Source organism: Patiria miniata, unplaced genomic scaffold (genome assembly GCF_015706575.1).
Source record: "Patiria miniata isolate m_02_andy unplaced genomic scaffold, ASM1570657v1 HiC_scaffold_5, whole genome shotgun sequence".
Lineage (NCBI taxonomy): Eukaryota > Metazoa > Echinodermata > Asteroidea > Valvatida > Asterinidae > Patiria > Patiria miniata.
In genome coordinates this window covers 30459796-30603974 of record NW_024037072.1, presented here as the reverse complement: position 1 = coordinate 30603974, position 144179 = coordinate 30459796, and the positions used below count along the sequence as shown (strand labels likewise).

General features: G+C 40.0%; 5 protein-coding genes across 5 annotated transcripts; 3 read left to right on the top strand and 2 right to left on the bottom strand.

Moving 5' to 3' along the window:
* The first annotated feature begins 19954 nt into the window (after positions 1-19954).
* LOC119740319 (aarF domain-containing protein kinase 1-like) lies at positions 19955-35158 on the top strand. Its single transcript, XM_038215584.1, has 10 exons — positions 19955-20080; positions 22769-22961; positions 23407-23490; positions 24042-24245; positions 26010-26168; positions 29326-29484; positions 30610-30726; positions 31874-32020; positions 32867-33064; positions 33894-35158. Exons 2-10 carry the CDS (start codon positions 22782-22784, stop codon positions 34260-34262), a joined length of 1617 nt encoding a protein of 538 aa, XP_038071512.1. The 5' UTR covers positions 19955-20080; positions 22769-22781; the 3' UTR covers positions 34263-35158.
* Positions 35159-39346: 4188 nt separating this feature from the next.
* LOC119740318 (ribosomal RNA processing protein 36 homolog) lies at positions 39347-48007 on the top strand. Its single transcript, XM_038215583.1, has 9 exons — positions 39347-39451; positions 40209-40224; positions 40884-40944; positions 42021-42122; positions 42218-42284; positions 42785-42889; positions 44073-44147; positions 46434-46551; positions 47000-48007. The coding sequence occupies exons 1-9, from the start codon at positions 39365-39367 to the stop codon at positions 47143-47145; spliced, it is 777 nt and encodes a 258-aa protein (XP_038071511.1). The 5' UTR covers positions 39347-39364; the 3' UTR covers positions 47146-48007.
* Positions 48008-53555: 5548 nt separating this feature from the next.
* On the bottom strand, positions 53556-57198 carry LOC119740927. The gene is made up of 2 exons (XM_038216416.1): positions 57080-57198; positions 53556-55936 (listed from the first exon to the last, which is right to left on the bottom strand). The coding sequence occupies exons 1-2, from the start codon at positions 57102-57104 to the stop codon at positions 54354-54356; spliced, it is 1608 nt and encodes a 535-aa protein (XP_038072344.1). The 5' UTR covers positions 57105-57198; the 3' UTR covers positions 53556-54353.
* Positions 57199-57247: 49 nt separating this feature from the next.
* Positions 57248-134519, top strand: LOC119740924 (echinoderm microtubule-associated protein-like 6). Its single transcript, XM_038216411.1, has 35 exons — positions 57248-57480; positions 70952-71111; positions 71984-72082; positions 72751-73005; positions 73705-73840; positions 74660-74861; positions 75233-75370; positions 76660-76916; positions 77910-78122; positions 78936-79112; positions 79759-79972; positions 80895-81081; positions 82154-82259; positions 82587-82781; positions 83850-84052; positions 84691-84930; positions 87541-87742; positions 88739-88831; positions 89111-89242; positions 89819-90084; positions 90199-90397; positions 92330-92450; positions 92936-93026; positions 94678-94807; positions 95788-96060; positions 96740-96960; positions 97938-98095; positions 98726-98846; positions 99994-100182; positions 101459-101631; positions 127433-127595; positions 128827-128930; positions 130192-130345; positions 130921-131021; positions 132553-134519. Exons 1-35 carry the CDS (start codon positions 57284-57286, stop codon positions 132575-132577), a joined length of 5895 nt encoding a protein of 1964 aa, XP_038072339.1. The 5' UTR covers positions 57248-57283; the 3' UTR covers positions 132578-134519.
* Positions 134520-137857: 3338 nt separating this feature from the next.
* LOC119740928 lies at positions 137858-140625 on the bottom strand. Its single transcript, XM_038216417.1, has 2 exons — positions 140265-140625; positions 137858-138405 (listed from the first exon to the last, which is right to left on the bottom strand). Exons 1-2 carry the CDS (start codon positions 140586-140588, stop codon positions 138274-138276), a joined length of 456 nt encoding a protein of 151 aa, XP_038072345.1. The 5' UTR covers positions 140589-140625; the 3' UTR covers positions 137858-138273.
* Positions 140626-144179: the final 3554 nt, after the last annotated feature.

Below are 144179 nucleotides of genomic sequence, written 5' to 3'. Positions count from 1 at the left end.
CGATAAAACAAATAAAAGAATATCAGTACAAAAATAGTAAGGGATTTATTGAGTCTAAATGTCTCGACTGTAACAAGAACATTAATAAATTTAGAAAGGTGAGAGATCACTGTCACGTCACTGGTAAATATAGGGGTGCCTCACACGCTTATTGTAACCTCAAACTACAAATTAAACCCGGTTGTACACCGATACCAGTCTTTTTTCACAATTTACAAAATTACGACGCGCATTTAATCATGCAGGGAATGACAGAATACGATAGTCAAACAGAAATACAAGTGATCGCTAAAAATTCAGAAAAGTATATTTCGTTTTCGATAGGAAATCTACGATTTTTAGACTCGTTTAGTTTTATGGCATCGTCGTTGGATAAATTAGTGAAAGCTTGCCCAAAAGAGTCGTTTCAGCTACTAAAAAAGCATTTTAAACATTCTGACTTGCTATTACAAAAAGGAATTTATCCCTACGAATATATGAACTCGTTTGATAAGTTTCAAGAGACCAGCCTACCACCCATCGGCAAGTTTTACAGCAGACTAAAAGACGAACATATATCGCAACAAGACTACGACAGAGCTAAACGCGTGTGGTATGAGTTTAATATACACAATCTAGGAGAATATCACGATTTATACGTGACGACCGATACGTTATTACTTGCAGGCGTATTTGAAAACTTTAGAAGAACGTGTATTACAAACTACGGGTTAGATCCAGCCAATTATTACACCGCACCCGGATTATCCTGGGATGCTCTATTAAAACACTCGGAAGTTAAACTCGAACTATTGCAAGACGTAGACAAACATTTATTTTTTGAAAAAGCAAAACGAGGAGGCATATCGAGCGTGGGTGGAATGAGATACCACAAAGCCAATAATCAATATCTCGATGACTACGATTCAAACAAACCCTCGAGTTATATCGCTTATCTGGATGCCAACAATCTGTACGGTTGGGCTATGAGTCAATATCTACCGTACAGCGATTTTAAATGGACACCCTCGAAACCGTTTACCGAAGAAAGAATATTAACGCTGAAGAAAACGTCAAACACCGGTTATTGCTTTGAAGTAGACCTCGATTACCCGAACGATCTACACACCAAGCATAACGATTTTCCCCTAGCACCAGAAAACATCATCATACCCCAAGAGTGGATGTCTGATTATCAAAACGAATTATTAGATACCGAACCTAGTAGCGACGTACAAAAATTAACGTGTACCCTCAATCCAAAACAAAAATACGTGTTGCACTACGTCACATTACAATTGTATCTCAAACTTGGTTTGAAACTAAAAAAGGTACATCGCGTGTTAAAATTTAAACAAGCGCCTTGGATGAAATCTTACATCGACAAAAACACACAACTCCGAACCAAAGCGTCCTCTGATTTTGAGAAAGACTTTTTTAAACTGATGAATAACAGCGTGTTTGGTAAGACGATGGAAAACGTTAGAAACCGAATAGATGGTTACCTACTGAGAGACAATAACGAGAGCGATCAAGAAAAATACAAAAAAATAATTCAAAAACCGAGCTATAAAACAACAATACCGTTTCCAGAATGTGACCTGTCGTTTGTCGAAACGTACAAGACTAAAACCTTGTTAAACAAACCCATTTACTGCGGTGTGAGTATCTTAGATCTCTCAAAGACGCTTATGTACGATTTTTATTACAACCGATTGAAAGACAAGTACGGAGATAAAATCAGGTTGATGTATACGGATACGGACAGTCTGTTGATTGTCGTTTACACGGATGACATATACAAAGACATGCAATCTCACGGGCAACACTACGACTTTTCAAATTACAATCTGGATCACGAGTTGTACGATCCAACCAATAAGAAAGTGATCGGTAAATTTAAAGACGAGTTTGGAGGTAAGGTCATTCAAGAAGCCGTTTGCATAAGACCTAAGATGTACTCGATTTTAGCGGATGACAACAACATCACTCTTAAAAAAGCCAAGGGGGTCACAAAATCGGTCACTGACAAACAATTAAAACACCGGCACTACTACGACTGCATCTTTAAAAATAAATCTAAAACAGAAACGATGACTCACATTCGATCGGAAAATCACATCCTTTACACCATATCTCAAAATAAACTGTCGTTGAGTCCGTTGGATACCAAGAGGTACATTTTACCGGATGGAATACACACGCTCGCTTATGGTCACCGTAATCTAGATATTAATTAGGCGGTAATTGCGTGTCCTCGGGTACGACTTGAAGCTCTTGTCTCACAAAACTCCTTTTTGGACCGTTTTGAAGGTAATAAAGAGTAGGGCCCGTCGTGACTTTTTTACCGTTAATCATTTTAAATTGACTCGTTCTTTTTTCCACGTTATAAATGTCTACGCTCCAAATGGGATCCGTGGCTCTTCTCGAGGTTCCACCCTCTTGCTCGCCCGGGTAATATAAATATCTAACCATGGCATCTTGCGGTAATTGTTGCTCTTTTGTTTTAACGGGGTTAGCCGGCGATTGCCGGACCTGTTCAAGTTTAACCACCTCTGACGGTGCTTTAGCTATTAATCTCGTCGTTTCATCCTTTATAGCTTTGATCACGCTGGGTAATCGCTCGACCCATTGCGTGTTTCTACTCTCGGGATTTAACATTTCTTGAGCGTACTGATGACCAAACAGTCTCTCGGCTAGCGTTCGATTAAATCTTTCTACGATACCCTGCGACCGGTGGTTTCCGGGTTCGCCGACGATAATCTCGACGTTTTTTGAAGCCATCCATTTTTACCGGCATCTACTCTCAACGTTTTAGGGTAACTCAAAGGCGACCTCGCGTAAATCTTGACGATAGCATCCCGCGTGGAATCCGCCGTTTTAGAAACCAAAGGTTCTGCTTCGTGGTATCGACTCGCAACGTCGACAACCGTCAAAGCGTATTTATAAGTCTTGCGTTTTACTTTATCCCAGGGTAGGTATAGCACATCCATTTGGTGAAAGTCGTTTGGTGTTTCAAACTCTCGCGATGTACTCGTAGGTCTGGGTACATACGCAGGACCCGGCAGATAAATTTGCCAGATCGCTTGTTTTTTAAGCCAATCCCTGATTACCTTTTTATCGAATTTGGTTTTATCGTGTAAATGGTCGACGGCGCTTTCACCTCTCCAATAACCACTCGGGCTATAATACAGTTTTTGAAGTTTATCCATCATTTATTATAATAATAATTTAAAAGGCTTTATACATTAAATATATGGCGTCAGCTTTTTTTATGATGGTTGGAGGTGCGGTCGTAAACGCCTTAGCTTTTTCGGGTTCAAACTATTTATTTTCAAGTCTAAGTGGTGCTGACGAAGAGCGTAAGAGACACGATTTAGCGACAGAACAACTCTCAGCCGCCAAAGATAGGTGGCAACGAGAACGAACGAAACGACTCGATTTTCTCAACGAACGTATCAGAAAACAAAATGTTTCTAAACAAACATTTTCCAACGTAGACCAAGCGTTGCGTTACTACAACGAAATGACCGGAGAAAACGTCGAGTTACCCCGCGAACCCAAACTCGAAGATTTTTACGAGCCTAGCGACCAACAAATAGAAAAAGAACTGGCGTTTATCGCGGGAGGAACGCTTTTGGTGGGCTTCTTGGCTTACAGATATCTTTAAATTTAAAACTCGTATAAATAAAATGAATGCGTACGGAAAAAAGCTCAATCCCAGCAGGCTATTAAAAATACCCAGATCTATCAAGGGTGAGAGAAAAGAGGTGGTCATTACCCACAATCCTAGTAGTATATCGGCGGGGCAAACGCTGAGAGTTAAGTTTCCTCAATTGGGCGTAGACGACGTGATCGTACCCGACACTTGTAAACTAGCTTTTAATTTAGAACTCGAAGGTGCAGGCGACAACAATAGAACCATTTTTAGCAATTTGGCCAGAAATTTAGTCAGTGAAATCAGCGTCAGACTTCAAGGTCACGAAATTATAAGTTATCGTAACGCCGACGTGTATCACAACTTTAAAGACAATTGGATCAACAGCTCGGCAACTCGAAACATGGCGTTCTCGGGCATAGAAAAAGAAAACGTGTCTAAACTAAGAATGGGGGCTCAAGATGCTAACGCGGGCGCCAACAACGGTAAAGATCAGGCTATCGCGGATGCCTATGGTAACAGATATTGTATTCCCCTAGACATTGACATACTGACTTCGCATCACCCTTTTTACCCCAGCGGTTTAAAACAACCTCTGACGTACGAGATAAAGTTTAACGATCACGATAAAGTAGTCAACAGTTCAGATACGGCGGCGATGTACAGTATCTCAGACTTGTCTCTCGAATACGAAGTGGTGACCAACAGAGACCTAGCCATCACCATCAGAAATAAACACAAGGGGTTAATGCAATATCTGTTTGATAAAATCCACTCGCTAGAAGTTAGATCCGTCAACAAATCGGACACGCTTTGGAACGTCAGCGTCAATCAACCCATTAGGAGTCTTAAGGGTATTTTGTTTTTGTTTAAAGATCCCACGGAAAAAAGCCCGCAGCGATTTTACAATCCAAAACTAACCAAAACATCGGTGACCGTAGAAGGTAAACCCAATCAACTCTACAGTCAAGGCATGTTTCAGTATCAACACTGGAACGAAATTAGCAAGTTCTTTGGAGACAGCGATACCGAAAGCGGGCGTGGAGTAGCTAAAGACTTGAATTTGACGGGTTGTGACCTCGGAGACTATCTAAAAAACAAGTACGGTCTGTGGCTCGATTTTAGAAGTAACGACGACAATTCTGCTCACGGATCCGGTAGGAAACTCGGAGACGGAGGAGGCATCAACGTTCAATTTAACAGAGAAGCCGAAAGTCAAGGTGACCTCACGATGTACGTCTTTTTGGTCATGGATGCTCAATTGACCTTGGAAGACGGGAATTTTAAATCTCTGTTAAGTTAAAATGACACAACCACATTGCGCTTTAATCGTCGGCAAAACAAATTCGGGTAAAACCAAATGGATTTTGGATCTGTTAGAGTCAGACTATAAAAACGTATTTGAAGTTATAGTCATCATTTGCCCTACCATATTTAAAAACAAAACGTACATCTCCAGAAAGTGGATTCAAGCAGATCCTGAGGTATACCTCTGCGATCCGGAATTGTATAATATGACGCTAAACGAAGCGATCGATTTTTACAGTAAAATATTCGAAGGTGTTGCCACGCTGTTTATCGTGGACGATTGCTCTTCGGATCAAGAGATTAAATATCGTAAAAAGACGTGCGCGCTAAGCAAGATGGCGTTTAGCGGAAGACACATAAATCACAGCTGTTGGTTACTGACTCAAAAGTACAACAGCGTTTTAAAAGATTATAGAGAAAACACGGCATGGTTAGCGTTATTTTACTGTAAAGATAAAACATCGTTTGATCAAGCGTTAGATGAAAACGACGTCGTACCCATTGAAGAACGAGATTATATAAAACGACGTTTGAGAGATGTGAAATATAGTAAATTAGTCGTGTACACCGAACCTCCAGTTAGTTACGAGCTACTTGAGTAGGTTAATAACCTAACTGCTCAACTAAATTAAGCTAGGTGCTCAAGTAAAATAAGCAAGGTGCTCAAGTAAAATAAGCAAGGTGCTCAAGTTAAATTACCTAGCTTAGTAGCAAATATGACCTAGCTTAATAGCAACCTATTCAACAAGCTATACATGTATTACAATTTGTTAATCAACAAACGTCAACAAAATACATTTTGCTGTTAGTAAATGATAGCAATATTCGAGTATTTGCAGTTTTTGGCTATTATCGTCATATCGATTAATTTATCGTTTTACACCTACGAGTACCTTTGCCTTTGTAACAAAGTTGCAACAGCCACAACAAAATTAAATTCGTTTCTAATTAAATGGAAGACCTAAAACTTGCTTTAACGAACGAACAAGATCACAACGCAGAACATAAAGATCGTTTGTGCGGTGTCGTAGCAGCCGGAAACTCTAGAAAGTACTTGGGAAAGGAATACACCGTTAAACATATCGAAGCTCTTGACAGTAAAGAACTCGACAAATTATATCATCTGTACGAAACTAAATTTGGAAATGAAATTGTTCAAACCGTTGGTAAATACACTTTAAGTCTATTTTCGAGAGTGTTAGCTGTTGTTACACCCGTACAAGTTTTAGGCTATAACGTTACTATAGATTCTGAAGAAGAACTCACCAACGACTTGAGTTCTGATCCTATTATAAGCGCGAGTATGGCTGGTATGTTGAGCGACGTTTGTTACAAGTACGGAACTTTAATATCGCCCCTTGTTGCTACGATTATCACAACAAAACATTTGAAATTTAATAAACCTAATATAATAAATGGAAGATCAACAAGCAGCGACAGCACCGATCACAGCTCAACCAGCAGAGACAGAGACGCCCCAACCGATAAAAACAACGTCATCACCGACGGTAACGAGAGTGACCAAGACTAAAAATCCTAAACGAATACAGCAGGGTAAAGCTTTAGCCGAGCACAATAGACAGATGAAATTAAAATTAGCAAAAATGAACGTAACATCAGACGATAATACGAGCTCACCAGACTACAACTCTTGGGCCATGTGGGGTGCAATAGCGTCCATAATAGGAGTGGGGCTGCTGGTACTAAAAAGTAAGGTGACTGCGCCGGTAGTACAGCCAGTGCCGGTAGTCACGCAACCCACTACACCCAGCGCCCCCAAAACGCTAGACATGGAATAGATCAGACCTTTTAGGTCTGTAGCTAAACCAGCAATTTAAAAATTGTTATATTAAAAACGATGAGTAACGTTGACACCAACGGAATAGCTAATACGATTTATCACGGAGCCGTCATATCGGGTTTGGTGATGGGATACGCCATGGTAGGAGCTAAACTACTCAAAATGAAAGCGCCAGATTTAAGCAAACTAAGCGTAGAAGATGCGGGTAAATTGACGGGTATTATAAGTGGATCTCTGGCCACGCAAAATTGGTTGGTGGCCCAGGGTATACTACCGGGTAGTATAATGAAAACGACATAATTTAAATAGGTTTATTAAATAAATGGCTGAGGGAGGATTTGACTTTGACCCCGTTGATGATTACGATTACGATGAAGATGATTACGACGATGATGATGATGATGTAGCAGAGACCAATCTGGACGACAACTTTGATACTCCTGCACCACCAATCCTCACTACCGACATAGATGACGTTTTAGATCAAGGAAGAAGCGTGTTCACTAATGTTAGCGTTGATGAGTTTTACGAAACTTATAACATATACAATAAACCAATATCTCCGAGATACGAAAAATTTATTCTCAAAACAGATGGTTTATTTTACAAATCTGATAAAGGTGATGTTAGGTTGACGGTTAGAAATGATCCAAAGAGATTTTTGATTCTGAGGACTATCGAGATAAATGCTAGAAAGATGGGTTTAAACGGGAGAGATTTTATTAGAAGCAAATTAGGCTTTACGCATTACGAACGTAAGAAACTCAGTGACGATCAAAGTCAACAACTGCGATCGATACAACCTGAGAGTATCCCCATGACAGAACTACCCAGAGTCACCGATGAGGTAACCGAGATTATAGACGATTTACAACGCGACACCGACGCTCAAACGGAAGGATTAAATTACAGAGAACTCCAGGGTTTAGACAAAACTCTTCAGACGTTGAGAGGTAATCTAGAACTTAATTTAGCGCGTCTCACAGAACTAGACCGAGAGATTGCAGCCACGAGGCAAGAACTCGACGAATCTCACAGCGAAGAGGGACGACGAGAGTTAAACGATAAATTGAGCGACTTGAACGTTGAAAGATCCGCCAGATTAGAAGCCGCAAAAGCCAACGAACGAGGGCTCAAAGGTCAGATCGCTAGAATCAAAGAAACCATTAATAAAATATTAGGCGACGACACGACTCTGGCAGAAAAGATTAGAACTCTGTTTAGAGAACAAGGTGTGACCATAGTGAGCATTTTAGCCGCTTTGAGTTTAGCCATCAGCACGATAGTGATTAGCATCGTCGCTAGCGTGAAAGGCGCGGGTGCCCCACCCACGCCAACACCAACACCAACACCACCAAAAGGTGGTACCAAAGAGTGGATTTCAAAACAACTCGCTAATTTTGCATCTGCTCTTCAAAAACTCGGAGTGAGCGCGTTGGGTGCTCTGCCGGGCATCATAGGTAGCATACTGAGTTGGCTATTTAACGCGCTGAGTAAGTCCGTATCGTGGTTGGCCGAACACGTGTGGGCTTTGTTTTTGGGTGTGGGGGCCTTGGTGTTTGCGTACCTGCAAAAACGATGGTAGTTGTAATCAAAGTTAAAAACAAAACAACAACAAAAAATAAGCCTTACCAGCACAAAGTTGGTAAGGCTTATTTTTTTTTTTGTTGTGAGATTAGAGTGTGACTTATCGCGTTGCCTCGTAAGCTAAAATACCCATGCCAACGATAGCTAATATTCCTACCGTCAACGATAATTTTTCGTCTTGGTGAGTTTGTAGTTTCGTGGGTTGGGTTAAAACTGTAGGTGTTGGTGTTGGTGCTGGTGTTGGTGTAGGTGTTGGTGTTGGTGTTAGTGTTGGTGTAGGTGCTGGTGTTGGTGTTAGTGTTGGTGTTGGTGATACAACATCGGTCATAGGCTCTAGGGGTGTTGGTGGCGCGACGTCATCGGTGTCATCAAAAGAGTCGTCCGGCTGAGGTTGTGAGTTTAAATCTGGCACCAAACCAGTTTTCATACTCTGGGTAGCGATTTGAAGATTGTTGTTATAGCCGTCGTGCGTTCCAATCCTTAAGTTCATATCCGATGGAATTAAATATAACCCCGGTTTTACGACAAAATTTAAAGGTGTTCTGGCATACTGCAGCGAGTCTTGAAATTGATCGATACTCGTTTCCATATCGTCTACTGCATTGATGATATCTTCAACGATGACGTTAAATTGTCTTTGAGCGTCTAATCCGGTGCCTGGTGATAATACGCTCGTTTTTGTTTGAGCCTGCGCACCGAGTAAAGCGTACACGTAAGATCTGATCGATTCGTTGATCTTTATGATTCCCGCGGGGGTAAACGAACTCTTGGTGGGTATAAAATCTAACCAAGCATTTTGCACCGATTCATTTTGTTCGATATAAATAATCGTGTAAGGAAGGTAACTGTTTCCTCTCTTTTTAGGACTATCTAGACCCCCGTAGCCGCCGCTGCCGTAAAGAACCTTGGGGCTGTTGGGTAGTGCTCTATAATAATCGCCAACCGCCAAAAACTTGCCCTTATTAAAGCTATACGAGTTACCCAAACCGTTAGATATTGTGTCTCTCGTCTGTTTAAAAGACTTGTTTTGATCTATGCCAAACAACAAACAGATATCGTTAAATGCTCTATGATTATAACTGTTGTCTAGAACGTTAAATGTGTCATCTCCCGGTAAAGGAGCGGCAAGGTCATATAGGATCTTTCTAACCGTAAAATATAAATGAAAGTTAAAGATGGCCCAAACGTAACGGTTGCTCGCGTTTAAAAGATCAAATCCAACACCGCAGCCCGTAGTAGCGCAATAGATCGCAAAATTTAACTGATTTTGATAAAACGACATGGGGTGTGATTTCCAACGATCTACATCCTCATCCGTTGTGATGCGAGGCAATTTATAGTCCGAGGTTAAGTCGGGAAACGAGCTTAAAAACCCGTTGGTATTATTAACTATAACTTCCAGTTCACTGGGTTTAGTGCTGTTTAAAAACTTTGCTTGGGACGCAGCTTGATGCTTTGGCTCGGTTGCCTTGGCTACATTTTGATTTACTTGTTTCGTTACCTGATCAGCTATCGATTGTATCTGCTTTTTTAACAACATAAAAGCAGCCATTATTTTAGTTTCAGTTTTAATATAAAAAGACTTTAAAATAAATGCATTCGTTTCACTTGTTTCAAAATGAGCAGACGTTTAAATTAGAAGACGTCGTAGATAATTTAAACGGTCAAAAATCTGTACGCGTAAAAAGGGTGATGTTTAACCCCGGATATTTTAATATTTCCAGCGCCACGGAGATTGATTGGTATACGCAAATAGATGGGAGACTCGCTGAAAGACCTGATGATGGTATAAGACCCGAACTGGTTAGCCCAGATGTAGAAGTAAGAACAGATAGAGATTTTATTGAATCGTTGGTACCCGAGTACCCCTACGACTTTTTAATTAACGATGAAAATACTTTCAATAGAGTTATAAACGATCTTATAGAAGCGTACGAAGAAGATAGACTAGACTCTGCTTTAGAATCGATCCGGGAAGAAATGGATCAAATTGTAGATGGTATAAGAATTTTAAGCTTTAAAAGACAAGACAAAACACTAACCGAAGAACAAAGCAATACGCTTAAATTTTTAATAACACTTATAGCAGAAAGAAGAAGCTTCATCAATGAAGGTAAAATGATAGCGCTAGAATATATCGAAGGTATAATAAGCGAACCTAGAGCGAGAGTAATTAGAAATGCTGGGATAACAATACGTGGGAGTCTTGTCGTGTCTGGTGATAATTTAGATTTTATTTCTCCGAGTCTTTTAGCGCCGTTACCAGCTGGAGTCACCGGTTCGGTCACCATCCCACCTGGGTGGTACGACGTCGATTGGTTCGATTTCATTTTAAATTATATACCCGGGGTAAGTTTTCGAATATTTAGAGAATCTAAAAAGGTGACGTTGGTTGTAACCGACGTCAATCTCAAATTGCGTTTAAACAGAGAAGTCTCTCGATTACTCAATTTACCCAAGGGAAGACTGATACCCAAAGTGGTGTATACGGGGTCTTACGACATTCATCCGTTTAAATTTTTGTTTATTCGCTGCCCGCAATTAAGTACGAGTGAAAACTTTTTTGATGGCCGTCCGTCTGACATCTTAAAAATCGTACCCGTGGGTACGCGCAAACCCGAGCCTGATAGAGTCGAGGATTTCAAGAAACTTAAAAACGGTATAATCGACAAACTGACATTTTCAATCATAGGTGAAAAAGGACAGATCATCAACAACAAGGGTGTGAGTATAATGATAGAGTTAGAGATCTTTTAATTTTAAAATCTTTTTATATTAAAAACATGAGTGTAGATGGTAAGGTGTTATACCCCGATATTTCTGGAGATGTACTCCGATTAAATAGTAACGAAGAAACAAAAGTGTACAGACTTAAAAAGATTGAAGAGATTCGATCTTTAATCTTGAAAGAGAGAGACCACCGAGAGCGCACTTATAAAAAAATAAAGAGAGTGATCGACACTATTAATTACGTAGAGATAGGATTAGAAGGATTGGGGGCTATAGCGGGGGCTGTCGGTATTCCCGCTCTCTTGGGTGTTATATCAACCCCCGTTGGATTGGTGCTAGAAGGAACGTTTATAGGCGCTTTTGGTGTAGATATTTTGCTTAGAATCGCGTCTAGGCGATTATCCGCCAAGCTAAAAAAGCACGACCAGATTAAAATATTAGCAGACTCCAAACTTAACACGATTGAAGAATACGTGTCTCAAGCCATCAACGACGGAGATATATCGCACGAAGAGTTCTTATTGATTACGAGAGAGCTCGCCAAATTTAACGAGCTTAAGCAGAAAATTAGAACAAAGACCAGCACAAAGCTTCAAAAGATTAAAAACGATACAGACTTTGAAAAAGAAGTTAAAAAACGGGTAGACGAACGGTTGGCAAAAGAAAAAAAATCTCTTATCGAAAAACTTACAAGTTCAAATTCTCGGTAAATAAACATTATGAAAGCGATCCGCCGAGTTATACCTCTATTTCACCTCTTAGGGTGTTACCCTCGGCCCCGCCTTTATTGTAGTGGTCATCGTATCTTTTTAGTGCCTTATTCAATTGATTTTGAGTCACTTTAAATAAATCTCTAACTCGTTCTTTGTCTAATCCAACGACGTGATGATAACACGCCGCTATTAATGACCGTTTGACGCAACCATTCCCCCTCAATGTTTTGTAATTAACGAGCTCGTTATATTTATTGATTGTTTCTTGGACATCTTCTGAGTCTTGCTCTGGGCACACAGACAAAATAAGTTTCTCCACAGTTTTTCTTTTGTTTCTCTTTAAAGTTGACCAATTGATACGATCTTCTTGCGCATTTTCTGCCGAAAAATCAAAATAACGTGAAACTATTTCACCGCACGTTTCACAAATTAAAAACCCATTCTCGATGATTATATGATGATCGCACTTATCCCCAAGTTGTGACGTCCCAAAGTATTCCATCTATTTAATAAAAACCGATATTATTTTTTATTCATTTTTCAAATACTCGTCGGTCTAAACATATTACTCTCCATTTTTATATTAAAAAACAGCTCCTCTACCTTTTACAGGGTAAGGAGCTAATTTTTTTCTTTCTCTCACTCTCTCTCCGTTATATTTATTTTTTTATTTTTTTTTTTTCTTGAGATCGGGGGATTTCCCATTGGCCCTGTACTACCCACAGACCTATGACAAAGTCTGGTACCCTGACTTCTCATTAATGGCCCTGTACTACCCACAGACCTATGACAAAGTCCAGCACCCCCGCCTCCCTTACTACTCTTGCCATTCCACCAGACAGTGATATCGAGGTCCAAAGGCTGCGCTACCCAGCGAATAAGAGAATCCCCAATGATCCATACGGGACCTGTCAGTAAGCGAAAAATTAATGGCCTTAATATTTAGCTTGTCTTTATGCAGTGATGTAGTGCCTTGATGCTGGGCCTTGGCCTTAAGGCTGCCTTAAGGCTGGATTTTAGGGCCTTGGCCTTGGCCTCGAGGCTTGAGGGCAAAAGTCTTGGCCTTGGCCTTGAGGGTTCAGGGCCTTGCAATTTTGAGTCAAGGCTCTTCAAGGCCCATAGATTTTTGCATTTTCCAGATAAATCTGTTCGAAATTTTGCTATTACCATTTTAATCGTATTACCATGGAGGAGGGAAGCACCCTATAGATTTGTGTGTTGGGCACAATTCCACTTTTGTAGCATCACATTTTGTTACCATTGTAGTAGATTTGCTGCAAAAATATTCCGTACACTTGTGGGGCTAATGAGATGATCACTTTAATTGCATACAATTATGGAATAGATCTGATTGGTTGTATATGTCTCCCTGATAAGTGCTAAAGATTTGCATGTTTCTGTTTTAGATAATGCTGATATTTCTGACCATGTTGGGCCAGCAAATAAAAATTTCCTAATTTCCTAACTCAGTTTCTTGGATCCCCCTTTTGTTACACTTGGGAGAATTGTGTGTCAATATAGAAGTAAATCATTATTTTGTTTAGTTAAACCATATTGAAGACCTGAACTTATACTTTAATAGATACAGTGCAGTCATAAAACGGTGTAGGCCTATGCGAGCATGTTGATTGCAATTAAAGAAATGTTCTTCGTAACGAGCAATTCGTGATGATAAGGGCGGATCCAGGGGGGTCAAAAGGGGCCATACCCCCCCCCCCCCCAAAAAAAAAACGAAACCATTTTTTTTTTATGTGACGTCGTAATAAAAGGCAGGCAATGAGTACACCACCATCTTTTCCTCAAAAAAACATCAGCCAAAATTTTTTTCGGGGCCCTTAAGCGGGCCCAAAGCCAAAGCCATAATTTGTTGACCCACTTTTTTTCGGGGGACCAACATTTCTTTGCCCCCCAAAAAAATTGTGTTCTGGATCCGCCCTTGTGTGATGATGTGTCACTCATGTGACTATAATTAGTTCTATATCAGTGGTCATTTCATAAAACAGGGCCTTGGCCTTGGCCTTGGCCTTGAGGGTTAAGCCTTGGCCTTGGCCTCGAGGCTTGAGGGTCAAAGCCTTGGCCTTGGCCTTGGCCTTGAGGGTCAAAGCCTTGGCCTTGGCCTTGGCCTTGAGGGTCAAAGCCTTTGCTCCAACACTGTCTTTATGTACCTGGCATAGTGACGAAAGAGGTGGGACGGATATAGGTGAATACGGCGTCTGATCGCCAGCGACCCATTCGCTGAATGTCCCGTGGAGGGACCCCCAATTCGTAAGCCGTTGTGGCAGCACCTATGCGAAAGGAGTGGGAGCGATAGTGGAAACCCGTTAGCCCACAGAAAGAAAGCGCTTTCTTCAAAATGGCATTAAACTGGTATGCCGTTAGTGGAGTCCCATCAAAATGACAAAATAATGGACCTTGGCAAGGGGGGCGGAGTGCAACATAGGCATGCAGAGCTTGCACTGGGCATAAGTTGGGATCACGTGATGAATTCAGCTGTACCTTTTGTGGGGGGGGCCCGTTTTATTATTTTTACTGTGGTTAAAGGAAACCAAGACGGCAGCTCTTGGAGTTCCCCAGTCATTGAAGTGAATATCTGAAATATGGAGGAGCGAGTCTTGTGTATGATGCTTAGAGTTTGCTGCAAACTCCCCCAAACGCATGAAGCCAAAAAAGGCACTAAGTACTACCGCCTTAAACAAAGAAGACTCGTAACGCGAAAAACACACATGTTGAAATGAGTGAATTGTTTGGGAAAGAAGTGGCAATGACATTGCTAAACGTTTGTCCCCGAAATTATGGTCCCTTCGGCAACCCTCAAGCAGCTTTGAAACCAAAAAATCTTTCGTGGGATCAGGCCATCCATGGATCTTATGATAATAAGCAACGCCGGATAGGTAAGTGGCAATCGTGGTAGGAGCTAAGCCCTGTAAGGATAACCAGGCAATACATTTCCTGATGTCACCCACTGGAGCTGGAAAATCGGTACCTCCCCCCTTATTACACGCTTTAAATTTACAGAAGGAATCCCAGCCAGTAGCATACGCCCTGTGTGTGTGCGAGGAAAAAAGCCATTGACAACAGGCGGTTCATTTCGTCGCCTACCAAATTTGGGGTAGACTGGGCAGCGGAGTCATTGAAGCGGCCGCACGAGGATGAGCTGCTCGAAATCTGTCCGTCTGAAAACGAGACAAAGCATCGGCAATATCATTGGTTGCACCGGGGACATGGACAGCCTTAAACTGGATATTGAATTTCAAACAGTCGACCACAAACATACGCACAAGATACATAATCCTCGGGCAGCGCGACGTTTGTCGGTTTATGATGTGCACCACTGCAATGTTGTCACAGTGAAACATCACCCATTGATTGGCTAGTTCAGGCCCCCAGCAACGAACCGCCATCATGATAGGAAAGAACTCCAAATATGCAATTGAAGGGGAAGCTTGGATCAATTCGGGTTGCCATTTGCCTTGAAACCACATGTTTCCAAAAAATGCCCCAAACCCGATACTGGCCGCTGCGTCAGTGTACAACTGTATTGCTGAATTTGTCTGCCATTCTCTGTCCTGAAATACTGCTCCTCAAACATAAAACCCAAAAGATCGTAATCTCTAGGGGTAACGGGGAGAAGGCGGAAAGCGGATTTGATGTCTGATTTAGCTAACCAGGCACCCTGACCCGCCGACATAGTTAAATCAACTGCCTCATCGAAAGATGCATAGTTGACCTTGCAGTCCGCTTTATCAATGAAGTCATTGATAGAACTGCCCATGGGGAAAGACAAATGATGTATGAGCCGAAAAGAGTTGGGCTCGCGTTTTGGTACGAGGCCTATGGGAGAACACTGTAAGGTAGGGAAAGGTGGATCGTTAACGGGACCGGCTATCCTATTCAAACTGATTTCTTTGGTAAGTTTGTCCTTAACTATGTCAGGCCTGGCCGCCGCTGAAGAAAGGCAGCCCGCCTTGCGACTGTGCCTGGGACCCGTATACTTTAAGGAAAACCCACGTGAAAACCCTTCCTCCAAAAGTTTAGCGTCGTCTGGTTTTGGGTAGCTCATAAGCCACCGGCGCAGCAAAAACAGTTTAATGGGTGTTGGGGGGACGAAAAGAATTCCCAGCTCCTCCGGTCTTTGTCATGCCGGTCTGTTTGGGAACACCTGTATTTTGACCGCTATGCCTACGCCCGAGCTGGGGTGGCACGGTAAGGTCACCGGAGACGTTGGCTGTGGGTTTTTTAGAGGAGGGTTTTTCGCCAAGCATATGGGGAATTCTGCACCAAACTAACTTTACAAGCGGCGGCCCCATGGCCCCCATGAGAACATTTGCTACACTTGTGCCAGTATTTACACGAATGGAAATGGCATCCTTGTGGCCCATTGAATGCAAAACAAATCCCTTGCCCTGACATGGCCGGTTGCCTCGAAAATTTATCATAGGATGATGCGGAAGTAGGTCGCTGCCCATTTGAGCCATATGCCATGGTTGACACCGTAACTGCGGCCGCCACTGTAAGCCACAACTCAGTATCAAGTTCGCCCCAGTTCCGGCTCGGGTTCAACTCCTGCCTGAGCCGAAACTGTTCATCATAATTACGCCACCCGAAATCGGGGAACTGCCGCGCCGCCAGCCGAACTGTCTCTGCATATTTCAGTAGTTCGGCTGCACGGTTTGGATGGCGCACTATAAAAATCGACATGAAAGTATGGAAGGCAGAAGACCACTTGTCGATTGTGTCGATTTTAGTGGTTGGTGAGGAGGCCTTACGAACAACCATGCGGTTGCCCTCCATGGCCAGCGTAAGCTCCCCACCGTCTTCTGCCTTTGTAAAAGTGGCAGCCGCAGATACGGTGTCGGAACAAAGTAATGCAAAATTAACATAGGAACTGTTCCAAATTTGTTCTTTTATGGGCAGGGGAAGTTGGTATCCCAGTGGGGTGTAGACACTGGGAACGATGGGTGGGGCGTCCGCTTGGTGATCGGCGGTACCAACCCCACCCGTCATATCCACCGTGGACTCACCCCTACCCGGTGCGACTGTCTGCTGCCCGGCGGCATCCTCCGGCACGTTCTTGGTAGTGCTTTGGGCTCCATCCATCGGCATGGCTCCCGCTGGTTGTTCGAGGGCTCGCGCTGGCCGTTTCGGCGGCGGGAGGACCCCATCGCCGTCTCGCAATGTTGCTGGCGGCTGCGCTCGACGCTTTGGGCGTGGCATTCTCCTTCTCTGCGATCGTCTTTGGAATCACGATGCTACGAAAGGCCACTCCTGGTCGGGTTCCTCTTCGGGGATGCTCCAGTGAGCCTACAGACGAGCTATTAATATAGATGGTTTTGGCCCACAACCGCTCCGTCGAACAGCCGTGGCTCAATTTTTCCAGGAGGAATTTCAATCGTTGTTGAGACAACCAAGGGTTCAGAAAACAAAGTTATATCGAACCTAAAGCTGATGCGTCCTTTATAGGATATATCCTGAGCACCAAACGAAATATGACTTTCCAGTAGCGGCAACAAACAAAATTTTGGAGACGCATTCAATTAAACCAGTGTTTGTCCGTTGGAGGCTGAGACAAAAGTGACTGCATGCTCGGTTTGCCGCCAAAATTGCGCAACACGGCTTGGTTTGCCGCCAAATGTGCCTTGCCGCCCATTTCTCATTGGCTGAAAATCACCTCATCCTGAATGGAATGCTGCAAACTTTTCTTGCTTGCGCATTGGCTAGAAATCCCGTGCTCTGATTGGTTTATTCTAGCCGTTAGGTATCGTGTATCCCAGCCGTATGTGTGTGGGCTTGTTGCACAAATATGCCATGCAGAGGGACTGCTCGACTATCAGCCATCAAAACAGACCCAGTTGAATCGATATTCCTGCTTATAAACAATTTGATCATTTAAGTGATAAAATTTATTATCACAAAATGTATTAAATGTCGGAGACCGTGGATTGAAGAGTGCGACCTCTATGTTTTGTTCTCAGACAGTTGGACAATTATTATTCATTTATATGCAAATAGCGCATACGTTTTCATTTAATTTGCATAGGTTCTGTAATATACATATTGTCATATGAAACATAAGAACCTTTGACCTCCGTGACTCCCGCGCACGGACGGATCACGGTGTGTATACTTCCGATAAATAATAAGTGCCAACTTTATTTTATAAAAGTCAATATACACGTATAAGGCTTTTGCACCCTGGTCGAAATTCTAATAATTGTATCATTCGGATGTTTTGATGTATACAACTGTCATTAATGTAGGTTATTAACATATTATTTTATGAGGATTTTTCCCACAGTGTATTAAAAAACAAGCTGTTCTGTTTACTTAATGTAACAAAAACTTTCCTCCCTCTCTCTCTCTCTCTCTCTGGAATGCTCACTCCGAACAGGCGGGCGGCCGCAAATTTTGGACGGCTTCACCTAGCCTTGACCAAGGCTATCAGCTTGTTCCCATACGAGGTTGTTCCCGCTACCGCACACCGCGCGCGCCGCGACACAACCAAACCACGAGTTGTACTACATGTATACCGTTCAGCCCCAACTACCCTTGCGTGTGCTTTATGTGCATGTAAGTACGCCCCACACACACTTTCGCAAACAGCCGTTACAGTAAGACGAGGCGGAATATCGTGGAAGTGCGTGTGGCGCGTAAGTACATGCCCACAAAGCACACGCAAGGGTCGTTAAGGCTAACGGTATTATTATTATTATTATTATTATTTATTCGGCCAACAAATGAACAAAAGTACAATGACAAAGCAAATAAAAAGTAAGAAGTAAACAAAAATTGAAAATTGAAAGGTAAGACCAGACAAGACTGAAGAATGCGAGTAGGAATGGGTCGGGGGAGGGGGGAGGGCAGGGAGGATGGACAGTTTGACAGGGGGGAGGAGATAGAGGGACAGAAAACAAAAACAATAAAGTGTACTAAAACACTGTAGTCCTAAGGCCTGCCAACCCATGCTCGAAATGTCTACACAAACATTAAATAGTATTCAATGTAAATATAAATATATAAATGAAAAAAAAAACACCAAAAAACACAAACAAACAAACAAACTAAATCAAAACAAAACAAGAACAAAAACACACACACACACACACAAAACAAATAACAAAAACACAAATTTAGTTAGAACAAAATGGCAAGCAAATGTAATATAATCGAAAGACATCACACGAGTAACAGAGCATGTCTACTAACAATAAGCAAAAACTAACAAATACAACTATTCAAACTGCCCAACAAATAAACTGGAAATGGGTAAATAAACAATACCCCCAATAAAAAAAATATAAACCCAACAAGCAAACTAGTACCCCATCAGACCGACACTTCAATAACCCCACAAAAAAAACCTACAAGCAAACAAAATATAAACAAACACACATCCCCACAACCCAACAAACGAACACCCAAACAACCCAACAAACATATCAGGTGGGCAGAATAGAAAAGTTATCCGAGATCTTGGAAGTGATCAGGACAGACTTCTGTTGAATGAACTTAAAGAGTTAAGTACATGTATAACCGAGTCAACTTGTGATTGTGTTGGGGCGCGCGCGGTGTGCGCCCGGTAGCGGGAACAAGCTCGTATGGCAAAAGCTGATAGCCTTGGTCAAGGCTAATATGTGGCGCCACTTACACCCGAAAATAGATCACATTTTTTTGGGGGGGGGATTTTGTTTTTTTTTAGTCCCACGCTTTTACCTTGGTGATATTATCACCAAGGTAAAATCGTGGGACTAAAAAAAAACAACCCCCTCCCCCAAAAAATGACAACCTCGGGGGGGGGGGGGGGGCTCCCCCGGGTGCGCCACTGTACAAAGGTAAAATAATGAAAACGTGTATTCACAGGGTACGTAGCAGGGATTTTCTAGGAATGAACGCAAGTATAAAACTGTCATTTTGAGACGTGTTTATCCATAATCCCTGGTGACAATAACGTTAACAAATAAACTGGTTTCAGATAACGGAGTTAAAAAGGCTAGGACAAATGAAACAAAGATAAAAAAAAAAAGAATAACAAGTCAAATAAAAAAAAGGAAAAAGGCAAGTGTTTTTTTCCCTTATTGCGTAGAGAAGGAGTTTGCCCCGGTGTTTTTGGCCTCCTGTTATAAAGGAGAAAAACCTGAAGTTGGTGTGATATTCTGAACCAAGAAGTGGTTTACCTTTAACAGCGCCCTCTTGCGATTACGCAATACATAATTGTTGAGCATTTTTCCCACAGTTTCACCATGGAGGAATAAGAAACTTAAAACTATGCAACTTGTGACGTTTCTTGAAGTTTCTTTTAAAATTCATGTAAGTATTATTCTTCATCAGAAGATGGGGCTGTAGAATAGACTAATAGTAATATGGAATCCAATCGAGAATCGAATGAATGTTAGTTCAGTGTGAACGTAGAACCACAGTGCACATGATGTTGTAGCTTGAGCATGTTGAGTAACTCCAGCTGACATGCTTATATTCATTCACACGTAACGCTGGAGGCATAACCTGTTCGTTAGAATGTGGTAGCAAGACGACCCTAAAAAAATGGCCTCTCAAAAATTGTTCATTTTCACCTCTATACCACCCAAGAGTTCATTTACATACCTCATACATCATGTACATTCAGCAGTCATGGCAGTCATTTACGAAGCCTAATGATCGACTTGAAACAGACCATCTTAAAGATTTCGGTGGCATTACATGTGAATGAATATGAGCATGTCAGCTGGAGTTACTCAAGCTAATGATGTTGCATGATTGCCATTTTTGCACGTCATGCAGTACATAACATAGCTCATAGGCCTGTTGTGCGCTTTCTTGAAAATCACGCAATCTTAAGAATGTGCATGCACATTCTTATGATTGCGCAACTGGATCCTTGCGCAATCTTCGCAAAAAAATAACTCTTCCAGATTGAGCGCACATTCTTAAGAATGCGCGACAAGATAAAGGTCTTGTGGATGCCGAGCACCGGCTGCGCTTGGCAAGTCTAGCTGCATCCTTGTTCACTGATTGTTAACAAGGGGTCGTTAACAATTATCACTGATGCAACGCAAGGTCACTTACCTAGGAAAAGATTTAACGATGAAAAGTACTAAGTAGAGTATTCGGTGAACTGGGGAAAAATAAGAGACATAATAATAGTGTACTAGTGGAAAGAATTCTGATTTTTGGGTTATAACAATAATTAAAAGGGGGGGGCGTAAGAATGAAGAATGTGAAGAATGAGAATGAATACTGTGATATACCATAGCGCTAATGCTATTTGCTACTGAAACTGCTATTGTTCACACCCCACCATTACGCCACAGAGCTGAATTGTATCTACTGGTAGTCAAAAGAACAATTTTGGTAGCTTCTGGACATCATTTTTTTTTTGTTATATGCATATGATACATACAGGGACTTGTAACTTGTCTAGCCTAAACAAAGCACTTCCCAGACTAGTTCCCAGTCCTCCGTTATATTGCAAAACTTCCCATAGTGGGCAGAAAAAAAGCAATAATAACAGGTTTAATTTGATTCAAATTATCGTAGTTATACGAGTACAGGAGCATAGCTCATTTTCTTTCCTCATATGAATCATTTCCCCTTTAACCGCTATACATGTACATTTCATTTAACATCATTATGCCGTGCAATGTTTGTTAAGATTGTGCAAAATTCATAAATTGCGCACATGATATTCCTACGCAATCTTAAGAATGAGCGCTCATTCTTCAGATTGCGTGCTCATTCTTAAGAATGCGTGCTCATTCTTAAGAATGCGCACTCATTCTTAAGATTGCGTGATTTTCAAGAAAGCGCACAACAGGCCTAGCTTGAGTAACTCAGTATGCTGCGCTGAACCTTATCACACACTACTAAGGAGGTTCTCAAAAAATAACACCACCTAGAGATGCAGGGGACCAAGTTTTTGTTTTTTGGCATAACTGCTTTACGTAGGCCTATGTGTTTGTATATGTGTACATGATGTACGTCATATATGCGTTAGTAGATAAAAGCCATAAGCATTTTTGAATGAGCGCTGTATGATGTCTGTTCAATAGTGGTTGAATTTCACGGATTTTCAACCCCACAAAATATTTGTGAGTATAATTGAAGCCCCATTACTTCGTCTTTGATATGTGGAAATGCCAGTAGGTGCTTTCAGAGGTATTTTTGTCAAGTATTTTGCGTGATTTTTGTGGTGAACTTTGACACTAAAAAATTGTCACTTTGACAATATTTCCGTTGTGGGACGCTAGTACGACAGACCAACATCCCAAATGTCAAAAAAGGAGTTCTAGCACCCCAGTTAGTGGGACTACAGGGGACCCACAAAAAGCAATAATATTGCATCACCTAAATTTCTTAACTGTTTCGGTTTATTTCGGTTTATTTCGGTTTTTTCAAAAGATGGCTAAACGGACCCGACCCTACATGAAAATGCAAATCCGAAACCGACCCGACCCAACTGAAAAGATGGACAAACCGACCCGACCCGACCCGACCCGAAGTCGGTTTTGGGTCGGGTCGGTTTCGGGTCCGGTTTGCACATCATTATTGTAAAATTGCCCCACAAGCAAGATGGGGCCTACCATGCAACACCTTATTTGGAACGAAAATAGTTATGCGCCTATCAGAATAATTGTGAAGAATACCCCATTGAACATTCAAGGAGGGTATGTTTCAAGTTGAACATTTGCAGAATGCATTTGTAATTTTGAATGGCTTTGAATTAGCTTGGAAAACCCCAGCTCCAATACTCATCAGAAATTTGGCAAATTTCAGACGAGTGTTAGAGCTAGCTCCGATTAATTGCTACAGTGTGCAAAGTGAAAGGGCTGTTCCAAAAAAAAGTCTAGGGTCTACCCCTAGAACTACAGGTACAAAACGTCTTGCCTAAGTATAAATTGTGTACCCCAGACTGGCTCAGAAACTGTGTCATGATCAACCTACACGTAACAGTGTCCCTGTATATTTTGTGGAATTTCTTCCTCACTTTTGACCCAACAGAGGTTGCTCAAACATGCTGATGCGCCCAATCTTGCATTCTCTGGTTCGCCACAGTGGGTACGTTGTACCCGTCTCACTGGTTACCTTGGCAACAGTAGGCTCCTCTGGCGTGTGGCTGAACCAGAACAGTAGGAACCTCCAGTCAAGCTGGTCGTCCTTCGCTCCAGTCAGATTCGGAAGAGCCTTCTTTAGTGTATGTGAACTTTCCAAATCAAAAGCAATATTCTTTTTCGAGAATGTCTGATTTGTTAAAAAAGATTATGAGAAGTCTAGTTTTGTAGATGCAGTGATAAATCAGGATTTGGTGAGGTGGTTTTAAAAGAAAAGCTTTGGGAGTTGCATTTATGAATTTAGTTAGTGTTTATGTAAACCAAAATTCATCTTTGTGAGTTTGTACTTGTTTCCACTGTCATTTTGCCTTTGCGAAGGGTCCTGCCAGGACCAAATGTCAGGCACTCTAATTTTATATTTCAGGTCAATCCAATCAAAGCAGCTTGCAATGCAGTTTTATTCATTTTCATTCTTCGTTGTGATTCTGCTCTGATCAAGAAAAGTGAGGATTTTAAAATACATTATTCAAGTTTCACGTTTGTAATTACTTACATACATATCGATGCTGTCCTCTTTCCTTTGTACAGGCAGCTTCAGTGGCATTGGATTACAAATTCACCTTATTTGGTGTGGACCCAGGATCTGAGAGATACAACAAACTTAAATCAAAAGTGAGCATATGATAACCAAAAAAAAAAACCTGCCAATTTTTTGTGCCATCCAAGTTTGCATTTTACAGTTGTTTTTCAGTTGTAAAATTTGCTTAGAATTATTTGGTGGTGCTTGACACCCCTGAATACATGGAGGTGACCTAACTTGGAAACTTTGCTGAACAGCTCTCTGTTGTTCACGTGAAATTTTGACCCATCTGGTAATACAGCTTTACATTTGTCTATTCATTTGATGGACCTTGCGTCTGGGTGATGTAAATTCAATATTGAATATATTAAATCACCTTCATGCAAATTTCATCTTATGAATAGTTTGTTTGCGGTACCCGCTGCTACATCAGACTCAAACCAGCCAGCTGACCCCAGCAAGGTTGGTGCCTGCACTAGCAGGCAGGAGGTCATGGGTTTGAGTCCCACCCGAGCAATCACTTGGGACAACACCAAGTATACAGTGTTTATAAAAAATACGTCGGTGAAGGGCAAAACCCAATATTGAAGTTACATACATGTCAGCAGGCATCCAACATTGCTATTGTTGTTGTCAATACCAGGTACATCTAAGATCAGCTCAAAGACTTTATCGTCTCTGCTGCAAGAACGGTGGTGTCTTCATCAAAGCAGGACAGCATGTGGGAGCACTGGACTATCTCCTCCCTAAGGAGTATGTGGAGACAATGAAGGTGCTTCACAATGATGCCCCATGCAGCGAGCTTGAAGACATCAAAAAAGTCATAGAAGAAGACCTCAAATGCAAGGCAAGTGTCATTGAACCATAATTACATAAATCCTATCCTGCCTGAATTCTCCAAAATCCTTCAGTCTGCAGGAACCCGGTGGCACATTCTCTTGTACTTTTAAGTGTGGACCGTTTGACACCTGTGGTTTGTATACGTTTCTCACAGTGCTTGGGACCGAGTTCGTCCACGCTACCATGGTCACCTGACCAGAAGTCCTGATCTAATTGGTCAATGCTATTGAAACGGTACTGCCTCGGACAACTGCCCCGGCGAGTAGCGGCGAACAGCCTAGCCTCTACGGTCGGGTACGCAGATCCGTTTTGGCGGAGATTTACCGCCAGGCCCGCAGCAGACTACCAAAAACAACACCCTATGACGCACTCACTCCACTCACTGGGCTGACAGACGGGGGGATATCTCGGGGGAGGAATGGGACACTGGACACTGATTTGCGCCTTCCCTTAGCTTTGGTGATTTATTCCTCATTCCAGTTTCAGCCTACCTAGGTGCCTCGCCTACGTGATCTTATACTAAATCACTTCCTTATAAACTACAGAGATTACTTAATTATCTGGATTACGATGCAGGAATCATTTGTCAATTACACTCACACAAAGTATGAGGCTCCCTCCACTGGGACTATAGATGATTGGTTATTGGTTGATGTGGGAGATTAGAACTGTGCAAGAACCCTTCACAAGACCGCGCTCGGGTTACGGCCACAGCAGAAAGAGTGAAGCTGAGCCCGCGGCTGCTTGTATACACTGGCGCTATTGGCTGGTGCCCCCATAAACCTGGGTGAGTGCACGCGCACCCCGCTGGCTACCAGTAAAGAACTAAAGTGTGCCCTCTATAAAATGCATTGCGCTACACTATGTATGATTGACAGGCAGGAAGAGATACTAAAGGGCCCCAAGTCCTATGTAATATAACACAGCATCTCTACCTTATTCAAGTGCACAAAATCCTCCAAAATCTCCTGGTGGATTTTAACGGATGTTGGGAAGGGGATTAAGGCCAAAGCTTTAAAGGGATCATTCCTAAGGCTGAGAGAGAAAAAAAGAGTAATTTTTGGTCCGGCTTTTTTTTTTAATGAAGGAGGCAGATTTTTTTTTCCATGATGGATGATTTTCCAAGATGGATTCTTCAATTTTCTTGACTATTTTGCTGATGCAAAATTGTGTCCAGAAGTGCCATAACCCTTTCTACATGAAAAAAACAATATACATGTATGTGCAAAATATATTACAAATGTATGAATTGAAAAAGGGAAAAAAAAGGGCGGCCGGAAAAAAAGGAAGCGGGTGGGGATGAGAAACTGGGGTTTTTTTTACATGGCCTAGTTTTCTAGTTTTCAAAAGACTGTCACTGAGGGGTTAAACGCTCTTAATTTTAGCTTCAAGTTTTCTTGGATAGCTGTGTAATATGCTGGCTAATATAACTCAATATGCTGGCTGATAAAGTTTACGATTACGATTATTCAGAACATTTATTTCCATACCTTCAAAAATATAAATGATACAATTATGAAAAACACTAAATGTAACAATGTGACACAGAAGAAAAGTGAAAACATTAATAAACAATTAAATAGAAATATATAACTGCATATATAAATAGAAATCGAATGAAATATACAAGATGAAATATGGATAAAGGTTTGGAGGCATTTTCAAGAAGCCGACTGATGGGAAGAATGAGGAAAAGGGTCGTGGAAGTAAGTTGTTAGTAAACTTGTACATAAATATAGCAGTTATGAATCTTAACGTTTTTATTTGCTAGGTAGATGACGTGTTCCTGGACTTCTCTGATAAGCCAATAGGCACTGCCTCCCTGGCCCAGGTGCACCGTGCTAAACTCCAGGATGGGAGGTCAGTAGCGGTCAAAGTTCAACATCCATATGTCAAGGCTTACTCAGACGTCGACATGAAAACCATTGATGTAAGTTTTTAAATCTGAGATATTTCATGCCCGGACCTTGAACACCCTGGGCATTTCTGCCAGGAACAGGTTTCCCGCAGACAAGGGGTACTTTTCCAATGTCCAGTGGATACTGGCCAACTTTTGCCCAGGACCTGTCTAAAGTTCAATGCCCACGGAGTGAGTCGGTAAAACAGCAAAGACAAGCTATGAATCTTGGCATTGAACGAAGGTCACACTGCAAAGGCACACACACACGCACTGTGTGTCATTTGTTTAGGCTAGCATTCACACACTGGACTCCATTTTGAATTCCGTTTTTAATGAAAGTCATTGTAGACACCATGGACACCATTAGACTGTATATATCCTCACTTTGCATGCACACAACCACTGCAGTACGTAAAACAGCAGACGGTGGACTGTACTTCACCGAAAGAGAGAGAGAGAGAGACATTTTAATGTATTCTACAACAAGGCATGTTATTTACTGATACCAGGGAACAGTATTTCATAATGATACGTTATGACAATCATGGATATGGGTCATTCCATGTCAGACCAACGCACTTTTTTACCTCATGTCTTCCGATTTTGATAAAAATTGCTGTGCTTGTAGGTCCTAATGAGCAATGAATACACACCAATTTTTAGCCCGATCCGACCTACCATGTGGTCAGGGCAGAAGCCACAAAAAAATGGCATTTTTAGAGTAAAATACCACCCTTTTGGTATAAATATATCAAAACTATGGCAATTTTCATCAAATATATGTGAATTTGGTATTAAAATAATAAGGATTGCATGCTCAAATCACTTCTTTTGTCAAAATTAAATTTTATGAAAAGTAGGTCACGTGACCTTTAATATGCTATCGTGACCTTTGACCCAATTTTTGTAATAATGAATCATTCCGAAAATCAACGAAATAAAAATAACTTGCTAGAGCATGTCTTCTTCTATCAGAATCTACTAAAAATCAGTTGGGGTCTTCAAAATTTACAACTTTACGACTACTTTTGTACAGTTGGTAGGTTACAAATGAGTCAATTTATAGACTTTACATAAGAAATACACCAACACAACTTACTATTCTGTTTCTTAAGTTACTAACATTTAATTTTAGTAACTTAAGAAACAGAATAGTAAGTGGTGTATTTCAAATTAATTTAGATTTTTATGTATAAAGTACAAAGCCAGGAAAAACAAAATTCTACCTTCTGATTCCAAAGAAACTGTCTAATCAGAATATCTGGACCCGGAAGTGTGCTAACTACTAACAGTAACCAGGCCTTCACCCAGTACAGCGGACTCACGTCCAGGTGAAATTCATCTCAAAGGAACAAAATGCCAAGTCTGTGAGAGTCATTAAAGTTCAAGAAGCACAGTGATGAATGAGTAAGGTAACTTTGATTGTAATATTAAGTATTATCTTCAAGCAAACTTGAATCCTAGACCCTGATTAGTCCATCTATAGCAACAACTATGTGATTTTATATAATATTGCACAGCTATATTGCACCCCAGATATTAAAAATGTACGTGTACATATGTTGTGTTATTTCCTGCAGAACGGACCAATACACTTCATGTATGCACGTACATCTTCACTGCGTTTGATTTGTTTTGTACGCATTTGATATCAAGTTTGCTTGAAGATAAATTGGTTATAAATCCCACTTGCGCTCGTGGAACACGGAATTATGTAGTGCATCGAGTGGCATATGGGTCACAGCATCATTGCATTATTTCATATTCCAAGCGCGCTTGTGGGATAACTAATTATCAGTGGCACCCAGGAGGGGGGGGGGGGGGGGGGGCTTGAACCCACCCCCAACATTGTCAATTTGTTTGTTTGATTTTAGGCTAGTTTTTGTTGGTCCAATCTTTTACAGAAATTTGAACAAAAAACGATTTATGACCCCCCGTCCCCCCCCCCCCCCCCACCAAAAGCCAAATCCTGGGTGCGCCACTGCTGATAATTTACACTATGAGTCTGGTTAGACCTCATCAGCCCTCAGAATGAGAAATTCACAAACCAAGATATATTTTAGTAACTTTAGAAACAGAATAGTAAGTTGTGTTGGTGTATTTCTTATGTAAAGTCTATAAATTGACTCATTTGTAACCTACCAACTGTACAAAAATAGTCATAAAGTTGTAAATTTTGAAGACCCCAACTGATTTTTAGTAGATTCTGATAGAGAGAGACATGCTCTAGCAAGTTATTTTTATTTCGTTGATTTTCGGAATGATACATTATTACAAAAAATGGATCAAAGGTCACGATAGCATATTTAAGGTCATGTGACCTACTTTTCACAAAATTTAATTTTGACAAAAGAAGTGATTTGAGCATGCAATCCTTATTATTTTAATAACAAATTCACATATATTCGATGAAAATTGCCACAGTTTTGACATATTTATACCAAAAGGGTGGTATTTTACTCTAAAAATGCCATTTTTTTTGTGGCTTCTGCCCTGACCACATAATAGGTCGGATCGGGCTAAAAATTGGTGTGTATTCATTGCTCATTAGGACCTACAAGCACAGCAATTTTTATCAAAATCGGAAGACATGAGGTAAAAAAGTGCGTTGGTCTGACATGGAATGACCCATATAGGACTGCCCATTGCACCAACTTGTATTTATACCCAACTCAGTTACATTTGCCACAGTCTTGGTAAACGTTTCCCAAGTCAAAAATCCAAATGTGGACATTGGTAAGATTTTACCCATGCGGTTTTTACCATCGTCTCGGTAAAATGTTATTGAACCAAGTGTTGTTTACATACCGTGCACTTGGTATTTACCTACATACTTTGTGTTTATGTTCTTGGTGTGAACTTGGTGTTTCTTTGTGTTTTTATGAGAGCTACCCTATGGGTTACTTGCACAAAGGGAACAATGGTACCCTATAAGTCGGCCTTTGTGAAACGGTACCCAGAAGGGAAATTCTAAACAAGAGGGATAAAGGGAGAACAATGCAAGTACCCTGTATGTACAACTGGGCGTTTACATAGTACGTAGTTGGAATGTACCAGCAGAGAATTGTATGGTAACTAACGCTGCCTCTCAGAGATGCGTATCCATGGGAAACACTGCACCATTCTCAGATCATCATCTGCAGATTAGATCAAGCTCATTGTAATAATGCGACACTATTTCTCCCAGTTTCTCCTGCATGCCGCAGCCCGTCTCTTCCCGGAGTTTGAGTTGCTGTGGCTGAGTGAAGAGATGCAGGAGAAACTTCCCATTGAGCTGGACTTCTTGCAGGAAGGACGGAATGCTGAGAAAGCTGCTCGGCTGCTGGGACACTTCAAATTCCTCAAAGTATGTAACATTCACTTCTTAACCCCTTAAGCACGGGTTATAATGGGGACATTCCTCCACACATAGAGCAAGTGGCCCGCATGACTGCACAGCCTTTGTGTGGTAGCGGGACTGCACAAAGGCAGCAGCTGTGGAACTACCCACTAGCTGTGTGCCACAGCATACCACAGCTGGCAACTGCATTCCAATGAGGATTAGCGGCCGCGGCCATGACCGCTTCCCGGGCCCATGGGGTTAAAGGACGTTTCAGTCTAGTCTATTGCCTACCCGTGTTGAAATCAACATTGGGCCCACCGTGAGTGGAGCTGGTCCATTCCAACGCAGGTTGACAAGCTATAGTGTTCATGCTTGCATTAGATTGTAGACGTGTTGGCTGTGGATTTGGATTCTTTTCCCGGGTATAGAGCCTTTAAACACTGGTTCCTACCGAGGTGACATTTCATACATGTAGGGGTGTGACCAAGGTCCAACACAGAGATATGAATTTGGATATGTGAAGGGGCTTTAAACGTTTGTCTTGCACAGTTGTGTAGGAGCAGGGATAGGCTTGGACTGGGTGTCATGGAGCTGCTCCAACCAGAAAATATTGCTCCGAATGTTTATGTGGTCAGTAAAACTCGGTCGAGAAACAGTCACAAGAGATGTGTTGTTTTTAAGGGTAGGCTTTATTTGTTAAGCAAGTATTTCTTGTGCTTAGTAGAATCTGTTGCTTCATATCAACTCCCTGATAAGTTAAAACTTTTTTTTTTTTTATAAATGACGGTGAATTGGCTCTGAGCTATAAAACGTTAACAAAAATTGGTCAAAAAGATCGAAGAACAAAGGATGTGTGTTTCTCAAGAGATGGGGTTTGCAGTAGCACCATGTAGTCAAATCTCTTGTGTGACTGTGTGGTCCTGAAACGAACCAGTTTCGTAACTCAGCGTTTCGAACAGTGTGTACTGTCTGGTTACAAGAGACTGAGACTGTTTCTAGATACATTGTATTTTAACATTTGGATTATAACTTAAATATCAGCAATTGAAATTTAAGCGGAAACTTAAATTGTGCCTGCATCGTGGAAACCTCTTCAGCTACAACTAATGGGTTGATGATGAGGCTGTGTTACATTTATATTGTTCTCAGGTTCCCAAAGTCTATTGGGATCTGTCCACGACCAGAGTGCTTACAATGGAATACTGTCAAGGAGGACGTGTGGACGACGCTAAATATATGAAACAACATGACATCGACGTTAATAAGGTGAGGCATTGTGGGTAAGATAATGAGCGTCAGACAACATGGAACAATCCAAATGGCTCGTGGTGGTCGCCAGATTGGTCAAAATTGATTTTGTTGGTTCTGGTGGATTGTACTACTAAAAGCAGTGTTTGAGCCACAAGACTGCTCAATATAGGTCCAGTCACAAGATAACATGGCATGAACAGTAACAAAGGAATGTCTTTAACAGCTAATCTGAATATATATAAATTGTGCCTGGATGTAGGAACGGACAACTTGTAATTGACTTGTGTTTGACTTATGATTGACTTGTGATGGACTTGTGTTTGACTTGTGGTTGAATTGTGATTGACTTGTGATTGACTTGTGATTGGCTTGTGATGGACTTGTGATTGACTTGTGATGGACTTTTGATAGACTTGTGATGGATGTGTGTTTGACTTGTGATTGACTGTGTTTGACTTGTGATGGACTTGTGTTTGACTTGTGATGGACTTGTGATGGACTTGTGTTTGACTTGTGGTTGAATTGTGATTGACTTGTGATTGACTTGTGATGGACTTGTGATGGCTTGTGATTGACTTGTGATTGACTCGTGATTGACTCGTGATTGACTCGTGGTTGACTTGTGATTGACTTGTGATTGACTTGTGATTGACTTGGAATTGACTTGCGATTGGCTTGTGATGGACTTGTGATAGACTTGTGATGGACTTGTGATGGACTTGTGATTGACTTGCGATTGGCTAGCGATGGACTTTTGATTGACTTGCGATTGGTTTGTGATTGACTTGTGATTGACTTGTGATTGACTTGTGATGAACTTGTGATTGACTTGTGATGGACTTTTGATTGACTTGTGATGGACTTGTGATTGACTTGTGATGGACTTGTGATGGACTTGTGATGAACTTGTGATGGACTTGTGATGGACTTGTGATTGACTTGTGATGGACTCGTGATTGACTCGTGGTTGACTTGTAATTGACTTGTGATTGACTTGCGATTGGCTTGCGATGGACTTGTGATGGACTTGTGATGGACTTGTGATGGACTTGTGATTGACTTGTGATGGACTATAAGGCCCCTAGGCAGTTACATCACCAGTTGTCCTTGACTGAACTTGCACCATGCGTGATGAGGTTTTGTTATTCTTCCTGTTTGACAGGTGACGCAAACTCTAGGCAAGATGTACAGTGAGATGATCTTTGTTCATGGCTTTGTGCACTGTGATCCCCATCCAGGCAACGTGCTGGTTAGAAAGACTTCCAACAGTCATCCTGAAATTGTCCTGCTGGATCATGGGCTTTACCAGGTTGGTTTTTATGTGTTCTACTTAGGAAGACTTGGCTAATACAAAGCATTAACCGAGTTTGACTGTCACAGTGCCTACAAGAAATATAATCTGACTGTTTCGCCAAATTACAAATGGATTTACAAAATTAATTCTATAATAAGATAAAAAATGTTCAGACTTAAAAGTGAATAAAGTGAAAATTGTTAAATAAATTCTGAATTGTTAAAAAATACCATCTGTATAAAAACAAAAACTTAGAGTTTGGTTTACAAATATGCACATCTTTTTAATGGAGTCTGTATAAGAATTCTCATACAAAATTAAATTGCAAGAATTTAATGAGTAAAACTAATTTCAGTTAAAAAGATGAAGAAATATATACAAAAATATAGGCCCATAGAGGCAAACCATTATTGCTCTTACTGCCATTGACAGGTTTATTTTAGACCAAATTTCATTTCAAGAATAAAAATTAAAGTGGTAAACTAAACTTTCAAGGACTTGTTAGAATAGTACAATATTTTTGAAATTTTTGAAAAATTTTTGAGATTTTGCTCGGTCATATTGATAGCCCCAGGAAATATTGGAGATGGAGAGCTAGATGCAGGCATGCAGCTTATCCTCGGATCAGCTGATTTCCTAATTTGTCCTTTCAAACTTATGCCGTTAAATATTGAGAAAATACTGTAAAGCCTGTATTTTTGTTACATGTACTTCCTATTTGCATGCTTGTAGACAAAGGAGTTCCCCCAAAATACCACATTACTGGAAAACCACAGCACCCCACATTTCTATCTTAGTGTTTTCTAGTAATCTGCCAGTTTGTTACCGTTATTAATTGTATGCATGTTACTTCGTTCACAGACGTTAACAGATGAGTTTCGGATGAATTATGCCAATTTCTGGCAGTCCATTATAGCAGCAGACATTGAGGGAATCAAGACATACAGTGAAGCATTAGGGGCCGGGGACATGTACGCCTTGTTTGCTTGCATGTTGACGGCCAGGAGTTGGGATTCTGTCGCCACAGGAATCGACAGAGTCGCTCCGTCTAGTGAAGAGGTGAGGAGTAAAGGCTGTTGTAGATGAGTCCGTCACAAGTCTGGTCATAATTACAAGTATGTCACAAGTCTGGTTACAAGTAGTAGGGGATGAACAATAACAAAGGAATGCTTTTGTCACAGTTCATTTGAATAGCTTGTGACTTGACTTGGGACTGAAAGATTTGTGATTGACTTGTGATGGACTACTATAAAATCATCATCATCTAGCGGTCGCAACCGAGATCCCGTTCACAACGCCACGCCAGGTGTTTTTATCCCTCATTATGTACGGAAGGTCTTCCATTTCACATTGGGTGTCTCTGCCAATCACATCAATGTAGTAGGGTCTTCGTCCCCTATAGGGCATGGAAGTCTCCAACATAATACATCAGATATCACCTGGTCTACAGCATGGTAGCAGTGGCCAGCAAAGCAAACTCGTCGTTGTGCAACAATAGCAAAGATAGGTCGAATGTCTCTTAAATGTAAATCTGTTCTTTAGTCTTGTGCTCACGCCATGACAAAAACTGTAAAAAAAGAACTTTGAAGCCTTCTGAAACATTGTTCGTTTTTAAGGAACTTTCCTGCAGAAGCCACTGTTTGAGATATTGTATCCTAGATTCTAATCACTTCTTAATGTTAGTAAAAAAAAATCAGTAGCCCGCTGGTCTATTTTGATAGATCAATTTACCTCTGGTCGTGACAAGTCAATCTCAAGTCACCCAACTGCAGGTCCAGTGTCTTGCTCAAGACCGTCAGTCAGAAGACAATAGTTTAGCCCTTCAGGTCTTGCACAAAATCAAAACTTTTATTTGTATTGCCTAAGACATTTCTTTTTTCCAAACCAGGATGAAGAAATCCAGAAGAATGTAGCCATGTACATCCCTCAGATCTCCAGCATCTTGAACAGCATCCCACGACAGATGCTACTCCTCCTCAAGACGAATGATCTGCTCCGTGGCATCGAGTTCTCTCTCAAGATTCGCAAGAGTGCCAGCTCCTTCATCAACATGTCTCGCTGCTGTGTGCGTGCCTTGGCTGAGCATGACCGCAGACTGTGCAACGGTTGGGTGTGTCGCACACAGGTCATGCTGCGCCAGCAAGCCAGACTTCTGGCTATCAGCGTCTATGAGATGTACCTGTGGCTGATAACGACGACTCCCTACACCTGGCTGGCAAGAACATTTATGTCAAGAATCAGTTTACTGTCGCTATGATGGGTGTGGATCGTTTGATTGACCTACCCTTTCAATATCAAGAAACTATGCTTGTACTTCTGTGCAATTTGATGCTATGTTTTGTAGCAAGTCATGATCACAAGGTTGGTGTCATTTCCATCTCATGGATTTCTCCATTGGTCAGTGGATTTTAGTCTTTCTTCCAGACACAGCTCCATACTTTCTTCATTCATATACATCTGACAGACCAGTCTTTTAACTCACCTATACAGATCAAGATAGAAGCAGTAAGAAAAGTCAAACTATTTAATATTTATTGTTTTATTGACTTGTTTACTTTTTTTACGTGGATATAGCAGCCAGTTGATCCATACAAAGTTGATGTCTTCAAGTCACTACCTCTGTGAGCATGCACAAAATATGATTAGACAAGTGGTATCAATTTTTGTTATTATGTTGGAGATCACCATTAATTCAGTGTTAACTAATAACCGCACAATTATGGTTAACTTTTAGCCAATCCGAATAGATGATACGTGTGCTGTTTGTAAACATGGAATTAGTTGGGTTTAAACTTATTGGAAATGCTGCCAATTTTTTTAATACATGTATGCAGTTTTGATTAAGCATTTTAAAGGTACATATACATGAAGCATTAACTTATACATAGTTTCTGTCTGTTAATGTGAACAAAGATTTAAGCTGATTTTAAAGAGTTGGAAAGTTAAAAAGGCTGAGAAATATTTAGAAATTAATATTTATAAATGATTGTGTGTAGTGAACTATGCAGGACAGTTGAGGCAATTGAGTAATCAAATTTAAGTGAATCTACTTCTAGTACGTACCAAAAGTATATTTCAACAGGTATTAAATTTTGCAGTAAGCAAAGGTATTTATCAATTTTGGTTTTAAAAATAAAGTCACACAGCAAATTTCTTGGCATTTTTAGTATTAAATTTTGTTCTGTATTTGTTCATTTTGCTCAGTGAGTAATTAAGTAAAAAATGTAGGTATATGTTTTCAGTGTAATATGTTTCACTCTACAAAAACTGATTTATGACACAGTCCTATTCTTATATAGAGTCAGTTTCTCCATCCATGTGTGATTCTGGATGGAATTGAGCCTGGTTACAAAATAACAATCGGGGGGAGGGAGATCTGATTTTTACAGAATAATACAATTTATTTTTTTAATGTGGAGGTTTTTTTGGCCCACTGTGCACTTCAGGTCGCCAAAACCTTTTCAGAAGTCGCAAAACATGCACAAAACAAAACCTAGTAAATTACAAACTCAAGAGGGCGAAAACCAACGAAAATCAATCGATTATGATTAATTGATTAATGTTCGAATTAAAACATTTCTAAAAGAGGGCGGCAAACACGTTCAGAAAATGCTTGGTAAGATTTGACCACACGAGGGCGGTATATTTTTAACTTCTAACCTGGCCAAAATATTTCACAAGAGGGCAGCAAATACATGTGCGTGTAAAATAAAAACACGAGTGCAAGTGGTGTTTGTTCGAAACTTGTAGGTGAGTACATACATACAGGTGAGATCAAGAAATGTTGGGGGGGGGGGAATACACACATTGCTGTTTGTTTACAAAGTGTTGGAAGATTTACAATTTTGTTAAGTTCTTGTAATTAAAATTTAATTATTTTGTTGCCATGCCATGACTGGTTGATCCATCATGGCATGGCAATGTCGAGCGCAATTTGAGTCCCCGGCGCAAGTTTAGCTTCGTGAGACCTAGCCCCATAAATGTGGCCTATTTACTGGACTGCCTCCGTAAACATAGGCCACACATCCACATGTACAAAAAACGTGTCGACTTTGCCAAATTTTGATTTTCACATTGAGGCTTACTTTGTAGATTTTTTTTGCTTTAGAAGCATTCTCACCCTCTATATAGGCTAATCAGAAAGTGCTGCCTTTTTCAGATGTTTAATTTTTGTGAAATTTCATGTTGAAATTTTGATACGCAAACGTGTGCAAATGAATCTGGAAATTTCACGAAAAATGGACATCTGAAAAAGGCAGCACTTTCTGATTAGCCTATATAGAGGGTGAGAATGCTTCTAAAGCAAAAAAAACGTAAAAAGTAAGCCTAAATGTGAAAATCAAAATTTGGCAAAGTCGACACGTTTTTTGTACATGTGGATGTGTGGCCTATGTTTACGGAGGCAGTCCAGTAAATAGGCCACATTTATGGGGCTACATGAGACAATGCCTAAATGCCTTTTTTGAAGCATTTTATTAACAGCATTATGGTAATTAGGTTGACTGTGTAGAGAAGGGGTGGTAAATGGGAACTATTTATGCACTTTGCATCATGATGTGTATAATTAATTGTTTATTGCTCATTAGGATTTTTGTTTAATATGTTCAACATATTTATTCATTAAGTCGAATCAATTAATTAAATTAATAAATTTAATTAATTAATTAAATCATTAGTCAATTTATTTACTTTTTAAAATAATTTCCGTTTTATATGCATAGCGTGTTTTAAGTTAGAGCATGTAAACATTAATATGAATTATAAAATAATTGTTCCTGAAGCATGCAAATTACACTGCGCCATTTTAATTTGCGTGCGCACGTTACAACTTGTGCAAAGGCGATTGCAATTTGAGAACCTTGCAGGCGGGATTTTCATTGATGAAGAAAAAAAATGTTCAAACTACGAGGACATGGAGAAATAAATAAATAAATAAATAAATAATAGAATAAATTAATGAACAAAGAAATAAATAAAAAAGGGGAATTCAATTAGCGTCAATGAAAAGAAACATTGAGGTTTAGCAGTGCTTAAATCAGAGAAGTTTTTTTAGGGGGCGGGGACTGGGAGGGGACCAGGCAAGCAATCAATTAGCACACTGTACTAGGGGCGATTGCTTGGAAAGTGTACTGAAGTTGTTCAATAATGGAGACCATCTTCAAGTTTTTTTCCTTGTAAAACAAATTAGCATTTTATTCATATTCTTGAATGTAAATAAATCATAATTTCCTAGGTTTAACCCGTGGGTAACGTAAAAAGAATGATTATGATCCCTTCAATTGTTCAAGTTTCGACATTAGGCCCAAAAAAATATAATCAGTCTCTGGTCAGACCAAAGTTCCGGAATTGACGCGGCCACGCAGCTTTTTTTTTTTTTTTTTTGCTTTTTTTTTTTTTTTTCTTCAAGCTTGGATTGTGCAGACAAGGTGGGTACTATTTTGCTTTTTTGGTGTCCTCATGTACATTGGTGTCCTCCATAATTTGCCTTGGTGCTTTCGATCATTTGCTTTGGTGCAATTTCCCATTCCTTGGTGCTCTTTGGTAAATAAAAAAAATTGAGGAGGTGCGTAAATAGAGGGCGCTGTTGGAGCTACCGCGGAACATTTTGGGAAAAAAAAGATCGACGCGCATGATTAAAATCGACGCTCGCGCTGACCAGAGACCGACTTTTTTTTTTTTGGCCTTATAGTAATTATTTACATTATTTTAAAAATGCTTTCAATTACATTATATGTACTTTACAATTAAAAAAGTACTTATTCTTCAAAAAATACTAATTTAATTAATTTAGCAATTAATTAATTTTGTTTTTAAAAATACTTTGCATGACATTTCAAGCGATGTGTACCCTTCAAAAATGCATAATTTGAAAAAGAAATTAATGAACGCATTACTAATTTAATTAAGTACTTTAATTTATTACTTTAGGCCCTTGCGCAAGTTTCAACTTGCATGCGCAAGATGTGTGCGCAAGTTTGAACTTGCAGGGAGGGGGGACTCAAATTGCACTCGACATCAACAAAATAATTATTGATGTATCGCATGGTCTGTATCGCACGGTCAATATGGCACTCCGTGTTTTGCAACAAGATGCGAGCGACATTCCAGCTGCATGCACTTAACCACTAAAATGTTTAACTAAAAAGGATAACTAAAATAGACAGGTCTCTGAAGGTGCGGAATAAGCAGTTCAGTAATGATGTGGGTGATTATCAAGTGACAAAATTGTTCCGATCTTGATTTGATTTGCTCCTACCCTATCAACAGACCTTTCCGCACATTTTTGTATCATTGTTGTGAGGTAATACTAGTACGGAGGAAGTCCATACTTAAAGGTAGAGTCCATCATTTGCAGCCATCCGAAAAGTAACTGGCGTAATTATTGTTGAAAAACTAACTTGGTTGAAAGATAGTAAGGAGACTAAACTCCCTGTGAAATTATTCTTTCTGGGAAGCTGTCATTTTGAAGTAATCAACGAAAGAAGGCATTTCCAACGGTGATTCTTAAGAAGCACCGTAGGAAAATTTAAATTAGTAGTTCGTTTTGTTATTCAGCGCAGCGCGCACAAGTATTCGAACGACGCACACGCGCGCGCGGTTGTTATAATTCGTCGGATCAGTGCGTATAGTTGCAATTCAAAACAATTCAAAACATGATTCAGCAACTTTTGATTTGAAATTGAGATCTTAGAATGCTGTTTTTCTCGGAATGTACAGCTGAAGCTTAGCTGAAACTTCATCAGGTTAGTTGCTCAGTATCCTTCATTAGATTTTGAACTCTTTTGTTGCTTCAAACGAACAAAATGCACAAATTACAAATGATGGACTCTACCTTTAAGCCACATTTATGAGGCTACTTCCCATCCCGTCTTTCATTGACAAACTGGGACTTTGCAGCTCACTTGGGAATTATTCGTTCAAACTTGAGTTACGCCAATCATGCCAATTAACAACGATTATTAAATACTTTGTTATTTTGTTTATCAATCATTATTATTCAACCTGTTCATGTGTAATGCAATTGGCGATGTTAGAATGCAATTTCATCCATTCGATTGAAGGAGTAACATTTTCTATGGAGAATCCGGGAAGGTTTGACTAGATCCGGCGGATCCATCTTTTATCAATTGCCCATAATACACATCCGCTGTCCACACCCCTAATGCAGCCCCCCCCCCCCCCCCCCCCCCCCAAAGAAAAAGAGAAACATCTCCACCACAACCACTCCCCCACCCGACACCCCTAACTGTTTCCAACCTTCGGCTCCACCCAAATTCCCTAGCTACCCTCAATCCTCTCTGTCCCAAAACGCCCAGTTGATAGCATCTGTGCTATGTTTTCTTCAGGTACTTTTTCTGAATGATGATGAAGTCCAAAGAAGAACCATCTTCATCAGAGTCTGAGGAGAAAGACGTTCAAGAAAGTGAAGATGAAGATGACTCACTGGTGAGGATATAGAAAGATGATTTGGTTGATCTGCCTTAGGCTCATTTTGTTAATGTTACGCCCAACTTTGGCAATGGTCCCAACTATACTTTGGACAGTCTGAACCATTGTTGGAACAGTCCCAACACTAGTTGGGGAATTCCTAACTATAGTTGCCATATAACAATGTCATAGTTGGGGCGTAACATTAGCACGGCATCTTGTTATAAGCATTCATGACCGTGTGAGATAAAGTTTGTGCCGTCTATCTACAGACTGCACGGTGCACAACTCTTGTGATCCGTCGATTGTGCAGGAAAAGGTTCATGCAGTCATGTAATATAGCAGGATCCTGTCCAACCGATCTGGTAAGCTCAGATGGAGCAGCTATAGAGTGCTATAGTCCAATGGTAACGTGTCCGACTCGTGTTGTACACAATTTCAAACCCAAACAGGAACATGGTGCAGGTGTTCTTGGGCAAGACACTTTACTGTAATTGCCTGTGAGGATAGAGACCAGATTGCACATATTCATGCACATTCCTGCAGAACTTAGGAAGGTCAGTTTAAAGTATTGGTGGGGTTAATTTCACTATATATGCAAATTGAAGGTCATTTGCTGTTTTGAATGAATCAGTTTTTGTGTTGTCGTTGTGTTTATCCTACTTGTTTGTAATAGTAACCATGACTTTTCTTGTCATTGCATATTCATCCGTGCGCCTAATTCTTCCCCAACGCATGATTTTGCGGCGGCGTTTTCACTGTTTCCTTTTCCAAGGATGTCATGAGAAAAGGTATGTTATTTCGCTTTGTAGTTTGTATGAACCAAAAAAAGGTGTTCTCAGTCAAATTTTGTACCGAAGTGGTTGAGGGCATTAGATTCGTGGTCTGCGGGTAAAGCTGCAGGTTGTGGGTTCGAGTCCAGCCCCGGGTCATGGTGCGTGTGCCCTTGGGCAAGGCACTTTGTCACTCATTGCTTCTCTCCACCCAGGAGTAAATGGGTACCTGTGAGGGCAGAGATGGTTATTGTGATTGAATTAGCTTCCTTGCGCCTAACAGGCTGCATTGAGCTGTATACTCCCCAGGGAGCTGAGATGGTATTTGGAATGTTTCATGTGCCCATTGAGCAGGGGTAATAATGATGTAGCGCCTTGAGCACCAGTCCTGGTGGATACGTGCGCTTTATAAATACCCACTATTATTATTATTATTATTACATTCCAAGTACTTGTGAAAGCTTGAATTTGATAATCTATGCAGTTTATTTATTTCACCCTCTGAAATGGAATAGTCTGACTTTACTGAAAGAACTATAACTGTAACAGAATTTTTGAGAGAAAACAGGCATTAATGTTCACAATGTCATTTTGTGAAATGGCAAGACAGTTATCCGCTATGCTGTACACCTGAAATGATCACAGATGTCTCATTGAATGTTTCCAATTCATTACAGAACTCTCGGAGGTTCCTTTTGAAGATCTTCAGAAGTTGCAAGAGAGAGTAGGCTCCAAAGTGTAAGTAACTGCTGCATCATTGAATCTTAAGAATTGATTCAAGAAGATAAAGTATCTTAAAGCTACATTCCCGTGCTATTTCCCCCAAAATAGATTCCTTTTCTAAATTGCTATTTTTCTAGCAATACAAACTTATTCACTTTTGAATGAGACACAGACCCAAAAAAATCGCCCGTGTTTAGTTATTGAATTATTACTTAAAGGGAGTGTACATCAGTGGCTTTTGCTGTAATTTTCAGAAATGAACTATTTGTGGGGTTAGTATAATAGAACAAAATATTGTTACACTGACATGTTTGAAGTTTTGTGTTCGAAAATGCTGGAAAAACCAAGAAAAACAAAAATGTTCAAATAGTCTGGTTCCCTGACTCCACTAAAGATCAAATGGATAAAAAAAAATGCCGGAAAATTGTAAGGTAAGGGAACCGGTCTAGCTGACCTCCACCCGTTCATGACTCATGGAACCAATAGCAAACAACATATGGACTGAAAAAAAATGGTAAATTTGGAGCAGTAGTTGAAAAATAGTTAGGTTTTTCCAACGGTGGTCGGCTGACCACCGTTGGAAATGTATACAAAAGTACCAGTTTTCTTGAAAATGACTTCACACCAGGTGCCATAATATTACAGGATGCTTTAGACTGTCATTTACCAACATCCTAGTAAGGTATTTTGTAACAACTTGGTAGTTTTATTTTTCGATGTTTGCAAATGTTGTATTTTCCCTTTAACAACTTTTGAATTATTGGCTGCCAGACAATAATTCGTGGGGTAGGCTGGTTCCCGCCCCACAATCAGTATTGATAATGTATAGTCCAGGAGCCAGTTCGCTCGCAAAGGGGATCTGTTTGCACCCATAATAAAAACCTTTTTTTTTGAGAGAGAGGGTTTCAGACCTCCAACCTTAAAGGGAAAAACGGAGGATTTTTGGTTGGAATAAAACATACAAGTTGAACATTTATTAACAGGAAAAAAATTGAATCTGTTGTAGAGCCTGGGAAGCGTAACTTGAAGGAAGAAAAAGTATGAATTTGACTCGTTCTCATGTCTGTAGATGTCTTGTTCGTGTTTTACAGTTATGATAAAGCATTGTTTGGTGGTAGCAGAGGAACTCCTAGAAACACATCCACAGAGCAAGACGCCAGGAGAAAGAAGTTCAAACGAGCTAACAAAAACAGGTGAAATACTGTACGCATTAAGTCTGTAAACTTAAGTATAAAACTCGTCACAAAGGCATTTTATGTGCATTTAATTGTACTTTTTCTCATTGTAGACCTCAGGAAGTGTCCTCCAAGGTTCCTGTATCAAGATTCAGAAAAGCCGTCCCAGTTAAGCAGACAGTACGATATTTCTTCATTTTTTTTGGGGGGGGGATAATTTTTTTGTAGATGGTATTCTTTTAAGGATTGACAGGCTTTCGAGTCACATTGTTTCATTGTACTTTTGTCAATCCTGGCCAACTTGGATTGGATTGTTTTTGTTAAGTTTTGTTTACTTTTGTGGATTACTTCTTGTATCTTGTATTTTTGCCGAATAAATAATAATAATAAATAATAATAACAATAAGGCAGCATTGCAAGTGTTTGCTATGTTTTGCTTGGTTCTGATTGGTCTTTAGAAACTGAATGCTAGAAATGTTCCAGTGGGAGTGTGACCCATTTTGAGAATAGCCTGACTGAGCACATTCTGACTGTGCACATACCAGTAGCATACCCAGGCGGGTGACGACAATGCATTCACAAGTCCCAGACTCTCTCTTTGTTATCAATTTAGGGAGTAGTTGGGCATGGAGTGCAAAGCCTAACTGATTTTGTTTTTTGTTTAATAAATTCTGCGTTAGGTGAGAAGGGATCCACGTTTTGATGACCTTTCAGGAAAGTTCAATGAGCAGGCCTTCGAATCCAGCTACTCGTTCCTGGATGGGGTGTACAGTCGAGAGAAAAGGGTAATGACAATCTAAGACCATCTGAACAAGGGCTTAGGAAGTCTCGGTCCAAAACTAGATGTGGATTTTGTTGTCCTAACACATCTGATCCCAATCTTGAGCAAGCTTGATCAAGCTTGGGTACTCTGGCACACGAAACAAAGGGACTCCAAGCTTGCCTCACACTCGCATCTATTCAAGCCAATTTGATCCATGAGATTTGTTTGGAATTTCTTGTGCCCTGGTGCCAAACGTTCCAAAGACTTGATTTGATTCACTTGTTGATGGCATCCTCTACTGCTGCTGCGGTTTGACAGAGCGTGCCAGGTATTGGGAGAACAACATCCAAACCTACTCTTGGACGAAGATTAGGACTAAAGTGGCTGTGATGAATTTAGACTTTAGTTTACTTTACTCTGCCTAGATGGGTACTAAGGATCATATGGCCTGGAGGTCAGGGTTTGTGACTCGTGATCAGAGGGTCTCAGGGGTTCTTATCCTTGATATCAATTTTAATAAATTTCAAGTGTGCCTGGTTACGGCTTTTTGTCAACATATTTCACATTAACACAACCAGAATTTAACGGGAATTCAGTCTTTTATTCGTACTTTTTAATAATTGCATTGTGTTTTCAAGACGTGAATTATTCATATATTTGTTTGATTGGTACTTGTACTTGGTTGGTTCTTCACCTAAATACTCCGCAGGGGAGTTTTAACAGGAGGCCAGAAACACCAGGGCGAACCCCTTCTTTTAGCGATAAGTGTCAATGGGTTCTTTTACGTGCATTGGTTATTACACAACACACGGGACCTACGGCTTTACGTCCCATCCGAAGGACGAAGCAATAATGGTTAAGTGCCATGCTCAAGGGCACAAGTGTCCACCCGGCGGGCTCGAACCCACGCCACTGTTGCCTCTGAAACACCAGAGCATGAGTCCGGTATTTTTAACCGCTAGGCCATGACACTGGATTGATGGTCATTTACAGTTTTTGTCCAATTGTAAATTATTTTGGTTTTTTGTTTGTTTGTTTGTTTGTTTTATTACTATGTTTTGGGTTGCAGCTTAGCCAGGGGGATATTTTCAAGTTTGGGTGACTAAACAGTGGAATGACTGCCCACTTTGACAAGAATTAATGTTTTCTGACAATGTGCCATGCTGACACTCTTATTTTGTTTACGGTAACTCCTTTTCCACTAGGAAGTGAAGAAAGAACTCAAGAAGGCTAAGACTGAGCAGAGGAAGGTGGAACTACAGAGATTATTACAAAGAATGGTCAGTACCTTGAGTAACTCTAGTCTATTCAGTAACACTCAGTTACTTTGTATTTATTAATACCTGAGACAGCTTTCCCATTCCTATTGGTCGAGAGCCCGTCATGTGGGTGATCCTAAACCGCTGTTTAACCGCTGTGGTGAACCGTCATGAAAATTAATCCGTAGTGCAGCCGTGGGACACCCGTAGGACAACAGTATTTATTCGTACATGTATGTGTTATTCGTGGCTATTCGTGCATATTCTTAGAGATTTGTAGCTCATTCGTGGTAGAAATACCGGTATCTATGAATTCGCTATGAATGTCCAACGGATATGCCCGGATGTGCTAGGGTTCTGCTATTAAAGGTTGTACTACGAACATTCCGTAGGAGAACCTTGGTCATGGCCCAATCGCAAACAACCGTGGCGTTAACATCATTTTTCTTGGTAATACCGTCGATATTCTTCAACAATCCGTCTGTATTCTTGATAAACCGTGGTGTATTCGTAGAGAAACCTTAGGACAGTCGTGTCTAACCGTCCTGAAACCGAAATGCATTCTTAGAAAGTCGATTTCTCCAGGAATCTTGACGGTTCATCGTGATTGATTGATTCTTGGTTAACCGTGGATATTCGTAGCCCCAACCATGACTGTGTGACTTGGGCTTAACCAGTTTTAAACCAGACGTTTAAAACTGCTCCACCACGCTCTTATCGTGTAACAAAAGCCTGTTTGGAATTCCAGTTGTGCAGTGGCATATCAACAGTTTCAGTTTAGGATAAATATACCAGATAATGGATATACGTCCTATGGGGCAATGGTGATCAAACTCGCAATTTTTCACGCATCATGCAGATTCTTTTTTTAATAAGGAAAATTGTCAACTTTTGATGTGCGAATATGCAGTCGGAATTCTAAACTGGTTCATTGAAAGTCACACGTTTGACAAGTTGTCGTTTCGGATGTCATTCAGATTTAAGTCACAGAGGGTGTACCGTAATTTTCGGAAAATAAGGCGCGGCTTATACATTGATTTTGCCCATGAAAATGTTTACTACGGCTTATACACCGGGCGGCTTATACGCCGAGCCTTGAAGAATAAAAATGAGATTTAAATGTGTATTTAATGTACTGGTATAAGAAAACATCTGTTGCTGTAATTTATTATCAATCGTTAACCGGACTTGAGGTACCGGAAAGTCATTAACAAACAGTGGAAGCACGTCCCATGAAAAGGTATTGAGTGGTACGTATACCAAAGGTGCGGCCGGCAGCCGGCCGTGCATGAGTGAAAGCTGTCTTTGTTGGCACATCGAAGTGACATTATTTTGTGCTGCATGCATGCCCATGCAATATGCACACTTGTGGACCACACCATTTGTGGTAATAAAGGGGTGTACTTTCTTGGGAACAATAATTACCAATATGGAAATGTATTCAAGAAACGATGTAAAACGCAAAACAGGGGCTAAATCACCCCTTACGAAATTTAATGGATTCGTCCATAAAAATGCATGCATTGTGTTGATTGTTTTCGGAAAATTGATTTTTTGACGTTAGTACTCGTTAGTAATCACAACAATTTGATAAGTTTTGTTGTAAAAAAAGGACCTATTTATTCTTAGGACAAAAACAAATCAGCATCTGTTGCCACAAAGCAAGATTTGTAGCGCTCCAGTCAGACGACACATGGTGGGTTGCATACTCTCTCACGTGCTGCGGGAAAATGTTGTCATTCGCCGCCCGCCAGCACAGGCTGCCGGGCCATGCGATAAGTTTTAGGCCGGGGACCGGACGGGCTAGCCGGCAGCAATTCTTGATTTTTTTTTTTTAACAAGTATCGACCGTAAATGTTTTGATATAACTTTTGTGGCCCTTTTTATAGCTTTCGTAGTGCAAATGGAACTGGTCCAGAGCTTTTTGACTTTAGAATTTGGAGGCCTTACAAAATTGAAACCGCTGCAGTCGGTGCGGCTTATATGCCAGTGCGGCTGTTATGCCGACGTCAAATTTTAATTTGCAGATTTTTGCGTGCTGCGGCTTATACTCTGCGCAGCCTATATTCCGAAAATTACGGTAGTTCACTCATATCACAGAGCTGAAGACAAGTCCACATAAAGGTATCACAAGTCAACCAGTCTCAAGTCAAGTCAAAACCTATCCAAATAAACTGCAACAAAAACAGTCCATTGTTATTGTTGTTGATCCCTGTTACTTATGACTGAACGTGTGATTTGACCTGTGATGGACTAGTCGGAAACTGACAGTTGTTTAACTCTGGTCTCGAATGACTTGTTGAACAGGAGCAACAGGAGAAAGCAAGAATCAAGAAGCAGAGGGAGAAGGAGACGGGGAGAGAAGTCAAGAAACAAGAGAAGGAGTTGGTGAAGCAGGGCAAGAAACCGTTCTTCCTCAAGAAATGTAAGTAGCTTAGGCAGGACAGTGGGTTGGGAAAATCTGGCTGTATCTTATTAAGATGATATTGGGAGTTCTTAAAGATCTTGGGTTCTGGTCCATCCCGTGCGTCAGTCCTGCAGCAAGACATTTTGTCCCAGTTTGTTTCTCTCCATCTAGGAGTAAAATTATAAGTATGAGGGTGGTGCATGTTAGGTTACAAGTAGCCATTTGCTCGGAAATAGCGTTATCCAACTGTTTACTCCCTAGGGAGCTGAGCTGTTTTATCTGAGATGGAATTCCTTAAGTGGCTAACTGCGCAGGGGTAATAATAGTGCCTTGAGAGCAGAGTTTTGTGACTCGGACTCAGACGTGAGTCCAACTGGAGTCCATTTCCCTGTAATGGTACACCTGTAATCCTAACTGTTTAGGCAGGCTATGATAGTGAACCATTTCTTGATACTTTCACCAACAGCTGAACAGAAGAAAATGGAGTTGGCAAATCGCTACATGGAGCTGAAACAGAGCGGGAAACTGGCCAAGCATCTGGCCCGGAAACGGAAGAAAAATTCAGCCAAAGACAGAAGACATCTCCCTGATGTTAACTCAAAGCATAGATAACAGTGAGACAATGTTCATTGCCATGGACACAAAGCTGCCTGGGGCAATATTATCTACGTTTGACTAGTCTGTCTTCAAGACTGAAGTGATTTTGTCATCAGTGTTTGAAGTAGTCAATTGGGCTTGTTTCTTTCTGGCAAGCAGACATCAAGTGCCAAATGAATGAATGCGTTAACGATAATTTACGTGATAAGTGGAACCGAATTTGAATCCGAATAATTTGTAATAAAAGCCGTATCCTCTCTGAGTGATCCAGTTTGCTATTTCCCAGGTTTGCAGCATGGCTAATTAATGTTGCTAGCATCGGGACCTTGGATGTGATCCCTGGCTACATGGCATAGAGGTTTAAGGCATCTGACTAGCGGACCTTGAACAAAGACAATGACAAAATGGGGAACCGCCAACATAGGGCTGGATAGCTCAGTTGGTAGAGCACTGGAATGGCAATCCGGAAGATTGCAGGTGCAAACCCCGTTCCAGTCAATTTCTTCCAGTGACATGTACATAGCTGCTTAACTTTCAAAGGTTCACCAGCCAATTTTTTTGTCTTGTACAGTTTTAAAAGGAAATCGGCAATATGGGCTAATTCTTCACTGGAGGTCATCTGCTCTCCAGTGTTGTCGAGGCCAACGCAAGTCCTCACAAGTCCGAGATTCAGTCCCAAGTCAAGTCACGGATTATTGAAATGAATAGGGACCAAATATTATTTGGTTATGTTTATTGTTCATCCCTGGTTACTTGTGATTCACACATGTGATGGGTTTGTATTGAAGACTTGACTTTCAACACTACTTCTATCTCGACTTGAATTTATGGTAATAAACTCAAATTGAAGAGGTATGTCTAAAATCCATTGTTTTTTTAATGTTGTCTTGGTTCAAATCTTTCATTATGACATCATCTTTAAACATTCTAAATCTTGATCAATATACCCTTCTCAAAGACAGCCATCTTCGTAGGAAAATTACAACTGCGTGTTCAACACCTTTAGGTGTGTGTATGCGCAGTGTGCAAAATGTTCTAAATGTACTATCATGAAAATTCGACTCCCAAAATGCCGATGCACGTGGTAAACTGTAGGCAGCGACGTCATTTCAGAGAGATCTAAATAACAAATAAAATGAACATGTAGACACACAATAATCTGCTAGTTAACACGATACCGCATTTGTGACTTTGAATCACATTTATTTAATCTTTAAAAATTCTTACTTTAACCTATATCTCAACTAAAAATAAAAACCTTGTAAAAAAGCTGATTAATTAAAAAAAAATTAATCACAAGCTCTGGAAACCAAAATGACAGCATCTAAATTACACAACAGGTCTAAATACTTTTTGTTGTGGCCTCTGCATGTTATATAAATACACATGAACATTTTACATATGTAACATAAAATTATTACAATCTGCCATTGTTCAACACTTGGGGTTGCTATTACTAAGTGTGATCTTTACTGACAACAGTACACATGGTAACGTGAACCCACTTATTCCCAAATTAAAGCTACAGTCCATCATTTGCAGCTATCAAAAAAGTACCTGACGTAATTATTGTTGAAAAGCATACTTGGTTTAAAGATAATGGGAGTAAACTCTCTGTGAAATTATTCTTTCTGGCAAGCTGTCATTTTGAAGAAAACAATGAAAGAAGGCTTCACCAATGATGCGTCTAAAGATGCATCGTTGGAAATTTCTGTTACTAGTTCGTTTTTAATTCGGTGAAGCACTCGCAAGCATTGACACGACGCGCGACATCGCGTAGCTGCAAATCGGCTCAGTGAGAACGTGTCTCGGATGCTGAATTCAGGCCCAATTCAAAACATAAATATTAGAATATTGTTTTCTCGGAATATACAGCATTCACAGAGCAAACTTCATGGGGTTCATTGTTTATCACCATTCTTTAGATTTTCACCACTTTTGTTGCTTCAAACGAACATAATGCACAAGTTACAAATGATGGACTGTACCTTTAAGAGGGCATCAAACATGAAATTTGAAGTTTTCTTTGGATAAATGAGATTAAAAAGAAGGGAAGAACCCAATAGTAAAATCTCTTTCATATTTAGAATAATAAAACAAGACAGCATGTAAACCTCATTGTAAGAATGCCACGGGAAACACTGAAAAAGTTGAAAACAACCCATGTATGAATCATACATTATTTAAATTTATAGACAAAGGATATATTAACAATAGCCAAATGTTAGCTATAGAGGTATTTACGCGTCATTTTAATTATGTACACTTCTAGCCATACTGTAAAAGATTTTATACAAATTCTACAGGTCCTGATCATATAAACTAGCCAAAACAATTTTTTTTAAAGGTATGAAGCTCTTCTTATGTTTAGAATGTCACTTTGTATAAATCAGCTTAACAAAATTCAGTCAAAAAATTTCTTGTCATTAGCAACGACACCTTTTACCATTCTTTGTTTTATTATCACTTCAGTTGATTCTGGTTTAGAAAATGAAAACTATTAGATTGACTAAGTTCATTAAAAAAAAAAAAAACCAACAACAAAATAAGTCATCCAGAGTTACGTTAGATGAATCTTTTATGTCATGCTAACATGATTTGCCACATCTGAGAAATGGTTTCTCGTCTGGACCTTTTAAAAAGGATGTGGCCTTTTTTTTGTTTACTGAAGATGGTGGATTTTCCAAGAGGCCGATGGATTCCTCCATTTCCTCGACTCTTTTGTTTATACTTTTGTGTCCAAAGGAGCCATCCACCTTTTTACCACATTTTGAACTTGCATACATAGCTTCAATATTACTGGAAACAAATATAAAGACAAAGTTATTGCAAATGTATGATTAAGAAACAAAAAGGAAGCAGGTGGGGACGAGAAACTTTTTTTTTTTTTTTTACTTGGCCTAACCTCCAGATCCTTCAAAATCCATCAAGACTCAACATTTTGGAGGATTTTGTAAGAGTGAGGAAGGGACAGCCAAGCCATTATTAGGTAAGATTTGAGGCTTTGCATGGTGGAGATACTAAATAATGAAAGGTTTGCGGAAACACCATGTGGGAATAATTTCTCAACTAAGAGAATGGTTCTGAAAAGAACCAGAGGTACATGTATAAACCCGACGTTTCGGTCAGTATGCTCTGACCGTCTTCAGGAGCAGCCCGTATTACTTTACTACTTGATGCCTCGTGAAAGTTATAAGTAAAAAGAATGTGCTATTCCGATGTTTTTGCTCGGTCTAAGGTTTTGAAGGATTTGGGGAGGTTTCATTTGGAAAATGTCCAAAGGAATTCAGTCTAAAGCATCACAATTTTAAAGTCTCTAAAAAAATATGAATTGATTGTACATGCAATCAAACTTTAATATTTAAATAATGGCCTTTATCACAATAAAATTAAAATTGCAGGGGGCATGTTTTCAAGATGTCAAGTTTTACCTCTTATAGTTCAAAGCATATTTGTCTGGGGGGAAAAAACCGATTTCAGGACACATGCCATATGGTGCAGTAAGTCAGACAAAACATGAACATTTCATGAAGCTACTGTATTTATTATGGTATATGTACATTATCATGGCAAACACACACAAACTCAAATTCATACTGAATTGATAAACGGGGGGTCGGAAATGTGTATCGATTTCAATGATGGGTTTGGACCTAGGATTCAAAAACAGAATGTTTAAAGTTGAAACGCTGAAAAATAGATCTAATTTATCTCTTAGGAATTGTACATGATGTTGCATCCAATGTTCCAATGATGGTGGATACGTGCGCTTTATAAATACCATTTTTATTATTAGTAGTAGTATTTTTATACCGTGTATACATTCAACACAGTCTCAAATGAAAGGGTCCAAAACAAAAATATGTGTATGGGCTCCGTGCGCAAGTACCCCCTCAACGGTAAGGAAGGGAGAGTCGGGAGACCACTTGGAGAGACAACGCATCACCGAAGACACCTGACGCTCACAACAAGACGCCAAGGGTTTGCGCACATTCCGAATACAATTAGGCGTGTGTACTTCATGCCATATGCGCGTGAACCAGTGCACGCGCTTGTGGTGTGTCCCGTCCACAGAGCTCTAAAAAACGCCCTCTCTTGTTTGCATGGAGCCCATGACTCGGACAAAGTTTCAGTCGCCGTAAATGCAGTGACCTGTATAAGACCTGTGATAAAGGCCAATCATACCTTCAAAGAATCTAATAAATTGATTCACATTATTGGGATTCCTAAAACCTTTAATACTTCATAACGGGTGGCTAGCCTTCCCTGTTGGGTCAACAGATTCAGATTTGCCACAAATGAACTGTAATTTTGAGATGCAAATCTACTTAATACTAAAAAGAAAACCTTAAAAATGTATGTACAGTACACAATGTATTAAATATGCTCCTTACTATATCAACATAAATGCAAAGTAACGTTTTACACTAGTTTCAAACTACACCATTCTCATTTAAAAACTTGGAATACTGCTGACATATATATCTTTAATATTTACATTTTGGTATCTATTTCTCAAAGTCGATAATCTAGGGCTGATTTTATTGACATGATAAAACTGCTAAGCAGACGCAATTGATTTGCTAAGCAAAATTTGATAAGCAGCCACAGTGTCAAAAGAGGTCTACTTTTGGTGACTGCTTCCTGGAAGTTTTCTTGGCATGTACATATTGCTAACAAAGCAAGTACGCAAGTTATTGTTACTATTATAGATAAGTAAAGAGAGTCATTTTACCATTAGCTACAATACACATTCTGGCAGTGTTGTTTGATTTTTGAGAAGAAAAAAAAACAATTTTGAAAGTTTCCAATAAGATTTGTTTATCTGTGAATGACTTGTTTATGAGGATTTCAGCTCTACATCTACTTGAAGCAGTTGTATATTGTTAGACTTTGTGCATGGATACTAGATTCAGAGGAGTTAAATACATAATTAGGAAAAACCTAGCTGGATAGCAAAAATTATATCTAAGGAAACAGTCGCTGGATAGAATGTACATTGTTCATTTATACAAGAATGAAAAGCATCATATGTATAGTTGAATTGAAGAGAGACAACTTAAGATTCAGAACGAATATCTCCTGTTACTGTTTCCACTTTAAGGCACAATGTGCACAAACTTGGTTGGAATTAATCAGCATGAATCAAGCTTTTGATGCAGGTACTGTGGATTACTATTAGCCAAGTAAGCAACACCAGTACATGTACTTGGGAACTTTCTTTCCATTTTGAAAATTCCTTTTGGAACATGGCTCAATCCAGTTATGAAGAAGAACCATTTCAAAAATGTTGTCGAGCTTGAATTATCTAACACACGTACCATGCTTTGAAATTGGACACTCTAATATGTTCCCATGTATGAACATCGGACGTTTTCAGGTTGTTTCTCGAGGCAAAAGCATAATTCAAACATGTTACTTCAAAATGGAAAGTTCCCATTTTACTGAGTTACACATGTTTGCAAGGTACTTGATGAGGCTGGCTTCGAAACACATATGAGAATGATGTGTCTTTCACTTTGATGTCTGAAACTTCTTTATAATTTGGTCAGCATTGCACCTTGAAAACCATGATTTCTGGACTACCTGCAAATAATATATTTTCAAATTACATGTAGACGTGCAACATTCCACAGCACCCTGTAAATACTCTTGATTTAAGTTCAACTTGGCCAATCTGAACTCATACAAATATATGTTGCGTACTTATACGTTCCTTAAATTTCAACTGTACAACGCATTTAACAATTAGCAGTTCTATTTTACTTTGAGCACCCTAGATTATCTGCTCTAACTTTTTCACCTGATTTACACATTGTATGATCTTGACACATGATATCCAAGAATCAATTTAAGAAAATTATTCTTGCGTAGTAACAACTGTTTGAATTTCATCACATGTGCATCAATAAATATCACTTTAAACCCAAAATTCCCTTAACCCTTACCACCCCAACTCCATCAAAATCCATCCCCCATTTTGATGGATTTGGGGGGACTTGGTCCAGAAGGCCTGGCGCGACTAAATATTGATGGAGTATGATGGACTTGGGCCTAATAGCCTGAAGCAGTGCTAGGGGTATCCGATTGATTTTGCCTAGCTTCCTGTACTGCTATTGTGATAAAAGCCATGTGTAGCAAGTCCATGAATGTCAACCAGTGCGTCAGTGGTGGATTCCATTCTGTCATGTACAGCTTTGTATTGGAAGCACAGTGATTGATGGATTTTGATGGACTTGGGCCAGTTCCTAGTGAGTTAATGTTATAAGTAATTTTCCCCCATGTTTTACATTTTCCAGCTTCTTCATACCCACATATTCATACCGACTGGCCAATATGTGCATGCTTGGTGGTTTAATGACAAAGCAGTCTGCACTAGTCAGCAAAAGGTTATAGGTTCGAGTCCCACCCCAGTAAGCCTGTGATTTTTTTTTTTTGACGGACAGGCACCGTAAAAACACTTAGCCTTTCTTGGAGCAAACATACACGTAAAGTGATTTTATGCATTATCCATAATTATAAACGAGTTTAAAACAACTAAAAAGTACATCTACAGAAACAACAAAACAGTCTGCTTGCTTAGTTCCTATATTCCATGCAGCTTTCAAAATATAGCCAAAAACCCTGTACATACTCACCTAAAACCAAACACACACTAACAAAAATGATCTGTACACTTAAACTTGTAATTCCTTCTGCATAAACTGGACAGGAGGACATGACTCTGCAAACAGTATAGTTGCTAGATTCACTGCACACAATTTAAATATGGCAAGAATTAATATATTCATCAAAAATGCAAAGGTTGAATACATTTGTTGTTTTTTTTAACTTAAGACCACTCCTCCCAAACAAATTCAGCTTAAGGATTTATGTATGTGAATCTTCAACACAGAAGTACAAGTGCACTTCCTTAAATGTCTGCTAGTTTCCTGAAATGACAGTGTTTACCAGATATGTAGAAATGTTGGAGGACAACTTTACAAAGGGTACATACATAAATGTATGAAAAACATGTGTATTTATGACATACTTGAATATTTTTATCAGAATACCTTTTGTAGTTTTTAAAAAACAATACCTTTCATCTTAATATCTCAGTTTCTCAATACCTAGATGAGACTCATGCTCAACATTATACATGTACATATGCATCTATAGAAACTGAGGTGGAATATAGGCGTGTGACAAATGCACCATCATCTTTGGATCATGTGATGTAATTATTTGACCCCATTTTGTAGAAGGATCATTTTCCTGGACACCACTTCAACAGCCGATGGATCCAAGTATCCCCTGGAGATGATGAGCTGTAAAGCTTCAATATCATTCACTGATTTGAGTGCATCCAGTTGATTGTGCAGCAGTTCGTTTGCTGAGACCCTCTGACCTTCCGGGTTGCTCCAGACCCTCTCCAGTACGCCATTCTGAGTGATCTTCAGAAGGATCTCGCAGGCCCGCTTCTCTAAGGTCTGCTCCTTCCTCTTCCGCTTCTTGCGCAGGTTTTCCTTTCTGCGCCGTTTCAGCCTCCGGACTTCGGCTGCCGCAGCTGACTCCTGGGAGAAATTCTGCCGCAGGTGAGACAGGGTCTGGTTGATGCAGGCCCTGTTGGTGATCAGGGTGGTGTACATCAGATCCACACGGGAAAAACAGTTCTCCAGGAACTTGAACTCATTGTTGCAGGGTTCAGCATTCAGATTCCGGGAGAGTAGGTTACCCTTGCGATGCAAGAGCTCTGTCCTGGACGTAGCAACCCTGTTGACCATTGCATCCATAGTCACAACAGTAGCTTCACATCGCTTGACGTCTTCACTCTTTGCATTTGTCGGGATTGTCTTGTAGCGGGCAACATTCTGCGCCACGCCACTGTTTTTGTTTGATATCAAGTTCTTAACGCGCGTCTCCAGTGTCGTCACATTGTTGTGGATGTCCCAACGCCATCTTTGTTGTTCAGAGACATATGCCTTGAATTCATTGACCCCGCTGAATTTCTTGTATTCTTCGTCAAAGAGCTGCCTCGCAACCTCATTTGTGAAATTCTGCCGTTCGTTTATCGGCTTTGTCACGGTGAACTCATCCAGTGATGGATTAGAAGATGACATGGAGGAAGTACCTGCTGTCTTGGGCTTGGACTTTGGGTTGGTACCAGACACGGAAGGGGCAGAAGCAATGATGGAGAAAGGTGGGCCGCTGGTTACCGGAGGGGTACTTGTACATGTGCTCTGGGTATCCTTGGCTTCGGGATGGTCACTACAGTTAGATGCTCCTGGTGTGTTTCTTCCGCTGGTACCCATGTTGGGGTTGGAGACAGTATTAGTAGATGGTGGATGGGTACCGTTACCTTGCAAGGAAGTGTTAACCGGTGGTGTGCTGGTAACAGGTACCTGTTGAGATGAGCTCGTGTTTGTCTGAGGAGGGTTAGCAACTTGATGGGCAGGAGGTGGGTGCACCAGTCCAAGCGGCTTGATGGAAGAAGTATTGGGCTGAAACGGGGACACGTTGGGCTGAGATGGGTTAGGATATAACCCTGATATGCTGGTGTATGGGTAAGGCTGGGACATGACTGGGGCAGTGAATGGCCCAAATGGAGCCCCTCTGTGCTGAGGTGAGATGCCTGACTCTGACTGGTTAGTGTAAGGCCCAGGGGAAATCATTGGTCCAGCATGAGAGGGAACAGATTGGGCAATCAATTGGCCTGGATGACCAACAGACAAGTTAGGTGCAGAGCTGCTGATATTACTCATGGTGACAGATCCAGCAGACGTATAGCCCATAATAGGGAAAACTATCCTCGGAATGCCTTGACCTGTGAAGTAACAAAAAGAGGGTTTGTTATGAGTATTTAGTACTAGTGGTGTGAAGCATACATGTATCTGGCAAAATTTGCCAAATCAAAACCCAATATATGCTGGATGGTTTCGTGTACCGGAAGTTACATATCTGTCATGTCTGTAAAGAAAGAATAAGACGATCATCATGGTGACGCCCAATGCTTTGCCATCATTGAGATAATATGGTGAAAACATTGTGGTGACACGTTGGTACATTCTACCCAACCTAGCCAACTCGACAGTGATGGTGTCGACATGGTTGAGGACAATGTTGACATAGGCTCTATCCTGCAAATTTGAAATACGCACAATTGGGCATATTGTACCACACTATTCATGCAATTTATGTTTAAGCGCACACATTTCAAGCCAATTGATTCAAATGTTGTGAACTTTGCAAAGTTCACAAATTTCGAATTGGCTTGAAATCTGTGCGCTCAAACATACATTGTGTGGTAAAATATGCCCAATTATGCGCTCAACAATGGGACCCAATTTTTGGGGGGCCACAGCCCCATTGTTTGGAAAGTATCCAGATGTCACTTCTCAGACTTTGAAGAGTCGCATGCATTTTCAAAAGTATTTTGTAACGAAACTGGAAATGTTTCTCAGTCCCAGATTCATGTTTTTCCACATTTTTGTGATGACTGACCTTCTTTAAAATAATTTGTGGTGAAAAAAGTGGCGTCAGGGTGCAACATTCTTTCCCATTGTTTTTTTCTTACAACAAAAATTAACAACCAAAATTTGTGTTTTTCCGTTGTATTTGCAATGAATGATCATGATAAAAGTTGTATACGGTGAATAAAAGGGTGATGTGATTCAACGTTTTCTCCAAATTAATATACAATCGAAAGCAATACAACAGGACAAACTATGAACCCTTTGTCCGGAAACTGGGCAACTCCCGCTGTGCACAAACGTCACGCCACACACAGAAAATGTTTCCACGGACCACCCCAAAAGCATTCCTACGCCCATAGTACACGTTACATTAATACAATCTAATCAGTAATGACTTTATTCTATTCCTCATCAATACATAATATTAAAAAATGGTACAAAAGCCCCGGAATTTTGTAAAATATCATCGTTTTGTCGTGAAATTTTCCACTCACCAGGGAGCTCATTTTCTGTCGCCATCGTGCGGGGAATGATGGGAAGCAGCAATATATAACGAGCGATCCTATTGGCTGGCCGCGGGTCAGCTTGGGTCACGTTCTTGGGCGCGGGGACTTTCCAGAAAAATTGGCCCGTGGTGATTTCCTATAAATCCTAGGCCATGTTTTCTTCCCGCTAAACCGACAAAGTGACGGTACAAAATGGCAGACAAGACAGCACCTGGTTCAGCACTTCGTTTGGAGTGGGTGTATGGCTACAGGGGCCACCAGTGTCGGAATAATCTGTATTACACGGCCAGTAAAGATGTGGTGTATTTTGTTGCTGGGGTTGGAGTTGTGTACAACGTACGGGAACACTCACAGAAGTTCTTCCTGGGGCACGATGATGACATTGTCAGGTACACATTACACTGAGTTTACCGTGGGGTGGGTGTGTACGTGTGTGCATGCTGCACGTGCGGGAAAGGAAGGTTCAAATTACGAAATTAGGTTGGATTTATTAAATTGAAATAAAGGAAAGAGTTCCATAAAGAGGTGGACATCACTTGACACCCTGTGCACAAACCCTGGGTTTGGTCTAAAAAATTCCAAGTGTTTTCTCATAAACTAACGCTTGCAATTTATTTGGAAATGGAATTTCGAATGAGGTTTGAATTTTTTTAACGATTAGGTAGCTTGATAGGATAGATACCCGTCAAGATTGGTAGAGGTCCTGGGTTTAATCTTCCATGAGAAAAATTCATTATTTCTTTTTTAATCTAAAAAATACAGTCGTGTTCCAGATGTTTCCTAGTTATGGCTGAACAATTTATTTTCTCGCATGATTTTTTTTTCGCGCGATGTAGTTTTGGATCGATTCGGAACTGATTAACCGATCCGGAAGTAGGAAAAGTGGCATTGGTACTTTTGACGTCGCAAATTCAAAATTAAAAGAGCTTAAATTTGGAAAATTATTTTGTAGTATAGATCTCCATCATTGAAGGTAAGCTTTTTAACCAGTGTCACTTGAATTCGTGGATTAGTTGAGCCGAAAGCAGACTGAATAATGATTGCGATCCAGAACTAGGAAAACAATATATGGTTTTTTCCTTTTGTGTTAAATTAACCTAAAGTTTCATTTTTATTGAAGATTTCATCTTTTCTGTTTGATTAAGGGTTCTGAATGATTTAATTTTTTTTTTTTTTTTCAATGGAACTAAAGTCCATCCAATATGAAGGCAACAGCACAAAAACCACTTTTTAATATTTGGGCACTGGCGAGCACAGACATCCCGGCCCTGAATTCTGAAATTTCCTTAATCTTGTTCCTTGGTCACCTATTTATCATGTTTATGGTTTATTTACTACATGTAGGAACCTCATCCTTGCAAAGCCCAACACCATATAGGAAACTCTGCACAGAAACAGTTGGATCTGTTTATTTGTCATTTTGTGGTATGCCTTATCCCATGTAAAGCACAGTCAGTTTACTAGTCATCTAGTGCAGTATACCGGTACTCATACATGTATCATCCTAACAGATTCCAACCAAGTCTGGTGTTGGGGTTTGGCTGGTTGGGGATCGTTAGGGTTCTTACATCGAAGAGGTGCATCTAAAACTATTGTACTGTACCGTATGTTCTCCGTTTTTATTTGCACTCTTGGACAGTTTAAAGAAAACCTCAAAATCTGCATTTTTGGGTTCTCACCACAAAAAGGGGGGTGGGGGAGGGGGAATGTCAATGATACAGTGGCCCACCCATTGAAAAAGTGGAGGGGATATTCCCCCCCCCCCATTGTCCCTCCGGAGATTACGCCCATGAGCTGATGTAACACCACTAATACACTAGCCCTTAACATTACTTGGGGGAAAAATACATGTAAGACTGGGTTACTACATTGTTGGACTCTACTAATCGCCATTTTTAACACATGTAGTCAGGGTCTGGTGATCTTCATTTCCAAATATTAAATATTAAAAATTGTGATTTGTAGAGTCCTAGTTACTCGTACTACCGGTAGGGAAAAATGAACTCATATCAGCACTTTTTTACCAGTATTTTTTAAACTCGGTGCAGATCGGCGTGTTTGGGAAACAAAGCTGGAAACAACATGCTGGAAAAAAATGGGGGATCTACCGGTACCGGTACATGTGATAACATTGATATTTAGTGAAATCAGTCAGGGTTTCAATTTGATTCAATTCAATTCAACATTTATTTCCAAATCATACAAACACTATAGTACTTAACAATTACATGAAAAAAATGTGTTTATCAAAAAAATGTGATAAAAGATTTTGAAAGGTAAATGTTATCTTTGTCAACATGGGACAACTTTTTCCGACTGCAGTCAATTTAGAAAGGCCAGCCTAGCAAGCCAAGCTTGTTAGTAATTTTGATGGTATTGGTTCTACCCTCTACATGTATAAAGTTGAGTAGGCCTAAGCTTGTGAATATTTTCTTACAAGCTCTTGGGTTGCACTGAGCATGGAGTGCTTAAATTTAAATTGGCAAAACTAAATCTTGATGAGGTTTATTAGCTGAGTACCAAGTCGGAGAGGAAGAGCATTCAATAAAGGACAACAAGTTTCATTTGCAGTATATGGGGCAACCGCCCGACAGCATCTACCACACATTTACATCTATACATGTACATGTACACATGTATAGTGTATGAGTCATAACTGTAACAATCATTAATAGCAGTTGAACAAAATTGATAATAAAAGTGGGTGTACGTGTACATATGTAGAGCTTCCAGATCCACATCGTACTTTCACTTTGTTTTGACTTTATAGATTACAACAGACTAAAAGGTCCATCGTCTTTTCAGAACATTTGACATGTGCCAATCTGGTTTTGTGCCTCGAATTCAAATCACTTGGCTTTACTCTGTGTGAAATAGGGCTGTCCGTTTTCAAATACTGGGTAAATGAGTATTCGATTACTAGAAACTGTGTTTGACCGAATATTTGGATATAATTCAAAACTGCCATCTGCAACTGCATGCTGCGTCGGTAAAAAGTTGCACGAAGAGTGTGGCAGTTAAAATCTGCACTCCAAGAAATGCGGAGATAGCAGTGGCAATGTAGTGGGTACCGGTACATACATCTACCCCATCTAGAAGAAAATCCGATTCAGAATTTAAGAAAAAGGTGAGGATCTATCAGCATGTTACAGTGCTGTTACTGTATAAATCCAAACTTAATACTTCATGAATCCCTGCAGAAGGTTTGTTATTTCAGTCTTTACTGTAGCTGCAGACCCAACTAAATCAGGGACAAGGGAGCCTAAACATGCATATGGATTGAAACTTTGGCTTCACCTCAGTCTTCCTTTCAGTAGGGTTTTGTCTTCTGATTTGGAGGACTTTGGATCATTTGGTTCCATAGGCATAATATGTTTCAGGAGCATCCAAACTGACAATTTATGCAACCAAAGTTTAGAGTACATTACAGGATTCTACAGTGTAATAGGCCAACTGACTGTCAAAACACGACACTGTTGGCCAAGTACTTGGTACTTGGTTGGTTCTTCTTCTAAGGACTTCCACAAGGGAGTATACATTGTAACTAGGAGGCCAGAAACACCGTGGCAAACCCCTTCTCTTAGCGATAAGTGTCACTTGGTTCTTTTACGTGCGTTAGGCCTTATACAACGCACGGGACCTCCGGCTTAACGTCCCATCCGAAGGACGAAGCAATAATGGTTAAGTGCCTTGCTTAAGGGCACAGGTGTCCGGGCCTGGGCTTGAACCCACGCCACTGTTGCCTCTGAATTACCAGAGCATGAGTTTGGTGCTCTTAACCGCTAGGCCATGACACTCCAATACTTTGTTTCCTACCGGTACATCATGTTCAAACTATAGTTTGGCATGCCCAACTGGGCACTAATTATTTTTAGGACCCCTCGGCTTATAAACAGCTGGTGAAGGCCAGTTACATTTTTTCTTTTTGATTCATGGCTCTGAAGGATTATTTAAAGGGAAGTAAAGTCAAAGAACCATTTGGTTCACAACTGATGTGCAACAGTGGGGAAAAAAGAGGGGTCCTAGTTAAGCCTGTACTGCTCGAACTATAGTTACATGAAAGATTGCTCTAAATATACTTGGGACTGTCCATGTGTACAACTGGGGCACTTGTTCTACCGTACTTGAGATGTACACATAATCATCTTCACTCACGTTGAGGTGGTCCAACTATTGTGTAAAATACTTAGTAAAACAAGGAGTACACTTGAGAGTAATTGCACTGTACACAGGATTTTATTTCCTTTTAAATTGAATAGACATTTTCAATTGTTAAGTGCTTTTTTTGTTTGCCCCTGCCATTATGACACAATTGTATCCGGATTATGAAGTATTGGTTCATGTATCTAAAATAGCTCTTCTGTTTGCACAGACTGCTAATGATTCTATAATCATGAGCGTTTATTAGGTTCATGGTTTACCAACTGTGTATTGTCAAAACTGTATACACGTATACATCATAATGTCGAAAAGGTTCCTTTTTGATTTGACATGATTTGTATTTTCAAAACGTGTAAACTGAAATTGTTAATTAATACTTGATGTTCAGTTTGTTCATGTACTGATGATGAATTGCACTCGCGATCATGGGATAATTTAAGAAACCCTTCAGGTGTCATTATAGTCTCATTTTTATCCCTTTTTTTAATTGGAACTATCTAACCCTCAATCCTCCAAAATCCTCATGGCGGTTCTGAAGGATTGAGGATGAATGGTGTTTGAGAAACATGAGGATTTTGGAGGATTGAGGGTTAATGCATTTGAGAGGCAGGACTGTCTGATGATTTTGAAGGATTGAGATGCTGGGTATCCTTCATTTGAACATACGTGCAACATTTTGGAGGATTTTGGAGAATTGAGGATGGTTCCTAGCAAAAAGGCCCTAGCGCATCAGCCGCAAAAACAAGCATCTTTAGGCCAAAAAAAATAAGTCTCTGGTTCTGGTAAGGAGCTTGTCCAAAAAGTGGTGCAGTGACGCGGCTTTTTTTTTTTTTTACCTGACTTTTTTGCTTCAAATGTCGGCTGATGACTGCAAATGGTGCCCGACTAAACTTAGTGCAAATATATGGGAATCCAGAGAGGCCACATAAAGCTTATTCTCGATCATAACCCCATCTAAAAATACGTTAAAATTGTGCAGTAGCAGGATTCCAGTCAAACCAGTGAGTTTGGTGGTTTTGAGACATCATCTTTCATTGAAGAAAAACTTTTTCATTTTGCCGACGCGCATGGTTACGGCAGAGTTGTAATGACTCGAGTCAATGACTCGACTCGAGTCAGACTCGAGTCACATTTTTTGGCGACTCGACTCGACTCGAGTCCCGACGGGTAAATGACTCGACTCGACTCGAGTCACTGCAAGCAAATGACTCGACTCGACTCGAGTCCCTCATCAGAATGACTCGACTCGACTCGAGGAAGGCTAATAAGACTCGAGTCCCAAAATAAAAGCAAAACTTACTTGCGAAAAATATTTGCAATGACTTACGCTGCGCCGTTCGCGTTGCCAGTTTTTGTTCACGTCACGTTAATGTTCGCGAATAATGTACGTTTATATACAGCGGCAGTCTGTTTCCTTCCTCCATAATGAAACAACAAACATACACCGTGTCGTGGACTCCCACCTTGTGGTTCTATAGCATGTAATGCTAAACCCGGAACCAGACTTAAAACGCATTTCTCAATCCGTGGTTTCATCATTGGTTTCGGGCGATTTTGAAGTTCTTGGTGGAACGCTGGCTAAATTCATGTCCCGATTTGACACAAAAAAATGGATACGGACGGGCCCACCTTTAAATAATCAGAAACAGTTTTGTATAATGCAATTAGGTTTTAACGTTGTCAGCGATCAGCGAACAACAAAATCTAGACCCGAAGCCAAACCAGTTATAAGACCGAAGTTTCACATCTTCTTATCTGTGACGTGAACTAACAATGGAAACTGTTGATTGGGTACCATACAGCAAACGCATACTTTATGTCTTTGGATTTCCGTAATAGACTGGTGCCGTGTATTCTTTCTCTCTTGTGTTTGTTGCTTTTTATTGTAATTTAGTGTTCAAATATTTGTGACTCGAATTGACTCGAGCTATATACTTGACTCGACTCGACTCGACTCGACCACACTCTGTGACTCAACTCGACTCGACCTTGTTGGCCTAATGACTCGACTCGAGTCACTTCTTTAAAATGACTCGACTCGACTCGAGTCACAAAAATCAGTGACTCGTTACAACTCTGGGTTACGGCGACGCGCGCGCATACCAGAAACCGGAGACTTTTTTTTTTTTGGCCTTACTTGACTCTTTTTACTTTGGGAAAGCGAAAGCGGAGTGAATTTCATGACGATCGCCATTGCCCCAACAAATTTGTTGGGCACTGAAATTTATGTGAAGTATGAATCGGCCTTCAGGAAGTTTCTTGGCAAATATTTCAAAGAGATTTTGTGACAGTTCCCGTCCATGACAGATGAAGTTTGAAGACCATTAGGCGACTAGTGGTTGATTTCTGATATACTAAACTTAAGCCTGCGCACTAATAGCAATCATGAAACTTGTTGGTCCTGGCTCCCCGTTGTGCATCATAATGCACAGGCTATTGGAAACCAGTGATGGGACGGTGTCCCGTGGCCTGGTGCCAAATACATGTAGTCGACTAGTGTAGTCCAACCATAGAGCCAAGATAGTCGAAATGTGGTTAACTATAGTTAAATATGGTTAACTATAGTTAAATATGGTTAACTATAGTTAAATATGGTTAACTATAGTTAAATATGGTTAACTATAGTTAAATATGGTTAACTGTAGTTAAATATGGTTAACTGTAGTTAAATATGGTTAACTATAGTTAAATATGGTTAACTATAGTTAAATATGGTTAACTGTAGTTAAATATGGTTAACTATAGTTAAATATGGTTAACTATAGTTAAATATGGTTAACTATAGTTAAATATGGTTAACTATAGTTAAATATGGTTAACTATAGTTAAATATGGTTAAAGGGAAAATACAACATTTGCAAACATCAAAAAATAAAACTACCAAATCATTTTGAAATACCTTGCTGGACTGTTAGTGAATGACAGTGTAAAGCATCCTGTAAAATCATGGCACCTGGTATACTGTCATTTTCAAGAAAAGTAGTATTTTTGTATCAATTTCCAACGCTGATCGGCCGATCAGCGTTGGAAAAAACTGGCTTTTTTTTCAAATATTGGCCCCAATTGACCATCGCACTCGTTTGCAATCGATTACAACCCTATGAACGGGTACGAGCCAGCTAGACTGGTTCCCTGACCTTACAATTCCCCAATGTATGTAAACTGCTCTGTTTCTTCTTATATGGAGTCAGGGAACCAGACTACAGGAAAATGATCGTTTTTCTTGGTTTTTATAGCATTTTCGAATCCAAAACCTCAAAAAAGTCAGTGTAACTATATTTGCTATATATTTCCAACCCCCCAATTCCATCCATTACTGAAAATTACAGCAAAAGCAAATGATGTATATTCCCTTTAACTGTAGTTTGTTGGTTGTGCAAAGGAAAGCAGTGCAGCCCGAGGTACAAAGTTGTTGCCTGAGTGACAGGCATCAATCCATGTCACTCTGCAACACCATGAGCTTTGTGGAAGGGATCCCGCATTGACGTTTCGTCCCAGCTTTAGTTTGGACTATCACTACAGTTCATGCAGTTAGGGCTAATTTAACAAACATAAGTGTGAAAGTACAAACATGTTCATTTTCATGTTCATGTTCATGCAAACTGCGGTTGGAGCAAGCAATACAAATTTTAAGTATTGGCTTTTGTTTTCAACAATGTTATTTTGGATAATGTTACTGTATTTACATTTGAATTAAACAGGAAAAGATTCTCTTTCTTTTTCAAAATGGAAGGAAGTGTGGCAAAGAAAGGTGTGTGTATGTTTGTACGGTACATGTATGCACATCACCTATACTAGTAGCTGATATCAGAAATGAAATTGATGGGCTGAAATTAAGTAGCTTGTCACATGTACCTGTATGTTTAACGTTTCTTCATTATTTTAAGTGCCATTACGTGTATTACAAATTGCGACTGGCGCATCCATCTTTATCCAGATAAATGTATGTTAAGCAGTTGGAACGTGTTCAATGTCCAACTGCAGTTCACCCTCTGATGTACATGTACATGTAGTAACATGTTTACATGTAGTTTACTTGTGCGCATACTTCTTTAAAATTGTCACATTTAAAAACATGGCTAGCAAATGTAGTTACTCGGCTAAAGCATTCATGACAATCTTAATGTGAAACACTAAAATGGTCAGATTTCTGAAATTGCATTATTAGTAAAAACCAGCTCTGGCTGATGAAATTTGGAATTTATTAACTTTTTGTTTTAATCCTTTTTCACCTTATTGTAGACAAACAATTTTTTTTATGTCAAGCCTGTATGTATGAGTTCATAGACTGATGTTCAATTCCATAAAAAATCTGACATACCCGGTACAAATGTACAATTTTTGACACTAATGCCGGACTAAAGTGTTGAATGTTAATGATCATATTTACAAAAGGCTTTGTCCAGTTGCGCTTCCGATACATTTTCATATTATTGAGCATGAAAGTCTGAACTAGGATTCCACATTGTACAAAAAAATAACTCATGGCATTTCCAAGATCAGAGGCTTTAAGATGTTTCCCACCCCTCCCCCTGGCTCTTTGAGGGTTAAAAGTGCAATTTATGGTGCAAGCAGGCCACAATATTTGTTACAGCTTTTAAGGAACTTCAAAAGGTCAGAGCATCCCACATTGGCAGACTTTTAACCCCCTTCTCTCTCCCTTGAGGACGGAGGAAGTCAACGATTTCTGTCTCCCATCTAACTCTCTGACGGATTGTGCCAGCGACCTTTGATATTCCTGTCCCATTTCCTGTTCTTGTGCTCATCAGTGAAGCCATACGCCACGTGCTTCATGCAGTCACAGATGGGCAAGATATTGTCAGCATTTTGCCATTCACATGGCATTTTCACCCTGCACGGAAACACATGCTCAAATTAAAAGCAAAGTCATTTACATTTTTTGCACATTTGTTCACTGACTACAATTTTTTACAATTAATACACCTACCGTACATTGACTGTTTATTAGCTGTAATATCAATTACAATTGTTGGTGTTTATTTGCTGGTATTCTTTGTACTAAAATAAATGTAAGTACTGCACCAGGAAAAATAGGATGATTGCTTGTACACGTAAAATAAACATACAGGACAGTCTATAACAGTTAAAACGTTCAGGCATTGAGTCTCTGTTAATCTTATACTGCCTTTTTGAAAAAACATTTATTAAACAAATATTCCTTATAATATGAAGTGAATCACTTGAACGTGTACATCATGGATGTACATGTATACATTTCACATGCAGGTTTTGCAGTAATTTGCTGGATTTAGTAATTTCATGATCAGCAAACTCTTGGGCTTTCATACCTTGTTATATTTTCAGCAGGAAGAACAAATTGTTTGGTGACTGCTACCGTACTGCACAGTTTTGCAATTTTGGCAAAATTCATTTGTAGAATGCTATGAACCAACAAACTGAAGAGAGTTAAGAACCTACATGTAGTACACAATCTCTACAAGTACATGTATGTAGTCCAAAAATCAAATGTAATTTCTTTACTTCTTTGGTATAGATACGTACATTGTACATTAAGATGAATGATTCTGTGATGTGAGATGCCAGCTTCAAAATCTTTGCAACGTGCAACATAAATGTACCATCTTTTGATCAGTTTGTTACATGTAGTTTGTCCCATGAGGCATGACTATACATGTGTACATGTATTGGGATTATTCTTCCCGTAATAATACATGTACATGTAATTCTTCCCGTAATAATACATGTAACTGGAACATCACTGTCAACATGTGTAAATTTATGCCCACAGATGTACACAGATGTACGTCAATGAAAAAATGTGCCTCAAGTTCATGCACATGTACTTTTTAGGTACATGTACATTTGTACATAATTTTAATCATCCTTGCATTTATCAGTACATTGTAGTTGTACACGTACACACTGAACACAAATACTTGGTTTCAAGGAATTAATTGGGATTATATAACTGACATACAGATCCTAGTCATTTGATTGGTGGAACTCACATCACATGACAATCGTTATTGCTCCCATTCACGCCGCGGCTCAAAAAGTACTATCCGCCCATGGGGAATGGGAAATACTATTCAACAGTTAGGATCATGACGCGGTATTTGTGTGCAAATGCATGCTGGTGTGCGCGTTCAGCGTTGCGCGTAGCGCGTATTGTTCCAAAGAGCCAGCGCTACAGCGTTGGGTTCAAACATTTTCGTGAAGGGGTGGTTTGGACTAGAGAAATAGATTTTCCTCCAGTTTCGTATTGAAAAAGAGTTCAAATGTATCAAATGACAAGGATCTATATGTCAGTTATATAAAACAAATATTGAGTGGTTTTAAATTGTGAAATGGGAGGAATATTATTGCTCGGTAAAATCTGGACTTTTCCAGTTCACTCGGCTTCGCCTCGTGAAATGGAAAAGTCCAGATTTTACCTTGCGATAATATTCCTCCCATTCCACGCTGAGCCACTCAATATTTGTATAACATTTGTACCACAATATTTGATATTGTATGTGTTACATCCATGTACATGTATGTATACAATGTACATGTACGTGTACAATAACATTCATGAGTTTGCTTTCTTGGTACTATACATTTTAGACATGTACGTGCAGTATGTACATTTGCAATACATTAGTATATTTTTGTATGCCTGTGGACATACAATTGTACTATGTTGTGTAAAGTACCAGTACTCAAGGTTTCTTTTGACATTTGAAAAAAGGTCAGAGGTTTTCCCTTGGAGTTGAAGATTTTTCAAGTTTGTCATTTATCTGGAAAAATATGCTGTGTTACTGGTACCGTATGCACAATGCACAGTGTACAAACATGACAAAGTAAGACATGTTAAGGTGTATAGGATCATAAGCTTTTTTGTGCAAGCTGTTTCATTTGAAGTGCTGAAAATCTTAAGTACGGTAGGATGCATAACAACTGACCTGTTGAAGATTCATCTCAGTAGATGCTGTACGTTTTGAAAAACAAACAAATTATGCACACTTTGTTGGTGTCGGAATGGAATTCTGTTGCTAACGCATGTAACACAGTGTGCCAACGCCAACGGGTACCCATTTTGAAACCAACTTTAATCTTAGATTCCTTCCAAAAATGATACCATTTTAGGTGGAATGATTTCACAAGGTATTTGATACCAGTCCTATCTTCACTTTGAGCAACGATTCTGTTCTGAAATCTTTAGGAATTTCTTTTGGGTAAAATTGCAAATGTTCCTACATGTGGCTTTAATAGCGCCATGGAATAAGTTAGTAATAAACATAAGGTAATTTGAGTACAACTATTACTAAACATGAGAGAGATGTTTGGATTTTTAACCCTAACCCTTGATCAAAATCCATTAGGACATTTTGAGGATGTTACAGGATTGCGGAGCATCAAGCCCAGCCACTCCATGTTAATGGGCCTTGATCCAGCTTTATAAATAAGGGAATAAATGTGTGCTCCGGAGGTTTTTATCACTCTGTTTAATACCACTTAGAGTCTGGGTGCTGATAATTACCCGAGCCGGAGGCGAGGGTAATTATCAGCACCCAGACTCTAAGTGGTATTAAACAGAGTGATAAATACCGACGGAGTACATATTTATTCCCATTCATAAATACCTTTTCGGTAAAAAAAAATCATATAATTCGTTCAAAACATCCCGATTTTGTTCAACAAATTCACTTTATGCTTTTTGAAACATCCCTCCTGCAAAATAATGGAGTGTTCAGCTGGCGAGTAAGATGAAAACAACCCTTTTATGGAGATTGACGCGCGCGTATCATGTTCTACGCGATGTCGCGCAGAACGCACCTGGCGCGTTGCGTTTTGAATTTAGAACTATAAAATTCTAACTCCCTGGTAGTGTTGCGCATGCCTACGTGAGGATTGTGAACGTTCAACCAATGAAACGATAAGAGGCACTGGATTTTTAGGAGTCCACATTTTATTGTGACACTGGAAAAGTGTTTAAGACCAGCTAGCCATGTCTTTATCATCCGTTTAATACCGGCCACGTGACGGGCTCTCGACCAATAGGAATGGCTAAACTGTCTGAGGTATTTATGAATTGTAGTTAAAAAAATAATGCCCAGAATCCGCCGTCTGTTTTTCCTCACTGTGGAGAATTTTTAAGTACATTTTTTGTACGTGTACCAGTTCATGTCTGTGTACATCAAGATGGTTCTTAGCAAACAGGCATAATAAATTATGTTTAATGTTGATTCCCTGACCTTGTAATTCCTTTCTTTATGAAATTCATTAAATTTCATAGATTGTGTGTACGTATTGTATACATTTATACTACTACTAATAATAATAAACTTATATAGCGTCAAAATGATGTACAAGGTGCTTTACAATAATTTAATAAGAACAATTAACTAAAAACCCATAAAAATCTGATTACAATAAAAGTACAATGTATATGCATTTTTACATTTAAAACTATGTACACTGTATAAGGTCACTACAAAATGAAATTAAAAAGTAAAACCTAATAAAAAAAATTTATAGGAGTGCTTTTTACAATACTGTGATGATACCTGTACAATGCAGTGCACAGACAAAGTACAGCAACCGCATACAATGAATGTTGCCTAGTAACTTGGAAGATTGATTATAATTGGCTTTATGCATAATTAGCCCTATAGTGTCAAAAAGCCCAATAATTACTGACTGAATACGGTGCTTCCATTATTTGTTCTGCATGGATTCTTTGTCAGACATAAGTGAGAGTGCACGTTTTGAGCTGATGGATTGTGACACGCCATGTACGTACTCATGCCAGGGCTTTTCAGCGTTTGAGCATTGGATGTCCAAATTTGCCCGGAATTGAAAAGTAGGACATCAGAGTTGTTGAAATGTATTATTTTGTTCTGTGCATTTGCAGTAAAAAAAAGTATCGATGTTAAAAAAAGTAGCAGAGCTGCATTTTTTCTTTACAAATTTATACTAGAAAGCGATTGAGAACCAGTCACAACCACTATACACTCTTATGACATTGTAGCTGGTAACCTGTTGTTGTGCTTGGTACATGTTGCATCATGAAATGGGCCCAAACCATCTGCGAAACCCAAAACTTCCAGGATTTGAATTTTGGGGTTGGGTTTCTATTACCGGTTTCTTTTACCGTTTTACTTCAGTAGGGTACCTGGTACCTGTACTACCCGTAAATGCACACCACTACCTACATGTAGGTCTCATGAATAGGTGACAAATACGTGTAGTAAACAAATATTGAGTGGATCAGCGTGGAATGGGAGGAATATTATCGCAAGGTAAAATCTGGACTTTTCCATTTCACGAGGCGAAGCCGAGTGAACTGGAAAAGTCCAGATTTTACCGAGCGATAATATTCCTCCCATTTCACAATTTAAAGCCACTCAATATTTGTTTTATATAACTGACATACAGGTCCTTGTCATTTGATATATTTGAACTTTTGAACGCGCAACGCTGAACGCGCACACCAGCATGCATGCACACAAATACCGCGTCATGATCCTAACTGTTGAATAGTATTTCCCATTCCCCATGGGCAGATAGTACTTTTTGAGCCGCGGTGTGAATGGGAGCAATAACGATGTCACGTGATGTGAGTTCCACCAATCAAATGACAAGGATCTGTATGTCGGTTATATAACACCCACTATAATCCACGCACATATCTCATAATCCATTTATAATCATCGGTTGTTCTTCATTTCTCAGCCTTGCTCTTCATCCTGAGAAGACATTGGTAGCCACTGGCCAAGTAGGCAAAGAACCCTACATCTGTGTCTGGGATTCCTACAATGTCGAGACAGTCTCCATACTCAAGGATGCCCATACTCATGGCATTGCTGTGCTTGCCTTCAGCAAGGATGGCACGGTAAGTAGTTCCCATTGGTTCTTAGGCTGTACAGTAGGTTGTTTTGTTCAGGTTTTGTTTTTCCTTTTTTAGGGGGGGGGAGGTGAAATTGTCTCTTTGATGTCCATATGTCCAATGCCCTCTTTGAAAAACAAGTGTCATCTTTCATTAGAATGATGTATTGACATCTTTTGGTTATCTATTTTTTTTTAACTAGAGTCAAAAGATGCACAACTTTAACTTCTAGAGGAAACTGCAAATATTCAAATTTGGGCTTCTCACATTAGCACGGTTTTCGTATTTACCCTAATTTTCTATAATGTCTTTACATGTAAATCCTTTACAATTGTATGTGGTTATTTGGATGTTTTCTGAGATGGGGTTATCAGTTAGTATGTGGCTCCTTACTCTTGGGCAGACTGAAATTGAAGTGGTGAGGTGCACTATGTTGTGATTTGGAAACACCTACATGCAATATCTATATTAAAAAAGAGTACAGCAATTGTTATGTAAAATGTAGAAATTCAAATAGTACTGAAACAAAATATGATAAAGTTAGTGCAGAGAATAAAGGGATTTTTGATTTAGCTACTCACAGTTATTTTCTCAAATTAATAAATTACAAACAAACAAAAATCCATTAGCCTTTTTTTTATTCATTCTATAATCGCTCCAGTAATACCAATTTGTGTATGTTTTGGTAGAGAATTTGGGAAGCAATGTTCAGTTGATATAGTCTAAAGGTTCCCTAACAAGCGAAACTGTGCTGCCGTATTGAAATGTTCTCAACATGATGATTGTTGGTTTAACATCAACTGAAATGCGCAAACAAACAGAAATCACTGGCGAGTGTACTTCTAACCATCAATTCATACATGTATTTGTATTTTCAGCAACTTGTTTCAGTTGGTATGGATACCAGCAACATCATCAATGTCTGGGACTGGAAGAAAGGCAGGGTACTAGCCACGGTCAAAGGTCACTCTGACAGGGTAGGTGGCAGACTTTATCGCTGTTTAACTAGCAGCTCAATATTTTTTTTAAATTGTATGAAACAAATGACTCCTCTAAAGAGTGATTATTATTATTATCATTATCATTTTTAATGACCTCATTAAAATGGAAAGAACAATGAGTAATAATGAATACCAAGAATACAAGACATGTAACTTAAGAACATGAAGAATGACTAAATACGAATAAATATGAAAGTATGAACACTGTGACAAAAAAACCCCACAGAATTAATCAACAGAAGTAAGCAGAACAGAATACATTAAGAAAGGCGCGGCCGGGAGGCATCTAGACAAAATTGGAATGTGTGAGGAGAGCATGCAAGTACGTTTATGCACCATGGGATTGGAAAAAAAACACAAGCAGAACAAGAGATAATGCTATGCGGGTCAGCGACAACAAAAGTCAAAACTATTGCTTGGAAGCATGTTGTCCCAGACATGGCACAAGAAGACTTAAAAAAAGTATATTTCCATGAACTGTTGGGAAAGTGTTTTGTTCTTCGTGAGGGGTTTCTTCAGCTTGCAGTGCATTTGGTTGAGCCTTGTTTGACTTGACATTTACTGTGTTTATGCAGTGGACGTCATTAGTAGGTTTCCGTCAAATTTTTTAAGATTGCCTCCTGTTTGTCTTGTTTTGCCCACAGATCTTTGACTGTCAGTTTAATCCTCACAAGGAACACACCATCGTCAGCTGTGGGGTCAAACACATCAAGTTCTGGTCTCTTAGTGGCAACTCACTGAGTGCTAAGAAGGGAGTCTTTGGCAAGGCTGGGGAGATACAGACGATGCTGTGCCTGACGTTTGGCCCTAATGACATCACGTACTCGGGGACTCTCAGCGGTGACGTCTACGTGTGGGCTGGGAACAATCTGCAGAGGGTCATTCAAAATGCCCATGGGGTAAAAGAAAATTGAAAATAATTAACCCTAACCATCTTAGACCCTTCAAATCGAATGAGAGATTTTGGAAGAGTTTGCAAGATTGTAGAACATTCACACTACTATTACGTAACATTGACTGGATGCCCCTTGTAATTTACACACAAAGAATGTGCAGTGTAGTTTGTGCAAAAACATAGATTTTGGATATTCAGGAATAATCTGAGCAAATATACAAGGGACTGTAGGGAAAAAACTTTTATATATTTATGTTTCGTTTTTTTTTCTTAAAAATATTTGACAGTATAGCACGTATTATGGCTTGCTTAAAAACACAGAACCATTGCGCACAATTTAAATTTTTTTTTTTTGCGGAAAAATATTTATGTCAGTGCTTTCCAGAACAAATTTGATTAGCACAGAGAAGTTTCTCGTAGAGAAATTGGGTTACCAACCAAAGTGTGATGTAGTTCATACTGCCAGCGACTGGTCCCCAACAGATTTATGCTCACTTTGAAATATACAAAATATTTTGGTGGGCAGCTGTGCATTATCATTAACTATCCAATCACATAATTAATTGCCCTTTGGCTTACTAGAAATAAAACTATGATGTTCGAGCTTACAGGTCGGCTTATCTTCTCCAGTTGGTGTCAATTGTAGCGTATGTAAAGAAAGGAAGGATTGTTTGAATCTGTTTCATTTGTCCTACTTTTTCAGTCGGGCATCTACACCATTGATGCATGTGACGAGGGATTTGCTACCGGCAGTCGAGATAGTTGCATCAGGTTGTGGGACACAGACTTCAAGCCGGTCACCAAGATCAACCTGGCAGAAACTAAAGAAGGTTATCCAGGTGGGTCTGGGATCAAGATTGGCACATAGGTGATCACAAGTCAGTCACAAGGCAGTCACTAGTCAATCACAAGTCCATCACACCTCAACACATTTGAATCACAAGTCAGTCATAAGACAGTCACAACTCAATCACAAGTCAATCACAAGCCTATGGAGTACCGATGTGTGACGTCATTTAGAACCAGAAAGTGTAGTGCAAACGAATGGAGTACGCGCGCGTGTTGGTTCGCGGGCTGAATCACGCGCCTATGTCTTTAACACACATTTTGTGCGCGTGACATATTCACTTCGGTACTCCATAGGCTGGGGTGGAGTGACGTCATCTAATGAAAACATCTACATTCATTTGCACACCAGTTTTCATCGGTTGCTATGTGTTACTATTCAGCACTCCAGACTCAAGGAACATTGAGTTTCAAGAACATAGGTCTGGGAGCTAGACAAGCAATGTAAACAATTCCTGGATGTCCGCGCCCGCCTATTCCAAATCAGTGATAATCAATTCATTTTCTTGAATGTTATGTCAAGAAGTGGATACCTTCCCAAATCTCAGATCTCAAACCTGAACTGTAACTGAGCTGTATGATCAGAATTTAAGAACGTGATTTTGTAGGTGTTGTTAAATACTGAATCTGAGAGATGCTAGCTACATGGTGTCGTTATATATATTTCCGGTCCGTCAATTTTTGCTTTTATTGTAATAAAGGTTACAATCTTGCGGATCCCACCAATCAAAGGGGCAGTTTTTTCCTTGTTGCTCATGATTACAAAATATGTCTCAAACTCAATAGTCCAGAAATAATTTCTTTAAAAACAGGTCTGACTGTGCGGAGTGTCCACTGGCGTGGGGACCGCGTTCTTGTTGGCACCCAGGACAGCGAAGTCATGGAGATCTTTCTGCGAGAGAAAGACAAGCCCAGGATCTTGGTCCAAGGCCACGCGGAGGGGGAACTCTGGTCTCTAGCTGTTCATCCCAAAAGGCCATTTATTGCAACGGGGAGTGACGATACTAGTGTTAGGTAGGTTTCAGATTTTTGATATGAGACTGGGCTATCAACTTTTTTCAAATGAAATGACTGGCTTGGTATTTGCTCCAGGCTATAAAGGGCGCTGTTTTGCCTAACAAGAAGAGGCTGTTTCGTAAACTTCAAAAGGAAAGCACAGGAACCAGTCTATGAGTGGGAACATAGCATTCCTGGTTCATGAGCGAGTATTTAAGAGTCACATGCCAACATTGACATTTTTGTTTAGCATTCTCACAACTGACCAGCACCCAAAAAATTTGCCCCAGATGATAATTTTGTGGATGGTTTTGGTGGATGAGTATAATGTTTAATTAAATTTATTTATCAATTTGCTCATCTCATTGATGTGGTTTTTTTTCTCTAAGGATTTGGAATACTGAAGAGAAGAAGCTAGTCATTCACACCAAGATGGAAAACAGTGTCCGCTCAGTGGCTTTCAACAGCGACGGCTCGGCACTGGCTGCTGGCATGTCAGATGGATCCTTCACGGTACTCAAGGCAAAGTAAGGTCAAGTCGTTGATAAATTGAGTCCTTGTGCGTGCAGACTGTTGTGCAGCTCTGACACAAGCTTTCTTCTGTCATAATGTAGCCTTGGTCAATGCTCTCGTCGTTATTCGTCCCGTACGCGGTCAATCGTCGGCATATATCCTCACGCGCTATGCACATGCATGTAAAAATACAGCGCAAACAGCGACCTCATGCGGCCACTCTTTTTTATGCAAATCAGTTGAGGACGATCTCGAGCCTTGGTTCAATCGTCCATGTGAGGTTTTGGGGGTGGTGCTCATTATGTTAATAGCCTTAGCTGACCTTAAATGTCGTTTTCTTATTGGTCGATCGTTGCATGGAAACTTGCATTGTGAAACGTGGCACCGTACATAATCCATACACGTACACGTTGCGTGTCTCTGCACACGGCACCAATGCACAAAAACTGTGGTTCCTGTCACGTCCGCAAAAGGCGAATAGCTGCAAATAATTTGATGACGTCAGGATTTACCAAGGTGTGAATGGACACTCCACATAATAGCCCCGCCTACACTTTCTGTATTCGCATACGAGGTCGTGCGCTAGAAATCCAGCGCAAAATAAAGAAAAACATAAGCTTTTGCCGACGATTGAACCAAGGCTCGAGATCATCCTCAACTGATTTGCATAAAAAAATAGTGGCCGCATGAGGTCGCTGTTCGCGCTGTAATTTTACATGCATGTGCATAGCGCGTGAGGATATATGCCGACGATTGACCGCGTACGGGACGAATAACGACGAGAGCATTGACCAAGGCTAGTCATAATGTTGTTTATTCTTGATATGATGTGTATAAATTCCTTTTTCAAAATGTTGGATACGTTTACTGCAAAAAAAAAACCTTTGAGTTTTCACCTTAAACTGCCAATGATTCACCCTTCAGCAGTTTGTCATGTTTCAATTCCAGTTTCAATTCCTGTTTCAATATGCTGGAGATTGAAGCAGTTAATTAATTATTCTATTATCATGTCAAAGTCCTTGCCATTAAGTTACAGTGCAGCCTTATGTTACGTGTATATATGTTTGTATTGTGTGTGCAGTAGTGAATCAGGGGTCCAATTCCTAGGGTATTCGTACTGTTGTGTGGGTGTGGGGAGGGGTTGCTCATTTTCTAGATGGGACACTCAGTGGAATTTATGCCACTGCATGTGAAAAATAATAGATAGAAAGCGGTGTTTTGGGCTATCAAATAGAAAGCAAAATAATCTCACTCAGTATGTCGCATTTTTTAATTCACAATACTTTTTTCTTATACACACAAGGGATTTGTCAGAAGTGATCCACATTAAAGATCGGAAGGAGGTTATCCATGAGATGAAGTACTCTCCCGATGGCAACTATCTAGCCGTGGGCTCTAATGATAACTACGTGGACATCTACGCTGTGACCCAACGCTACAAGAAGGTTGGTCAGTGTGCTGGAAGCAGTAGCTTTATCACTCATCTGGATTGGTCCGAGGACAGCAAGTATCTACAGACCAATAGCGGAGCAGCCGAGAGATTGTTCTTCAGAATGCCAGGTAACGCGGTGTGAATAGCCGATTTATTCAAGGCTTATAGGATCATTTGCTTTTCGTCCATTTTGTTCGTTCCCAATAATAACACTACTCAAACTCCAAAGAAGAACGTTCCAACCGAACTTGTTGAGGTTTCAGCTCAGTGGATATTACACTTTTGAAAAAAAAAGTGAAAAACCATGGCCAACCTTTTGATCACAAAACACAATTTTGTCCATACTACTCTTTATTTCAAGGTATCAGTCAATTGACAGAATGTTGGAAATCACTTACATTTCTTGATTTCTTCTAAACGACAGCAAGCCAGACGAACTAATTTCACAGGGAGTTTAGCACCCGTACAATCTTTAATCCAAGTACAGTGAAACGCCGCTATAACGAACATCGTGGGAGCCACAGAAAGTGTTCGTAATAACGATTGTTCGGTATAGCGATTTTGAACCGCCGGTACCCTCTTTTGACCAACAATGAACTGGCATTTCTCACATCCCACGGTTGCACGAAGAGTCATCACAACTTTAAGCAATGGTTTTCCCTTTTATTTCTTGGGGAAATAATAGCCATCTATCGCTATTCAAAATTCGAACATGATGTAACTATTGGTCATTTGATGTTCGGGAATTAAAAGTGGCCCAAATAGTGTTTAATACATGTACAACCGGTAGATTTTTTTGTTAATCTGTTGATTTTTTTTAACAACGATGTTCGGTACGTTTTGTACATTAAAACTGGAGCCAAGGATGATGTTCGGTATAGCCGAATGTTCAGTATGGCAGAGTTTGGTATAGTGGCGTTCCACTGTAATAGTTTTGATCATAGTTCAGTAGGTTACTTTTGGGCGGTATGCAAATGATCCTATGTGCCTTTAAACCCCATTAAGTTCGTAAATTGATGTCATGCAGACATTTTGACACCGATTTCATAAAAATAAATAAACAAACCAGCATTTATAGGGACATTTAACGAATTTTCCTTTTGTTCATTATTCTCTCCCAGCTGGGAAGCAGGTGACACAACGTGATGAAGTCCGCTCCATCCGATGGGCAACCTGGACCAGCGTCCTGGGCCCGGAGGCCAGCGGTATCTGGCCCAAGTATTCAGACACCAACGACGTCAATGCTGTAGATGCACACTTTGGCAGTGAAGTCATGGTGACTGGAGATGACTTTGGTCTAGTCAAGATGTTTAGATTCCCTTCACTCAAGAAAGGTACGGCATAAGTCTCGGTTGCTGATTTCTTCAAAATGATCAGTTGAAATATCAAATTTGGAATTTTTGTTCAGAATTTTTTTCATGTTATATTTTGTAATTTCTGTATGAAATCTCAATTTATAAAAAACGAACGTGGTAAATTAAAAAAAAATTTGTATGACTTTTTCGTAATGAAACAAGCTAAAATAAACAAAAGACAAGCTCAGTTGATCACTCCACCTCAGACTTCAAACCATATATGTGACCCGCTCTGCAAAAATGAATCACGTCTCCAAAGCCACTTTTGAGCTAAAGGTCTTTGAAAGAATGTTGCACAGTGTTTAAGCAATTGGAATCCTCAACATTTTAAATCCTACACAATGTCCATTTTCATCAAACCAAACTGTTGAGGATTCCAATTGCTTAAACACTGTGCAACATTCTTTCAAAGACCTTTAGCTCAAAAGTGGTTTTGGAGACGTGACTCATTTTTGCAGAGCAGGTCACATATTTCCATGTCTCAGGGGGGCAGTTTATCTTTCAGTGTTTTTACACTGTTGTCTTTGCTTTTTTTTTAGCAGAATCAATAGACTGTTCCACTAAGCCCTGCCTCCTGTTGTTTTGACCAATCACAGCCATGCTTAACATCTTACATGCCTGCACAAATGTCCGACATAAAAGTTTGGAGATGGGGCACGTGTTGTTGCTCATGTTCCATAGACAGGGCTATATTGATCGTTCGTTTGATATAAACATACTTCACCTCTCCCCCCAAATAAATGATTACAACAAAATTATACACGAAATGGTTCATCTACAATTTCTCTGCAGGGGCTAAATTCCGGAAGTACGTCGGCCACTCGGCCCATGTGACCAACGTTCGTTTCTCCCACGACCACCGACACGTCATATCAACCGGAGGTGGGGACCATGCGGTATTCCAATGGAGGTTCATCCCGGAGGGCGTCAATGCACAGGATGAGAGTGGGGACACCGGTCATTACACAGGTACCAGCTTCAAAATGGCAGCCGCTATAGACAACGATGTGATTGGCTTGAATGTCAAACACATTTTTAAAACTCCATCTGATTAACCCTCAACCTCAATATCATGTCTAGAAACCCTGCCCAATGCAACAACGTGCAACACTTGATAAAGTGAGAAGCCTGTCCAGTGTAACATTACCCAACAAGACAACTATCCTTAAGGCTAAACTTTCTCAGAGTCTGAGGCAGCCAACCAGTATACAGCAGTGGCATTGTCTCAGAATTGGCAGTTTATGCACTGGTGTTGGTGGCGCAATGTAACGTGGTCCCACATGCTTGGCAGGTTAGGGGTTAAGGCTAAAACACATTTCAGTACTCAAAGACTTAAACAGAAAACCCAGCCTGTCTTAATTTTTTTCTAATGAAGACAGATTCTAAGGACTACAGTGATTTTCTTCGCTTTTGTCAGCCCTTGCCCATGCAGGCTTAGGTTTAATTTGTCCTGTTATATTGTCTTTCTTGTATTATCTGTGTTCCTTCCAAGTTGGTATTTTTTGTATTTTTTGTGTACTGTATTTTTCTCTGTTATATATTTTGTGTTGTTTTTATCAATTGGCAAAATAAAAATGAATGAAAATGATAATCCAATATCATCCTTTTCTCTCAGGTTACGTTGATTCCAACAGTGAAGATAGTGACTCAGACTTGTCGGACGTCGCTGAGCTTGACTCTGACATTGAGAAAGAGAAAGAGATAGATTATGACAGGCCAGTCTATAAGGAAGACCTGACTCGTCTCAAGAGGCAGAAGAAGGAGGGTAATTCTGGGCAGAAACGCCAAAAGGCGCCCAGCCAGGGAATCAGAATGGAGTTTGTTCATGGGTGAGTGCAAGGGACCAGACCAGGGCTCTGTTTTTATGGCGTAAACCCTAACCCCTAGGGTATTTTGGCTAGAAACCCATGCAGTACTTGTCAAAATGACAGACCTGCTCACTGTAGCAAGATGCATCGGGTCAAAAGTCTCAAGGCCAAACTGCCTCAGAGTCGGTGGTCACCGAATGCAGCAGGAGACACCTGTGGCATTGTTCAATGGGACTAGCTCTCATTGTCTCAGAGTACACATTGGTGTTGATGGCTCAATGCAGCAAGGTCCAACAGACTTTTACAAGAGAGGGCGAATCACTTTTGAGAGCAGAGTGGACAGGACAGACCATGTGCGCTTACTGGTTTATGTGTGTATGACACGAAGAAGGTGCGACTAATTTGGTTCTGGGCAATTCCACGGTTACTCACGTTACATATTTGATGTACTTTTGAGTTTCCTTGGGCTGTAATTACCTTACTGAAAAGGTTTAATAACTGTTATCCCCATGGTAGATAGAGTAGACCTAGACCTACCTAAGCACCAAAGTTGACATCCAGAAAAAAGTGTTATGTATGATAAACAAGATGCACAAAATCGGTTACTCGCGTTACATTTTCATAACGTAACTGATTTTGTGCATCTTGTTTATCATGTCATCTTTGGTGCTTAGGTAGGTCTGGGTCTACTCTATCTACCATGGGGATAACAGTTATTAAACCTTTTCAGTAAGGTAATTACAGCCCAAGGAAACTCAAAAGTACATCAAAAATGTAACGTGAGTAACCTTAATGTGCAAAAATCCATAGTGTCTGCACATGAGCGTCTGGCATCATCAGCTATGTGTTCGAATGTCACCCCTACTTACCCTTGAACGTTGAAGGGGTATTTGTGCACCGAGTAGGTAGTTCATCCTATCAATTTCTTCTTTTTTTGTCTCAGTTACCGTGGCTATGACTGTCGGAACAACCTGTTCTACACGCAAGCTGGTGAGGTGGTCTACCATGTAGCAGCTACGGGTATAGTCTACAACCGAGACACTCACACACAGAGATTCTACCTCGAGCACACTGATGATATACTGTGTCTATGTATTCACCCTCTCAAGGATATTGTCGCAACGGGCCAGGTAAGTTGCATTAGGGATTTACATGGTACAGTGGAACGCCGCTATAACGAACATTGCAGGATCCACAGAAATTGTTCGTAATAGCGATCATTCAGTATAGCGATTTTAAGCCGATACTTACCAGCTTGTGGTTTTTCACACATTAGTGGCGCCCTCTTTTGAACATTGTAAAAGTGAAGTGGCATTTACAAATGGTGCGCTGATTTGCCAAACTTGTCCGTTCATCTTTTCATTTCCGTAAGCAAAACTTAACCCTGTATGCTTTGGTAGTTACTGAAAGATGACTTTGAACACGTGCGATTATTGAATCAGGTAATTACACAGTTTTTTTAGCTTACATGGGTGATTTTTCCCTCTATTCCTTGGGGAAGTTGACATTTTTCAACAACAATGTTTGGCACGTTTTGTACACAAAAGTTGGGAGCCAAGGATGATGTTCGGTATAGCCGAATGTTCGGTATAGCGGTGTTCAGTATAGCGACGTTCCACTGTAGTGTGAACTGTATTTACTCTCTACATTTGTACAACCTAGGCATTAAAAATGGAAATTATTTCTGTTACTGATAGAATTTTTCATTTTCATGTGTAGAAGCGTTTGGTTCAAGCACATAAGGTGGAAAATGATAATTCCAGAGTTGCCCAAACCAAATGATAATATTCAGCGACTCAGATCAGCCCAAATAGATTTTGGTTTCAGGTAGGCAAACTTCACCAGACTCTGGAGTCGTTCTAAAGGACTTCAACAGTCAATCTTTTTGAATTAGTCATGCCTACTGTTTTCAAACAACAAACTTTTCAAGTATTTAGTTATGCAGTGACTGAGTCACTGAGAATAATAGATGTCCCATTATATGGAAAATACACTTTTGGACAGCAGAACTCGAAGATGAGGGGTACCATTCAACACTCTTGCCGTTCCTACCACTTCTTATTAACAGTACTTTATTTAATGTTTTAGCTTTTTGAAAAATCCAAACAAAAGGGTGAAAGGGACTCTTATTTTCTCATCTTAAGTCATTAAACCAATTGCAGGAGACACCAAATGACATTTGTGGTTGTCCATTTTCACCAGGTTGGTCGAGATCCAACGATTCATATCTGGGAAGCTGAGACCACCAAGTCACAAGCCATCCTGAAAGGCCAACACATGAGGGGTGTCTGCGCTGTGGACTTCTCTGGTGAGTGACCAAAATAGTTGGTTCATAATATGAACATGAAACAAGTTGACAAAAATGATAATCATATTGTTGAAACTTAAATAGCACTTGATATCAAAGTCTCAAAGCGCTTCACAATGCAACAGTTCAAGACCAGCACAATCTTGCTTTGCGTCGAAAAAAAATGAAGATACAAATTCCTTTTTTTTTTTACTGAGCTGAAAATTTGACAGGTTAGTTTTTTAATAACCTGCTTCAGATTTATTGTATTTTAGATCCTTTGAATTGGCAACATCCTTTGGGTTTTTTTTGCAAGTGGTGCCTATTTCCTTTCAATTCCATCGTCAGGTGACGGCAAGAAACTAGCCAGCGTTGGTCTGGATGACAATCACTGCATCGTAGTTTGGGACTGGCGGAAGGGAGAGAAACTAGCCACCACCAGGGGACACAAAGACAAGATCTTTGTCATCAAATGGAACCCTCATAACTTGGACAAGTTGGTGACAGTCGGCATGAAACACATCAAGTTCTGGAACCAAACAGGTGAGATAATATGCAGTTTGTTTGGCGGCTCTGGAAATCATGGAAAACCTTGAAAATGAGATTTGCATTTTTGCTGTCAGAGAAAACTAAGGGAATTAGGGAAAATCATTCAAAAATCAGGAAACACAGGGAATTTGAAGGTGATCCAGAAGGAAAAGGTTTTTACCAATTTGGCATAAGGTGCATCTTGTGCCATTTGGCCAAGTTGTGTCCATTGACTGACTGGCTATGCAGAGTGAATGTTACACACCTCTCCAGACAACAGTTGGCTCTGCTACACCACCTTTGGAATTCCCGGCAACCTCGTTGAAGTGAAAATAATTCTCATGGAATATTGGAAATTTGTCAGGGAAATATCAGAGAAAACTCGGGGAATTTTGTTTCGTTAAAGTGCTGGGAACCCACTACATGTATATGGGGCTTGATGTCTCCAGACAAAGTGCCAAGAAGTTACCATTGGGCTCCTTAATAGTGGAGGATTTTGCAGGACTGAGGAAGGTTCTCTTAAACTAGATCACATACAAGCTGTTTTGAAGTGCATCAGATGTATTGTTTTTGGCAACTGGAATTCATACTAAGGCCCCCCCAAAAAATACTCGGTCTCTGGTCAGCGCGCGCGTCAATTTTAATCATGCGCGTCAACCTTCTTTTTGTTTCAAATTAACATGGAAGCTACAACAGCGCCTTCTATTGCCGCACCTCCTCAAAGTTTTGTACCAAGGAGCACCAAGGAATGGGGAAATTGCACCAAGGCAAATGATAAAGGGCACCAAGGCAAATTATGGAGGACACCAATGTATAATGAGGACACAAAAAAGCAAAATAGTACCAACCTTGTCTGTACAATACAAGCTTGAAAAAAAAAAAGCCACCCCAAAAAAAAAAAACACCACGTCGCCGCATTAATTCCGGAACTTCGGTCTGACCAGAGACCGACTATTTTTTTTTTTTTGGCCTAATGGGAATCGATTCCTTGAAAAAGTGGAGTTATGATCCTGATTTGTATCTGATTCTGAGCTGGAGTTGCCAAAGCCTTCGTCTAACCTAACACTTTCCCTTCATATCCAGGTGGGGGGTTCACATCCAAACGAGGAACATTTGGCAATGTCGGCAAGCCAGACACCATGATGTGTGTGTCCTATAGTCGTTCGCCAGAGATGACCTACTCTGGGGGCGCGACAGGAAGCATCTATGTCTGGCAAGACGTGACTCTCATCAGGACTGTCAGTGCGCATCAGGGGCCATGCTTTGCCATGCATTCACTCGATAAGGTTGGTCCTTTTTGTTGGGCCAAGGGTGTAATTTCACAGCAGTTGCTTAGCGCATAATTTCCTGCTTACTGAGCCTAGGTCCATATTGCAGTAACAATTAGCATTAGTTGAGCACAGCAAACAATACACTGACCTCAGAGGAAACTTTTGTGTAGATTGCGACTACACTAGAAACCATTCTGTTAAGTGCCCGATTGTGCTGTACTTTCGGTGGATCGTGCTGCGCTATTGGTCAATTGCCATCGGTCGATTGCGCTGCCATTAATTGATCATGCTGCCAGTGGTCAATCATACAGCCATCGGTCAATCCTTTCCTTTATAATTCATGTCTCTGGAGGATTGTTTTTGTGAAGGGTAGTAAAGTCTGAGATTTCCTACAGGTTCAACCAGTCACATTATTGCATTTCTGCTTGATCGATCAATAGCAGAAATCCACCGATCGTAACCCAACATTAACACTGTAAAAATGCTTAAGGTTAGCACAGATTTTGCCGTTGTTAGCACAAGTTTTCTGCAAACCAGTTAGGAGGACCATGACATCGACCCTTAGCCACTTATGCTTAGCTAATTTCTTTGCTAACTAGCTCCAAGATATCTAGCCCCAGACCTCCAGTCTGACTTCACTTCTCTCTATCCAGGGTTTTGTCACCGGAGGCAAGGATGGTGTAGTATCCCTCTGGGATGAGTCCATCGAACGTTGTCTGAAATCCTACCCCATCAGGAGGACTAGCCTGGCCCAGGGGACACGGGGAGTCCTCCTTGACGACAACCCGTCCATCCGATCAGTCATTCTGGGTCACGGTCACATCCTAGCGGGGACGAAAAACGGCGAGGTGATGGAGATTGAGAAGAGTGGTCCAGTCAGGATACTGGTCCAGGTAAGCAAGCAAACATGTCATTGTCAAGATGTATATGCCTGTCATCCAAGAGCAAGATCGCTCAAAACCATTGGTCAACTTCTTCTAGCAGATTTGTGACCTAATTACGCTGGTACATTAATAGTGATGCGCGAACAAAACATCATCACAAACTCCTTGGTCCTGGCTTCCTGCTGTGCATTGTAATGCACGCGGCTATTTGTGAAAAGCAATGGAACAACCTCATTAGGCTGGTCACAAATAATCATCTAGAATAATGTTGTGAAAACCCACACCGAAACTAACCCGACCCAATCCGAAACTGACTTCAGGTCGGGTCTTGTCGGTTTTTCCATCATTTCAGTTGGTTTCGGTTTCCGTTTTGCATTGACGATTTTTAGGTTGCGTCGGTTCAGCCATCTTGTGAAAAACCTGAAATAAACCGAAATAAACCAAAACAGTTAGGAAATTCATGCAGTGCAATATTATTGCAGACTTACTATGACAGCTACAACCAACGTCAACCCACAGCGTGACTGTGCATGTGGTTTGTGGTCTATCACTCATAGTCTATAACATGTAGGCCCACCAGTAGGTATTAGTTATGAGTCTCCATCGTACCATATGGTATATTTTCGACGTGACCAGGGTAAGTTCAGGCACAAAAAGAGGACACGCTTGCCCAAGCCAGATTTCAGGGTTTTTTTCGGGTTGGTTTGGTTTGGGTCTTGAATTTTTGTCAGGTCGGGTCGGGTCAGGTCGGATTTTGGGAGTTCAGATCGGATTCGGTTTATATTTATAATGTTTCAGGTTGGTTTGGCCTGGTCAACACGACCTGATGCACAACATTAGTCTAGACTAGTCCAACCATTATTGACTAATGCTAGGTTCACACATTCCCGAATTATTGCCACGAATACCCGATCTATCCCAAATAACAATTCTTGTTGGCATCGGGAGAAATTAGCCCCGAATCGTTGTTTGTAAGAATAACTTAAGAATGCAACAGAAACAATCAAGGACTAAGTATGAATTGGAAGCCGAATCAGACTGAATCAAGCCGAATGATTGTGATTTTAGTGCAGAATAAACACGAATTGTAGTGATTTTGTTTAGAATAGAATACGAATAACACCAGAATCATCCAAAATGACCCAGAATTATGCCGATATAGTGTATTTGTAAGGTATTCTTATAATATTCATTCATTTCTTGATACATTCGTAATGATTCGGCATGATTCTGGACTGTTAACACCAACAAAATAACTCTACGAAACTTTTAAGAATGCTGTAAGAATATCCAGAATGCTGTAAGAACGTCCAGAATTAGTTACGAATACAACAAGAATAATCCAAGAATTGAAATTGGTTCCCGAATCGCCCTGACAATTTTGAACATGTCTAAAATTGTCAGGGTGCTTCCCGATCTTGATTGATCTTTCACCAAACTAACAGAATCATCCCGAGGCAGCCAAGAACCATTCCCGATTTACTCAAGAATTAAAAATCGGGAATGTGTGAACCTAGCATAACCAGCGTTTGATCAGAGTTAGGCGAACTATGGTTACCTGTAGTTCCTGATCGAACTTGCTAGAAAGTTACAGGATGCAAAGCTATGTGGCACTTGGTGATCAGAGTGATCTGTGTTTAGGACACACTGTATATGGGTTCACATGTGAGCACACGAGACTGATTTTTACTTCTAATAACCCTAAGGCCAAAAAAAAAAAATATTCGGTCTCTGGTCAGACCAAAGTTCCGGAATTGACGCAGGGACGCGGCTTTTTTTTTTTTTTTCCTTTTTTTTTTCTTCAAGCTTGGATTGTACAGACAAGGTGGGGGGTACTATTTTGCTTTTTGGGTGTCCTCATGTACATTGGTGTCCTACATAATTTGCCTTGGTGCTCTCAATCATTTGCCTTGGTGCAATTTCCCATTCCTTGGTGCTCTTTGGTAAAAAAAAAATGAGGAGGTGCGGCAATAGAGGGCGCTGTTGGAGCTACCGCGGAACATTTTGGAAAAAAAAAAAGGTTGACGCGCATGATTAAAATCGACGCGCGCGCTGACCAGAGACCGAATACTTTTTTTTTTTGGCCTAACCATCCCAAATCCTCAAAAATCCTTTTTGCAAATTGGAGGAATTTGCAGGATTGAGGTTACATGGCAAAAGTGCGTTGCGGATTTCGGAGTACGCACTGTGTCAAGGTCTTGGGCCGGACCTTGTGTTGTTTATGCTCAGCCATGCATAAATATAGGCCTTGATTATACTTGAAATCCTCCGCACTGCTCAAGGATGTCACTGCCTCAGCCTATTGACAGTCATAGCCGGAGGATTTTGCAGGATTCATGCAGTGGTCACCTCTCCACAGACCATATTCAAGAAATAATGGAGGAATTTGCAGGATTGAGGCTATGCTATTTTTGCCATAAGGCCAATTGGAGGATTTTGCAGGATTAGCAAAAAGGCCTAGGGAGTTTGGGTTAACCACAGGTCTGTACAGTCTTTCTATGAGTGTCAGGTGATTGGTGGCAATGTGTTTGTATGCATGCCTAAAACATATTTTGAATGTCATATCTAATTTCAGAGATATCATTTTCAACAATATGCATTGGTACTCGTTTCACACAGGGACACATGGAAACCGAGATCTGGGGTCTGGCAACCCACCCCTCTAAGAGCATCTGTGCCACAGTCAGCGATGACGAGACCGTCAGGCTATGGGACCTGGGACCCGACCATAAGATGCTGAATGTTCGGAGATTGAAGGGTGGAGCTAGATGCTGTGATTTCTCTCCAGATGGAAAAGCTCTAGCTGTTGGATTCAAAGATGGTGAGAGACACAGTTGTAGGACGTGTTCAAATCCAGAAACATAGCCGAAGTTTTTAAAACATCCATTGGACTCTCCGGAATGCGTTTACTGTGATTCATTAAAGCCAGAGTCCATCATTTGCAGCTATCCAAAAAGTAACTGGCGTAATTATTGTTGAAAAACATAATTGGTTGAAAGATAGTAAGGAGACTAAACTCCCTGTGAAATTATTCTTTCTGGCAAGCTGTCATTTTGAAGAAATCAACGAAAGAAGGCCTTTCCAACGGTGCTTCTTAAGAAGCACCGTTGGAAATTTCCGTTAGTAGTTCATTTTTTTATTCGGCGAAGTGTTGACACGACGCACACGCGCGCGCGATTGCTACAATGTTGGATCAGTGCGCAACATCGCGTAGCTGCAATCGGCTCAGTGAGAACATGTCTCGGACGATGAATTCAGGCCCAATTCAAAACATGATTCAGCAACTTTTGATTTGAAATCGAGATCCTAGAATGTTGTTTTTCTCAAAATATACAGCTGAAGCTAAGCTGAAACTTCATCAGGTTAGTTGTTCAGCACCCTTCTTTAGATTTTGATCACTTTTGTTGCTTCAAACGAACAAAATGCACACATTACAAATGATGGACTATGCCTTTAACAGGCATGCAACTTTTCCTCGGATCAGCTGATTTCCTCTTTTTTTACTTCCCATGTGTGCCATTAAAAATAGAAAAACACTGTACAAAGTCTGGGAAAAATGTGAATTTCCTCTTTTTTTGTGATTTCCCAGTTGCATGCCTGCTTTAAAGGTGACCCTATGCCAAAGAACTTTCTCTTTCAATTTTTAAGAATGTGCCTCTTTTTCCTGTTCAGTGGTGGATTTTTGAGGACTTGGGATGGTTTCGACGTTCAACAAAAATGCCTAACATTTAGTATCCGTTTGGCTATAAAAGATCAGAGTATTTGAATGTGGTGACAGATTTTTCTTGAAAAGTATTTGTTTTATTTTGCTTTTCAGGTAGTTTCTCTGTTGTGAATGGTGACACTTTAGACGACATTGCAGGCTTCCATCACAGGAAAGAAGAAATATCGGATGTTAAATTTTCCCCAAGTAAGTGCTTACTATGTCTTCACACGGTTAATGTACAGCCAAAAAAGACACAAAGTTAAATGATGATAGAAAGCTCTTTTTTGGCCCTGAAACTAGTAGTCTTAGATGTTAAGATGTGCAAATCTTATATAATTCTATACCCTTGCGATTGATGATTTGTAGCTTTTCTTTCCAACGCATTCTTTCATTTGCAGACTTTTCCGTGATTCTTTTTTGTACCTAAAAATGTGCAAACTTTGTGATTTTTACCAATGCACCACTCCTATTTTTTCCTTCAAGATTCGGGGAAGTATCTTGCAGTGGCCTCACATGATAACTACATTGATATCTACAGTGTCTTGAATACTAAGCGAGTTGGAACTTGTAAAGGATCCTCCAGTTACGTCACGCACACGGACTGGGATGTGAACGGTACGCTCCATGACGTATTAATTGAAACCTTAACTTTCCTGAAGTTGTGGACAGAATCCGACGGCTTTTGTGTTTTGAAGTTGTGGTAAATGAGCTATTTCAAGGCTAAAAGTAACAAATCAAACTAAAGATTCAGAGCCTAATATTTTGATTGTTCCAAGCTCTTAAGATGTACAGGCTGTGCTATTTTCAAGTTTCACCCAGAAAAAAATAGATTTTTGTGAGTTTTAAAACAATTTTTCTAGCAATACAAGTTATTCTCGTTTCAATGAGACATCACCTAAAAAACTGCCAATGTTTAGTTATGGAATAAGTACTGCACCATTTTCCACAATACCTGACAATGCTTCAGTTTGCACTGGGTAGACTGGTTCCCTCCTCTTTAGGATTGATAATGCAGTGCCTGGGAACCAGTCTACTCATGCAGGGCAAACCAATTTGTGTGCAAAAGCAAACTAGAAGAGGGTTGCAGATGACCAAATTACAAAAAGTGTGTTGAAAATTGGTCAGGGCAAAATATGTGAACAAACTTGCCATCTTTTGATTAGTTTTCAAATGTCTGGTACCCAACCTCAGGCAAACTTCTGATGATGAACTCTGGAGCCAAGGAGCAGTTGTTCTTCGAGGCGCCCCGGGGTAAGCGCCAGGCCCTCCGTAACGCCCAGATTGAGTCCCAGGGATGGGCAACATGGACTTGCGTCCTAGGCCACACCTGTACGGGAATCTGGCCATCAAAGAGTGACGTGACGGATGTTAACGCCAGCTCACTGTCGCATGATAAGACTATCCTAGCCACGGGTGATGACTTTGGCTACGTCAAGTTGTTCCACTGGCCAGCTTCGGTAAGTAAACAAAAACACTTGGTAAATCAAAAGAGAAAGAGAAATAATCAACAAGTTTTATCTACTGAAAAACAACGCTTCGTCATTTTCCTCTATTTTTTGCTGATGATACAGGGCAAGAACGCCAAGTTCAAGAAGTATGTCGGTCACAGTGCCCATGTGACCAACGTCCGATGGACTTACGACGACAAAGCGTTAGTGTCAGTGGGTGGAGCCGATACGGCATTGATGGTGTGGTCACATGACATGCCGGGGACTCGGGATAATGTTCATGGAGAAAGTGATGACTCTGACACTGATTCGGAAGAAGATGGTATGCGAAGTCAAATTATGTTGAATTCCTTCACTGACTTGGAATGCATTTTTCAGTACAATATTTGACTGAGCACTTTATAGGGATTTCTTTGGTTTCTGTTATGGTGGATAAATATGGTAAACATAATTATGCAGGGGGACCTGCAAATTCATTGCAGGCAATTTGGAGGATTTTTTTTTCTTGTAAATTGTTAGGTTTTCTTTTTCGTAATGCAAAGGAAAATGTATTGTGAAGGTCATCATAGTCAACAGTGAAATTGCAGCCAGTAACTAAAATCAACATTAAACTTGATCCCAAGTGATTGGGGGGATAAGTGAGGGGGGGGGATAACCCCCGGTTCAGACAGGAGTTCCAGAGTCGCGCCGAACCAAATAGATTACGAGCGACTCCATGTCGACCTTATTAGAATTTTGGTTTCAGACAGGCGAACTTAATACATTGGAGTATTGTGTACAAACCAACAAACACGGGATCTTAGCAACAAGCCGGCATTGTGCAGCGTCGATGCATGGGCTGCGTCCACGTTCCTTCTCTTTGCAAACGCCTGGCCGTGTAGAATACGTAATCGACGCAACGCTGATTGAGAGCGTACTGCGCTAAGTACGCGCGTATCGAAGAAGACAGGCTGCGTATGCCATGTGCGCTCGCTTATCTCTTGCACGTCACCGCACGTACGAACAATTTGTATTTCAAGACTGCACCGTGCCTGTACAACATGGAAACTGGAAGTCTCGGTTTTCCGCTTTAAAAAAGTGTACAGATATCTTGTGTTGTATTGGGGCGATAGTGGGACGTACATTTATTGTAAGCTTTTGCTCTGTAACATGACATCAAAATCTCGTATTTGATAGGATTAAATCTGCAAAAAGAAAACTTTTAAATTATAAGCATTGTGTTGCGCGTTAAACACATCGCCTGCAGTCCTTATTTTTGAAGGTCACTATTTATTTACATACATTTACATACATTTGCATTGAGTTCGGCTCATGACTGGAGCGATGTCTGAAACCAAGTCGCTCCTGAGTCGTTCTGAACGATTCCGACCATCCATCTTTCGCCATCTGGCGCGTCTAGTCGCTCCGATTTGTTTCAGACGTCAAACCTTTCATGTACTTAATTTAAATTTTGCCTTTAATTTGGATCGGCGCGACTCTAGCAGGCCTGTCTGAACCGAGGGTAAGTTATAACAATTACTACAGCAGTATTAAATTGCAGCCATTACATTACAGACACTTCTAACAAGAAGAGGTTTACCCACATGCAAACTCAGAAACAGCTCATACAAGATTAGAACAACCTAGGAACACTACTTGCTCTGAGCATTCTGACAAGAAAAACACATTTTCTGGGTTTTAGAATGCTGTTATCAGTCACAACTCACAAGACAGGTCATTATTGTAACAGTGGATGAACCATGACACAGGAATGTCTTTTTTCTCTTGAATACCACATGTATGTGACTTGATTGACGTACATGTAATTGACTTGTGATTCACTTGTGATGGACTTATGATTGACTTGTATTGACTTGGAACTGACTTGTTACTGACTTGTGATTGACTTGTGATTGACTTGTGATTGACTTGTGTTTGACTTGTGATTGACTTGTGATTGACAAGTGATGGACTTGTGATAGACTTGTGATTGATTTGTGATGGACTTGTGATGGACTTGTGATTGATTTGTGATGGACTTGTGATGGACTTGTGATGGACTTGATGGACTTGTGAATGACTGGTGTTTGACTTGTGATTGACTTGTGATGGACTTGTGATTGAGTTGTGACTGACTGGTGATTGACTTGTGATGAACTTGTAATTGACTTGTGATATACTTTTGGTTTGACTTGTGATAACTTGTGATGATTGATTCCAACCCTGTGGGATATCCCTTTAATCCCTGATATTTATTCCTTTGTTTTTCTGTCAGGATATGACAGTGATGTGCAACGGGAGACCACTATAGACTATGCCTCCAAGACCTACACCAACCCTCTCAGAGAGAAGACGGGAGTCAAGCCTGACCAGCAAACTATGCAGGAAGATGACACGTGAGTCACTCTTCATTGCAGAAGTTTGTCCGAAATGTGACGTTTTCTTTAAAAACTACACTTTTCTTGGCAGTGCTTAAAAGACATATGTGGCGTTAAAATGATGTGGGGTGATTGTTTTTGAAAAAAAATTGCCTTTTAATGCCTTGGGTCAAAATGCACAAACTGAAAACAAATAGTCTGAATATCATTATTTGTGCTGTTTTTACGAAGACTTACTCACAACTGAACTAAAACAACGCACAACAAAGCAGTGTCACACTCAATCACCCTGCATTTGTCGCATAAAACAAATGCCAAATCTCTAGTTTTATTTTGCAATTTTTTCAAAAAAATACAACTACTTGTACTTTTTGAGCTTGTTGGTTGGAGTATTAATATTCATGTCTGTTAAATGATGGATTGTTGACCAATGACATGGCTCCTTCATATAAATGAGCTGGAACAATATCCAATCTGTGTACTGTTCACTCACATGATGATAGGCCGAGTGTAAGCAGAGGAGGTCCCAAACCACCCAAGGTCAAGAAAGCAGACGCAGACACTGGCAAGAAGAAACGACCGTCACAAGTTGAGGTTAGTTTGCTGAGATGAACACTTAAGAATTAACCTGTGCTGGTGATATGAGAGCCCTTCCCACAAAAGATGAAAGTAGTCAAGTCAATCATTGTGCAATCACAGGTCAGATCACGAGTCTTGGTTGCACAGAATAATTCTTGACATTAAACTTTATTCATAAATACCTGAGAAAGTTTACCCATTCCTGTTGGTCGAGAGCCCCTCACGTTGGTGGTGTTAAACCGCTGGTAAAACACTGCTGCGTTCTGCGCCACATCGGGCAGTACGCGCTGCTATGAGGGAATGTTTAGCACTACGCGCACAAGGCACATACAGGGTGGTTAAAAAAAAGGCCACCCACTTTCGACAGCAATTTCCACCTACTTAATAAACTTGTTTTAAATGTTTTTTCACATAGTAGTAAAGTATAGGCCTTTAATCATGCATGGTGAAAAAAGCTTAGTAAAAGTCGCAAAAATAGTGATATTATGCTAATTTGAATACAAGTCACCAAAATCTGTCTTGTCCACGGGTTATTCTATGTAAATTGGACTTTTCGTAGTTCATAAAAAAAATTTAAAAACTTCCAAAATATATTTTGCCCTGGTAACTTTCATTGAAGCTGGCCAATTATTTATGTCAGTGTTAAGATCATCTCTTCAATGAGCTGTCGGCTTAGTTCATTGTTGCATAACATTACATAACAACAATCAAATGTCATGCCCTTTCAAATAAAGCTCCAATAGCTGAGCTCAGTCAAGCGAAGGCAATGTATATCTTCGTGGACAAACTAGTTTTCGCACATGAAATATTCAAATTAGCATAGCTCAACGACAAAATGAGCAAGTGCAACGATTTTTTTCGTCACATTTGCTTAAAGGCCAGTACTTGAATAGCTACTCGACAGTGAAAAAATAATTTTTAAAAATAGGTGAAAATTGCTGTCAAAAGTGGGTGTCCTTTTTTTTTAACCACCCTGTATACCATAGACATGGCCAGAGGGGTGTTTTCACAAAATATGAAGAAAACCGGGTTTTTTAAAACTTATTTTGATATTTTTTTTTTACTGAAAAGGTATTGATGAGTTCCAGCTCAGGCCAATATCCACATCCAGGGCCCAATTTCATAGAGCTGCTTAAGCAGAAAATTTGCTTAAGCACGAAAAAACATTGCTTAGTAAAATTAGGTTACCGGCCAAAACTCTATGTGATGTACATTGCTTGTGACTGGTATTTAGCTGTTGTTTACTTAGCATAACAATCGCATGGAGTTTTGGCCGGTAACCTGATTTTATTAAGCAAGACATTTTTGTGCTTAAGCAAATTTTGTGCTTAAGCAGCTCTATGAAATTGGCCCCAGGTCCCTAGCCGGTTTTAAACGTACTTGCTTAAAATTGACCGATTATTCCCTAATCAATAATTCACTAGTGACTCAGGAATATATCTTATTTGAAAAGGCCCTGATGACTTGATCACTTGGCCTCCGCTCAACTCACTTGATGGCTGCACCATTGGGTGCTGCATTCAGTAGTCACAATGGCCTTGTCAAAAGGCTAAGGATGAGTAGTCATTGACTGGTTGATGACTAGTCCTGCAAAAAAAATCTACCAAAATGAATTTTAGCCTCAATTCTAAACACTCTCCTCTTTTCTTTCGCTCTGTCACTGCAGGATCTGTCACTGCGACATATCCATGGCTACCGAGGCTTTGATTGTCGTAATAATCTCCTTTACCTCAATGACGGAGCAGATATTATCTATCACGCTGCAGGAGCCTGCATTGTACAGAATATAGCATCAGGTGGGTGGGTTTGACATTCACAGACGTTTTATTAATGACGAGAAAAGTTATAAACAGTTTACCAATGACGAGAAAAGTTAAAAACGGTTTACCAATGACAAGAGAGAAGTTATAAACGGTTTACCAATGTCAAGGGAAAAGTTGTAAATGGTTTACCAATGACAAGAGAAAAGGTATCAATGGTTTACAAACGACAAGAAAAAGGTTTTAAACAATTTTCTAATGACAAGAGAAAAGTTATAAATGGTTTACCAATAACAAGAGAAAAAGTTTATAAAAGCCACAGGAAAAATTGTAAAAGGTTTACCAGTGTCAAGAGAAAAGTTGTATATGGTTTACTGACAAGGCAAAAGTTGTAAAAGGTTAACCAATGTCAACGGTAAAGTTGTAAACAGTTTTACCAATGTCAAGGTATAAGTTATAAATGGTTTGCCAGCGACAAGAGAAGGGTTATAAACGGTTTGTTAGCGACAAGAGAAAACTTGTACTCAGTTAATACAGCCTTGGTGCTTTATTCCTTCTGTACCTCCTTATATACCACTATACTTCAGTTTTGGGAAAAGAACTAAAAGGTGTATAGGATTATTTGCATTTATCCCAAAAGTAACCTACCAAATTATTATCAAACAGGCTTACTTGGAATTAAAGATCGCACTGCTCTAAACATCCCGTGAAATATTCCGTCTGGCTTGCTGTCATTTAGAAGAAATCAAGAAGTGTAGGGGATTTCCAACGATCAGCCAATGGACAGATTTTTGGAATAAAGAGTTCTATTGACAAAATCATGTTTCGTGATCAAAAGGTTGTGCAAGATTTTTCACTGTTTTCTCCAAAAGTGTAATATCCACTGAGCTGAACTTTCAACAAGTTAGGTTTTGAACAATCTTCTTTAGATTTTGAATGACCCGATATGCCTTTAAATACTGCACAACTGACTTTTCTCAACCTCACAATGTCATCTCTCCTACCTTCTCTGGCAGGCACCCAGAGCTTCTATCTAGAACACACCGATGACATTATCTGCCTAACAGTCAACCAACACCCCAAGCACAAGAACGTCGTCGCCAGCGGTCAGATCGGAGCTACGCCAGCTGTCAATGTCTGGGATGCTACTACTAAGCAGACGCTGTCCATCATCAAGGGATTCCACACCAAGGGAGTGTGCTCGGTCAACTTCAGTGCTACAGGGAAGTTGCTGCTAACGGTGGGCATTGATGATAATCACTCTGTAGCTGTATGGAGATGGCAACAAGGTTTGTTTATGAGGCTATTTTGCTTACTTTCTGACTAAGAGCCAATTTCATGTAACTACTTAGCATGAATTACTACTAATCAAGTTTTTTGCTTAGCAAAAATGTTAGAGTACCAATTACCAGCAATGTTCATGGCTTGATGATTGGCTGGTAACCTTTTTTTTAATAACCAAATAGTTTTAATGCATAGTTAATTTTAGTGCATAATTGTTTCATCAAATTGCCCCTGATCTAATGATGTGCATCGGGCGGCTTGACCAGGCCAAACCGACCCGAAACATTAGAGATACAAACCGAATCCAAACCGAAAACGATCTTAACATCTTAAAAACCGAATATCAAGACACAAGAACCAAAAACCTTTAAGCGTGTGCAAGACATCTGCCGAAAAAAATAAATAAGATTGGTAATTCCTGAGCTCTTTACAGAGAATGATGTAAGTAAAATGTTGTCATCTGACGTTGTCACTGAGCAAAATAATGGATGAATAGCATAGTTCATCACAAGTCCTCCAGTCACAACTCAAACTATTCAAATGGACCATAACAAAGGCATTCCTTTGTTATTATTCATTCCTGCTGCTTCTGATCAGACTTGAGAATTGTCTTGCGATTTACTTGGACTTGTGAGGCACTGCAATGCTGAAGTGTGGTAATGTGCACATGTTCTATGACCACAGGTACCAAGGTAGCAGGCAGCATTGGCCACTCCAAACGTATCTTCATTGGCGAGTTCAGACCGGACTCTGACTCGGACTTTGTGACCGTCGGTGTGAAACATGTCAAGTTCTGGACGGTGGCGGGTGGTGAGCTGATCGCCAAGCGTGGCCTGATGAACACGGCCGGACAGAACACCCAGGATGTCAAGATGCAAACAATGCTGTCCATTGCTTTTGGATCAGTGAGTATTGACCTAAGCTCAAATACAATAAGCTTGATTTTTGTGCAAAACAATGGCAACTAACACCAGTTTATGGAGTACAAACTGAAGAGAATTATTTAATGACATACATATATTTTCTTAAAGGATTATTTTACAATTTTTATTATTCAGATTTATGTTAAAGTTCTAATCTGAAAATTTATTACAAGAAAGGTGATCTTTCTCCTGTTCATACACCCAAAGTCAGGTTGTTTAACCCCTCCCCCCCCCCCCCTGGCCATTTGCTAACAAATATGGCAAATTTGTTGGTGCTTACACCAGTTTTCATTCATTCTACAAAAAAAATATGCTTCAGTCACAAAACTATTAGCGTCATGTCATAGACTTGACACTAATTGGAAGACATTCCAGAAATCAAATATTTTCTCCTTCTGGGATAGTTGACATTGTCTAGTGATACGAAGGAAACCATCCAAGTAACATTGCAAAAACACTTGGGCCTTCACTTCAACTCTCTGAAAATGTGTAAAATGTGAAAATTGGAGCATTCAGGACTACAAGGGTTAAGCATTTCGGGCGATTCACAATGCAGTGCGCCACCAAGAGTTTGCCAGGGAGAGTTCATTTTCCCCAGTGCATAGTGGGAGATGGTCGACAAGCTCGCAGCGCGGGACATTTGAAATTGTTAGTTTTTCCGGTCAGTAGTTTCGTAAGCGTATGATTCGAGTATCTGTTTGCCCATTTCTTTTCTTGTTATCAATATGGTGTTTTTTGTAAGGCCGCAGAACGCTATGCCCCAATCTATGACATATTAGCTCAAGTTGTCTACCAACACTCATTCAAATGGACCATGTTTTGTCGACCAGAAACTTGAAAAATGGACTCTCCGTGGCAAACTCATGGCACACTGCATTGTGAATCGCCCGAATTTGTGAGTCATTCACACATAAAATCCATTATCTATGATAAAATACAACTGTCCTTTCATCCCTCAGAATGACACAACGTTCACCGGCGCAATGAGCGGTGACGTGTACGTCTGGAAGCAGAACATCCTCGCCAGAGTTGTCTCAAGGGCTCACAATGACGCTGTCTTCACATTATACACGACTTTGAAAGATGGTTTGATTGTATCAGGGGGCAAGGAGAAAGAGTAAGTGGTTTCAACCTCTTAGAACCTCCTCAATAGTGACCAAGACAGAGTTCAAATGTCAAATTCTACAGTTATTTTTATCCAGTCAATATAAAGGCTAAAGAAATGTAGCCTCCGTCACTTTTGAAGAATGCTTTATTTTAGTTACATGTATGTGTTTGTCTTGTTGTATCCTAAAGGCACATAAAAAACATTTGCAGTTACCCAGAAACGTTACCTACAATTTTTAAGAGAAAATCCTTGCTCGAAGCGAAGATAGGAATGGTACTAATTACCCTGTGAAGTTATGCCACCTGAAGTGGTGTCACTCGGAAAAAAAAAATCACTGATGATGGATAAAGAAAATGTGTCCAAATGTGAAAATGTTTACATGTGTTAGCAACATCATTCAGTTACAAGACCCCAAAAATTGTGCATACATTTTCTGTGTTTTCTCAAAATGTACAGTATCCACTCAGCTGAAACTTCAACAAGTTTATACACCTCTCTTGAGATTTTGAGCAATTGTGTTGCTTCAAACAAAACAAAAAATGCACAAAATGGCAAATGATCTATGTACCTTTAAAAACCGTGGAAGAAATAGAAAACAAGAATTGGGCCAATACTTGTGTAACTTTTATCAATTAACAGGTCTAAGAGTAAAGACAGCGGGCCAGTGAAGCTTTGGGATCAAGAAATGAAGCGATGCCGCGCCTTTCAATTGGGCACGGGGAACACCATGGATGTTATCAAATCTGTCTGCAGATGTAAGGTGGGTTGAACCGTTAGTGACTTCAAGCAGAATCAGGCCCTTGGTGACAAAAGTGCACAACATGAGGGAAATTCCAGCATAGTGAAATGAAGTGTAATGTCCGTGACAGAGCCAATTAAGCATGGTATCTAACTAGACTTATGTTTGTGGACAAACACAGGGCTGTTTCGGCGACTTTTTTGTGACATGTGACATGTAAAGTTTCAAGTATAACTTCCATCCAGGAAGGATGTGTAGTTCTGTTTATAATAAATGTTGGCATGTAATATGTGATTACATTCTCATAGGACTTTGAATTATGACGTCACATGTCATGTGATGACGTCATCATGACATCACATCAATTTCATCTATAACACATCCCGGTCTAGGTACACACCAAGTTTGAACCCAATCAGACCTGTAGTTCTGTAGATATTGGCCTTCAAAATATGTTTATTTTATATGAAGTCATATGTCACGTGATGACGTCATCATGATGTCAAGTTAATTTTCATCACATACCAGTCTAGGTACATACTAACTTTCAACCCAATCGGACCTGTAGTTCTGGAGATATATCCCAATCTGTCAGATCTAGCCAAATTCTGCTAGAAAATGGTCACAACAGAAAAATCGCATATAATGTGACGTCACGTGACTCATGATAACGTCACGATGATGTCAAAACAAAGGCTGTTTCGGCCGGTTAACAGCCAATTAATGATTCAGAGAAATCTTCAAAAACCCCTAGTCTGTAATCTCCTTGACCATTACTAGATGCTGGATGTATGTTTATTCACTGAGCTCATTTTAAGCATCTCAATGTTCTCCTTCAATGCGCGAATAGGTTTCCAGTAGGGCACACCATTCTTTTTGGCGTAGGGATAACTCTTAATATTTCCAGTCATTTTAATGAAGAGCTACCTTTCGATATACTTGTTTAGATAACCGTGTTGAGTTGAAAATCTTGTTGTTTATTCCAAGCCACTCCCGTTAGTAAACCAGTGCATGTGTGCAATGTGTCCTTCATTTCTCATTAGTAGGCCATTCAACACGATTGAATGAGTCCCTTGTCTATTCTCAAATAATTTGTAGGAGAAATTCCTTTCATTTTCTGGTATTTTGAGAAATCCTTGACTTAAAAGCCAATTTCGTGTCTGCTTAGGGCAAGATTTTAGTGGGCACCAAGGACAGCGAAGTCATCGAGATCGGTGAGAAGAACGGTCAAGTGACGATGTTAGTACAGGGGCATGGGGAAGGAGAGATCTGGGGCTTGGCCACTCATCCTTCTAAGGAACTGTTTGCATCAGCTAGTGATGATGGTACTATCAGGATATGGGATGCGCAGAAGATGGTGAGTGTAGTAACGAGGTAGAATAATGACAAAATACCCAAAATGTAGAAGACGCAAGTTTTATATTGGTATTTTGAATTTTTGTTGCCCTTTGCTGACGTATTATATAAACACTGTATAGTCAATGTTGTCCTAGGGCTTGCTAGACAAATTCACAAGCTTACTCAGATGGGACTCGAACCCACGACCTCCTGCTTACTAGTGCAGACGTCTGATCGCGCGACCACCAAGCTTGCTGGGGTCGGCAGGCTGGTTCGAATCTGATATAGCAGCAAGTACCAAGACCTATCTTTTTGTGATATACAAGTTAAGGAGGTATACAATACCTGAACAAAATGTCAGCTATTTTCAAAATGACTTGATGACATTTTTGTGAAATTCTAAAAGTGGGCTTAGCCCTTCACAAAACCAATATCCAAATAAAAATAATAAACATTTGGTAAAGCAATGAATTGTTTTCCAAAGTCAGATTATGAGCCTGAGAACCATGAATGGGCCACAACTCAAACCTGAACTGTGTACAACGGCTAATATATAGTTTCTCTACAGTATGTCCCCAAAAAAGTGTGTGTCTGACTATATTTGAAATAGCTACAAAACCATGGTCAATTTTGAAAATGTTTGGTTATGCAGATACTCCTAAGCATTGGCCTCGACCACTACAAGTTTCATTTAATTTCAGTGACAGATCACTACACAATTGTCAATTGAGCACAACAACATTGTTAGGCCCTGTGACTAAGTTCCATGCCTTGATCAATTTCAGTACTGTGTTATGTAAGCTGTGTAAAATCCTGCATGCTCTGAAAAAAGGCTGACGTGGTTTGGGATTGGAATCATTTGCCCTTGAGCATTAAACTGAGGTCTTGCCATGATGACTGATAGCCAGGCAAATGATTCCAATCCCAACTGCAGCCCTCTTCACAACATGCAGGATTTTACACAGCTTACATAACACAGCACTGAAATTGAATAAGGCATGGAACTTGGTCGCGGTGTCCAAAAATGTTGTTATGCTCAATTTATAATTGTGTAGTGATGCGTGTCTAAAATGAAATGAAACTCATAGGGGTTGAGGCCAAGCATAAGGAGATTCTGCAAAACAAACAATTTTCAGCATTGACTTCATGGTATTGCATTTATTTCAAAAATAGTCAGATGGACACTTTTTTGGGAACTGTATGCACAGTAATGTTTCAGGATCTACCAAAAAAAGACACAATTTTACGGAATAGAAAATTGATGACCCTGTTTTTTTCTGTTTCGCCTATTCAAGGTAATGACAACTAAAGTCAGCATGGGCTCATCGGCGCGATCCATCATCTACAGTCCTGACGGGGAAACCCTAGCCGTGGGGCTGAAGAACGGCGAGTTCTGTCTACTGGCTGTCGGAACTATGAAAGTGTGGGCCAAGAAACGAGAACGGAACAAGGCCATCACGGATCTGAGGTAAGGAATATGTTTGTATCCATCCACATACAGGTACCGTTTATCCATGAATGTGAGTGAAATACAGAATAATGTAGTGGGTCTGTGTCCCATATTGAACACAGACACACTACAATAGTCCAATGTGTGAATTCCGATTATGACGTCAAGGCAAGTATTCGGGCTGTGATTTCGCAGAAGTTGAACACATTTCAACTCTCAAATTCTCAAGGAAACCACTGAGGGAAACTAACTAGGTGCACTATAATTATTTAAAAGTTGAACAAAGAAATTGACCGGAGTGGGGTTTGAACCTGTGACCTCCGGATTGCCATTCCAGTGCTCTACCAACTGAGCTATCCAGCCCTATGTTGGCGGCTCCCCGTTTTGTCAATGTCTTTGTACAAACGAAGTCAAATTCACTTTGCATTCCTATCCGCGTGAAGTGTGAATCAGCTGTGTATAGGAAAACGAATAATTCTTCAAGCAAACTTGATACACAGTAAAGATGCAACGCGTACACTGTGGTCACCTTTCAGCAGTTATCCTGTTACATGTGCGTTCAGCAGGAACAGTGCGCGCATCTTTGCAAAGCGTTTAGCAAGCCATACTAGTGGTGCTGTATGGACCATGCGGTACGGCATATCACATTCTTGTTGCCATGGATAGACCAATCACGATTGAGGATTTAGGTTTTATTCAAGATAAATAAATATTTAAATACATTCTGGAACAGCAGAATGTCAACGGTGAGTAAAAATTGAAATACACACATGGAACATACATATTATATTTATTAAACTTGTAAAGTTCTACTCCTTTCTTACTATCACTCTTTCCAGTTAATTCAGTGTAAAAAAAACATCGATGTGTCTATACTTAAAAGACTGAAAATATCACATGCAGTGTTTAAACTCCTCACAAAAATTTGTTTCAGACCACCTTTTTATAAATCAAATTATTATCCATTTTTTTTTTATTTGATATAAAATTACATACATGTACCATATGCTAATCACAGTTGATATCAGCAAGAGGTGTATCTTTTCTGTTATTTTAATACCTCCTGCAGTTTGAAAAACTGCATATGAAATTTTTTCCGATATAAAATTTGCATGTGCACATTTTTCTGTGAGTTAGGACTCAAGTGACACCGAACCGGTTCTTCTGAGAACTAACACAAACTCACACAAAAATTAATTTAAAGATATAGTCCATCATTTGTGCATTTTGTTCGTTTGGAGCAACAAAAGTGTTCAAAATCTAATGAAGGACACTGAACAAGTAACCTGATGAAGTTTCAGCTCAGCTTCAACTGTATATTCCGAGAAAAACAGCATTCTTAGGATCTCAATTTCAAATCAAAAGTTGCTGAATCATGTTTTGAATTGGGCCTGAATTCAGCATCCGAGACGCGTTCTCTAGCTATACGCGCACTGATCCGATGAATTATAGCAACCGCGTGTGCGTCGTGCCAATGCTTGCGCGCGCTTCGCAGAATAACAAATTGAACTACAAATTGAAATTTTCCTACGGTGCATCTTAAGACGCACCGTAGGAAAGGCCTTCTTTCGTTGATTACTTCAAAATGACAGCTTGCCAGAAAGAATAATTTCACAGGGAGTTTAGTCCCCTTACTATCTTTCAACCAAGTATGTTTATCAACAATATTTACGCCAGTTACTTTTCGGATGGCTGCAAATGATGGACTATAGCTTTAACATTGTGTTTCCGCAAACTAATACCTTGCTGTTATCCCCACCATATGTTTTCACAACCATATTGACTAAGGGTTGATTACTCATTCAAGTAAAGATTATTCATACTCAAAATTGTACTCAGTTGCGGTTAATTCCTATTACATGTACAGTGTGTAAAGCATAATTTAAAGTTGACTTTTATACAATGTAACTATACTAAGGCCAGAAAAAAATATTTCTGTTCCCGATTACTTGGTATAAGAAAATAAGGAAGTTAGGTAGGGAATTGTTTTTTTGGGCGGCATGTTTTGTTGTGTACTACTGGTATCATATGGAGGTGTCTGCGTGTAGTCAAGGGTAAAAGGTAGTAATTGATGATTTTGAGGGGGTTTTCCTCATTTTATCCAAAAAAAAATTTAGGGTAGGGGCTTTCAAAATAGGGTAGGTAGTGTAACCGAAAACACAACTATTATTTTTTTTGGCCTGACCCTAACCTCCCCAACTCCATCAAAGTCCATTCCCCCATTTTGGGGATTTTGGTAGGCAAGCCATGCGAACCAAGTCCATCAAACTTCACCTATAGAAGTAGTGGATTTGTGGTGGATATCACTGGATTTGGTCCTGAAGCATTATGTGAAGCAGGACCAGTGATGGATTTTGGCGGACTTGGTACTGTTCTTAGTAAAAGACACTAGGGAGTTAAGGCTAATGAAATATAAATTGAAGGTGCACCATCAGCTGCAGGCTTCGAAAACAAATCCAAATTTAACATTTATGTACAAATAAGTGAGATTTATGTACAATTCATAAATACCTGAGACAGTTGAGCCGTTCCTATTGGTCAAGAGCCCCTCACGTGGGTGTTTTTAAATGGTTGATGAAACATTGGCTGGCTGGTTTTAAACACTTTTTCGGTGTCACGTGAAATTTGGACTCCTATGAAATCTGGTCCTTACCCTTTTATTGGTTGAATGTTCACAATCTCTATTATATAACCGACATACAGATCCTTGTCATTTGATCGGTGGAACTCACATCACGTGTCATTTGTTATTACTGCCATACACGCCGGTGCTCAAAAAGTACTATCCGCCCATGGGGAATGGGGAAATACTATTGAACAGTTACGATCATTCTTGTTCAATGACGCGTTATTTGTGTGCAAATGCATGATGGTGTGCGCGTTGTGCATATCGCGTATTGTTCCAAAGAGCCAGCACTATAGCATTGGGTTCAAACATTTTTGTGAAGGGGTGGTTTGGAAGAGAGAAATACATTTTTCACCAATTTTGTATTGAAATAAAAGTTCAAATTATATCAAATGACAAGGATCTATATGCCAGTTATATAAAACCAATATTGAGTGGCTTTAAATTGTGAAATGGGAGGAATATTATCGCTCGGTAAAATCTGGACTTTTCCAGTTCACTCGGCTTCGCCTTATGAAATGGAATAGTCCAGATTTTACCTTGCGATAATATTCCTCCCATTCCACGCTGAGTCACTCAATATTTGTATACTTAGGCATGCGCAATACTACCAATAAGTCCGTACTTCGAGAGTCCTCAATTCACATTACTACCGGCACCGCCATGTTCTGCGTCACATCGCGCAGTACGTGCCACGCGTGCCTATCTCCATATATGGAGATGTTTACAACTACTCGCGAGCGGTACTTACCATAACATGGCTAGAGGGGTGTTTAAAAAAACATGTAGTAAACTTTTTGAACAAAAACTTATATCTTTTTACTTGTTTTGACATTTTGTCTCAAAGGTATTTATGAATGGAAATAAATATTTGCTTGACCGGTATTAGACAAGTACATTTAAGACCGGCTCAGGGGCCTGGTTGCGGATAATGTCCCTCGCCAGAGTCCATTCCCCTGAGCCGGTCTTAAACACACTTGTTTAAAATCGGCCAAGCACATATTTATTTCCTTAATAATCATTGAAATATTTGCTTGAAACAATAGGAGCAAGTTCTTTCAAGAGATTTTGTGAACCACTTGTCTCTGACGTACCTTTTAGCTCATGCAAAATCTTGTAACTTTGTACAGATTTCACCACAAAATTATTCCTCAGTCCTTACTGCGCTAGCCAACCTGTGACACATCTGATGTTGGCAGGCTATGTGTTAATAGTTCATTAGACTAGTCCAACCATTGTCCACCAATATGAGATCTCTGTAGGTATGTGGAACTCTTATCAACAACAATTCCTTACCACACTAGCTCTTGGGTTTTTCCTTGAAGTATTTTGTAGATTTATAGTGTAAGTGGGCCCTTCCTTTTCTGTCAATGAAACAATGACCAATTAGATCACTATGTTTGGTCAGGTGACCACGGTAGATCTGTCAAATTTTGTTACAAGCACTGTGAGAAATATACACAGAGCAAAAGTGGGTGGGGCTAAGGATCGAATCCCTAACTGTCCGTCGGCAAAACATGATGGGAGAATGGCCCTATTCATATTCCTTCCTCCATACGTGTTATCTATTCAAACATTTATATTTATGTGCAGCGTAACAATGGATTTTGTATCACACTAGTTTCTACTAGTTCGTTTTTGATGAGTGGAGTAAAATGTCAGATGTTCTAAAGTCGTTGCTCAGTCAAGTCTGTAGTAGGCACAGTTGTTGATGGTAGTGACGTACTTGCTGGCATCAACCTGGGAGATGGTGACATTGTTGAGATGACACGTCTTGCCTGACAGGTTGAAGGAGCGGCAGTTGGGATCCTTGTAGCAGGCCATGCAGCATTGTATCGGGTGCTTGATCTGGGTGACCATGTAGGCGTGGCCCAGTAGGCAGTAGGGTGTGGTCATCAGGTCAGCATCTTGCTTGCTCACAGCTTGGCAACGAACTTGGAGTTTGAGTGGTTTCTCGCATATGACTCGTCTCAAGCCGTTGTTACCAAAACAAGGACTATCCAGAGATGCAGAAGTGAAGGGATCGAGTGATACGCATCTTGCATTGACCATTGCCAGCTCATCTTGGTTATCTTCAGAGCACACGTGTTTCTCGTCAATTTGCTTACAGCCAAGCCAGATTCGTTTGTATGAATCAGACTTGGGGAAAAATTGTCTGACCATGCTGGCGATAAATTCTGTCTCTTGCCGGGAGTTGAGAACCAGTAGGTTAGCGCCAAGGCTTGCACATTTCTTGTAAGCATCAATCCAAGGAACTTTGAACTCATTATCCAGAAACTTGAAGTAGCAAGAATGGTTGTAGTATGTCTGTCCTAGCGGACAATGCACACAGAGAGCATTGGCCCCAAGTACAACAAGCATCAGTGTAGAACAACAGCACAGCAAGATCTTCACATACATAGTTGGTTGGTGGTTTCCAAATTAGCAAGAAACAAAAATGGGTCAGTTCTTTTCCTAAAATTTTAACTCTCTTGTTTCATATTTTGATATTTGAATGAAAAATTCATCGGGTTTGTTGTGTGCATGCATGCAAGTCCGAAGCTGAAAAATATATGAGCCTAAGCGTGTGTTGGTGTAGTTCCCAAAGAGAGGGTAGCGGATTTGGTTGGCATGGAAACATGCGGATGGTGTTTACCTAATTGGATAATATCCTTGAAGACCTAATTACTCATTTATCAACCCTGCAATTTGGAAAGAAAGAAGATGATTTATTGATTTTATGGCATCCATTTGGGCCTTGCAGCATTAGGACGTGTTGCGTGTTACCGCAGAGACAAATCCAGTTACCAGAGCGTTACGTCTCCCTTTAACTCTTACTGATGATTTAAAGCTCTCGGTAGTCTGGCCTTGATTATATTGATACATAATGATTTATATAATATTGCATCACTTTGAGGGGGAAGCAAGAATATATTGCACTAGCAGTTTTGTCATAAGGAATGCAAGGTATTGTTGTACTCCTCGAAAAAAAGCCATGCAGTATTATTATTACTGACGTCAGGCTGACTTGATCCAAAAGAAATGATACTCTCTTGTTGATTTCAGGGTAATTTTGGAATCTTTATTTCTCAATTTTTTTTGAATTTGTCTTTGTTTATCAAACAAATCTTATACCTCTAGACTCTGTCATTTTTGTTGATATATGGTACATGCAAATGCTAGGCTGCTCTGTTGACTGGTTGACAACTGAGTTTCTACGCTCTTGATTGAGTGGGAGTCAGGGGAGTACGTGTCCATACCATAAGATGCCCAGATATCATTGCAATATTAGCATTCTCATATTACATCAATTCCTCACACAGATTTTTTAAAATCCAAAACAGCAAAAAGAAAAGATTATTGTGCATCGTTTAAAAACTTTGAATATGAATAGTGCTGTGTCGTTGAGAAGATGAATGGATTAAATATGTATTTGAAGTAAAAAGAATAAATAACAGCTAACCTTGTTAGTCCAATTCTTAACAGTTGATTAGACCTGTGCAACCAATGTTGCTGAACACGAAATGCCAGCCTAGTGTCATCTAACTGACTGAGTCACTGACTGAGTCTCTTACTGACTGACTGACTCACCCACTCCCCGACTGATTGACTGGCTCCCCGACCGACTGGATGAGTCTCTGACTGCACATACCAGAAGGCTATTACCTACTGTAACATCTTTTGAATGTGCAACTTAAAGTCTTTAGCAATAGATTTTACATTGTTGACAATAATAATAATAGTGTGGTGCTTATACAAAGTCTTATGCCAGAGGTGTCAAAGCGCTTTACAAACTCCTGTTCATCAGGCCACGAAACCACTTCTGTAGCAGTTCAACGTCAGCGCATATGGCTTGTACCTTCACAGGTACCCATTTACTCCTGGGTGGAGAGTATTGTGCTCAAATACAGAGAATCCCTGAATTTATCGCTAGGTGTGTTCTACTATGTTCGTTTTTGATGAGCAGAAGAAAGTTGAAATGTTTAAAAGCAGGACTCAGTCAAGCCTGTAGTAGGCACAGTTGTTGACAGTAGTGACATACTTGCTGGCATCAACTTGAGAGATGGTGACATTGTTGAGATGACACATCTTGCCTGACAGGTTGAAGGAGCGGCAGTTGGGATCCTTGTAGCAAGCCATGCAGCATTGTATCGGGTGCTTGATGTGGGTGACCATGTAGCAGTGTTGGAGCAAAGGCTTTGACCCTCAAGGCCAAGGCCAAGGCCAAGGCTTTGACCCTCAAGGCCAAGGCCAAGGCCAAGGCTTTGACCCTCAAGCCTCGAGGCCAAGGCCAAGGCTTAACCCTCAAGGCCAAGGCTAAGGCCCTGTTTTACGAAATGACCACTGATATAGAACTAATTATAGTCACATGAGTGACACATCATCACGCAAGGGCGGATCCAGAACACAATGTGGGGGGGGGGGCAAAGAAATGTTGGTCCCCCCCCCAAAAAAGGTGGGTCAAAAAATTACGGCTTGGGCTTCGGGGCCCGCTTAAGGGCTCCGAATAATTTTTGGATTCGAGATGTTCTGTGGTGCGATTTGAGGCAATTTCTGACCATTTTAACTGTTGTTTTTTTAGGAAAAGATGGTGGTGTACTCATTGCCTGCCTTTATTACGACGTCACATAAAAAAAATAGTTTCGTTGTTTGTTTTTTTTGGGGGGGGGGGCATGGCCCCTTTTGGCCCCCCTGGATCTGCCCTTATCATCACGAATTGCTCGTTACGAAGAACAACATTTCTTTAATTGCAATCAACATGCTCGCATATGCCTACACCGTTTTATGACTGCACTGTATCTATTAAAGTATAAGTTCAGGTCTTCAATATGGTTTAACTAAACAAAATAATGATTTACTTCTATATTGACACACAATTCTCCCAAGTGTAACAAAAGGGGGATCCAAGAAACTAATTTGGGAAATTTTTATTTGCTGGCCCAGCATGCTCAGAAATATCAGCATTATCTAAAACAGATACATGTAAATCTTTAGCACTTATCAGGGAGACATACATGTAGGCCTATACAACCAATCAGATCTATTCCATAGTTATATGCAATTAAAGTGATCATCTCATTAGCCCCACAAGTGTACGGAATATTGTTGCATCAAATCTACTACAATGGTAACAAAATGTGATGCTACAAAAGTGGAAGTGTGCCCAACACACAAATCTATAGGGTGCTTCCCTCCTCCATGGTAATATGATTAAAATGGTAACAGCAAAATTTCGAACAGATTTATCTGGAAAATGCAAAAATCTATGGGCCTTAAAGAGCCTTGACTCAAAATTGCAAGGCCCTGAACCCTCAAGGCCAAGGCCAAGGCCAAGGCTTTTGCCCTCAAGCCTCGAGGCCAAGGCCAAGGCCCTAAAATCCAGCCTTAAGGCAGCCTTAAGGCCAAGGCTTAACATCAAGGCACTACATCACTGCCATGTAGGCGTGGCCCAGCAGGCAGTAGGGTGTGGTCATCAGGTCAGCATCTTGCTTGCTCACAGCTTGGCAACGAACTTGTGTTTTGAGTGGTTTCTCGCATATGACTCGTTTCCAGCCGTTGTTACCAAAACAAGGACTATCCTGAGATTCGTGAGTGAAGGGATCGAGTGATACGCATCTTGCATCGACCATTGCCAGCTCATCTTGATTATCTTCAGAGCACACCCATTTCTTGTCAATTTCCTTACATCCGAGCCAGATTCGTTTGTTTGAATCAGATTTGGGGAAATATTGTCTGACCATGCTGGCGATAAATTCTGTCTCTTGCCGGGAGTTGAGAACCACCAGGTGAGCTCGAAGGCTTGCACATTTCTGATAAGCATCAATCCAAGACACATGTGACTCTAGAAACTTGCCGTAACAAGAATTGTTAAAATAGATCCATCCTTGCGGGCAAGATGTACACAGAGCATTGGCCCCAAGTACAACAAGCATCAGTGTAGCACAACTGCTCAGCAGGGTCTTCGCATACATGTACATAGTTAGTTGGTCGTTGTTTTTTTCAAAAAAGGTAGAAAATTTCGGATCTCACAAAGTGATGTTCTGTCAGTTCTATTCCTCAACTCAAATTCAGCTCTCTTGTGTCATACATCAATATGAAGGTGAGCACAGAAACTTAAAAATGTATAAGTCCAACGTACATGGTTGGCATGGAAACGTGTGGATGACCTTTTTAAATTGGATAATATCCTCGAAGACCTAAGTGGTAATAACAAATTCATCAGCCTGGCAATTTGACAAAAAAAGGATATTATTTATTGATGGACTTTAGTGCATTCAGTCTGGCCTTTTGGCATTGAAACGTGTTGGTTGTTACTCTTAGACGAATCACGTTACTGGAGCGTTAAGAAGCATCATACAGATGTTTCTGTTTAGTTTGGCCTTCATCGTCTTGATAAATCATAAATATTACCTGTCCATGTATAGACTGTACATGCCCTGTGACATCATGCCGACCTGCAACCGCTGGGCAACCCAAACATTTAAGCATCTTTTGCATGTTATTTGGCCTACTTTAAACAGCATATGTGATGCGATCAAGCTAAATGAGTCGTTTGTCGACCCTGGTCAATTTGGGTGGTTTTTTTTACAGTTTTGAAAAGAGTACAATCTCAGCATTATTGATGTGAAAACTGCATGCTGATACCCTCTTTAGTTCAAAAATTATGGAAGTTGGAACACCAAGAGATGTGATGAAGAGATGTGATGAAGTGGCCCTATTTTGGCCTGAATCTCTAAATGAAAGCTCCTGACAAACAACTCATTCAGCTTGATCGCATCACATATGTCAAGTTGTCAACACCTTTAAACCGTTCATATTTCAAGAGCTACATGTATACATGCAGTGCGGAAGAGAACCATTTGCTGGAAGTTGGCTTCACGTGACTACAATATCCAATTTGTCAACAAAATGTCACATCGTCTATGTCATTTACATACATGTACATTTCTCATCAACGTTTTTTTAAATCCAAAACAGCTAGCAAACAGAAGGGATTATTGTGCAACTTTAAAACCTGTTCATAAAAAGTGTTGTGTTCTGGGCGAGATGAAGACATTAAAAATGTATTTAAAGAAAACAAAAAACAACTAGAGTTTCGCGTTTGTTGAGTTACAAACGCAGAGTGGTCGGGCGGAGAGCCTTTTCATTATACACTGCCCAGTTAAGTTAGGAATACATGTATATGTACAAAAAAGGATCACGAAATTAAATCCCTTCAAGTACAATCAATGTTTCAAAAAAGGTATCTTTAACAGTGTGATAAATTTCAGTAAACATTCTATCTGCACAAAAAGTTATTTCTGGTTTGATGACGTCATCAGTCAAAAATGGTACAGGTGTAAGTGAATACTGATAAAGTTCGGAGAGGATAATTTTTCATTGGAAAGTTAAAATAACGTATGAAAATATGGGAAATATAATAGTTTGTATCAATAACACCTAACTTCCGGTTTGAGACGTATTGGTAACGCCTACTTCCAGTTTGATGACGTCACAGCATTAGAGATCCAAAGGTGAACATTGTAATTGATATCATTATTTGGACTTCGAAGATATGACAGGGATCAAATGATAGAATTAAATTAAAACTATGATCCTCTTCAAATTCTCCTTAAAGTAACTTCCGGTCTGATGACGTCATGAATTTGAAACCTTGCCAAGTTATCTGTGGTTAATCAGAGAATATCAAGGGGCGATTTGGTAAAATTTGGACGAATGGTTTTAAAATTAAAGAAGGGAAACTCTATTCTATACGCCGATAGGGGGCGCCCTTTCGGATGTTGACCTCATCACACTGTTTTTTGCGTCTTGCATTCCTCACCAAACACTTTCATAATATATGTCTGTAGTAAAATGCTTCCGCTTTTGAGTTATATTCAGTTTTTATTGCGCTTCCGGTAACACCGGAAGTAAAGGTCAAACGGTTTTGCGTCCAGGAACACAAAAAATTTCTCACGGCATAGTCTACAACCTCACGAAAAAACGAACATGATACTCTATTTAGTTCAAAAGATATAACGCAAACTATTTTGTCAAAATTTGCCCTTAAATCGCTTGTATTTTGATACCTGATGACGTCGTGATGACGTAACAAAATTTACAACATCTTCATAATATGGTACAAGTTCACACAAGGTTTTGTGATCATACCGTGAACCGTTCGGAAGCAATGTTGCTTTGTTTTGATTTCAGGCTAACGTCTTCATTTTGAATTCACCTAACTTTGACCTTCCGGTAGACCCGGAAGTAAAGGTCAAGCAAGTTTATGTACACAACAAAAAATGTTTAGCGATTAATGGTCTATCTGATTACAGAATACAAATATCATTGAATGTTTAGTTCAAGAATTATAAGTGAAAGTAATTGGTCACTTTTTCAGATAAAATCACTTGTAATTTGACACCTGATGACGTAATCATGACGTCAGAGTAATATGCACCACTTCAGATGAGGGTCGATATATATTGAAAGTTACAAGTTCATACCATATACTGTTTAGGAGAAAACCCGCGGAAACGTATTGTCCAGAAAAAAACAAAGAAAGAAAGAAAGAAGATTAATCGTAACAGATCCAAAGAGTGGTCGGGTTGTGCCCGACCACTCAACAAACCTTTTACTCTTGGTAGTCCAACTAGACTTGTCTAACCCATGTTGCTGGACCCAAAATGCCAGCCTACATGTAGTGTCCTCTAACTGACTGAGTCACAGACTGACTGATTGACTGAGTCATTGACTGACTGACTCCCCGACTAATCTTTAAAATCTTTAACAATAGATTTACATGTATATAGCATTTTTGACAAAAGCAAAGTATTGTGCTCTAATACGGCGAATCCATGAATTTATCACTAGTTTCATTTCTACTTTGTTTGTTTTTGATGAGCAAAAAAAGTTGAGATGTTTTAGTCAAGCCTGTAGTAGGCACAGTTGTTGACGGTAGTGACGTACTTGCTGGCATCAACCTGAGAGATGGTGACATTGTTGAGATGACACATCTTGCCTGACAGGTTGAAGGAGCGGCAGTTGGGATCCTTGTAGCAGGCCATGCAGCATTGTATTGGGTGCTTGATCTTGGTGACTATGTAGGCGTGGCCCAGCAGGCAGTAGGGTGTGGTCATCAGGTCAGCATCTTGCTTGCTGACAGCTTGGCAACGAACTTGGAGTTTGAGTGGTTTCTCGCATATGGCTCGTTTCAAGCCATTATCACCAAAACAAGGACTATCCCGAGATTCGTAAGTGAAGGGATCGAGTGATACGCATCTTGCATCGATCATTGCCAGCTCATCTTGGTTATCTTCAGAGCACACGTGTTTCTTGTCAATTTCCTTACAGCCAAGCCAGATTCGTTTGTTAGAATCAGACTTGGGGAAATATTGTCTGACCATGCTGGCGATAAATTCTGTCTCTTGCCGGGAGTTGAGAACCACCAGCTGAGCCCGAAGGCTTGCACATTTCTGATAAGCATCAATCCAAGACACTCGTGACTCTAGAAACTTGCCGTAACAAGAATGGTTGAAATAGATCCATCCTTGCGGGCAAGATGTACACAGAGCATTGGTTCCAAGTACAACAAGCATCAGTGTAGAACAACAGCACAGCAAGATCTTCACATACATAGTTGGTTGGTGGTTTGCAAATTAGCAAGAAACAAAAATGGGTCAGTTCTTTTCCTAAAATGTTAACTCTCTTGTTTCATATTTTGATATTTGAATGAAAAATTCATCGGGTTTGTTGTGTGCATGCATGCAAGTCCGAAGCTGAAAAATATATGAGCCTAAGCGTGTGTTGGTATAGTTCCCAAAGAGAGGGTAGCGGATTTGGTTGGCATGGAAACATGCGGATAACGTTTTTCTGATTGGATAATATCCTTGAAGACCTAATTACTCATTTATCAACCCTGCAATTTGGAAAGAAAGAAGATGATTTATTGATTTTATGGCATCCATTTGGGCCTTGCAGCATTAGGACGTGTTGCGTGTTACCGCAGAGACAAATCCAGTTACCAGAGCGTTATGTCTCCCTTTAACTCTTACTGATGATTTAAAGCTCTCGGTAGTCTGGCCTTGATTATATTGATACATAATGATTTATATAATATTGCATCACTTTGAGGGGGAAGCAAGAATATATTGCACTAGCATTTTTGTCATAAGGAATGCAAGGTATTGTTGTACTCCTCGAAAAAAAGCCATGCAGTATCATTATTACTGACGTCAGGCTGACTTGATCCAAAAGAAATGATACTCTCTTGTAGTAATTGCTGTCTGCTTATTTCCACATACGGGCTTAAAACTTCAGCAAAATACTTGCTAGTGTAAGCTTATCCAGCATCTCAAAATTTGTCAGTAGATTTTTCTACTGAATATACAAAATATACTGCACTCTTGGTTGATTTCAGGGTAATTTTGGAATCTTTATTTCTCAATTTTTTTTGAATTTGTCTTTGTTTATCAAACAAATCTTACACCTCTAGACTCTGTCATTTTTGTTGATATACATGTACGGTACATGCAAATCGTCGGTTGCACCACGAACCGACGTATCGCATTTTTTTGTGTTTCGAGAAAAACCGATTTAAAGTTGGTCATTATTTTGTAGGTTCATTCCATATACCCTCTGTGTAAGAATTCAAGCTGTTTCGCTTTTGCTAGTAAATTATAGATTGAACTTTATTGTATGCAATCCGTGTGCATCTGAGTTGCTAAGTTTTTGAGAAATTGCTCCAAAGTTATTCGTCACTTGGTGGAACAGATTTTTATCATGTTTTTCCTATGTTATACAACGTGCGTAATAGTGGCCGTGTGCCAGATACGGAGATACGTCGGTTCGTGAAACGCTTAATTCCAATTTTTCATGTCGATGCTGCTTTGTGACGTCATAGCACTATGGGAATTAGCGTGTAAAGCGGCGTATCGGGATACGCCACTTCGTGGTGCAGCATTTTTCATTTTTTAGAGATACACCACACAGTCTAATTAGTGTTCTTAGTTAATTAGAACTCTGATCGGAATAAAACTTTCTGAGAATGAGCACTTTGATGAAATAATAACGTTAATGACAAAAACTCAATTTGGCAAAAAATCGAGATATGCCCAGATATCATTGCAATATTAGCATTCTCATATTACATCAATTCCTCACACAGTTTTTTGTAAATCCAAAACAGCAAAAAGAAAGGATTATTGTGCATCGTTTAAAAACTTTGAATATGAACAGTGCTGTGTCGTTGAGAAGATGAATGGATTAAATATGTATTTGAAGTAAAAAGAATAAATAACAGCTAACCTTGGTAGTCCAATTCTTAACAGTTGATTAGACCTGTGCAACCAATGTTGCTGAACACGAAATGCCAGCCTAGTGTCATCTAACTGACTGAGTCACTGACTGAGTCTCTTACTGACTGACTGACTCTCCCACTCCCCGACTGATTGACTGGCTCCCCGACCGACTGGATGAGTCTCTGACTGCACATACATGTACTGGTAGGCTATTACCTACTGTAACATCTTTTGAATGTGCAACTTAAAGTCTTTAGAATAGATTTATGTCACACTGTTGACAATAATAATAATAGTGTGGTGCTTATACAAAGTCTTATACCAGAGGTGTCAAAGCGCTTTACAAACCCCTGTTCATCAGGCCACGAAACCACTTCTGTAGCAGCTCAACATCAGCGCATATGGCTTGTACCTTCACAGGTACCCATTTACTCCTGGGTGGAGAGTATTGTGCTCAAATACAGAGAATCCCTGAATTTATCGCTAGGTGTGTTCTACTATGTTCGTTTTTGATGAGCAGAAGAAAGTTGAAATGTTTAAAGCAGGACTCAGTCAAGCCTGTAGTAGGCACAGTTGTTGACGGTGGTGACATACTTGCTGGCATCAACCTGGGAGATGGTGACATTGTTGAGATGACACATCTTGCCTGACAGGTTGAAGGAGCGGCAGTTGGGATCCTTGTAGCAGGCCATGCAGCATTGTATCGGGTGCTTGATCTGGGTGACCATGTAGGCGTGGCCCAGCAGGCAGTAGGGTGTGGTCATCAGGTCAGCATCTTGCTTGCTCACAGCTTGGCAACGAACTTGTGTTTTAAGTGGTTTCTCGCATATGACTCGTTTCAAGACATTGTCACCAAAACAAGGACTATCCAGAGATTCGTAAGTGAAGGGATCGATTGATATGCATCTTGCATCGACCATTGCCAGCTCATCTTGGTTATCTTCAGAGCACACCCGTTTCTTGTCAATTTTCTTACAGCCAAGCCAGATTCGTTTGTATGAATCAGACTTGGGAAAAAATTGTCTGACCATGCTGGCGATAAATTCTGTCTCTTGCTGGGAGTTGAGAACCAGTAGGTTAGCGCCGAGGCTTGCACATTTCTTGTAAGCATCAATCCAAGGAACTTTGAACTCATCATCCAGAAACTTGAAGTAGCAAGAATGGTTGTAGTATGTCTGTCCTAGCGGACAATGCACACAGAGAGCATTGGCCCCAAGTACAGCAAGCATCAGTGTAGAACAAGAGCACAGCAAGATCTTCACATACATAATTGGTTGGTGGTTTCCAAATTAGCAAGAAACAAAAATGGGTCAGTTCTTTTCCTAAAATTTTAACTCTCTTGTTTCATATTTTGATATTTGAATGAAAAATTCATCGGGTTTGTTGTGTGCATGCATGCAAGTCCAAAGCTGAAAAATATATGAGCCTAAGCGTGTGTTGGTATAGTTCCCAAAGGGAGGGTAGCGGATTCGGTTGGCATGGAAACATGCGGATAAGGTTTTTCTGATTGGATAATATCCTTGAAGACCTAATTACTCATTTATCAACCCTGCAATTTGGAAAGAAAGAAGATGATTCATTGATTTTATGGCATCCATTTGGGCCTGACAGCATTAAGACTAGTTGCTTGTTACCTCAGAGACAAATCCAGTTACCGGAGCGTTATGTCTCCCTTTAACTCTTACTGATGATTTAAAGGTCTCGGTAGTCTGGCCTTGATTATATTGATACATAATGATTTATATAATATTGCATTGAGGGGGAAACAAGAATATATTGCACTAGCATTTTTGTCATAAGGAAGGTAAGGTATTGTTGTACGCCTCAAAAAAAGCCATGCAGCATCATTATTACTGACGTCAGGCTGACTTGATCCAAAAGAAATGACACTCTCTTGTAGTAATTGCCGCCTGCTTATTTCCACATACCGGCTTAGAACTTCAGCAAAATACTTGCTAGTGTAAGCTTATCCAGCATCTCAAAATTTGTCAGAAGATTTTTTCTACTGAATATACAAAATATACTGCACTCTTGGTTGATTTCAGGGTAATTTTGGAATCTTTATTTCTCAATTTTTTTTTGAATTTGTCTTTGTTTATCAAACAAATCTTATACCCAGTCCTTTATTTTTAAGGAGCGCAATCGCGCAGTCGCTCCTACTGCGCTCCTCGACTGTCTCAAAGGAGCGCTAAAAATAGCGCTCCTCAGAAATCCAAAAGAGGGCTCGTCAAACACGGAAAGTTTAAAAATAAAAAGTGATAAAAACGCAAAGCATTTTAAGTCTTAAGCTACGCGTATTTTTCGTTGGTATAATCATGGAGAAATAAAACATAATGCCCAAACTCACGTTAATATGCCGCTGGACATCGCTAAAAATGAACGAACACCGAGCTCGTACGTACTGTATAAGATCGTGTGTGTACGTACAGCGGTTGTATAGTGTGCGTGCACAATCTGCATATCGCATAGAGCTGCATGTATGAAAACACGTGGGCCCGTACGTGCGAGTGCAGCAATGACTGGTTCCCGCTGCGTCGCGCACTAAGTCCCAATGAAGGCATGATGAAAATGCGGTAACCAGTCAATGTAATAGTCGCGCGCGGTGCAATGCACTGCCGTACAGTGTTTTGCGTGCAGGCCGGACGGAATAGACATCGTAAAAATGCCAAGAAAACAACGATTGAGAAGGATGATCTTTGCAAGCTTATTCACAGAACTTGATCTCTCTTGTCTGTGTATGTATTTCCCGTGTTCATGAATTTATTTTGAGGAAGTTTTACTGGTATGTGAAGTGAAACGATGCAGCGTGTTTCACCGAAATCCTATACCGTAAAACGAGTCTCATTGCCGGCCCACCACACACAGTGCATCACAAACGCTCGTACTAGTGCGAAGTTCAGATGTTGTTAGCCAGTTTCTCGTCGTGACTAGCATTGTGTATATGGCATACTTGACCTGCATTTTCCATTATTTTTAAGATTATCGACGGCAGATATTTTCGATAAAACTTAAGGCAAGTTTGAGTCATTTTGAGGCCCTTTTTGTATAGATTTCGCAGAGCAATTGAAAAAGTTCAGGCTGAAAATTTCATATGATTTTAACGAATCTGAAAGCAAATAGTCAGTTGCTTTATGTGCCGTTTATTAACTCTCCATTTTCCAAGTATAATCAAGTGATGAACGTACTGACAACTGTATTAAAAAATGAAAGCCTAAGCAGTAGTCAAACCTTTTATTAATCTCCATTTAGTTAGTTTTGAAAAATAAATTTTACCTTGTCTTACAGTTACAAAAACGAAAAAAGTAACGCAACTTGAGCATATGTTATTATGCAAAAACTAATAATAATGCAGCCCCTTGAATAAATCCTTATATTCAAAATAAAACAAAAACAATGGTAACCCGTCGTTTTACCGCTGTTTATCCGTGGATTTTAAGGAGAGCGATTTGCTCTCCTCAAATATTTGAGGAGAGCGATTTATAGCTCTCCTGGATTTTCTTTAAATGAAGGACTGTATACCTCTAGACTCTATCATTTTTGTTGATATACGGTACATGCAAATGCTAGGCTGCTCTGTTGACTGGTTGACAACTGAGTTTCTACGCTCTTGATTGAGTGGGAGTCAGGGGAGTACGTGTCCATACCATAAAATGCCCAGGTATTATTGCAATATTAGCATTCTCATATTACATCAATTCCTCACACAGTTTTTTACTAATCCAAAACAGCAAAAAGAAAAGATTATTGTGCATCGTTTAAAAACTTTGAATATGAACAGTGCTGTGTCGTTGAGAAGATGAATGGATTAAATATGTATTTGATGTATAAAGAATAAATAACAGCTAACCTTGGTAGTCCAATTCTTAACAGTTGATTAGACCTGTGCAACCAATGTTGCTGAACATGAAATGCCAGCCTAGTGTCATCTAACTGACTGAGTCACTGACTGAGTCTCTTACTGACTGACTCCCCCACTCCCCGACTGAGTCACTGACTGACTCCCCGACTGGATGAGTCTCTGACTGCACATACCAGAAGGCTATTACCTACTGTAACATCTTTTGAATGTGCAACTTAATGTCTTTAGCAATAGATTTATATCACATTGTTGACAATAATAATAATAGTGTAGTGCTTATACAAAGTCTTATACCAGAGGTGTCCAAGCGCTTTACAAACCCCTGTTCATCAGGCCACGAAACCACTTCTGCAGCAGTTCAACATCAGCGCATATGGCTTGTACCTTCACAGGTACCCATTTACTCCTGGGTGGAGAGTATTGTGCTCAAATACAGAGAATCCCTGAATTTATCGCTAGGTGTGTTCTACTATGTTCGTTTTTGATGAGCAGAAGAAAGTTGAAATGTTTAAAAGTAGTACTCAGTCAAGTCTGTAGTAGGCACAGTTGTTGACGGTAGTGACGTACTTGCTGGCATCAACTTGAGAGATGGTGACATTGTTGAGATGATACATCTTGCCCGACAGGTTGAAGGAGCGGCAGTTGGGATCCTTGTAGCAGGCCATGCAGCATTGTATCAGGTGCTTGATGTGGGTGACCATGTAGGCGTGACCCAGCAGGCAGTAGGGTATGGTCATCAGGTCAGCATCTTGCTTGCTCACAGCTTGGCAACGAACTTGTGTTTTGAGTGGTTTCTCGCATATGACTCGTTTCCAGCCGTTGTTACCAAAACAAGGACTATCCTGAGATTCGTGAGTGAAGGGATCGAGTGATACGCATCTTGCATCGACCATTGCCAGCTCATCTTGGCTATCTTCAGAGCACACTCATTTCTTGTCAATTTCCTTACATCCGAGCCAGATTCGTTTGTTTGAATCAGATTTGGGGAAATATTGTCTGACCATGCTGGCGATAAATTCTGTCTCTTGCCGGGAGTTGAGAACCACCAGGTGAGCTCGAAGGCTTGCACATTTCTGATAAGCATCAATCCAAGACACTTGTGACTCTAGAAACTTGCCGTAACAAGAATGGTTGAAATAGATCCATCCTTGCGGGCAAGATGTACAGAGAGCATTGGTCCCAAGTACAACAAGCATCAGTGTAGCACAACTGCTCAGCAGGGTCTTCGCATACATGTACATAGTTAGTTGGTCGTTGTTTTTTTCAAAAAAGGTAGAAAAATGTAGGATCTCACAAAGTGATGTTCTGTCAGTTCTATTCCTTAACTCAAATTCAGCTCTCTTGTGTCGTACATCAATATGTAGGCGAGCACAGAAACTTAAAAATGTATAAGTCCAACGTACATGGTTGGCATGGAAACGTGTGGATGACCTTTTTAAATTGGATAATATCCTCGAAGACCTAAGTGGTAATAACAAATTCATCAGCCTAGCAATTTGACAAAAAAAGGAGATTATTTATTGATGGACTTTAGTGCATTCAGTCTGGCATTGTGGCATTGAAACGTGTTGGTTGTTACTCTTAGACGAATCACGTTACTGGAGCGTTAAGAAGCATCATACTGATGTTTCTGTTTAGTTTGGCCTTCATCGTCTCGATAAATCATAAATATTACCTGTCCATGTATAGACTGTACATGCCCTGTGACATCATGCCGACCTGCAACCGCTGGGCAACCCAAACATTTAAGCATCTTTTGCATGTTATTTGGCCTACTTTAAACAGCATATGTGATGCGATCAAGCTAAATGAGTCGTTTGTTGACCCTGGTCAATTTGGGTGGTTTTTTTTGCAGTTTTGAAAAGAGTACAATCTCAGCATTACTGATGTGAAAACTGCATGCTGATACCCTCTTTAGTTCAAAAATTATGGAAGTCGGAACACCAAGAGATGTGATGAAGTGATGTGATAAAGTGGCCCTATTTTGGCCTGAATCTCCAAATGAAAGTTCCTGACAAACTACTCATTTAGCTTGATTGCATCACATATGTCAAGTTGTCAACACTTTTAAACCATTCATATTTCAAGAGCTATACATGCAGTGCGGAAGAGAACCATTTGCTGGAAGTTGGCTTCACGTGACTACAATAACCAATTTGTCAACAAAATGTCACATCGTCTATGTCATTTACATTCATGTAAATTACTGTTACATACATGTAGATTTTTTAAAATCCAAAACAGCTAGCAAGCAGAAGGGATTATTGTGCAACTTTAAAACCTGTACATGAAAAGTGTTGTGTTCTGGGCGAGATGCAGACATTAAAACTGTATTGAAAGAAAACAAAAACAAAAAACCTTTTACCCTTGGTAGTCCAACTAGACTTGTCTAACCCATGTTGCTGGACCCAAAATGCCAGCCTACATGTAGTGTCCTCTAACTGACTGAGTCACAGACTGACTGATTGATTGAGTCATTGACTGACTGACTCCCCGACTAATCTTTAAAATCTTTAACAATAGATTTACATGTATATAGCATTTTTGACAAAAGCAAAGTATTGTGCTCTAATACGGCGAATCCATGAATTTATCACTAGTTTCATTTCTACTTTGTTTGTTTTTGATGAGCAAAAAAAGTTGAGATGTTTTAGTCAAGCCTGTAGTAGGCACAGTTGTTGACGGTAGTGACATACTTGCTGGCATCAACCTGAGAGATGGTGACATTGTTGAGATGACACATCTTCCCTGACAGGTTGAAGGAGCGGCAGTTGGGATCCTTGTAGCAGGCCATGCAGCATTGTATCGGGTGCTTGATCTGGGTGACCATGTAGGCGTGGCCCAGCAGGCAGTAGGGTGTGGTCATCAGGTCAGCATCTTGCTTGCTCACAGCTTGGCAACGAACTTGGAGTTTGAGTGGTTTCTCGCATATGACTCGTTTCAAGCCGTTACCACCAAAACAACGACTATCCAGAGATTCGTAAGTGAAGGGATCGAGTGATACGCATCTTGCATCGATCATTGCCAGCTCATCTTGGTTATCTTCAGAGCACACCTGTTTCTTGTCAATTTCCTTACAGCCAAGCCAGATTCGTTTGTTTGAATCAGACTTAGGGAAATATTGTCCGACCATGCTGGCGATAAATTCTGTCTCTTGCCGGGAGTTGAGAACCAGAAGGTGAGCGCCAAGGCTTGCACATTTCTTGTAAGCATCAATCCAAGGAACTTTGAACTCATCATCCAGAAACTTGAAGTAGCAAGAATGGTTGAAATAGATCCATCCTTGCGGGCAAGATGTACAGAGAGCATTGGTCCCAAGTACAATAAGCATCAGTGTAGCACAATTGCTCAGCAGGGTCTTCGCATACATGTACATAGTTAGTTGGTTGGGTTTTTTTTCCAAAAAAGGTAGGAAAATGTAGGATCTCACAAAGTGATGTTCTGTCAGTTCTATTCCTCAACTCAAATTCAGCTCTCTTGTGTCGTACATCAATATGTAGGCGAGCACAGAAACTTAAAAATGTATAAGTCCAACGTTCATGGTTGGCATGGAAACGTGTGGATGACTTTTTTAAATTGGAATATCCTCGAAGACCTAAGTGGTAATAACAAATTCATCAGCTTGGCAATGTGACAAAAAAAGGAGATTATTTATTGATGGACTTTAGTGCATTCAGTCTGGCCTTGTGGTATTGAAACGTGTTGGTTGTTACTCTTAGACGATTCACGTTACTGGAGCATTAAGAAGCATCATACTGATGTTTCTGTTTAGTTTGGCCTTCATCGTCTCGATAAATCATAAATATTACCTATCCATGTATAGACTGTACATGCCCTGTGACGCCATGCCGACCTGCAACTGCTGGGCAACCCAAACATTTAAGCATCTTTTGCATGTTATTTGGCCTACTTTAAACAGCATATGTGATGCGATCAAGCTAAATGAGTCGTTTGTCGACCCTGGTCAATTTGTGGGTTTTTTTGCAGTTTTGAAAAGAGTACAATGTCAGCATTATTGATATGAAAACTGCATGCTGATACCCTCTTTAGTTCAAAAATTATGGAAGTCGGAACACCAAGAGATGTGATGAAGTGATGTGATAAAGTGGCCCTATTTTGGCCTGAATCTCCAAATGAAAGTTCCTGACAAACTACTCATTTAGCTTGATCGCATCACATACATCAAGTTGTCAACACTTTTAAACCATTCGTATTTCAAGAGCTATACATGCAGTGCGGAAGAGAACCGTTTGCTGGAAGTTGGCTTCACGTGACTACAATAACCAATTTGTCAACAAAATGTCACATCGTCTATGTCATTTACATTCCTGTAAATTCCTCATCAACGTTTTTTTTTAATCCAAAACAGCTAGCAAACAGAAGGGATTATTGTGCAACTTTAAAACCTGTACATAAAAAGTGTTGTGTTCTGGGCGAGATGAAGACATTAAAAATTTATTTAAAGAAAACAAAAAACAAAAAAGCTTTTACCCTTGGTAGTCCAACTAGACTTGTCTAACCCATGTTGCTGGACCCAAAATGCCAGCCTAGTGCCCCCTAACTGACTGAGTCACAGACTGACTGATTGACTGAGTTACTAACTGACTGACTCCCCGACTAATCTTTAAAATCTTTAACAATAGATTTATATTACATTTTTGACAAAAGCAAAGTATTGTGCTCTAATACGGTGAATCCATGAATTTATCACTAGTTTCATTTCTACTTTGTTTTTTTTTGATGAGCCAAAAAAGTTGAGATGTTTTAGTCAAGTCTGTAGTAGGCACAGTTGTTGACGGTAGTGACGTACTTGGTGGCATCAACTTGAGAGATGGTGACATTGTTGAGATGACACATCTTGCCCGACAGGTTGAAGGAGCGGCAGTTGGGATCCTTGTAGCAGGCCATGCAGCATTGTATCGGGTGCTTGATCTGGGTGACCATGTAGGCGTGGCCCAGCAGGCAGTAGGGTGTGGTCATCAGGTCAGCATCTTGCTTGCTCACAGCTTGGCAACGAACTTTGATTTTGAGTGGTTTCTCGCATATGACTCGTCTCAAGCCATTGTTGCCAAAACAAGGACTATCCAGAGATTCGTAAGTGAAGGGATCAAGTGATACGCATCTTGCATCGACCATTGCCAGCTCATCTTGGTTATCTTCAGAGCACACCCGTTTCTTGTCAATTTCCTTACATCCAAGCCAGATTCGTTTGTATGAATCAGACTTGGGGAAAAATTGTCTGACCATGCTGGCGATAAATTCTGTCTCTTGCCGGGAGTTGAGAACCAGTAGGTGAGCGCCAAGGCTTGCACATTTCTGATAAGCATCAATCCAAGACACTCGTGACTCTAGGAACTTGCCGTAACAAGAATGGTTGAAATAGATCCATCTTTGCGGGCAAGATGTACACAGAGCATTGGCCCCAAGTACAACAAGCATCAGTGTAGAACAAGTGCACAGCAGGGTCTTCGCATACATATTTGGTTGGTGGTTTGCAAATCAGGGGGAAAGATGTAGAGTCACACAAAATGATAGTCAGTTCTTTTTCCTAAATTCAATTTCAGCTGTGTTGGTTTTATAAACCAACAATTGAATGAAAATATAATTTTGTGTGTGCAAGCAAGCCTGAAGCTAAGCCTAAATATCCGTTGATAAAAGTCACAAAGTGGGTAGGGGATTTTGTTGGCATGGAAACAAGTGGATAATTTTGCCCTAATTGGATACCAAAAGAGTAATTACTCCTTTATCAACCTTGTTATTGTAAAGAAGGGAGGTGATTTATTGTTTATTGGGCATCTATCGGTAGTCAGGGGCCATTAAGCGTCAGGTCTCGTATTACTGCATAAAAACGTTTTTTTTAGTTTTAAGCTCTCTCTTTACTTTGGCCTTCGAGGCTTCGTCGTATTAATACATCAATAATATCGGTGACATTGGGGAAAACTGTCCTTAAAAATACCGTGCATACATTTTTTTTAAATCCCAGACCATTGAGGATGTTACTTGGTATTGCTTTGAATCACTAATGAGAACTAAATATTTAAATAGGAAATGTAACAAGTTTTGTGCCATTGTTGTAGATATTAAGCCTAACCCCTAGGAATCTTTGCTAGGATGTAACCTCAATCCTGCAAAATCTTCCAAGTGCCTCCATGTAATACAAATGTAATAGCATATGGCCTCAATCCTGCAAAATTATTTCTTGAATGTGGTCCTTGGAGAGGTGCCTCAATCCTGCAAAATGCGTCAATATGTTGAATCAGAGCCAGTGACATCCTGGAGCAGTGCCAAAGATTTCAAGTAAATTTAGGCTTAAATTTATGCACGGCTGAGCTTAAACAACACAAGGTCTGGCCCAAGACCTTGACAAAGTGCATCCTCCGAAAACAGAAACACACTTTTGCCAATGCCATGTAGCCTCAATCCTGCAAAATCCTCCATTTTGCAAAGAGGATTTGGGAGGATTTCGGAAGGTTTAGGGTTAACCCTAACTCCCTAGCATGATTTACTAGGCAAATTCCAACTCCATTTGGGAAACTACACACACATATTTCTGACTTTGATTCTGGAGGTGTGCCAGCCCACTGTAAAACACAATCGGTTTAGGGATACTGTACCCATCCTGACAGATTCCAACGAAACATGCCGTTGGGCTTTGATGGGTTGAGTTCTGTTAGGGTCAATGAACCTAATCTATACTATTGAACCTTTCTGTGAAGTACTGCTGTTAATTTCATAAAAGTTCCATCAACAAAGTAAATGCTGCAGCCTTTTTCAAACCACTTACACCATGTTTTATCGTCAAGACACATTTCACGAATGTTTCAACAAATTATGGCGTAACATTTGCAGTCTTTGATGTTGCATAAGTTATGGCGTACCAACTGAAAATCAACTTCTTTACCGACTAATCATGATCGGCATACAGCCTGTCGTTATTCAACTGATAAAAGTTGATACAAGAAACCAACAGCTTCGTTTTTAAGGCAATGAAATGTGACTTCACTCGCCGCTCTGTTCCAAGAAAATTTGGACACAGTCATATTTTAGAAATGGCAGGGGGAGATTTTCCAAGGACTGTTTTGCGAGTGATATAAAATCATACACAACGGTTTAATTGCCCTTCCAAGATGGTAAAGTGAAAACTGTCATTAGTTTTGTCAAATCAATTGTAAGTTTATTGCAGTGCTGCACAACCAGCTTGCTGTGTAAAACATATGCCATGGTTCGACCGTAACTTTTTGTTTCACTAGTCATGAAACAGACTCTTAACTAGCCCGCTGGCATTTTCACTAGTCGGCATGTTGTTTTTTTATAGAGTGTCTTATAAACAACAACGTGCATACATGAAAAATGTGTATCCTGAGGCAATCTTGTCAGTGTTTTTAATAAACAGATCCAATAATTTAACCCTAAACAGTTAATTTAATTAGACAAAATACAGGTTTGCTTTCTGAATTTAATGATTTATTTCTTCCTGTCCCTTCATCTTTACCGTAGCCCAATAATTTTTCACTCGCCAGCTGGACTACTGAAGGAATAGTTTGACTAGCCCGCCGCTGTTTTGACTAGCATTTGGCTAGCGAGCTACCATTAAAGTCGAATCCTGCATATGCTTGGTACAAGTTGCGCACGCATTGTTTCGTGAAATCGGCTGCTGATGTTTGTTTTATTGTATCGTTTAATCAATTATTGTTAATTTTGTCATAAATGACTACACATACATTTAACCATGGAGGTATTCCTACCTACATGATTTATTAAGCAACAATTTTGTTAGTCTGAAATTAGGTGTTTCACGGTAATATTCGCCATCTTGCCGGCAGGGCAATTTTACACGCATCGTCAATGGAAAACTTCGGCGCTTCCAATTCATCATGCGGTCATTCCAAAATGTGCCTGCGTCTAGCAACGCATGCTCTTTTTGCCCCACAAACAAGTTGGCGCATATTACCGTGAAACTGCTTATTGGTTTTTCTGAATAAACACCTTTAAATATGGCGTAAATAAAGGTGAAAAAAATGAAAACAGACCGTGATGGAATTTCAGTTGTTCATTTATTGTATTCTTATTACCTAGGTTCAGTCCCAATGCCCAGTACATTGCCGTGGGTTCTGAAGACGGCTGTGTGGACTTCTACGATATGACCCAAGGTCCCTCCCTGAACCGTGTCGGTTTCTGTCGGGGAATCCCCAGCTTTGTCTTCCAGCTGGATTTCTCCGCTAACAGCAAATACATCCAGGTAAGAGTTAACGTCGCAAACCCAGGTTTCCACAGTCATGGAAAACATCAGAGAAAGTCCTGGAATATAAAGTTATCATGGAAGTCATGGAATGTGGTTAATTTACAAGCAGTTATGGAAGTTGGTATTCCAAGAAAAACAGTCATGGAATATTGCACGACCAATAAGTGATAATGCGTAATATTATTAGTTATCCCACAAGCGCGAGCGCAACTCGGAGTAATGTAGTACGTCTCCATCCTTCGGCCTCATGGTATGTGAGATGTAGACGCACTACACATTCTCCGTGTTCCACGAGTGCCAACTTCAGCATCTTAGAATAGCGAGAACCGCGGTGTGCGGTATGGACCGTGCTACAGTGGCGCACCCAGGATTTGGCTTGGGGGGGGCTCACAATTTTCTAATATCAATTTTTTTTCCAACAATTTTTTTTTTTTTTGGGGGGGGGGGACTATTTTGACGTGGCGCCACTTACACCCCTATTATATAGGCCCCTCCCTCCTTGGGTGCTACATGGAATAATGTAGCACGCTTTTGTTGCCATGGATCGACCAATCAGGATCAAGGATTCAAGTTTACTTGAAGATAATTTGCTACGGCTGTCCATCTTCTATGCATGTATGCTTTATACTCATTGCACCATTGTTTTCATTCATTGTACTATTGTGATGCATTTGTGGGTCTCAGTGGCCTTGTGTCAACCTGGAAGGCTGAAAGGGAGTGGTGTCCTTTGCCTCCAGAGCAATAGGCTCCTAAGATGCCAATACAGCATAGGAATTGGTCATGGAAAGCACTAATGTTGTCCTGAAAAAAAATCTTGGAATTAAATTTCAAGATTTCTGTGGGAACCCTGTGTAAAAAAAGTGACATTTGAAGAGACTTTCCTTTTTTTGAAATATTTCATCATTGCAATTTTCTGGCTCTAGTTTCATCGGAATAGATGTACTGTTCCAGACCTCTTTCTACTATGGTGATATCTATGATGGGTTTACAAAAGAAAACAAAGAAAATTATTGAGACTTAGTGCCTTCTTTTGTCAGTCAAGTTTGCAACCTTTTTGGCATAGAAATAGCTTTATCATAGCACACAAGGTCAGTCAAACCATTGGCCATCTGCCCATTCCATCTGTGTGAATTAACGGACTGATCATTTCAAGTGATATTTTGGTGAAGAATTGATGGATACATCAGCAGTGATGTGTAGCTCATTTGAATTGATCTTTTATGTATAGGTCGGTACAGGATCATACAAAAGACTACTGTACGAAGTACCAGGTGGAAAACCGGTCACCGATACTGCAACCATAGATAAGATCACGTGGGCGACATGGACCAGGTATAGTCATCAGGTTGTGTCTGAATGGCTGTGGCTTGCAATAAACACACAGGTCTATGGAAGTGACCAAATCCATTTCCTATAGACATGTGTGTGTTAAAGATAGCCGTAGCCAATGCAGCCCTACATACATGTATCTTTTGTACAGTAGATGGCTCAGTCTTCAAGACCACTCATATATGTGATGCGATCAAGCTACATGAGTCGTTTGTCGGGAATTGTCATTTGGAGATACAGGCCAAAATAGGGCCACTTCATCACACCACTTCATCACATCTCTTGGTGTTCAGACTTCCATAATTTTTTAACTAAAGATAAAATCAGCATGCGGTTTTCACAGCAGTAACTCTGAGATTGGGCTCTTTTCAAATCTGTAATAAAAAAAAATTGACCGGAGTCGACAAACGACTCATGTAGCTTGATCGCATCACATATGGTGCAATGACGCATTTTTAAGTTTATTCTAAATCTCACTTGAGCACCAAGCATGTGACAGTAATGAGTCTCTCCCAACTCTCTCTTTGTAGCCAAGCGAGGGGGTACTTGTGTGGAGAGCCCATATCATATGATTAGAAACAAGTAACGTCAATGAAGGGCAAGCTCCACTTGTACTGACTGGATAGCATATTGCCATTACGATGTACATTAACTGATGGCACTTTTTGACCAGTTCGCCCCGGTTTTCAAATATGGCCGCCAAATCGCCAATACGGACGTACTACGCATACATATTGTGCGCACTATGTAGATTTGATCCGCTTTTTTTGCGTGTTTCACGCACACATTTTATGATGTTCTAAAAAGGAACAGTTTCCACCGTTATTATTTTACCAAATGTCGTAAAAAGTGAACTGCGATGTTCAAAAAGTGAACTGCGATGTTTGAAACACTGAACAGAAGTGGACAAAAGATGAACCACGATGTTACAAAAGTGAATCACAACGTTTGAGAACAGATCTAAGATGACAGTTGTCCTTTGTAGAACACCGATTCGTTTCTCCATTATGGCTTCATGTGACTCCATTCTGCAGTTCTGTGTACGTATATAGAGATCAGTGGTCTTGATGCCTTTGGAAAGTTAAGTATAAGGAATGTATCATTGTGAGACTGGAAAGTCTAGAAAGTACATGTAAGTGTTATTTTGGATAGTTGTTGGCATATCACTCTTCGTTTCTTTCTCTACAAATATAGAAATGCAAGCTTTTTGTTTGAAATTGATTGTTGATTTAGCAACTTGTTGAATGTCCATGTATTCCCATAGCGTTCTTGGATCTGAAGTTGTTGGGATCTGGCCCAGAAGTTCCCAGAGTGCCGATGTGAACTGTGCGGCGTTGACAGGCAATGCTAATTCTCTAGCAACCGGCGATGATTTTGGATTTGTCAAGCTGTTCAGGTTTCCCTGCCCCGACAAATACGTGAGTTCTGACTGTTACAGTAATGTTTCGTCTTTCTATGTATCTTCAATTATTGAGAACCACTTTAAATTTCTCTCTATAACTTTTTTTTTTCATCCGAAGAATGCTGCAGCTTAGACGTGTAAGATACAATATTTCAATAAAACATTCAAATCTTGCACAACACATGAACATTTTGGAGGTAGAATACAACGAATATTGCCATTTATTGACATTGAGTACAAAATGTGCTTAGGAAGCGCAACAATTCGTGTCAACGTGACAAATATAATTTGTGGCGAACCTAATGAATAAAACAATACATTAATTACAAATGAAGATGTTTTAGATTCTAGTGTGATCTGTAAATTCAAACAGTTTGTGTCAGTTTTCTTCTAAACTTTATCTCTTTTTAAGCCCAAATGTTAAGGTTGGACTTTATACACTTCTATTCAATAATAGAGTGTAAACAGTGATTTACATTTCAAGAAACATTTGTGACAAATTCCTTCAAACTTATTTTATTTGGAATTCACAAATGATTTTGTCCCTTCTGAAATATACATATCCTATGTCTACATTTCTGTTATTTTCAGGCGCCACACAAGAAGTACGTCGGCCATTCAGCCCATGTGACTAATGTGAGATTCACCTACGATGATCGACATCTCATCAGTGCAGGCGGGGATGACTGTTGGTAAGAAGACATTTAAGCCATTTTTTTTTAATTATTCAGATTACGGATTGTTCTGGTCCCTAGGTCCTGTGGGGAGCGGGGAAAAAATATTCCAATGTGTGAGGGCAGTATTTAATGGTCCATAATGGTACACCCGGTATTCGGAATCAGTGAGAATTCAATGCGATGTTTGACTGACCACACGACATGCATGAACCCTAGTGTTAAAACCTCGAAATAATATGAAAGTGCAGGAAAATACAAAAATCAAAGAAAAAAAATGCAAGTAATTTTTTTTACAGGTAATACAAGTAATTGGAAAAAAAGGCCTGAAGGTTGAAAAACGTATAGGACTCTAAGTTAACCCCCTCACCGCTGAAAATATATAACCTAGTTGAACTTGTGGTGACAGTGCACATAACAGAGGATGAAAGTAAACATATAATAACTGCACATGCAATCAACTTGCAGCCAGTTTTGAGCTGTCTGAGTCTATGGCGTTTGATTACTATTCATGGGGAGTTGTCTTCTTTAGTTAGCGTGATTCTTCGCTACAGTAAGCAGAGCTATGAAATTAAGCACCTTGGCAAGCAGAAAATGTAGCTTAGCATATTTAGGCAGTAAGCAATAATCACCGAAGAATGACACACAAGAAACAAACAGTTTGAGTGTTTAGCTTCTACTCTGCTTGACTTACCCGTAAAGCATTACTACATACACAATATCCCATACAGGGTGCAGCCATTCGCTAAGATTTATCCCCCACAGTATCTTGTGGCCCATCCAGCATGACTTGTCCTGTTCTCTGAGCGCATGCTACAGGAAAGACGTGTTTTTCAAACACTCCTATAAAGTGCTGTCACTGACGCATGTGACCCTGTCTACATCTGGGTACAAGAAAGTCTATGTCGCCATTGAAGTAGGAAAAGATCATATAGCACTGCGGGCAGTAGGTAGTGGGTACAGTAAGCATTCAAAGCTGGGTCGGCACCATTTTGACAACCATACACAGCACAGGTAGTCACCATGATGTCATTTGATAAAGAACTTGCGGTTATTTTACGTGCAAAAAAATAAGCCCTACTGTCTAGTTTACAGTGTACGATTGCCTACTGCAATGGTGGCTGATCACAAGGAAACCAGGGCCCAATTTCATAGCGCTTAACAGCCGACTTTGTGCTTACCGAGCCTCCATCTATTTCATAGGGACCGTTAAGTAGTAAGCACAGCAAAAGCACCCTTAACCCCAGAAGCAAACTTTGCTTAACCTCAGAAGAAAACTTTGCTTAAATCAGTGACGTAACAATAGAAATCTCCATGCGCATGCAACCGTTAGCATGAAATAGTGCTAAAGCAGCAGCATGATTTTCTGCTATAGTAAGCACAACTTTTCTGCTTACTGTTGAGCAGTGCTATGAAATTGAGCCCTGATGGTCACATGGTACTTTGACGTCATACAATTGGAACATCGCGCTGTTTAAATGGGAACTGGAGCACTTTACCAAATTTGATTCGGCTCAAATAAATTTCAATGTTTGTGTTCTGTCCACAGCTTGTTTGTATGGAAGTGTACATGATGAAATCTTCGGCCAAGTTTGACATCAGGCAGTCAGTACTTATTATCCAAAGGACAAACAGATGACCTTCAAATGACCTTTGACCTTGAGATGACATTTGAGGTCATGCCATCTTTGAGCAGTGGCACTACAGAAAGATAATGGATTCCAGCTTGGACAACATGGAGAGTGTTTAAAATGCCATCATCACAATAACTGAAAGTGGGTTTTTATTTTGCTGGTGGGGGGTGTCTCAAATACACATCACTTATCCAGAGTTAGCAATATTGTAGTGGTGTTTGTTACGATTTAGTGTGGATATATTTATTACAACTCGAGCTTGCAATGGCTAAAAGGAAGAATTCATACAAAGATATTTGACGTTTTCTTTCATGTTGTATCTGATTGGTAATTAGACAAATCTTCATACTGGCTATTTCTGTTGACAGATGCTCGTATTTCTTTGTCATGGATTATAATGTGATAATGATGCACTAAATATGGGATTTGTACATTAGTATGAACAGATGACTGATCTGTTAGTTTAAAAACAAAAACAAAAATTAATCAAAAACAACACTTTTGGGTGGATGTCAGTTGTCAGTTTGTGTGGGGAGAATGCTTAGCAAGTTTTGGAAGTCTTTAGCTGAAAGTGAAACGGGTGACATAGTAGCACAACATGCCTTGTGTTGAACAGACTCAGCAAGCAACAGACTGGTGTAAGGCAGTTGAATTGGGACTATCATTTATATATTGTTTATTTTTAGGTGTGCAAATCTTCCTTTTCTCCTGCACTGCCTCCATTTTGCTGAATTTCAACTGGAATTGTTCAATCTAATTTCCACTGGTTGAAAGTGTCATTCAGATCAAATCTCCAACAACAAAAAGTCTTTGTGAAGTACTTGTGCATATTATATCGGATTTTGCCCTTCGCCAATTTATTGATAAACACTGTATTCTCGGTGTTGTCCGAAAACTTGCGAGAAAAAAATCCCAAGCTTACTCAGATGGGACTCAAACCCACGACGTCCCACTGACTAGTGCAGACGTCTTACCACTCAACCACCGAGCTTGCCGGGGTTGGCTGGCCAGTTTGAATCTGATGTAGCAGAGGGTAGCTCAACGAAACTTATTGATCACATTATATACTTCTGCATTGTTATTTGTCTGTGAATTTTGGAATTCCAAATGTTAGTACGTTCTTCGTATGCAAATCTATAGAGTCAGCCCGTCGGGAAAACAAGTGTCAAGGTATTAGTGTCTTTAATTGTAGAACTACAATCATACAAATACTGTTCATACTTTTATTGATTGATAACATTTTATCTTTGAGAATTATATGGTCAACGTATTTGTCAACATCTTTGTAAGATTGTGCTTACATCTGTAGTCTATTGTAGCATCAAGAATGAATTCTTGATAATTTTACATTTGTGTTTTTCAGATACTAAATGATCAAGAACATAAATTGTAATTTGAATATACGTAGTTGTAAAACACACTTTTTTACATTCCCAGTGACTGTCAAGTTTTAATGTCTCACCAGTTCTTTCCTTAATTGGGTTTTTCTTTACAGTGCCAACCAGTGTGCCTATATCTTTTTGTTTTAATTTCTCAGAAATAATTGGTATTGACCCCACCCGGTAGGTATTTTTAAGGTTTTTTCAGCAAAAATCCAGGATGGTAAAGAAATCAAATAAAAAAGGAAATGATACTTTAAACAAAAAGTTTGACGTCAAGTCTTATGTACAGAAATTGTGTTTGGGCTCTTCAGTGTGGAACTAGAAACCTCTAAATCCAGGAGCTGAATGTGGAAGCATTTGATATGCCTTAAGATGATGAATTGTCTTACAGGAACTGAAGACGCCATGGTCACTTTTGCAGTTTCCTTGTGAATGTTCTCATTTTTGATCTTGTCTTTTCAAATTTCGAAATAAATCTCATTGAGAAGAATCAATGTCAATTGGTAGATCTGCTAAATGAAAGTAGAAACTTGTCATTTTCTTAAAAACAAATTGAACCACTACTGCGGTGTTAGAGGTATTTAGCAGTCTGTCACTGTAATTGTTTCCGATTGTGAGTTTAATTGCTCGGTTCAGCAGAACTGTTTATTTTTGTATAAAGTGATATAACTTTCCTGGTCTTTCTTCATTCACCATGTTCACAGTATTTGGTACATGTGTTTTAAACACCAATATTTGCTGCGTAAGATTTCAGTGTCAAACCTTTGCACCAATTATTTTATCAGTGGCATAACTTTCTTTCTTTCCTTCTTTTTTTTTTCTCGTAGACATGTGAAGTTTGATTCCAATTGATGTGTCATTTAAATGTCGAGTTTTTCTGTGTGAAAATGATTTGATTTTCATGTACCATGACATGACTTCTGTGTGGTTTCTTTCTCTACGTTGAAAGGATGAAGTTTACCAAGTTTTTGTAATTTTGACTGTACAACGTGCTGTACATATTTGATATCTTTTCAACTTTCTGTAATAAATGTGATGGTACATACCAAATTGCATTGTTCTACATTCCTCTTTGAAATTCTGCAACTTTACAAAGCTCAACTTCAAATGTTCCATTGCGCAGTACCAATCCTAGACTTGAGACCCCAGGGGCTGATTTCACAAGTCTTATCTTGCGACTCATTTAGGACTTGAGACGAATCCCGGCTCAAAGATCGATCTTAACTAAGACACGTCCTCAGACCAATCTCACTAAACCCATCTTGAGCAAGATGCATCCAAACTACCAATTTGATAGCTGTGTCATGTTTGTTTTTACCACTTTATGAAACAGTCGTTGAAAAGAATTGCACAACTTCAAGTGGTTGCATTGAACACAAACTTTCGCCAGAAAAATTACTCTACTCAATCAATTACACACGCAAGGTAGTTCTACAAAAGATACGTTTGAGTCATTCTTGCTCCCATTGCATCACTCTGCTTTAAAAAGTCGAATAGGTGTTGGCGTATCATTAAATTTTGTAAAAATAAGGTATTTTTATTCAAACTACCCACGGATCAGAACTATTTTCAAATCTGTTTCTACAGCAAATGTTTTCCTCAAAACCATAACTCTAGGCCAACACCATAGAGCTCTATGGCCGACACTCATCTTTAATGGCAGTTATTTCTAGACAATATACAAATTAATGCTCACATTAATGAGATAAGATAACCCTCAGACGGAATTCCAAGTTGAGACAAGGTCAGCCGCATTGCTAAGGAAGTTAGGACATGTTGAACACGTCTAATATTAGCTTGGTGAAATTAATCCCAGGGCCCCGTTTTATGAATTTGTTAAGCAGAACATAATATTGGCAATTTTATGTACAAAATGTAACAAGCAAAAAATGGCAGAGAATCAGTCATCATAGACAGTAGCAAGAAAAAAATAAAGGGGCCAGGATAATGGGACTTGGGCTTGGAAATGGGGCACCAAAACGATGGAAAAGGCAGACAGAGAATAATTGCTGTGACGTGTTTTCTTCTTTTATTGTGTCCCAGCTTGTCAGTGGAACAGTCAAACTCTTAGCTACTTTATTAAAGCGAAATTTTACAAGCAAAAAATATTTTAAAAGAAGCACCATAGCATTGTTTTTATAACAATATACGAGATAAAGCATATCACTGCACACAAAACATTTGGCTTTTTAACGATTGCAAGAAACCTTTCAGAAAATAGGAGATTGTCATTAAAATATTTGCAAAAGGCTTTTTCTTTAAGAGAATCACCCAAAAATCTAGCTTAAATCTGAACATTTAGACTTGCATGTAAGACATGGTACAAAAAGTACACATACAGTGAAACGCCACTATAACCAACACCACTATAATAAACATTTGGCTATAATGAACATCCCTTTTGGCTTTCGAAATAGTAAATTATTTCATAATGCACAATCACTTTAACGAACGACCACTATAAAGAACATTTTTTTATGGGCCCCATCATGTTCGTTATAGTGGCATTCTACTTTACTTAAAGAAATTGAACTCACTCAAGTCCAGGCCTTGGGCAATACGAAAACTTAATAGAGATTCCACCCCAAAGTAGCAGCATTTTACTTATACACCCAAAGATTATATTTCTTACTTTGTCACAATTTGGACTGTTAATATAACAGCACATGTAATCATCGTATAATGCTTACCAGGCTTAAATACAAAAATACACAATAATGTGAACCGACTTAAAATGCACTGAAAATGTTGGGTTAGAGATACATGCATACTATTATCCAATATCCATATATCTTGTGCTCTGAAAACTATAAAGAATGCTGTTTTCCCCTAAATTATAAATGCACTACCCTCTATTATTTGGCTTACTAGAAGCACTTTGAGTTTTGGATCAGATGATTGACCTACATTTTTTTTGTATGTTCAAATTTGCTCAAAAATACATCCTGAAACCTTAAATTGTAAAGAAGAAAAAAAACTAACACCTGCTTTGCAGACATTTTAATAAAGCACCTTTATATTGCAAAGTCTTTGCTGCCCCTATTTCTTGTTGTCAATTTTATACTTTGCACATCAATATGACCAATAGTCAAGTAAAGACAACGTTCCATTACAATGCTGTTTCACATCAGATTCTTATGACCTATGGCTTTTTAGACCTTTTATTTACAAACATAAAATCCCAAATGAGCGGCCATCAATGCATACATTTGGACTCTCCAGCAAGTTTTTTTCCCAAAAAATTTACATTCTTGGAATTAAGAGGTACATTTTGTCTTCGTATAAGTTTTGTTCCTTTCAAGTGTTTAAACAACGTTTTTTGAAGGTTGGATGATTTTTTAATGTTTTTGGATTTCTTCTTTTGTGCAATGATGGCCAACCATAGCCCACTTGGCAATTCTTAAATGTGTTTAGCTTTAGTGGTAGAAGGAAACTCCCAGAAAATATTCTAACGACACTGAAAAAGAATATCAAGCATGAAGGAAATTAGAACTTGGTTCAAAGAAGTGGAAATTATGTCCAATATTAAAGTGCAACCTGACTTTTCACATCAGCAAAACAAATGTAAACCTCAACGTGTTCTGAACTGGAATGGAAGTGCGTGTATTCTGAGGTGTATTTACAGTAGAAAAATAGAATTCATGGTTTTATTCACACATTAAGCACTGTGCAGCAAATTACATCATTCTTGATTGTAATTAACAAATACAATGTAAGAATCAACTTAAATGTTAAGCTTCCCTTTGGACATACATGTATAAAGCTCATTTGCATACTCTGATGATTTCCTCCTTCATTAATACTCACTATGATAACAAATCATCCTTTTGTTTTTTATAAGAGCAAAACGATAATAGTAATGCTGATGCAGAAACTGAGTGGCATATGAAGTATGCCACCTTGATATATTTTTAAGTAACTTTTTGATAGGATGATGTCCAATAAGAGAAATAGAAGTAACTCCACGTTTGAAATTTGTTTACTACTGTTTAGTGTTCAAGTACATCATCATTTCAATGTTGAATTTTGCCCTTCAACATAAAATATTAGAGCACAATCCCAAACCCAAATTTAATCTTCTGACAAAACGTTCCATCATATATTTGTAAATTCATAAGGTTTTGGGGTATTATCAGTTTCAATCATGTTTGAATAACTTTGAGAAGTTGTAGTTTGAAGTGAATGAAGATGAAACATTTTTCTTATCCATCCTGTCCATAAGCACCACACACGTAGATGGAGGCCCCAGGTTCATCAGCGAATACCGGCACTCTTGAGCGCTTCCTCTCGTTTCAATTCTCTGTCTGCAACCATTCTGTTTAGCTCCTCCAGCATGTGTTGTAAGGGGTCGGTTGGCTTGTGGTACACAATCTCTGCAGTTAGGTGCTGCAATGAAAGATAAAAGACATTGAATTGTAAATATAATTATGTTAATTATAAATATGTATTAACATTAAATTAAGTTTACATTGCGTTGCACAAAATACGTTTGGACAGAATTTAGTATGCTCTAATAAAAGAAAGTATTCAGATGTGACTTTGTTGGAATGTAGAAAGAAAAAAAAATATTCTCTAACAAAAGTTCAAACGTTTTCCAGCCACATTCGTGGACTTCGCACCATATTTGTAGTGACTAGACTAGCCATCACTTTACTCTGGGAAAAATTCTGCCAACCGGACACCACTTACCTGCCGCCAAACATCCAAATTTTCACCTTACCTTGTGATTTCAACCAAGAGGAATCCAGGAAAGAGTGGACATGCGAAAAAAATTGGTAAAAATGTGTTTTTGGAGCACATTTTGCATGCACATGTAGTGCAGATCTGACTTGAAGCAGCCGGTCAAAACTGATTGAAGTGTCTGGAACATCGGTACGTTATACGCATGACATCGATTAGCCCGACTGCGTCTGGCCGTACAGTACTATCGCAAGCTCTGTAGTACGGCCAGACGCCCGATGCTTCCACAGAGACTGAATTTTGTTGGCCTCCGATGTAGCGATTTTGCTACATCTTTCGATCGCGATTATCTTTTCATCCAGGACACAGATTTCCAAAGTTAAGGTTCGTAGTAGTAGAGCAACTCATACCTTTTCGAAAAAAACGTTGTTTGGTCTCAATATTTTCATCCATCTGGCCACAAGACGAATTTCAGTCATCAGATTCCACAAATATCGTCCCCCATGCGATCCCCCATGCGATTTCAAAATGGCGGCCGCGCTGTAATGTATGCAATATGCAGGCTCGCCCGCACAAACTTATGAATATGCATAACAGTCTGTGACGTATGACCTCGTGTTTTTGGACGTACGGCCCCGCCGCACGCACGTCCAAAAACACGGGGTCATACGTCACAGACTGTTTATGCATATTCATGAGTTTGTGCGGGCGCGCCTGCATATTGCATACATTACAGCGCGGCCGCCATTTTGAAATCGCATGGGGGATCGCATGGGGGACGATATTTGTGGAATCTGATGACTGAAATTCGTCTTGTGGCCAGATGGATGAAAATATTGAGACCAAACAACGTTTTTTCGAAAAGGTATGAGTTGCTCTACCACTACGAACCTTAACTTTGGAAATTTGTGTCCTGGATGAAAAGATAATCGCGATCGAAAGATGTAGCAAAATCGCTACATCGGAGGCCAACAAAATTCAGTCTCTGTGGAAGCATCGGGCGTCTGGCCGTACTACAGAGCTTGCGATAGTACTGTACGGCCAGACGCAGTCGGGCTAGACATCGATAATCATGACGTCGCATGAGACGTCGCATGAGCCGGCCAATGATAGTGCAATACGTCATTATGAATATTTATTTTCTCATGAATATTTAGTTTATTTCAATGGATACTTCAAATACGTCCAAAGATTGATCATTGCAACAGCGATCGTGCGCGGCCTAGCGGTTAAGAGACTCGTGTATCAAGCAAGCGTCCGAGGTTCGAATCTCGATGAAGTGAGCGACTGATTGATAAATAGAAATTAAGGAAAGGAGGGGGTGAGAGTAGAGGAGGGAAAGTGGAGGGAATAACGATAAAAGAGGTAACTTTTGGCGCTAGAAAATTAATTGAAAAAAGTGGTGTCCGGTTGGCAGAATTTTTCCGATATAGTTAGCCTAACTTTGTTTTAGTTTTCTTTTCGCTTGTTTGATTGCTTTTTATTGCTTAAACAACTCTGATATTTTCATTCATATCCCTTCCATCCCAAATAATACAATCCTTCCCAATATTTACATGTTTTACCTGGAATATTTGCATGATGTTATGTTTCTCCATGTACTTGACAGAGCGTGAATACGGATCCTGAAGCGGTGGTACGTATTTCAACTCGTCTTGCTGTTCCTCTTTATTCAACTCTTCCAACCGGTCGATTTTTTGACTCAATGTTTCCTCTGCTGCCTCGCCTTCTGCACCTTCTACTCCCGATCCTCCGTCCTGTTTTTGTTCTGACGATCCATTCTCGACAGAAAAGCTTCCCTCTGTGAGCAAAACTGGTTGCGATGAATTCATATCGTCCGAATTTGTGTTCGTAACTTCGGCGTTCGCAGTTTCACTGGCGGCTGCCATGTTGGTTTTATGCGGTGTGCTGATCGCGGTAAAAAGAGCCCAAATCGGCTCTATCTGCCGTCTGCTTCGCAATGGATAGTGTTGTACGTGCAGTAACATTGGGCTTCTTTGACGCACAGTTGGGCTGAAATTGATTGGCATAGCAACACTAACGCATCCAATCTTACCTTTTTGCGCTTTAATGTTTCAATGATGATAAATTCGTGAAGAAATATATACTTTCTCACAAATCTTTGCTATTTTTTGCCAGTTATGATTGCCATTGGTCATCGGGTTTTTTTAGGGACGGGTGGCAGTGGCGTAAGTACGGGGGGCGTGTGTGTGTGTGTGTGTGTGGGGGGGGGGGGGGGGGGGGAGGGAGGGGGGCGGAAAGGGCGCACGCCCCATAAAAAGTTCGCCCTCCGCGGTCGCCCCCCACTGAAAATTTGGCATCCGGAGAATATCACAGCCATATGAGTTACCATGATTTCAGCTGGAAGAACATAAAGTCCCTTTTGCCCGCGATTTTTACGCATTTTTAACATTTTTTTTTCGTGAGTAGCTGTTTAATGTAAGGCGAATAGCGGTAGTTAGTACTGTCTAATGTAGCCGTGATATACGTTTTGAACAGCGCCCCAATGGGAAGATGGTGTCCACCCCCCCCCCCCCACCCCCAACACACTTTACGGAGGGCGGGTGTCCGGGTACGTTTTCAGCACGGATGAAAGTTTTGGGCGCCCCTCCATTGTAACATCAAGCCAAGCCCCCCCCCCCCTTTCCCAACAGGCCCCGCTAGAATGAGAACCCTCGCTACGCCGCGGATCCGGTGGCGGGGGTGGGGTTAAACAAACAAAAAAAAGCTCTGTCCAACAATTTTTTCCATAGAAATTCATTACAAAAATAATAATGCTACCCCCCCCCCCCCACACACTGCAAAAATGCCCTGACATTGGAAGCAGAATGTGTTTAAATAAAGGTTATATGAAAAGTGCCAATTATTATGGTTATGAGAGTGTTCTGATGCGGGGTTTTTTTCATATACAGCTCTATGGGATTTTTTAATATGTAAAATGTTTTCGTTTTGCTGAAATAAACACTTACCTTTCTTGTGATTTGTGGACACAATTTTGTAAAAATGTGTTTATGTTTAAAATGTCATAACTTGAAAAGTGCATGAGCGATTTGATTGGTTGTTTTACTCAAAGAAAGTTTATTGATTGGGCCTTTACATCCTAGATCCTGAACGCGCTACATGCACAACTCCTTTAAAAAATAGGGGGCGCCTTACACCCTGTAATGTACAGTGCTTTTTGAGACCGCTACATCAAAAATAAACCACCTCCTCCCCTTCGCCCCCCCCCCCCCATACTTTTATACTTCTATAAATGGTCCAAATTGGCTGGGAGCGACGGGCAGTGCCTCAATTCAAACTAAACAAGCAAGTTGGGTAAATAGTTCTTAAGTAAGACTTTGAATTTGGACGTTAAACATCTTTGTAAAAAAGTACGCCAAGTACCCATTTGTACTGATGGGGCACGCCAACCGTATCTACGAGCGGTGGACCAAATCGGTGTGCTTTAACTACAAATAAATTCTTGAGTAATATAGGCATATAAATACTAAAGTCACGTGACAAATACTTAAGTCACGTGACAAAACACTTTGGCTAGCATCCACTTGTTCTGGTGGGGCTAGTGAATGGTTGGCAAGCAAGGGCGGATCCAGAACACCCTTTTTTTGGGAGGGGGCAAAAAAAATTTGGTCCCCCAAAAAAGTGGGTCCAGAAAATTATGGCGTGGGGTTGGGGCCCGCTTAAGGGCCCCGAAAAAAAATTTGGGTTCTAGATGCTCTGTGGTGCGATCTGAGGCAATTTCTGACCACTTTAACCAATTTTTTTTTTGAGGAAAAGATGGTGGTGTACTCATTGCCTGCATTTATTGCGATGTCACATAAAAAAAAAATTGGTTTCGTTTTTTTTTGGGGGGGGGGGGCCATGGCCCCCTTTGGCCCCCCCCCCCCCCCTGGATCCGCCCTTGTTGGCAAGTGTGCCAAGGTTTTGGGCCCAGTGATGCTAAGCATGGCAAGGATTTGGGGCAAGCGTGCCCCGTTTTTAGCTTGTTTAAAATGTTTCTAAGGCAAATATCTTTTAGCAAATAGAAAGGTAATTATTGTTATGTTATAGCTTGTTAACGTATTTACGGACATTTAATACAGTTAAACATTGACCGAGGAGAAATAAATTAGCGGCTCAAAAAATCTATGCCAAAAAAGTCAAATCAACTCTCACTGTGTGGTTTTGTGTGTTGTCTGAGAATAATAAGGGGTTAACCTTGCATTTTTAAGCAAAATTGGGAAAAATGATATTTATGAAAAAATTCAAATTGTAAGGGGTTAACCTTGCATTTCTTTTTTAGCAAAATAGGGCACAATCAGATGTTTCTGGAAAAATTGCAGATTGTAAGGGTGAACCTTGTATATTTAGCAAAATTTGTCAAAATCCGATTATGAAAAATCTAAAATTGTAAGGGATTAACCTTGTTTTTTAGCAAAATTTGGTGCATATTTTACTAAAATTGGGCAAAATCAGATGCTTCTGAAAAATTCCAGAGGTAATAGATTAACCTTCTTTTTTTTTGTAAAATTAGGCAAAATTAGATGTTTATGAAAAAAAATTCAAATTGTAAGGGGTTAACCTTGCATTTTTTTAGCAAAATCGGGAAAAATCAGATGTTTCTGGAAAATTGCAGATTGTATGGTTTTAGATGTTTATGAAACACTTCAAATTGTAAGGGGTGAACATTGCATATTTTAGCGAAATTGGGCAAAATCAGATGTTTCCGAAAAATTTCAGATGTAAGGGATTAACCTTGCTTTTTTAGTGAAATTTGGCAAAGTTAGATGTTTATGAAAAATTTCAAATTGAAAGGGGTTAACTTCGCATTTTTTTTTAGCGAAAATGGGAAAAAATCAAATGTTTCTGGAAAATTGCAGATTGTAAGGGTTTAACCTTGCTTTTTAAATAAGATTGGGAAAAATTAGACGTTCATGAAAAAAATTCAAATTGTAAAGGGTTAACCTTGCATTTTTTTAAGCAAAATAGGACACAATCAGATGTTTCTGGAAAATTGCAGATTGTTAGGGCTTAACCTTGTATTTTTAGCAAAATTGGGCAAAAAAAAATGTTTATGAAAAATTTTAAATTGTAAGGGGTGTACCTTGTATATTTAGCAAAATTTGGCAAAATCAGATTTGTATGAAAAATCTAAAATGGTAAGGGGTTAACCTTGCTTTTTTAGCAAAATCTGGAGCATATTGTACTAAAATTGGGCAAAATCAGATGCTTCTAAAAAAAATCCAGATGTAAAGTTTCCGCAAAAACAGCTGTTGAAAAAGAGCCCAATGTTGAACTTTACTGAGTCTGAGGTCTATCGAGGGGACGATCCTTATTTCAACTCCCGGAGATTCGCCGACAGTCTCTATTTTTCTTTTTAAGAAAGTCGAAATAGCTGAAGAGGGAGGTGAGAATCTATATGTGCCCAGATACAAAGAGTAGAAATCTACGCGTCTGCCTTTTGAAAATACACAATTGCGGTGTTCATTGTTGCGTAATGA

Bases quoted from the DNA above. Each gene is read 5' to 3' on its own strand.
- LOC119740319 (XM_038215584.1), top strand. From the start codon at position 22,782: ATGCTGATGCGCCCAATCTTGCATTCTCTGGTTCGCCACAGTGGGTAC. The intron at 23,491-24,041 runs GTGAGCATATGA...TGTCAATACCAG, and splicing joins ACAACAAACTTAAATCAAAA to GTACATCTAAGATCAGCTCA. The intron at 24,246-26,009 runs GCAAGTGTCATT...TTTATTTGCTAG, and splicing joins AAGAAGACCTCAAATGCAAG to GTAGATGACGTGTTCCTGGA.
- LOC119740318 (XM_038215583.1), top strand. From the start codon at position 39,365: ATGATGATGAAGTCCAAAGAAGAACCATCTTCATCAGAGTCTGAGGAG. The intron at 40,945-42,020 runs GTAAGTAACTGC...CGTGTTTTACAG, and splicing joins GAGAGAGTAGGCTCCAAAGT to TTATGATAAAGCATTGTTTG. The intron at 46,552-46,999 runs GTAAGTAGCTTA...TTTCACCAACAG, and splicing joins ACCGTTCTTCCTCAAGAAAT to CTGAACAGAAGAAAATGGAG.
- LOC119740927 (XM_038216416.1), bottom strand. From the start codon at position 57,104: ATGGCGACAGAAAATGAGCTCCCTG. The intron at 55,937-57,079 runs GTGAGTGGAAAA...GTTACTTCACAG, and splicing joins GACAGAAAATGAGCTCCCTG to GTCAAGGCATTCCGAGGATA.
- LOC119740924 (XM_038216411.1), top strand. From the start codon at position 57,284: ATGGCAGACAAGACAGCACCTGGTTCAGCACTTCGTTTGGAGTGGGTG. The intron at 76,917-77,909 runs GTAACGCGGTGT...ATTCTCTCCCAG, and splicing joins ATTGTTCTTCAGAATGCCAG to CTGGGAAGCAGGTGACACAA. The intron at 98,096-98,725 runs GTAAGTGGTTTC...ATCAATTAACAG, and splicing joins TCAGGGGGCAAGGAGAAAGA to GTCTAAGAGTAAAGACAGCG.
- LOC119740928 (XM_038216417.1), bottom strand. From the start codon at position 140,588: ATGGCAGCCGCCAGTGAAACTGCGAACGCCGAAGTTACGAACACAAAT. The intron at 138,406-140,264 runs GTAAAACATGTA...CTTTCATTGCAG, and splicing joins ACATCATGCAAATATTCCAG to CACCTAACTGCAGAGATTGT.